At 40.0% G+C, this 144179-nt stretch overlaps 1 protein-coding gene across 1 annotated transcript; it reads left to right on the plus strand.

Moving 5' to 3' along the window:
* The first annotated feature begins 17938 nt into the window (after positions 1–17938).
* On the plus strand, positions 17939–72299 carry SP3 (Sp3 transcription factor). Its single transcript, XM_087819767.1, has 7 exons — positions 17939–18162; positions 18763–18905; positions 19411–19536; positions 27863–29222; positions 61381–61573; positions 67360–67556; positions 70567–72299. Exons 1-7 carry the CDS (start codon positions 18156–18158, stop codon positions 70881–70883), a joined length of 2343 nt encoding a protein of 780 aa, XP_087675893.1. The 5' UTR covers positions 17939–18155; the 3' UTR covers positions 70884–72299.
* Positions 72300–144179: the final 71880 nt, after the last annotated feature.

Raw genomic sequence — 144179 nt, forward strand, 5'->3', positions numbered from 1 at the left:
AGGTCTGGCAGCTGCTTTGGGATAGTTACTTCAGTGTCGCAGGGGAAGGATATTTTGGGGTTTAGTCCTTGCCAGAAATAAGAAGCTAAGGGAAAAGCAGAAACATTACAGAATTTCCAAAAATATTTTGATAGCAATGCAAAACTTTGTGTAGGCTTAAAGAAAAGCTAGAGTACACTCTTATTTTAAGGATGCCTAGTGGACTGGCTTTGTATTTGGTTGGTAGATTAATTATGGTAGCCTGTGTCGTCATCTGCTAAAGGCCTGTAAAGGGGACAGGCATACACATGGGAGGGCATGTGTGCGTATGTGCAGGCATGTGTACACTTATTTATAAATTTCCACTTGGTGTGATGATTTGTATATATGGAATAGATAAGTAGCCTTTAAGTTTTAAAGTAATATAGAACTTTTCCTATTTGGGAAAATAAGGGAGATAACATCAGGTCTAAGTCTGATAGGAAAGTGAAGTACGGAAGACTTCAGTTAGTGACTTAAAGTTGGACTATACATCTCAAGAAAAGGTCATTTCGCCTGGCCGTGCGTGGCTCAGCGGTTGAGCATCCACCTAGGATCCAGGCGGTCGGGGTTCGATTCCCAGTCAGGGCACATGCCCAGGTTGCGGGCTCCATCCCCAGTCGGGGGCGTGCAGGAGGCAGCCGATCAATGACGCTCTCATCAATGGTGTTTCTGTCTCTCTCCCTCTCCCTTCCTCTCTCTGAAATCAATAAAGATACATTTAAAAAAGAAAAAAAAAGAAAAGGTCATCTCAAATAGGCCCCTGCTTATCTGCGCTCATCAGGACAATACTGGCCCATTCCCATAACTCGGGCGCCTTTCCCGGGCCTGCTGGGAAACAATGCATTCCTTCCTAATCAGCTAGGAAGGCCTGCTGTGTTCCTCCTCAGGTTCTGCCTCTACCAACTCCTGCTTCCACTGCATTGCTGAGGGAAAGTCTCTTCTTTCTAAGGGGTCCCAGTCTTAGTGATTAAAGGGCTTTGCTCCTCTCCAGTGGCCCAGCAATAGACTATTATATGGGTTCTTATTTTTAACTACTTTAAGCTATTAGTTGTTGTTCTGTGATATTTTATTTGTTATAATGTGCTCATTTTCTCTACAAGCACCCAAGGGCTGTGCTGAACAGGGTGTAATTTAAAAAATAAAACAAAATAATTATGCCCTAGAGGTCAGCAGATGTGGACTTAAGAATTATTATATTGTAAGAGTATCCCTCAGTTCTGCACATACTCATAAGTGTCTGTCCATCAGTCAATTTGTCGGGGTGGCCAAATCTGTAGAATCATTTTGAGATCAAAGGTGTGGGAGTGGCAAAGCTTTGCTTATCTCAGCGAAGAAAGTCTTCATGAAACTTGGGACCAAGTAACAGGCATTTCCACGGAGGAGCATGAAAGTAGAGGGTGTGAAGGAACAGATTTTCCCAGTAGTCCAAACTCTGAGCCTGTTCGAAAGATGGGCAGCTGAGGTTCTTGTGCTCTAGCACTTAGCAGTTGAGGAAGCAATGTCCGTCTGCTTCATGAAGTGTGTATTAAAAAACTCGCCCCAGTGGCTCTTTCTTTTTAAACATTTCCTTGATAAAGGAAGGAAATTTATTTTTTGTTTTAAAAAGAAAAGTATTTTTATTCATATGATTATACCTGTAGGAATTTGTCTTGTTTCTTTGACTTTTAAAGGGTTAATATTGTAATATGTAAACCTCCCAAAGCAGAGTTTCAAGTTCATGTTGCTATTAAGTTTAAGACTGAGTTTAATTAAGAAAGTCTTCAAGTTGAATGTTTATTGATAATGACGATTAAAATTTTACAGTGCTTTATAGTTTATAAAAGTGTTTACATGCTTGCTCATTTAATTTTCACAATGTAGAGAGGAAGATGAGGCAAGTTTTATCTCCATTTTATGGGTGGAGAGGCTAAGTCATGAAACTGGTACATGAAGAATCCAAGTCTTCTGACCCCAAACCCATGCTCTTACTTAACTGCTAATTCATGAGGTGGTAAGGATTGTTGAAAACTAATGGATCATATGGTTTCTTATTAAAGTTTTACATTTTGTGGGAGATCTTTAAGATGGTAAGCAAGCTCAAGCTTCCTGTGGCTTCCTTCACTCTCTCTGTCCTATATTCATCAGCCTTGTTGGCTCAGGAATTTGTGTTCCTAATCCCAATCCTGAGTAAGACGTGGAAAAATTATTTTTCCTCTTAGCGTGGTCTAGCCCAGCTGTGACAACATTGGACCCTTTCAAAATTGGCTCATCCTAGTAAACAGAAAACAATTATAAAAAACCGTATAAACCATATAAATGGATTTGTTTATGGAACACAGACTAACTTTAGTCTGGCCTATAGCCACAGTATCTTTCAGGGCAGCCAACCCCAGTCCCTGTGCCTTGCTTTAGTCCTGTTTGGAGTGGCAGAGAGGATGTGACACCAAGGTACTCAAACACCTCACCTAGGCTGGATTTCAGGTCTAACAAGATATTCAGTCCTCCCTAGTATGATTCTCAAGTGTGAGCTCTCTGACTGTGCTTCCTGAAGCACCTCTCTTTGGTAGCTACTTTTAGCTCTTTAGCCTGTTAGATCCCACGGGGTGTGTTACTAACCTGGAAGGAAGGGGCCAGAGGATAAGCCCAGGTCCCCCTGTGTGACACTGGCAAAGCACTTTGCTTTTTGGGTCTCAGTCTCACATCTGGGAAGTAAATAGGTTAAACAAGATGATCTTATATTCTTCCCAACATCTGTCCTAGAACACTCTCTCTATAGTCACAGACTCCCAGTGGCCAGAACCTAAGAAGACACAGGCTGAAGTGGTGAGAAAAATGCCCTATGTAAACAGTGCATGTGCACATACGGGAGAGGTTTGGATTGGACCCGGAAATGCAGAGACCCAGCTTCTCCAAAGACTTAGGGAGCTGAAAACAAACTCATCTGGGGCTCAGAGACACAAATAACTGAGACAAGCAAGATAATGATCTCCGGGAGTTCAGACCAAGAGGTGATGCAAAACTACCACAGGGACTGACAGATGGTGCCCAGATGGGACTCTTTTTTGCCAGAATGGAAACTGTACCAGGGCAGGGATTTGTGTTCTGTTTGGTGATGGATCCCACCCATCGGCACTCAATACATGCTGTTGAATGACCAATAAAAACTTTAAACTTGTGATAAGCTAAATCGGCAATGTGAGGTTATCTAATTTATCTCACTACATTTACCCTCAAATTACCCCTGTGTCTGAGGGCCGGTCTCTAGGCAGTAGGGGTTCATTTAGAATCACTAGCTAGGCTATTAGTCATGTAGCCACTCATTGGCTTGGCCTTTCCTCCTACTACTTGCACGTTCCCTAGTTTGACCCTTGCCCAGGGAATGTTTGGTGTGACAATTGTGATCCTGCACGTCATCTGTTAATAAACATCCATCCCCAGGATAATCATAATGTAACCATTCAGTCATGAAGCTGAAATTGTTGGCAAGATAATGCAATCCTGTGGAGACTTTGTAGAGAACTAAGGGAGTGTTAATGTGTAGGTGAATGTGTAAGTAAATATTAAACTGAGAAGAAAGAAGAAAAAGGGAAGAAAGCTGCCAGGTCTTCGTGCACAGCTCTCTCTCGTAATTAGGGATAGCCTCAGACTTGTTTAAAAACACTCTGCTTTGCCTGTGTTCTAACTCTGAAAAACAGATTTACTGTGTAAAACAATGCCATTAACGTCATTTTACATGTCATAGCACAGTCAGAGCCTGACACAGGAAACAAACCAAATAGGGTACTAGGACTAGAAAAAACCTGGCAGCTCTTGTAAAACCTGCATGGAGCCAATGCCAAAGCTCTGAATGGCTGTCCAGCCACACCCTCTGGGAGGCCGGGATGTTGCTTGTTTGCACTCTCCAGGCACGTTCAGGCTGCTCTCATTTTGGTTTATCTCCCCTCCAGAATTCAGTTCCAGATCTTTAAATTGTGCTCTTCTACATAGCTCCTACAAATAGCTGTAGCTCATCCCCTCCCCTTCCCTCCCCCCTCCCCCCTCCCCCCTCCCCCCCCTCCCCTCCCCTCCCCTCCCCTCCCCTCCCCTCCCCTCCCCTCCCCTCCCCTCCCCTCCCCTCCCCTCCCTTCCCCTCCCCTCCCCTCCCCTTCCCCCTTTCTCCTTTCCCCAACCACTGTTCATCCGGGTCTGTGTCTTCTTAGGAAAGATTTCCTCTTGGGTGTGCTGCTGGTCAGGGCACTGAGCACAATGGTTAGCGCCATATGTTCCTCCTAAGAGGCATGTAGGTTTACAAGGTTTGCATTATACATGGTCCTTGCCCTCTAAGCGGTTTACAACCAAGTAAACAGATAAGGCAGGTAAATATTGGACGATGTATAAAGAAGTAAATCAATTGACTACAACAGTACAAATTATAAGGAATACATTTAAAACACAATTTGCAAGGAAATAGGGCTAGTTGCTTTTAGTAGAGAGATAAAAAGGTCTGGCAGATAGGATGGATTTATGATTTGTTCATTCGCTCATCCAGTGGACATGGTAAGAGAGAACACGGGCAAGACATGATTCCTACTCTCCAAGCTTATACTTTGTAAAAGAGATGTTATGGATTACACATATCTAAAATACAGGATGTAAAGTGTGTTACGAGAGGCACACAGACAAGGCTTAGGCAAGGGAGCAATACTTTTTGGCTGGGGAGGAGGTGGAAGCATTTGAGGTGGGCTTGAAGCATAGGTGGAATTTCATATTTTCACATAACCAGTGTTTTACCAGGTTGCTGATGCTGTGAGGTAAATATGTCCAATTAATTGAAAAAACAGTAGTATTTTTCTGACTTTGACCCATATCTACCATAGTGGCTTTCTCAGAATCTTACAAAATCTGCTTGCCCCAATATTTTTTTGGCAGTTGCCAGTTCTTAACTTTTAAGGATCACATCCTCTTTTCAGAATCTGACACATTTATAGAGCCTATTTCCAGGAAAATAAACACACAAAGTATCTGGAATGCAGTTTTCAGGAGTAGCCTATTCTTGGACTCCCGGGGCGTCATGGTACCTAGTTTGAGAATTCCTGACGCATACAGCCCCTGAAACGCATAGGCCATTGGCGTTCAGAGCTACATAGCAGGGCCACACTGCCAGAGCCTTGGGGATACTCACATACAGAAGCCCCCCTGTGTTCTCTGGAGTCCGCTGTGTCCCGGGTGCAGGCTGATCTGCATAACTTTGAGGGCCAAATTTGGTGCCAAAGCAGTGCCCCTTGCTAGTGTGCACCCATGTACACACACACACACACACACACAGAGTCAGAATGGGGGATGCATTTGTACAGAGTGTACATATTTTTAAAGTTTCCCTGGTGATTCTGATAACTGTGATGTGTCCCCTTACACTCACTGCCTTAGGATGTTATTTCCTATGTGCCTCCTGAATCCCTCATGCCGACAGACTCCTGGCAAGCCCATCAGACATGCCCAGACGAATTTGATCCTGGCTCTGAGCCCAGCTTAGGCTCAGGCTGGGACATCCCTCCACTCTCTTTCCATGCTGCATTAATATTGAAACTGGATGGCAAAATAAGGTCACCCACAAGGAAACTCTACAGAGCAGGCAGTTTAAAAGCATTAAAGAAAATTTTTCTATTCACAGTTTTATTGAGCAATTGCTAGGATGGAGCCTTTTAGAATTGGGGATGTGACCTGGGGTTGCTGCCTGAAAGTTGAATTGTTCTGATATGCAGCTTCAGAATTGGACCAGCTTCTAGGAGTAGTGGTTGGGGTGAGACCACATTCCTTTTCCTATTTTTTATACCATTTAACAGCAGTGCGGTATCTCCCTCAGGACCAAGGCTGGGTTACCCACTGGGCAGAGTAAGTACTTGCTTAAGGCACCAGTAGCAGTTCCGACTCCCACCTTATCAAGGCCACGTAGGCTCTTGTCTCCGTCCAGCCCCCCTCCTCAACAAAAAGGTAAAAATCAGGAAGACCTACAAGTACCCGTTTATTTGTAGAGGGCAGTCTGCATCTCTGAAGACTTGAGGACAAACACCTAGTTCACAAACCCACAAATCATTATTTGCCGATAATGATTACATTTCTAACAGCTATTCACAAATACCACTGTATCTGGGGATTGGGTCAGACACTTGAGAAAGGAACCTCATTTATGATGAGGTTGTGGCAGGAAGTATTCCGGGGATTGTGTGTGAAGGAGCCTTCTGAAGACACCTTGATTCAGGACACAAAGCACCTATGTTTACTGTCTATGACCCAGGCCTTCTGCTTCCTTTAAGTTTTTCTTTTTCTGTATTTTTTTCTTGACTTAAATTTAATGTAAAACTTTTGCTGTCTTAAATGTTAAAAAAAAAAAAAAAGAGGTAGAAGAAAGCTTTTAAAGCTTTGTGTTTCTAGTAATTTTCAGTCCTGACATTTGTGCTGAAATCATCATGACTTTAGACTTTCTAAAGGAGAAGGGAAACAGGAGGAGAACTCCTGGTCTCCCTGAGTCTGACGTCAGAACCCAGGCTCTCTTCTCTGTTCAGAGGGAGCCAGGAGCCCTAGAGAAGGATGTGGAGCCTGGAGCCAGGGGTGCTCACAAACTGGGCTGGGGATCCCTACTGTTTCGTTTTTTTATTGTGTTTTTTTTTTTTTGCCTCTCAATCCAGAGAAAACAATATAATTAACCAAATAAAAATACTGGGGACGTGCCCTGTCCAGTGTGGCTCAGTTAGTTAATCATCCTCCCGTGCACCAAAAGGTTGCTGGTTCAATTCCCAGTCAGGGCACATGCCCAGCTCCACCCCTGTAAGGGGCATGCAGGAGGCAATTGATCGATGTTCTGCTCTCACATCAATGTTTCTCTCTCTCTGTCCCTCTCCCATCCCCTCTTTCTAAAAATCAATAAAAAAATTTTAAAAACACTGGGGACATATGAAATTAAGTTTTACCATAGAAGAAATACAAATGTTCATTTTACATATGAAGAAGCACCAACCTCAGTGTTGGTTAGGGGAAAACAAATTATAATGCCAATATGAGTAGTTTTCTTCATGTTGGAAAACAGGTGATTTTGAGTTTTGAGAGCTGAATTGTCTTAAAAGATGGGCTTTTTTTTCCCCCCCCCTGAGAGTTACGTTATCTTTGGAATTTATTTCCTTGGAGGTCAGGTGACAGCCTGAATTTGGCAGCTTTCAGGGTGGCATGCTTTCGAATTTGCTTTCATTTCTTTTTTCTTTCCTAAAGCTTGGGCCTGAGGACTCAGGTCACACTGCTCATTAGGAAGGGAACCTGTCAAGTTGTGCTGAAACTGCTAGGCTGCAGGGTTCCTAGATTCAACTGGAAGCTGCCCTGAATAGGAGCAATCAGTGTTCAGGACTGAGCTCAATATTCAAACCAAATAAAAACCAAACAGAAAACCAGAAGCAGCTACCAAAGGCAGAAAACCAATGAGAATGATTCATACCTCTAAATAGGAAAACATCATTAAAAGGCAAATGAAAAACTGGGCAAAAATATTTGAAGCATATATGAGAATAATGCATACTTTCAGATCAATAAGAAAATGAAGAATGCCTTGATTGAAAACTGCATAAAGGATATAAATAGGAATGCACAATATAAGAAATACAAATGGCACTAATCATACAAAAATGCTCACCTTCACTAGTAATCCAAAAATGAGACTTAAAACAAAACAAAAAATGCCTCATTTTTTATTATGAAATTGGCCATTTAAAAAAAATAAACAAGTGGGTACGTGGAGAAATGGGTATTTCTACAAATTGCTGGTGAGTGTGTACACTGGTAAAACCCCTCTGAGGGCAATTTGGCAGTCCCTTAAAATGTCAAAAGACTTAAAATTGTGAATACCCTTTGATACAGCAAGTCCACCTAAAGAAATTTAACCTTGGGAAACTATCATGAATCTGTGTAGATATTTAGCTATAGGATGTTAAATAATACATCTATACTATGAAATATTAGGTAGGTATTAAAAATGATGTCATAGGTGTTTAATTATGTAAAAAGATACTCATGATAAGTCAAAATTTAAAAGTTAGTTAAAATTAGCATGTAACAGTATAATCCACTTTTTACAAAAGAAAATGTGATGGGTAGAAGAAAGACTAAGAGGATGTAAAAAAAAAAGGTTAATAGTTATAACCAATGGCTTTTCTAGGGTGGAGGAATTATAGGTAATTTAATTTTCTTTCTTTTTTATTATCTCTGTTTTCTAAATTTTCTACAAAGAATACATTTTCTTTTCAAAACTAGAAAAATAAACCTTCATAGCTTTATTTAGCCAAATTGTGGAATATCTTTACCCTTTGAGGATGATACCAGTGGAGAAGCCTTAGGGCTTCAAAGATAACTTGGGCAATGAATTCTATCATTTACAATGTTTAAATAAGTTTTTGAATTGGGAGCAATTTGAGTTTGCCCTTTGTGGACTCTAATGTGAAAACTGTATCTAGAATGAAAAATTTACTGTGATTCTTGGACAAGTGATTTAATCTCCTTTTACAATTCAAATGATATTCGGAGGAATTTAAAGTCCACAATAGCTAATGTAAACATGAAAATAAGCACTGACATTTGCAGAGTCTAAAAATAACTTAGGGCCCCCAAAGCCCATAAAACCAGTCTAAACAGGAGAAAAGCATCAAACACAAACCGAGGGACATTCTACAAAATACTTTTACTCTTTGTAAGAGTCAAGGTCATGAGAAGCAAGGAAAGACTGAGAAACTATGACAAGCCAGAGGACACTGAAACCTGATGACTCACAATGTGGTATCCTCACTTACATCCTGGAACAGAACATTAGTGAAAAAAGTGGTGAAATCCAAATACAGCCTGGAATTTAGCAGGTAGTAAGGCACTAGTGTTAGTTGGTTTCTTAGTTTTGATTAGTGTACCATGGTGATGTAAGATATTAACATTGTAGGGTGACTAATCATCCTGGTTTGCCTGGGAGACGGGTTTCTTAGGATGTGGGACTTTGGCACTAAAATCAGGACAGTCCCTGGAAAACTGCGATGATTGGTTAACCCACATTAGGGAGAACTGTGTTAGAGGTATATGGGAACTCGATTATCTTTGTAATTTTTTTTTTGTAAGTCTGAAAGTATTCCAAGATAAAAAGTTTATTAAAAAATAGCAAAATAAATTAAAAACAAAACAAAATAAACTAGGGACAGCTGCCTAATAATGGGTAATAGTCTAAAGAAGTTAAATATTCATCTATTCAATAAATTTATTGAAGTCCTACTATGTGGTCAGTTTTCTGCTGGTCCCTGCTTTCAAGTGGACACAGCAGATACATCCAAAGGTACACAGCTCTTCTTTCTATTGTCTTGCTGTTATGTTTTCAGAGATCTGTGTTTGGGGGGAACTTGGTGGATTTATTAATTTGTCCTTTCTATGCATTTACTTTTAACATACATTAAATAAGTTCTGTAAAGTTTGTACTTCTCTCCATTGCATTGCTTTATCCACAGGTTTTACCTACCCTCAAAATATTCTTTTGTAAGCTTTCCTTCATATGATTGGATCTCCTCCTCAAAAATTACCACGATTAAACTCTGTTCAACCTCACTATGTACAGTCCCTATGCTATTCTCATAGTCTTTCACTATCAATATTCTACAAGATTTTTAAAATGAAGATTCTCTCTTTACTTTTTTCTCCCATTTTCAGAGTAAGCTATAATTTACATATGGTAAAACTCACCCCTTTTAGGTGCCATTCTATGAATTTTTGACTACTCGATTTCTACTATTGCAATTCAAATATTTTCTTTTTCATTTTTAGTAGACGTTTGAATTCATCAATAAAGAGAAAGGTGACTTGACATACTTTATCTTTGACTATGTCTATATCAGTTATAATAAATAAAATCCATATTAAATTATTGTTAATCCCCTAAATATCCCTTTTCACCTGAGTACAAGGTTCAGAATTATTAAGTTTAACTTCAGTGGATGACAGGACATTGGTAGATTTTGTAGAAAATCAATGATTGGAAATACTAAAGAGTTACAATTTAAAGAGCCGGCATGGACTCACATCTTGTCTGCCTCAGCGATGTGAAATAACCTCTGGGTCTAACGACAAATATCAGCTGAGGGAAACCATGAACCAATTACTTGGGATAAAGCACCATGAAAAAATACTATACAAACAACTAATCTAGAAGTTAGAGAAATATGGTATAGGGATGAACCACTTAAGTAGATTAAGCATTGGATTTGATGTCAAAGTGTGGCATAGTTTGGAATGGATGGATTGCAAAGCTCCAGGGATCAATATTAAGACCAATTTTATTCATTTTATATGTCAATGACTTAGAAGAAGGAACATTCAGTAAACTTGTTATATAAAACTAGAGGGAGGGACAGTCAATACAAAGAAGGAATGAAATGACTCCAGTAGACTAGGAACATAAGCAGATAAGTGGTTTATTCAATTCAGCGTGGAGGAAATATGAAGTAGAAAGATTATCTCACAGTAATGTGAAATCAGAATGTCCAAATTGAGTAAAAACATAAAAGCTCATGAGATGAGTAAATAAGCATACTAGAAATAAATTAAAATAATTCAGATGCTATGAGTAAGATAAGAATATTGACCATAAAATTTAAATATTAACTTAAATATTAATATTTTAAATTTAAAAATTAAGTATATATTTTAATACACTAGAATAAGAAAATAACTCACTGGAGTATAGAGAAAAAATAATGACACATTGTGAAGGATGAGAGAATCTTTAAATTATGGGTAGTTCTCAATACCAGGAATATTTTAAATTAGGTGATAAGATCGCCTAATTATTTATTAGGCTTTATAATTTACATATACATTATACATATTTTATATATATCAAGTGGCTTATAATAAAAACATTTAAAGATTTCCTTATAAGGTTTGATAATTTGTTTAGCTGGTGAATACTAATTTTCTGGGCCCTTTACAATGAACAGGTCATATTACTCACAGTTTCTGCATTAAAATAAGAAGGCTAAAACTGCAGTCCCAGCAGAACCTGAATTCATGGCTTATTGAAATCAATGAGTTACTCATAGATATTTGTTGATTATCTTCTACTTGTGCAACACTGTAGAATTGTTTCTTGAACTCTTTTAACAATGTCTCCTTTGATATATTAGAGAAATCTAACATTTTCCAAAAATACTTGAAATTCAAATAAGTTAATGTCATACCTTAAAAAAAAAAAGTCCCAGTGAAACAAATGAAGAGCTGTTTTGTTTGCAAACCATACCATTCTCCTTCCTTGAGAATCACTGCCTATGAGCCACAGAGGGTGAGATGTGCTTGTACACAAAATGCTAATGACTGAAACAATAGTGACAAAGCTGTCTTGCATTTTAAGGACACACACTGTAAGTGTAAGGGAAAGTTAAAGGCAGGGGAGTTAACTGCTGGAAGCAGTGGCTTCATGGAAAGAGGGTAAGACTTGACTTGAAGCTTAAAGGCTTGTTAGAATTCGCCTGAGCACTGGGAGTGTGGGAGGTGGCCGGGGAAAGGAAGGGACAGCCCTGGGGGCAGGGTGGGCTAGCTGCTCAGAGGAAGAGTTATTAAATATAGGGCGGTGAGGAGTGGGGAGAGAGACCCTTGCGTGTGGTAGATCATGGGAATCAGGAACGTTTAGTTTGTTAATCCTCAACAGAGGATATTTTTCCCATTGCTTTTCAGACACAGCGGAAGGGAGGGAGGGAGAGAGAGACGATCGATGTGAGAGACACACGACTGGTTGCCTCCCACTGTGTGCCCACCGGGGCTGGGGATCGAACCTACGGCACCGGTGCCTGCCCTTGGCAGGGAGCTGTGGGAAGCCTGCACCCTGTCGTGGGAGGGCTGACGCTCTAACCCCTGGGCGCACCGGCCAGGGCTCCCGAACGCTTTCTGAGCGAGGTCGAGGGAGTTGAATTTGGTGGCAGATGCAGAACAGAGAGGAGCAGGAAAACCTGGAGGGCAGAGGGCTGCGTGAGCCCAGCAGGGCAAAGCCTGCTTGGATCCCTTTCAGGAGCTCACTGATCCTCGGGGTTTCTGAATTCGGAGGGCACTTTTTAACTCTTCTAGTGTACTTCAGGCTTTGTTATTTCTCTTCTGCATTATCTGAATTTGTGCATGTTTCTACTTTCTTACTTAATTGGATTATGTGCTTCTTGCGGGTAGGGGCCATGCAGTATCTTGCAGAGTAGGGTCCAATAAATTTTGTGGTTTCAGTGACCAGGTAGCCAAGAGAGATTCTGCAGGAAAAGTTGTTAGCACCTGGTAACCGGCTGCCAATGGGAAAAGAAAGGGAGAAATGTGTGAAAGGTAATTTCATGTCTGGGCCTCTGAGAAAACAATGAGGACATTGTTGCCAGAGACAAGAATGTCCGAAGGGAGAGGGGAGCTGGTCCTGTAAAAAAAGTTATGGTTCAGCTTTGAACATTTTGAGTTTGGAGTAAAAGTGAGACATTCAAGAGGAATTTACAGTGCTCGAGGATATGGAACTGGAACTCAGGTGACAACTAAAGATAAGATTTGGGACTGATTTTAGGGGCTGAAGTTGCCAGGATGGTTGAGCTTCCAAGGGGATGAACTCCTAAAGAAAGCTCTGGGAATCAAAAACTGCGTCTGAAGTAATGTTCCTATTTAGGGGCTGGAAGGAGGGAAAAAAAAAACCCTTAAAGCTGCACTGTCCAATAACGTAGTCACTAGCTACATGTGGCCATTTATATTTAAATTAATGAAAATTAAATAATTGAAAATTCAGTTCCTTGGTCACACTAGTCACACATCAAGTGCTCAAGAGCCACACGTGGTTAATGGCTACTGTAATGGACAGTGCAAACAGACTTTTCCATCACCACAGATAGTTTTATGGGTCAGCATTGCAAAGATACAGAGAAATACTTATTTGAGAAAAAAACAGAGCAGATGACCTTTTAAGGTCATCTATCTATCTATCTATCATCTATCATCTATCTATCTATCTATCTATCTATCATCTATCTATCTATCTATCTATCTATCTATCTATTTATCTATCTATCTATCTATCATCTATCTATCATCTATCTATCATCTATCTATCTATCATCTATCTATCTATCATCTATCTATCTATCATCATCATCTATCTATCTCTATTTATCATCTATCTATCATCTATCTATCATCTATCTATCTATCTATCTATCTATCTATCTATCTATCTATCTATCATCTATCTATCTATCATCTATCTATCATCTATCTATCTATCTATCTATCTATCTATCTATCTATCTATCTATCTATCTATCATCTATCTATCTATCATCTATCTATCTATCATCTATCTATCTATCTATCTATCTATCTATCTATCTATCTATCTATCTATCTATCATCATCTATCTATCATCTATCTATCTATCTATCTATCATCTATCTATCTATCATCTATCTATCTATCATCTATCTATCTATCTATCTATCTATCTATCTATCTATCTATCTATCTATCTATCATCTATCATCATCATCTATCATTTATTTTTGTTAATCCTTACCCAAAGATATTTTTTCCATTGATTTTTAGAGAGAGTGGAAGGGAGGGACAGGGAGAGATAGAGAGAGAGAAACACCTATGTGAGAGAGACACATCAATTGGTTGCCTCCAGCATGAGCCCCGACTGGGGCTGGGACATACCTGCAACCCATGTACATGTCCTTGACCTGGAATCAAACCCGAGACCCTTCTATGTGCCAGCAGATGTTATACCACTGAGCCACACAGGCCAGGGCCATAGTTTTAAAGAGGAAATGTTTAGTGTCAAATGCTGAGAAAAGCTGAAAAGGAAGGAAAATCAGGGTGCTCGAACCCATGGATCTGGCAATAAGGGAGTCATTGGAGACCATTAAGATAACAGTTTTGAGTAGCTTGGCAGGATGAAACTGGGTATAGCATTAAATTATGAAGGCAGTAGGTAGCAAGTTATTGAGACCTTGGACAAGGCAAGGAAAAGAAAGAAAGAAGACTATAGAGAAAACTTCAGAGTCACATGGAGGGTTTTTAGAGATGGAGAGACTTGTTCCTGTTTGAAGAGAAGTGGACAGAGGCCAGTGAAGATGGTAAGGGCTCTGTCTAGGAAAAACTCCCTGTTTTCCTCTGCACTTGTGCATTCACAATAATCAAAACACTTCTCTTCTGGTCAAGAACTGTGTTTATTGCTACACTAGACAATCCTCTGACATCAGGGTGTCCTACAATTCAATTTAGCCCTGACGCTATCTGCCTGGAATTAGTGTCAGCTCTCACAGGTTAAGGGCTCAGTCCCAGAAAACTGTCTCCACTTCAGACACCAATCGCAAGTCCTAAGTTGTTACCAGTAGTTTTGATTGACCAGCTATAAATTGTGGTTCCCACAATCCCCTCCTTGGGTTGGATAATTTGCTAGAATGGCTCAGAACTCAGGGAAACACGTTTACCAATATACCATAAAGGATATAGATGAACAGCCCGATGAAAAGAGACACAGGGGGAGGTATGGGGAAGGGTGCAGAGCTTCCCCGCCCTCCCCAGGCATGCCGCCTTCCTAGCATTTTCACGTGTTCAGTAACCTGGAAGCTTTGCACTTGGGATTTTTATGGCGACTCCACCATGTAGGCATGACTGATTATTAACTCATTTTCCAGGCCCTCTCTGGAGAATGGGAGTGGGACTGAAAATTCCAAGTTTCTAATCATGGCTTGGTCTTTCTAGTGACCAGCCCCCATCCAGGAGCCCACCCAAAGTTGTCTCGTTAGAAAAAAGATGCTCTTATCATCCAGGACATTCCAAGGGATTTGGGAGCTCTGCGTCAAGATCCTGGGCCAAAGACCAAATATTTGAATAAAAACTCACTTAAGTGCTCTTATCACTCAGGCAATCATAAGAGTTTTAGGAGCTTTGTGCTAGGAACCAGGGGCAGAGACCAGTATATATATTTTCAATTATTTAACAGGTTCCCAAATCCATGCCCTGCATTTGCTTCTCTTTTGAGTTCTGGGTTCAAATTTATAGCAGTCTGTTGGATATCCTATGGATATCTTGCTCGCACCTCCCACTCAATGCATCTAAAACCCAACTCATGATAGTCCATCCCATACCTATTTCCATTTTTTACATTCCTTATTCCAGCTCATCTTTCCAGTTACTAAAACTGGAAAACATAGTCATGTGCGAATCATTCTCTTCCTCCCTTCCACTCCTTCAATCAGTTGCCTGAGCATGTTTATTTTACTACCTCTGCCATGGACTCATTTATTCTTTTTGTTTGTTTAATGAAGTATTTCAGGCAAGCAGAGTAGTAAAAAAGAACAATATAATAATAATATACTTAACCTAGTTTAAGGAAACCTTGCAAATACAAGGTCCTCTGGGATACCCATTCGAGTCTCATTCTCCTCTCCATACCAAGGTAATCACCATTTAAAATTTAGCATTTATCATTCCCATGAAAGTTTTATTGTTCTACTCCACATGTACATAACCACATATAATATAGAATATAAATTTGTGTTTTAAAACTTTGTATAAATGGTATTATACTGTTTATCTTGCTATAATAGCTTTATTCACCCATTATTTATTTTGGTTTATCCATGATGAATCATATCTCTTTTCACTTATTTTAAATGTTATTTAATGAACATAACATAATTTATGAATCATTGTGGATTACATTATAACACTATATATTATACATATATATGTATGTATATGTTTATAATTGCATTTATTTATTTAAAATTGTATTTATTGATTGATTTTAGGGAGAGAGGAAGAGGGGGGAGAAACATTGAGGTATTCTGCTTATTTCTGCATTCATTGGTTGACTCCTGTATGTGCCCTGACCGGGAATCAAACCCACAAGCTTGCTGTATTGGGACAACATTCTAACTAACTGAGCTTCCCGGCCAGAGGCATTTATTTTTTACTCCACCTAGTGGGTTGAAATGCGGTGATGACATGATGCAGCGTTTCAGCCATTTTAGGGGTAGAATTGTTAGCTTTGGTAGGTTATTTTCTCTTTTCAGAAGGACCAAAATGTTTTTGCGTTTTGTCAGAATGGTCTATGGACCAAAAAAGTTGTCAAGTGGTATCAATGAGGAAATGAATTGAATTCTTGTGCCCAAATACTTTGTTCTCTATTGGTGGCTGGGCTAAGACTTTGTAAAAGATGCATGGAGGTAGTATGCTTAGATCCAGAACCCACATTCCCATTCCTGGAAAAGCACCTGAAAAAATCTCTTCTAGGGAGAGCTATTCTCTATCCAATTTATCTACAGGCTAAGAGTAACACACTGTGACTTCCCTCCCTCTCCAGCCCCACTTGTCCTCCTCTTCAGCTCCTCATCCCTCTCTTTCAATCCCCCCTGCCAATCAGCTTATTTCCTTTAAAACTAAAGTGTAAAATATTAGTTTATACTGATTCTTCTACTTAGATTTGAGACTAAAAGGTATTTTGGAAGAGATCAACTCCATATCCAGTCTTGTTTTTGCCTGTTTGTGATTTATAGGTCTCTTCCCTGGAAGTTCCATATTTTGTACAATTAAGTGCCAGGTAACCATACAGCATTTCTTATGAGTATAGGATTAAAGTATAAGTGCTTTAGAATGGGATGCAAACTCACAAATGGATTATGAATTCTTTTTAGTTGGGTTACACAAATGTAGTTTAAGTGCTGGACTTTACAACTCCAAGCCCGTTGTCACAAAAATATAATAATCACAATAGTTGGAACACTGTGTCATATTTCTTTAAAAAGGCTATCGTGGACAGCGTTTCCACCTCTCTAACCTTTCTTGGCAATTAGATCTAAAGGTAATAGGCAGAGATAGATGTCTCTTAGTTGGCAAAACACACACAAAAAATGAGCATTTTCTTCCCCAGGATGACAGTAAGATACCAAGGATGCCAAAGAGAAAAGGAGTGTTAACCTAATCTAATAAATGAGATTTCAAATTAAAATGTAACTAAAATGCTCCAAGAAAAAAAATACTCGTCGAGATTCACTATTTAAAAAATGTTGGCAAGTGTTGATGGGTTTTTTCACGTTTGACTTGTTATCAAGACGATTAAGAAAGAGAATATGATCGTGACTGGATTTTTTAATAAAAAGGACACACACACACCACGTATTAAATGAATAGTGCGTGTTTTGGTGCCACTGACAAGGAGGAAAGCGCTGCTCTAGTGAGGTGAATGATTTCTGTTTTGTTCTTAAATGCCTGCCTCCAGGGTACAAAAAAGTGAGAGATGAATTGGAAGGAAACCTGGGGCTACGAGGGATGGGACCGAGATGGCTGGGACTGTGAATCTATGAGCTGAATGTGAGAGAAAATCCTCCGCCAGCCTCGGAGGGGGTGTCTCCCCCAATACCAGCTCCCTCCCCCCGGGCTCGCGGGGCGGGTCTGGTTCGCTCAGTAGCTGCAGCGGCTGCGGCAGCAGCCCCGGGGCTGAGCGGCGGCGGCCTCCTAGCAGTGCAGGGAAGCGGCGATTCCGAGAGCGGGAGGCCCTGGGGAGATCCGGCCGAGGCTGCCACCGGGATGGAGAAAGCGTCGAGTGGAGCTGAGCCACCGGGGACAGATTTCCTCCCCATCTCAGCTCTCCTACAGCTTGGCGAGGCCTGTCTCGAGCGCCTGCGAGGTGGAAGAGGCCTGCGCCTCGGGCCTGGCAGCGGCGGCCGGCGAGCGAGTCGGGCACAGCGGGGTAACAGGCGAGCCGTAGCCGCTTTCGGTAACCTACGCCGCCAAGGCCGCTCATTGTCTCTTCCCTTCCACCCGGGGGGCAAACAGGAAGCGCGCCGCCTGACCGAGCGACGGACGGGCACCCAGACCAATGAGCGCTGCCGACAGCGAGCGTGGCGGCGAATGACCGCGGAGAAGAGGGGCGGGACTTCCGGGCGGGCTGTCACCCTCTTCCCCCCTTTTGGGCTGGAGGCTCCACCTTTTGTGTTTCCCGCACAGTCAATCAAAATAGGAAAAAAAAATCCCCGGACCGCTCCGGCCGTGTCCGCCGCCGCTTCCCGCATCCTCTCCCGCCGCCGCCGCCTTCGCTCCTCACCATGTGTAAGGCGGCGGGGAGCCCCGCCTGAGGTGCCCTAAACACACTATGACCGGTACGTAAAGCCGAGAGAGCACCCCTTGCTGCTGCCGCCTTCGCCGCTGCCGCCGACCACAGCCAGCTCCGGGCTGCCGCCGGCGGCTCCCGGCCCCGTGTGTGCGACCGAGTGTCTGTGAGAGGCAGAAAGCCGCACTCCCTCCCCCGCCAGCCACCGTCCACCCCTCAAGCCCCAGCAACGCCGTGTCCCCTCCGGGCCCCGGGGCGGGCGGCCGGGTCCGCCCGGAGCGCATCCCCCTGTGTGCGGGCGCGGGCGGCGGGCGGGCGTGTGAGTGACTGACGGTGCGAGAGGAGCGAGCGCGAGTGAGAGCGAGCGGCGCGGAGGGAAAGGGGAGGAGAGGAGAGGAGAGGGGGCAGGGGCAGCGCGGGGAGGAGGAGGAGGGAAAGAGGAGGAGGAGGAGGGTTACAGGCAGCGGCGGGCGGGGGCAGCAGCAGGAGGGGAGGAGGGAGCCGCCGCCGCCGCCGCCGAGGGGCGGGTGGGGGAGGGGAAGGGGAGTCGGTCCGGGCTTTCGGAATAATTTCGACTCGGCCCGCGGGCCCCCTCCCTCTCCTCCACCCGCCTTCCTCCCCCCTCCCCCCCCCCGCGCTGTGCCTGCAGCTCCTGAAAAGCCCGTGAAACAAGAGGAAATGGCTGCCTTAGACGTGGACAGCGGCGGCGGCGGTAGCGGCGGCGGCCACGGCGAGTATCTGCAGCAACAGCAGCAGCACGGAAACGGCGCGGTGGCGGCGGCGGCGGCCCAGGTGAGGAGCGGCTGAGCCCCGGCCTGGCTCCCCCCTCGCGCCGCTTTCTCCTCCCCTCGCTCTCCCCTCCCTCCGCGCCTCTCTCCTCCCCTCCCCCCGCCCCGGGAGCTGCCCGCCCGAGGCGCCAACGCTCCGACCCCGCCCGCTCTCCCCCTCCCGCCGCCTTTTTGTGTGTGTGTGTATGTGTGTATGTGTGTGCGCGCCCTCCGGGAGGTGGGTTGCGGGCGGAAGGTGGAGGCCCGGCGCGCAGCCCGCCGCCCGCCTTCCCGCGGACGTTGGAGCGGGTGTGCGTGCGAGCGGGAGGACACGAGCCGGAGTCCAGGAGTTGGAGGAGGAGGAGGAGGAGGAGGAGGAGGAGGAGGAGGAGAGCAGGAGAGCGCGGGCTGGCGCTCGCCCCGGCGCTGCCTGCGAGGACAGAGTCGCACTTCCTGTGTGAGCTGCGGCCCGGCCCTAACCGCCACCCCCTCCCCCTGTCTCTCTCTCTGAACCCGCCCATCGGGGGTAGGACACTCAGCCGTCACCGCTCGCTCTACTGGCCGCTACCTGCAGCAAGATTGGGCCGCCATCGCCGGGCGACGACGAGGAGGAGGCGGCCGCCGCAGCCGGGGCCCCCGCCGCCGTTGCCGGAGCGGTAAGTCTCGCGCGCGCGCGCGCGGTCCGCCCCCGCCGAGGCCCAGCGCCCGCCATCCCGGGCCTGCGGCACTCCCGCCGCCCAAAAGGCCTCCCGGGCGCCCGCGCCTTCCCCGATTCGAATGGATCGCGCAGCCAGGGCGCCCTTTCCTGCTCTTTCGCATACTTGTTTGGATTAGAAGCCAGCCCAGGCTTCTCTAAATTGTCACTGCGGAACTCGATCCAAATTCACTACAAAATGAAGTCTGAGAGGGCGGGGGTGGAGGACTCCAAAATGGATGTTTGAGCAATTCATATCACTGCTGAAAACTCCTTCCCTGAACACTACAAAATTTTCAAGCACAGCCTATCGGCCATAGATAGTATCAACTAGAGGCAGCAGTGTCTTTAGCTTTTAGTGTTTTTGAACCTGGAGCTTTTTCTGCTGGAAGTTACTAGAACGAACTTACTTTAAACCGTAAATCGTTAAAAAAAAAAAAAAAAGGGAATGAAGGTTTACTCTTTGAATTGTCCTTTTGTATGGAGGAGTGGACACTTTGAGTGCTTTTTCAGTGACTATTCTAAATTGTTGAATTTTATTTAGTTTTTGCAGACTCTTGCAGTAATTTTTCATAAGTGGAGTAAGTGAAACATTTAATTAGTGACTGTTGAAATCGGTGAAGTTATTTAGATAATACTTTGGCTTTTGAAGTTGAATATAAATACCAGTGTCAGAAACAAAAGTACGTGCAAGAAGTTGTACTCCCATGCATGCTAATGCACACCGTACTTAAACAGTTGAATTTGGTTGGCAAAGCCATATTTTCATTTTATTATGATAGCTAGTCTGATGGGACTTGGTGGATCCTTTTTGTAGTGTTTTTAGTGTCTGGGGCAGGGGGAGGAGCTGACCAGCATTATATGAGGGCTTAATACAAATGATCTAGAAAACAGCTTTTAGGACTGTTACTTGTGAATTTTATATTTGTTTGAATCATTGCTGTTGCATTATTGTAACACGTAGATGTGTTTACTTACTAAAGTAATTGAAATCTTTCCCGATCTTTTTGAGGTGGATTTTAGGAATTGATTTGTGTGTAGTGGTATTTTGAAGTAGTCACTGTAGACAAAAAAGTTTGATATTTTATATAGTCTGCAGGAAATTCTTAGTATTTCTAGGCATTAAAAGTGAAACCGAAGTTAAGCTATATTGTTAAATGTTGTATTTGTAATTTTAGTGCTTCAAGTTATATTGTAGAAAGATATGAATGGTTTTAGTGTCTTAATAGTATGATTTTAAATTTTGTGCTTTTGTACACAGATTAAAATGTAAAAGCATAAAATTATATTTGTGTGAGCTGTTTGTTACTTTTAAACAACTTATGGATTCATAAACCTTTTTTATGAACTATATCCCTCTAGCCCTACAGTGCCATGACAGATTGAAACCACTGCATAAGTAAAATTGCAAGTCAGATTGCTTCTACTTACCTTTTAATATTTTCAATTAGAACAAAAAACTTCTTGTAACTGCAACTTACCAAGTTTAGGTAGCTCACTGGTGGGGGAAGGGAGAAGTAAAGGAGGAAGTGAAGGTGAAAATATGTACATGTATATGTGAATCTCAGCCCCAGGAATGGAATATTATCTCCAACTTTAGCCGACTCTGGCTATGTATCACTTGTAGAAAAGTTGTTTACATGCCTCTTCAGCTCCTCTGAACTACCAGATCTCTATTGATACATATTTCCCTCCAGATGAGCACGAACTAGAATCAGTTGGAGCATTTTTTTCTTTGTATGTTTGGTACCCATGCATAAAATTTTTCAGAGTAAATTTGGCAAGACTGGCTTGAATACGTTTGCCTTAGCAAATGGGAAAATTATTTTTCCTTTTCAAATGAATTTCAGACGTGTACATCTCAGAAAATGAGAGAGAATTTAAGTGATTTCTTGTGCTTTTTTTCCCCACTTAAAAATATTCTTAGATCATCTGTCTTTAATTACTCAAATTAGTGGGCATCTTGAGAGGTCTATAGAGAGCTTTTTTTTGTAGCTATGTTTTAAAAATTTTTTACTTTTATTTTGGAAGAATTTTAAATTTACAGAAAAGTTACAAAGATAGAACTGAGCGTTACCTTATGTCCTTCATCCAGCTTCCTCTAATGTTAATATAGCCATGGTACATTTGTCAAAACTAGGAAATTAACGATACGGTATCAACTACAGATTTTATTCTGATTTCACCAGCTTTCCCATTAATGCCCATTTTCTGTTCCAGGATCCAATCCAGGGTAACACATTGCATATAGTAGTGTTGTGTTTAAAATCAAGTGAAATGTATACATTTTCAATTTTAATGCCAGTTTAGTTTGGTATTTTAGGATTAAAAGGTCATTGAAAAGCCAGTCACCTACACTGGAGATTTGCTTTAAATATTTCAAATTTAGAATTTATTATGATATGGGTTCATCCTGGATCCTGGCCAAGAATGGATACCCCTCAGTACAGTACTGAATAGGTCTAATCTCAAAGCAATCGCACCTGTATTGCCCTACAACATGGACTCCCAATGTTGGTTTGATGGCAAGGCTCCTTTCTACTTTATTATTAAAAGTTGTATAGTCAACTTTTGTGATAAGTCAGGACATGGAATAAAGTAGACCTTTATGCAGTATTAACTTGTCCATTTGTCCATTTTGCATTTGTGTGTACTTGTGGATTATTAAATTATTTCATTTGCACTGTAGTGTAATAAGCTGCACAAGTACATATTATGAAAGTTCTTGCCTGATCTTCAGTTTAGGTTGTAAATTTAATGTTCATTAATTTAGTATATAAATGTTGGTGAGCTGAAAAATGAGTAATAGCTTATTTTAAAAAGGTTATTTTTACCATTACTTAAAATAAGATCTGCATTGTCATTGTAATGAATTCATTGGGTAATTGTTTTTATTTGAAGTTCTTTAGTGTTCCTTGAAGATTTCAAGAAACTTGAGGAGTATGTACTTGCCTAAGAATGGTTTTTCGTTTGTTTCCACCTTAGCTTCCCACTTTCTTTATGGTTACACTCCTTCCTTGCCTGTTTAGCTTTCATATAAAGCCATTTGTGGGAACTGAGAAGTTAATCCTTTTCAAATGCTATGGAATAAATGGTATAAATTTTTTCTTTTTCCTAATTTACAGGTATTATCTGAGAAGATAACCTTTTTTTCTTTCCTCTCACCTCCAACTCCCCACCCTACCCCCATTTTTATGCTTCGTTGTACTGGAGAATGCCCCTGTAATAAATTGCTATTGCAACATCCCTGGGCTACTCTTGGTTGTGGTCCCTTCAGTGTATGATTATGTGTTTATATGCAGAAGGAGCCTTAGAGTACCTTCAGTTACAACTTTGTTAGTTGTCCAATGAGAATATTAGAGTTACTGAGAGAAATACTAGTGGATTTTTCTTTTAGTGTGAAGCTTATATAGAGTGTTGTCTTGAACCTAAACCAAATACTAGTTCTTGCCTGGGTTATGTGGTTTTATGTCTCTCTTCCTTTGTTTGTATAATGCTTCCAAATAGCCTAACAGCAGACATTTTTACAGCTCTTTTTGGTCTCAGATGATTTTCTAATTTATCCCTGTCCCTTTTGGTATTTAGTGTACTTTATCTCTTTTAGTGGTATGCTGCTGATGAAATTTCTCTTACAAGTGAATGGTCTTAGTAGACTTAGTAGTTTGAAATACTTGGGGCTTATTCATTGTGGAATTATGGAAATAAATAGGTTTAAAATTGATACAGAGCTTTACATAGAAGACTGATATCTCAAGGTCAGTTTTTTGATCCATTCTTTCTATTGTTTTCTTTGCAATGATTTTAAAGTAAGATATCTTTTAGTATTCATTCAACAAATACTTACTGATCTTTGTGCCAGGAATTGTGCTAGGCATCTATGGGTGTTCTTCAAATCTGTCCTTAAATCTTAGTAATCATAATGATGCCTTAGGGTTGTATAATGCTTTATAGTTTATAAAGCTGAACAGTTTTGGTTCTTACAACCCTGTAAGGTAATATTTTCCCCATTTTTAACAGAGGAAAATTGAGTTCTACTCTAAATCACACACAATTCTACAGTTCTAGCTAGGACCAGAACTCAGCTCTGAGTTCTTTTCTCTCTAGTGCAGTATGTTTCCCTTTTCCATGCATGGTCTTAGCTTAAATCATGAAAGTCTTGCAGTTTTCTGATTCAGTGTTTTCCCCCATTCTATTTTATTTTTTATTATTATTATTTTTAAAATATATCTTGATTTCAGAGAGAGGAAAGGAGAGGGGGAGAGAGAGAGAGAGAGAGAGAAACATCAATGATGAGAGAGTCATTGATCGAGCCCGCAACCCGGGCATGTGCCTTGACCAGGAATCGAACCCTGATCGCCTGGATCTTAGGTCAACACTCAACCCCTGAGCCAAGCCGGGCTGGGCTCCTCATTCTATTTTTTAAAAAATGAACACTTACCCCGGCTGGGTGGCTCACTTGGTTGGAGCATCAACCTGTGACTGAAAAGGTTTCGGGTCCAATTCTAGGTTTCAGGTTCAATTCCCAGATTGGAGCTTATAGGGGAGGCAGCTGACCTATGTTTCTCTCTCACATCGATGTTTCTCTCTCCCTTCCTCTGTCTCTAAAAATCAGTTTAAAAAAATACTCTCTCGGTTGAGGATTAAAAAAAAAAAATTAACACAGTAAATCTTTTAAAACTAAATTATTTCATTAAAGAAAAATCTTTTTTATTGCTGGATTTTTTCTCTTGCTGTTCCCAGCTCCTTCCCCCACCCCCAGGCTTGTGCTTCGTAAAAATATATGCATACATATATATATATGTATATACACACACACATTTTTTAATCCTTACTCAAGAGTACTTCTTTTATTCATTGATTCCAGAGAGAGAGGGGGAGAGGGGGAGAAGAGGGCGAGGGAGAGAAAGAGGGAGGGACACTGACACACATCAGACACACATCGATGTGAGAGAGAAGCATCAATTGGTTGGTTGCCTCATGCATGCAACCCATCCAGATCAAACCTATGTGCCCTCTTTGGGAATCCTTGACCCTTCAGTGCAGTGCACAGGAGGACACTCTAAACAATGAGCCACACCGGCCAGGGCATAAGTATGTTTTTTGTAAGTGTTTTCTACCTTCAGTTTATTAAAAAATCTTCAAATCATTTTGTCCTAGGTTTGGGGATTTCCTTTTTTTTTTAGTTTCTTTTTTTTTTTTTGAAAGAGGGATTTCTCTTCAATTATTCAATTACTGACCTGCTTTGTTCAAAAAAGTGGTACTACAATTTATTTTTATTTAGCTTCTGGAGAGGAAGAGGGGTGCTTGGGTAGTATTTACTCAGTTGTCATTTGAGTAGTTGTATTCAAAGAATTTCATGGCTAGAAAGCTGTTCACAGTGATGGTTGAATACCTTTCTACCCTTTTTTTTAATAAAAACTATTTTAGTTGTCTTAAATTAACCTTTTTTTAAAGATGAAAAGGGTCTAAATGTCAGTATTAAAAAGTTAATTTGTATCTGAGACACTATATTTGATATAAGTTAAATAATTGTAAATTTAATGCTGGTCAGAAAAAATTCAACAGTTGATTCTTTAAAGGTGATCAATAACCTTAAGATAAGGATTGGATGTTAGACATTATACTTTATTGCAGATTTTAGTATAAAGTATACATTTAAATATCTTTAGTTCATTTAAAATGCCAAGAGACTGAAATGAAATGTGAATTGTTACTCTGTTATAGGGAAAGATGACTTAACCTCCTAATTTTTGTACCAGATAGAAGTTGAAGAATGAAGCATGACTTTAATGTCTGGTGCTTCATTTTAATAACTTAAGTTTGGTAAATTTAAAAGATTGTATTTAAATGATCATTATTTTAGTTCAGGCTTAGATGTTTGTACTGGGTCCCACAGTTTCTCTGCGTTTACTCTCTTCCGCCTTTCAGTCTCCTTCACTGGGCCTTAGTTTATCTTTATAGAACAGATCTGATTGCACCACTCACTTGCTTAAAAACCTTTTATAGCTTTCATTCACTGTCTGCAGGATAAAGTCCAAACTCCTTAGCAGGATCTACAAAGCCATTTACTACAGGCCCTGATAAAAATGTCTAGTCCTGCTCTCCATTACTTTTCTCTGAATCTGAGCCTTTTCTGGATCCTCTCTTAAACACCAAACTACATATTTCTTTTTGTCTGTGACTTTATTGTTTCTACATCTTTATTAATTCCTCTGTCTCTATTTCCTAACTGTCCAGAATGAGTTCTTAAGTTTTATTCAAAGATTACTTTAAATATATCTTATGCAAAATCTTTTTTTTCCTTCAGTCTTCTATGTTTCCAAATAGTGTTTTGATCATATGGTTAGTGTGCACCAGTATTCACATATAGTAGCATGTATGTGTATGTCTGCTTGGATAGATTGTGAACCATTTGACGAAAAAAATTGTGTATCTCATGGGCTTACTCATATGTGTATTTCATTTTGACAGATAACACGTAAATATCTTGAATTGAGTCATTAATACTGTTTTTACTTTGAAATATATACTTTGTGCTTCAACATTAAAATTAGGCAGTGAGTTTTTTTTTTTAATAAACTTTTAAGATCTTCAGACACCCTTTGAGAATATGATGGAACCCTAGATTATTGCCCCCCCACCCATTGTAATTCGCACTTTCTCAAAAAGTTGGTATGCTATTTTAAAGGATTCAAAGATCCTTTGAAACTCAAGCATGAACCCTAGGGTGAGAATGCTAGGCTAGATATGCTTATGCTGTCATTTTCTACTGATATGTGGCATTTTAGGAAATAATACATAGATGTACAAGGAAGTGGGATAGGAATCGTTTTATTTTGATGGTGAGTAATTAACACAGGGTCTCATTCCCCATGTCTTTACCCCTGGTCTTAGCAGGAGACAGTATGGTATAGTATTTAAGGGCCTGGGTTCTGGAGTTAGACTTGGCCTACTTTTATATCTTGTTTTGGCATTTGATAGCTCTGTGATTTGTCCTTCGATTTTCTCCTCTGTGAAATGTGAATAATGGTAACATCTACCTCATAGGATTGTTGTAAGGAGTAAATGATAAAATCTTACAAACCCTGATTATAGTACCTGACATATAAAAAACAGTTTAAATGTTAGACATTACTGTTACTATGCCCTAAAAATATCTGTCCTTTGACATTGACATGTAGGATTTTACTGCTTTTTGCTTTCCTACATTGGTATTTTTCCAGTCTTACTCTGTAAAGTTTGGGGGCGATACCTGAGATTCCAGTAGGTCACAGAATGCAAAATGTATATGCCAGGCACTTGACTCCAAACTTAAGTAGAATAGTAGGTAAAGCCACAGTCTATATCCTCCAGCTCTTGGATTCTAGAAAAATTTTTCAGATGGGGTGACTTTGCCATGTGGTAACAGGGCAATAACCTTTTCTCATTAAGTGTTTAAAGGTGTCATATTTTTAAAAAGTAGTTCACCGAAAAAATAAAGATTGCTAGTAAGATATCCCTAGCCATAAGTTTGCTCTGGAGTACATTAATACATATCATAAAAGAGTTGCTTTAATTGTTAATTGTTTGATTTAAGGTTTATATCCATAATATACAAATCTCAACTTTTCTAATTTAGATGATTTGGTAACACTGCACTAAAAATGTTTTTTTTTCTCATACATAATGCACCTGATTTAGTGACATATTTTTAGTGCATTGTATATTTTTTGAACTCTTTTTCAGTGTTTGAGGTATGTCTGGTTTGAGTTGTTTATAATTTTTTCTAGCCACTTCTATTTTAATAGCTTTAGAGATCATAGATGAGGGATTAAAAGATCAATTTGTGGTCATAAAGCAGTCTATTCTTATTGAAGTTTTTTTTTCATGCTCAAATAGCATGAGTTATCTTTATAATAACAAAATTGGAAATGATAATTATTGTAGTTTATTTTTTAAATTTTTAATTTTTTAATTTTTTTAGAGTGAGAAAGGAGGGGGGAAAGAGTGAGTGAGAGCTATCCAGATCAATTTGTTGTTTCACTTATTCATGCATTCATTGATTCTTGTATGTGCTTTGATAAGAGGATTGAACCCACAGCCTTGGTGTATCAGGACAATACTCTAACCAACTGAACTACCCAGCTGTAGTTTATATAGTACTACTTCTGTATTTGAACTCCACTGTATTATTAAGAGAACTTTTCTTTTTAGGTGGTAGGATTTATATCAGTTTTTAGAGTTCTGAGAACTGGTTTAACTATACCACAAATATATATCACAAAACAATTTTTGTTTTCTTCTTCCAGACAGGTGATTTGGCTGCTGCACAGTTAGGAGGAACACCAAACCGATGGGAGGTTTTGTCAGCCACACCTACAACTATAAAAGATGAAGCGGGTAATCTAGTACAGATTCCAAGTGCTGCTACTTCAAGTGGGCAGTATGTTCTTCCCCTTCAGAATTTGCAGAATCAACAAATATTTTCAGTTGCACCAGGATCAGAGTCATCGAATGGTACAGTGTCCAATGTTCAATATCAAGTAATACCACAGATTCAGTCAACAGATGGTCAGCAGGTTCAGATTGGTTTCACAGGCACTTCAGATAATGGAGGTATAAATCAAGAAAGTGGTCAAATTCAGATCATTCCTGGCTCTAATCAAAGCTTGCTTGCCTCTGGAACACCTCCTGCTAATATCCAGAATCTCATACCACAGACTGGTCAAGTCCAGGTTCAGGGAGTTACAATTGGTGGTTCATCTTTTCCTGGCCAAACCCAAGTAGTTGCTAATGTGCCTCTTGGTCTGCCAGGAAATATTACCTTTGTACCAATCAACAGTGTCGATCTAGATTCTTTGGGACTCTCGGGCAGTTCTCAGACAATGACTGCAGGCATTAATGCCGATGGACATTTAATAAACACAGGACAAGCTATGGATAGTTCAGACAATTCAGAAAGGACTGGTGAGCGGGTTTCTCCTGATATTAATGAAACTAATACTGATACAGATTTGTTTGTGCCAACGTCCTCTTCATCACAATTGCCTGTTACTATAGATAGTACAGGTATATTGCAACAAAACACAAATAGCTTGACTACTTCTAGTGGGCAAGTCCATTCTTCAGATCTTCAGGGAAATTATATCCAGTCGCCTGTTTCTGAAGAGACACAGGCTCAGAATATTCAGGTTTCTACAGCACAGCCTGTTGTACAACATCTACAACTTCAAGAGTCTCAGCAGCCAACCAGTCAAGCCCAAATTGTGCAAGGTATTACACCACAGACAATCCATGGTGTGCAAGCCAGTGGTCAAAATATATCACAACAGGCTTTGCAAAATCTTCAGTTGCAGCTGAATCCTGGAACCTTTTTAATTCAGGCACAGACAGTGACCCCTTCTGGACAGATAACCTGGCAAACATTTCAAGTACAAGGGGTCCAGAACTTGCAGAATTTGCAAATACAGAATACTGCTGCCCAACAAATAACTTTGACACCTGTTCAGACACTCACGCTTGGTCAAGTTGCAGCAAGTGGAGCCTTGACTTCAACTCCAGTTAGTCTAAGCACTGGTCAGTTGCCAAATCTACAGACAGTTACAGTAAACTCTATAGATTCTACTGGTATACAGCTACATCCAGGAGAGAATGCTGACAGTCCTGCAGGTAAGCCTTAAGTCATGTTTTACCATAGATAGGTTCAGTGATTTGTTAATACATAGGGAAATTTTTTGCTTTAGGTGTTCATCGGTATCTATCTTTAAAGGTGGTGATACGTTGCCCTAAGTTTGTATGGAAAGTAGACATCAAAGTGTCTTCCAAATTGTTCTTCATTGAAAGTTTGTAGCTTTTGAAGTAAAGGATTTATTTCTCCAGCATGCCCAGCATATTTGTATTTTTTTCTTCTGTATTTGTTTTCACATCTGATTGGTGTTGTCAAACATTACAACATTTTTATTTGGCGGGTAAATTGTCTTAGTTGTCCTTGGTGTGGTAGAAGTTAAGTGTTTTCTGCACTATATTTGGCTGGGGAATTTGGTTGGCATAATAAAATTAAAATCATGGTACTGGGAGTAAAGAATCTTATTTATGCTGTCTCAGCTAGTAGCTAGCTAGCTGTTTGATTTTCTCTTGCAAACTCAGTTTCCTCATCATGTAAAATTGAGTTGTTGGACTAGGTAACTATATGTAGGGTAACTTCTAGACCTAAAATTCTTTGATTGTTTGATAGTTTATTATAAGTGTGTAGTGGGCATTGAACTTTGCTGTGCTAAACATGTTATTGATAGTATGGGTAGAAATTTCAGAATTCTACTCTTTGAATCTTGTGCAAGAATTGAATAGTATAGTTTTAAAAGAAATACTCTTGTCATTATCTTATAATGTTACTTATTTAGACAACGTTTTACTGAATGTTTTGTATTAAATCCTTTTACTTGGGTTTCTGTGGAGATTTTAATTTTTTTTATTTTTTAAATCCTCACCCAAGGATGTGTTTTTCATTGATTCTAGAGAGAGAGAGGGAAGAAGGGGGAGGGAAGGCAAAAGAGGGAAAGAGAGAGAGAAAGAGAGAGAGAGAGAGAGAGAGAAACATCAATGGGTTGCTTTCCATATGCACGAACCTGCAACTTGGGCATGTGCCCTGACCAGAATCAAACGGCCAACCTTTTGGTGCACAGGAGGAGGATGCTCAACCAACTGAATCACTCTGGCAGGGTGGGGTTTTTTGCAAATTTTAACCTTCCATTAAGTTAGTGATTCTAAACTCTTAAATTGAGATGCTTGAATTTAATTTATTGAAATAATTTCCATCACAATAAAGACTACCTTTTTTCTTTTGAGAAATTTGTAATACATGCTTAGAAAATTGGAATTGTCTTAAAGCCTCAGATCTGTCCTCGGAAAGCCTTTAATTGCATTTTAGTTTTCTGAAGCTGGTTTGGAGCAACACTTCTGAAAGTCTGGTCTGTGGACCTCTGGGGGATATTTGTGACTCTTAAAGGTCCTTGATGTCAAACTACTTTTCATAATAATACTAAAAATAATAGTAAAGTTATTTGTCTTTTTCATTGTATTGACATTTTCACTGATGGTGGCTAAAACTACTTGTGTCTTAGCACAAATCAAAGCAGTGGCACAAAACTATACCATTTATATCTTTATGACATTGCATTTGCAGGAATGCGTTTCACTGAAGAATGACCTTGCTAAACCAGTCAAAATAGTTATTTTTACTAAATCTTGAACCTTGAGTGCCGAATGTTTTAAAAAAGATAGTAGCTTTATTGAAATTAAGTAACGTACCATAAATTCACCCTTTAAAGTATACAACTCAGTGGTTTTTAATACAGTCACAGACTTGTGCAACCATCACCACTATTTAATTTTAGAGCATTTTTATCCCACACCCCCCAACCCCCATACCTATTAGCAGTCACTCCTCATTCCCCTATCCCCCACCTTAACCCTTGGCAATCAATCTCTTTTCTGTCTCTGGATTTGCCTTTCATATCAGTGGAATTCCATTTCATATTAACGAAATCATGTAATAAGTAGCTTTTTGTGTCTGGCTCTTTTCGCTTAGCATAATATTTTCAAGATTCTTTTTGTGGTTGAATAATATTCGATTATATGAATATACCACGTTTTATTCATTTATCTGTTGGACAGGATTTCTACTTTTTGGCTACTATGAACAATGGAACTATGAACATTATGTGTACACTTTTTTGTGTGAATATGGTTTCATTTCTTTTGGGTATGTACTTAGCAGTGGAATTGCTAGAGGGTATGGTAACTCTATGTTTAACATTTTGAGGAACTTTCAAAGTGGTTTTCCAAAGTGACTGTACCTTGTACACTCTCACCAGCAATGTATGGGGGTTCCAATTTCTCTACATCCTTACCAATAGTTATCATTGCCCTTTTTTATTATTGCCATCCTAATGAGTATGAAGTGATATCTTGTGTTTGATTTGCAGTTCCTGCTGTGTATTTTTTTGTGATAAAAAGTATGCTTTAATAAAGCACTTTGAGATGATTATATTAGGAAAAAATACTTTTTTTCAATTGCGTAGATGTGTGAGTTGCAAGCTTGAACCTAGATATTATTTTCATGAAACACTTTTTCCTTGAAAAAAATGACTATCAAACTATGGTTATTGGGAGACTCATGTATTTAAGGGAGATCATTCTTAAAAAAATGAATTAAGTGAGCATTACTTTAAAGGAAAAAACCTGACAGTATTTGTTGTCAGTGTAAAATTTGGGTTTTATAATGAAAATTAGAATTTTGGAAACTTGAATCTATTATTAATTTGATAGCTTGTTAATAATAAAATACTTTTCTGGTGAGATGGATAGGGATATTAATAAATAGGATTTTTTTGGATAGCATATTATGATAAAATGTGATAACATTTGGAAGATATGTATGATTACTCAGTTAACCAGTAGTTTTCAAATGACCAGCTCATGTTACAAAATCATGCATGGATAAAAAAGGTCCATTTACAATTAGGGGTAGACCAGTAACAAAACATATGGAAAGTTTACCCCTGTATGGTTTCATATTCTACATTGCAAAACAGACCTTTAAGAAACTGCTTCTTGTCAAATGCAGTATAGTATCAAAAGAATACCCACAATTGTCTGAAAAGCAATCAAATTACTCCTTTTCCAGCCACATATCTTTGTGAGACTAGATATTCTTCGCACACTTCAGCCCAAACCACGTGTTGCAACAGATTGAATGAAGAAGCGAATGTGAGACTCTAGTTGTCTTCTTTTAACCTAGACATTAAAGAGATTTGCAAGAATATGAAACATGGCCTTTCTTCTCATCAAACTTTAATATTTTTGGAAAATAGTTGTTTTTTATAAAACGTTAGTTTGTGTTAACATCTTTAGATTTATTACTTTTAAGTTAAAACTTCTGTTATTTCTAATTCAGTAAATATCAAAATATATAACTTACATGAGCAAAAGCTTTTTGGGGACCTCAGTAATATTTAAGAGTTTAGAAGGAGTCCTGAGACTAAAAAGTTTGAGAACTACTAGTAGAATGACAGACTTCTGAAGACATAGCAGATGGTTTTTAGAAACAAGTTTTTAAAGGTTAGAGAGTTCTATATGTTAGAAAAACATCTCTAGTGAGTTTATTTGTGTTTCGTGGATTTATGTTCATGAAATCAGAGTGGTATAAAGCACTAGGTGTTTTAGTACAGTAATTTATTTCTAAAATACTATCAAAATAGTAATTCTGTATGAATTAGATACAAAAAGGAATTTAAAAAGTGGTGATTTGGTTTATTGAATGTGGAAACGAATGGTAAAATAAAGAAGCATTCTGGAAGGCCATTAAATTTGAATTTGGTCCCAGTTTTAAGAAATCAGGAAAGAATTTGAGAAAATAAAAGTTAAAATGCTGCAGGATACACAGTAGCATATTTAGTAATAAAAACCAGGAAATTTTAATTTTGGGAATATATGATAATAGGAAAACCATCTCTTGGTGTAGTCTTTTTAATTGTCAAGAAGGAAGATAAATCGTTTTAGGATGTATTTTTTTTCACCTGAAAGGGTAAAAACTTAATCTGATTATAGAGCATAATATATGCCCATATGAAATGCTGAAAACTTGGACATCATTGGTTTGCATTTTTAGTTTTGGTAAGTATGGAATTAATGTAACAATTTTCCACATACATGGGAATGCACATTTTTGGGCTTTGGAATTTCTTCTAAACTCCCTTTTTACAAAAATGACCTTTACCCTGTTTTAAGCAGTGAATCTGACTCTGGGCCCCTCCTCATGAAAACGATTATGTTGAGAGCCTCTTATGCCTTAAAAATCAAACCCTCATCTTTCTTGGGACATAATGCTCATCAGACCCAAAACTGCAACCCTCACTCACTGCTTTTATTTCTGTTCATTTCTTGTCCATTGAGAATGCCTGTTGTTTTAGAGAACTTCTGTTTTAGAAGTTTTAGTTTTAGTTTGCCATTGTTGTATTTTTGAAACTGGGTGGGAGGAGACCAAGTATGAATTTGCATATCTTTCCAATGTCTTTTTTAGTTAGAAAATTTCTCCCAAATTCAAACCAAGACAGTCTCAAATTTTAGTCCTCTACTAGATTTTGTTTTATCTAAATACAGAGTTATCCTTTAACACTGGCCATATTTAAAATGCAGTTAGGTGATTGAGTTAGGAAGAGAGGTTTATAGAAATCAATACTTTAAAGCAAAAACCAATATTTAGAATTCCCATTATCCATGGAAAACTGCAGAGTTATGGACTGATTGGTAGCTGTGTTTTTTAAAATTAATAGAATGGAAGCACTACAAAAAATTGAAGTTTTAAAACTTTATAATTATTTAAGTATTGAAGGGCAAAAGGAAGAGCTCTCTTATGTACTACTATTGTGTCAGGTACTATTTAGGTGTTTTTAAAAATACAGTGGCTCCTCGGTTTTCAAATGTCTCCACTGACGAACATTTCGGTTTACGAATACCGTAAACCCGGAAGTAAATGCTTCGGTTGTTGAACATGACACATGGCTTTCACTGAGTGCAAGATCCTGAGGCCTAGCTGTTGGCTCTTGATCCCTGTTTTTGAACGTTTCAGAACTCGAATGGTCTTCCGGAACGGATTACATTAGAAAACTGAGGTACCACTGTACTATTTTACATAATTCTTTCTTGTAATAATCCTTTTACTGTTGCCACATTTGGGTAGGGAAGAAAACTGTCTCAAGGCTTCACAACTACTAGTCTTTTTCTGCTCCCCTCACAGTGATTTGGTGTTCTGTTTAACTTACATCAATAGTGTAATCTCCCCCCTTTTGGTTATTTTTGCTTCATTTTTTTTTCTTCTTCATTTTGGGGGGGAAAGACACTATCCATATGTATTTGTTTTATGGTAAATGGAGGAAATGTCTTCTGAAACATTTTTATTGGTGATTCTAACAAAAGTAACTTATTGGTTTTACCTAAGGAATCATATCAGAACTGGCTAATTATAGAAATGTACAAGCACTACTACTAAAAGGTGAAACTTAATTGCATGAAAAGCAGAATGTATGGTAGAAAATGCAGTCATTTTAGAGCTAAAGAGTGTGTGTGTTATGGGGGGAATGTGAATATGATCTATGCTGATATAAAGTAATTGGTAGATCTTTTAGCCCTCTTATACAAATGGAAGACCAATCTGCCAGTATATTTTGAATTAAAGTTTTATCATTAAACACAACCTGAGGACATTTAATTAGATATCGTATGGTGTACCCAAACTTTGTTTCTAATTCTGAACTCCTCATTTGGGAATCCATATATATGCATGCCACCACATAGTAATTTCAGGAAAAGAGTAAAGTGAATGTCAAAAAAAGCAATATTTGATGAGATAATGGCTGGGAATTTTGGGGGGTTGAAGAAATATAGTTGTTAGATTAAAATTTTGCTTCAAGTATTAAGATAAATAAAAATGAGCCCACCTCTATTTATATTAAAATTATAGAGATCTTAAATTTTAATATTCAGAAAAGACAGATTACTAACAAAGAAATTACAAATCTATGAATTTCTGTCAGCCACACAGAAGCCAGAGGATTGTATAGTAGCATTTTCATACTACTGAGAGAAAATAATCAGCAGCCAAGAATTCTATATGCAGTTAAGCCCCTACTTAAGAATTAGGGTATAATGAGGACATTTAAAATATTGAAGGACTAAGAGTTTATTATCCAAAGACCCTTACTAAACTAACTATTGAATGATTAAGTGGAAAATTAGATCCAGAGAAAATGAGTGGGAACTGAGGAAATAGTAGTGATCAAAGGAGGAGATTAAAAAATGAATGATTTAACTGACTGTAAAATATCAGTAACTTCAAAAGTTACAGAAAATTTAAAAAATACTCAAAAGCCAAAGACGTATGTAATGCACCTTAATGTAACTACCTCCCAGCTTCGGAAGTTATCTTATATTCTGCCATTCTTGTTTCCTCTATTCCTACCATTTAAAATTTAATTTTTGTTGGACTCTCCTAAAGCAGATTCCAGACATTGTATACTTTTACCCCAAATTCTAATAGAGTGGTTTTCAGTGTGTGATTTGGGAGTCCCTGAGACCCTTTTTCATGGGGAGGTCATTGAGGTGAAGGATACTTTCATACTACTACTAGGATATTATTTGCCTGTTCCATTCTTACCTCACAAGTAGTGTACAGTGGAGTTTTCCAGAGGATACATGATGTGTGATAGATCACACGACAGACTGAACAGTGACAAAGCCAGATAATAGATTTGCAAAAATGTCAAACTATTCTCACTAATTTTTTTTAAAAAAAATAATTTTTTATAGATTTTTGGAGAGAGAAGAAGGGAAAGGGATATATGTGTAGAGAGAGAAACATCTATGTGAAAGTGAAGCATCCATTAGCTGCTTCCTGTATGCCCCTGACTGGGGATCAAGCCCGCAGTGCAGGCATGTGCCCTGACCAGAACTGAACTGGTGCAGCCTTTCAGTGCAGGGTCGAAGCCCAACCAGCTGAGCCACACCAGCCAGGGTTCTCACTAAATTTTTTGAAAATATTTTTTTCATAAAAAGATGTTACTTATGTTAACATTTAATAAGTTTATTTTATAAGTAATACACCTTTAAAATGATCTTAGTTTTGGTTTCTAATATTATAAATAATTGCTAGATATATGTACTATGTACACAAAAAGTCCTTTGAGGTCCTCAAATTTTTAAAAAAAAATTTCATTTTTTTAAAAGACAATTTACGTGTAGCAAAATTCACCCTTTAAAAAAGTGCATAAATTCTGCATGTTTTGACAGCTGCACACAGTTGTGTGATCACCATAATCAAGGTATAGTATCATTTCATTACTCCCTTCATTACCATGTGCTACTTCAGTCATTCTCCCTCATGCCCGTTCTCTGGCAAATAGGTGCAACTCACATAAACAAAAGCTCCTTCAAGTTCTCAGTAATTTTTAACATATAAAGTGATCCTGATATCAAATTAAGTTTTAGAACTGCTGCTCTAATGAATAAGGGATATTTATTTATTTTAAATTTATCTTTATTGTTGAAAGTATTACAAATGTACCCTTTTTTCTCCCATTGATCCCTGCCCCCCTCCCCTCTTCCTGTCAGGCCTTCACCACTCTTTTGTCTGTCTCCATGGGTCATGTATATATGCATATGAGTTTTTAGGTTAATTTTTTCCCATCTACCCACCCGTCTTCCCTCTGAGATTTGTCAGTCTGTTCCACGTTTCTGTGTTTCTGGATCTGTTTTGTTCATCAGATTCCACATATGAGTGAGATCATGTGATACTTGTCTTTCTCTGACTGGCTTATTTTACCTAGCATAGCACAGTACTCTCCATGCCCCACCATGCTGTCTTGAAGGGTAAGGGATCCTTCGTTTTTACATCTGCATATTCCATGATGTGAATGTCTGAGAAGATGCTTGATATGATTTCAATCTTCTTGAATGAATAAGGGGTTTTTAAAAGCATATGCACAGTACCATTATTTACAGTACCCCAAATTGATAGTAATCCCTTAATGGTAATCTCTAATATCCTTGCAATGTTCTGTTTCCCCTAATTGATTGAAAAATGTCTTTAGAATTGACTTGTTGAAATTAAGATTTGAACAAGGACTGTGTATTTAATTGGTTGATGTGCCTCCCAGTTTTAGATTTTCAACTAATGGTTTTAGCAACTTTTCATTGTTATTTGGATTCATTTACTTCATTAAGGTTTGCAAAATGGGCTTTTTCTAATTTTTCTCAATCCTTTTGTATTTATAGCTGTGATTCCTCCGTAAAGAACTTTCTCTTATTAGCCATTTGTATTTAGTATTCTAAAGTACATTTTGTACAAGAAAGGCAGAATAAACTATTACATTCATCCTATTTATTTTCAGAATGTGTTGGTGTCTGAGCTGTCATTAGAGATTCTCTGTTTTTGGAGTATCATCATGAACTCATTTTTTATCTATTGTGTTTTAATTCATGGCAGTTATTCTTGGTAGTTAATATTTATGTTGTTTAAGAAGCAATAGAATGCTAAGCATGCAAACAAAGAAATAGAGGTGTGGGATGGATATGGGGGCGTTGGTCTGTGGGTAAAGGCTCTTGGAATTTTTAAGAAGATAATCTTTATAGAGAATAGTTTTAGCTTTTTAACAACTTTATAATGTGTATGTAAGTCACTTTTAAGAGAATAAAAGTGTAATTTTGAACTTCTAAACTGAGGCAGGACATAGAAAGTTATCAATCCAACAACAGCAGCAGCAAAATAGGAAAGGAGAAGAAATGCTCCAAAGAAAAAGAGTAATAGCAGATGTAGAAATTCAGGACAGCCCTAAAAGGGAAACAGGAAAAAACAATTAGTGATAAATCTGTTGGTATTCTGCTATATAATCTTCCATCTTTTTCTGTGCATATATGTAATGTGTTTTTATGAAATTGGGGTCATGTACATAGCAGCTTTATAACTTTTTTTAAACAACATGTTGTGTGTATTTCCCTACACCAGTAGTTTTCTAAAATATGATTTGGTTTTCTTACTAAATATTTTTGTATGGATGTTCCATGGTTTAGCTTAATCCTCTTTTGTTATGAGTTTAGGTTATTTCTCATTTTTCCTGTTATGTAGAAATCTTTGCTCACATTTTTAATTGTTGAATAAAGAACGTTACTATTTAAGGCTTTTATATATATTGCAAAAATGCTAGTTAACCACCCTTGTATGAGAGTATAGGGCATCAAATGGGCAAAGTTTTAGGGTTTAAAAAAAGAAGCAAGCAATGCATTCATTTATTATTAAGGAACTTGAACATTTTTTGCATGTTTATTGGCTGTTCGTGTTTCTTTCGTCAGTTGCCTTTTATGTATTTTGCTTGTATTCCCTCTACAACTAATTTGTAAGAGAATTTTTTTAAAAAAATGACATCTTTATATATTAAGGTCATTATTTACTGTTTTGTCACACACCATAAATATATTCTTCATTTGTTTGCCTTTAAGTTTGGTCCTGGTAAGTTTTAGTACATGTAAGTTCTTACCAGTCTGTGTGTGTGTGTGTGTGTGTGTGTGTGTGCGCGCGCGCGCGCGCGCAAAACTGAATTTTAAAACTTTGAAGCATAGTTTTTGAGCTTAGTGTATATAATTTACAAACCATCTGATGCAGTTCAACAGTTTGTGGAAGAAATTGGGGATTTCAAATTATTCTATGACTGAAAAAATACCTAGAATCCATTATGTGCCTTAAAATCATTTTAACCCTTGCCACTTTGGCTCAGTGGTTAGAGCATCAGCCCACAGACTGAAGGGTCCCGGGTTTGGTTGCAGGCTTGATCCCTGGCCCTGGTCCGGGCTTGTGCCAGAGGCAACCAGTTGATTATGTCTCTCTCACATTGATGCCCTCCCCCTTCTTTTCCCCTCTCCCTACCACTCTCTGAAAAGCAATGAAAGAATATCCTTGGGTGAGGGTTAAAAATAAAAATAAAAATATTTTAACTGTATGTTATTGGTCACTCTTGTTATTTTCTTAGTAGTCTGTGGAAAAATAGTGCTCACAGATCTCTGAGTAAGTCCTTGAGTATAATACAGCAGTCTCATATATCTATTTAATTTAACATTGGTAAATATAATTATTATTCTGATGTGGCAATATGAAATAACCATGGAGTCTTAGAGAGGGTAACTAATTAAACTCATTAGATGCATTTTCAACTAATGGCTGCTTAGTGTCTGCTTTTAAATACTTTTTAATTTTTTTTTAAATTCCCCCTCACCTTTTGCTGAATTTACTAATTTTCTGATTTAGTACATTGAATTTGTGATTAAACAAATTTATTCCACATAATGTAGTTAGTAATAATGCAAATTAGAATTTAGGATGGATACAACAGAATGGAAATCACCTAATGTGTGATTTTCATTAGAATGCTTTCTTTGATACATTGTTTTATCATGCCATGTTACTTTTAATCTAAAAAAATAACTTTATTAAAGCTAATCTCTAAATTACTTTGTCATCTTAGTGGTTGGTGAGAACAGTTTTTGTATCTAACTTTAGTTTATGAGAGTACTCGACGTGTGACACTTTTCATAAATCTCATTAAGTTTTCCTCTGATGAATAGTACCATCCTCCCAGCAACCTGGATTGGAGAAGTCATTCATTCATTTAGTCAACAAATGTTTGAGGGTGTACTACAGTATTCTAGGTGATGTTTTTTATGATCTTAGCAACAGTGAAAGAGACAAAGACACCACTCCCATGAATTTTGTGTTTTAGTGAATGAAGACAAGCAAACACAGTGATTAATTTAGAGAGTTATGAAGAAAAGAAAGGTTATGGAATAGTAGGGAATATGGAGAAACCTGGAGGATGTGGTATTTTTGGTAGGATGGTTGACAAATATACTTCCTTATAAAGAGATTAAAGTACAGATTTGAACATTGAGAAAGGAGCCTGTCATACTGAGATCTGCAGGAAAGAGGATTCCAAGAAGAGAGAATGAGCCAAGGTGGCTGGAGTTTAGTGGTGTTAGAAGATGTGATTGGAAGTAGGCAAGGGCCATAATAAAGGCCATGGTAAGGAATTTGGATTTTTTTAAAAAAATATGTCTGTTGATTTCAGAGAGAGGAAGGGAGAGGGAGAGAGAGAGATAGCGTTAGAAATAGAAACATCAATGATGAGAGAGTCCTTGATCGGCTGTCTCCTGCACGCCCCCCACTGGGGATCGGAACCTGCAACCTGGGCATGTGCCCTGACCAGGAATTGAACCAAGATCTCCTGGATCATAGGTTGATGCTCAATTACTGAGCCATGCCTGCTGGGCTGGGTTTTATTTTTTAATAGGAAAACATTGGAGGGTTTTGAGTAGGGAAATGACATCATTTTATTTATGTTATTTTTTGATCAGTTAAGCAGTAAATATGTAGTATTTGTTTATATTTTATTGACACTATTACAGATATCCTCCATTTTCTCTTACTTTGCCTACCCCCCCCCCCAAGTCTTCACCACACTGTTGTCTGTGTCCATGGGCTATGCATATATGTTCCTTAGCTAATCTCTTCACCTGCTTTTATCCAGTCCACCCCCCATCTGTCAGTCTGTTTCATGTATTCATGCCTCTGGTTCTATTTTGTTAGTTTATTTTGTTTATTCATTAGATTCCTCATATTAATGGGATCGTACCATATTCGTCTTTCTCTGACTGGCTTATTTTGCTTAGCATAATAATCTCCAGGTCCATCCACGTTAGCAAAAAGGGTAGGAGTACTACAGCTTTTTTATCCACTCATCTACTAATAGGCACTTGGGCTGTTTCCAGATCTTGGCTATTGTAAATAATGCTGCTATGAACATAGGGATGCATATATTCTCTCTGATTGGTGTTTCGGGATTCTTAGGATATGTTCCCAGAAGTGAGATTCACTGGGTCAAATGGGAATTACATTTTTTATTTTTTGAGGAAACTATACTGTTTTCCACAGTGGCTGTACCATTCTGCATTCCTACCAACAATGCACAAGGGTTCCCTTTCCTCTACATCCCCTCCAGCACTTGGTCGTTGATTATGTTTTAAAAAGATCCCTGTGGCAGATAGAGATGAAGGGGTGGGGGTTTGAATGGAAAGGCTAATGCAGTAATACTGGCAAAACAGGATAGTGAGATTGGCTAGGCTGGTAATAAGTAAAGGATGTGGTAAAGGGAGAATTAAGACTTCTGTTTCGGCTTCGTTAAATTTGAGGTGCCTGTTAGATATCCAAGTGAGAACACAGTTGGATATCAGAATCTGGAGCTCATGTTGGGCTAGAGAGAAAATTTTTGGAGTTATTACTGTAGATAAATGTGACCAGATGAAATAATTTGGGTAATAATTTGCAACATTTGGCTGTGTGGTAGAATCTCACAGGGAACTTTTTAAAAATGCCAACAGTTTGTGTTCACCTTCCTCCTAATTCTGATTTAATGGCTCTGCATGAGGCTTGGGAAAGATGTATTTTAAAAGTCTCCAAGTGCCTGGCTGGGTGTGGCTCAGTGGTTGAGCATGGCTCAGTGGTTGAGCATGGACCTAGGATCCAGGCAATCGGAGTTCGATTTCTGGTCAGGGCACATGCCTGGGTTGCGGGCTTGATCCCCAGTCGGGGGCGTGAAGGAGGCAGCTGATCAATGACTCTCTCATCACTGATGTTTCTCTCTCTCTCTCCCTCTCTTTTCCTCTCTCTGAAATCGATAAAGATATATTAAAAAAAATAAAAGTCTCCTAGTGATTTTGAAGTGAAGCTGGTTTGAAAATTAGTAATTTAGTAGGGAAAGAATATAGATAGAGATTAGAAAATAGTATCATTCTGAGCCTCCAGTTATTTTCCTAGGTTTTCCAAATGCAGTGCCCATCACAGAATTAAAGATGACTAGGCATTTGAGGTGATGAGACACCATGAGTGAGAACCAGGAGAAACAACAGATAACAGAAATAGGACTTATTGTATCTCTAGACACTAGAATGTTTACTGTACTGTGCTCTAGGTCAGCGATTTTCAACTGGTGTGCTGCAAGAATTTTTTTTTTTTTTTAAATATCTCTTTATTGATTTCAGACAGGAAAGGAGAGGGAGAGAGAGAGATAGAAACATCAATGATGAGAGAGTCATTGATCTGCTGCCTAGCCTGCAAACCGGCATGTGCCCTGACCGGGAATCGAACCCCGATCGCCTGGATCCTAGGTCGACGCTCACCCGCTGAGCCACGCCCTGCAGGCTGATGCAAGAATTTTTAAAACATGCATACCTGACTAGTCAGGTGTGCTGACCTCTTTTCCTTTAACTTGTTAAATAAAAAAATTACAATAGCCAACACAACAATAGCCGTCCGGTATGAATGAATCAAAACTATACCTTTTTTTTTTTTTTGGTCACATTGGCAAAAATATATATTTTTGGTGTGCCGCAGAATTTTAGTAATTAGTTTATGTGTGCCATGAGATGAAAAAGGTTGAAAATTGCTGGTCTAGGTGATAAAAGCCAAGCTTGAAAAAATTTTAATAGAATTGGAGACTGTAGCACAAATTACATAGCAGATTTGTGAAAGAACTGAATAGAAATTCAGGAACTAGAATTTAACCAAATTGAAGGAAATCCTTAGAGCTGAATCCTAAAACATTTTCAACATTTAGAGGGTAAGAAGTGGAGAAAGAGCCAGCAAAGGAAACAAGGAGCTCCCAGGAGAGATATTCCTGGAAGCTGAGTGAATAAACTCCTTAAGGAAGTAGGAGAGACTTAACTTTTCAAATGATTGAGGGTGTATAAGGTGGTAGAGAATGGGATTCTGGTTGTTGGTGACAAGTGGTTTCAGTGGAGTGCTGGGGAGTTAAGCCCGAGTAGAAAAAGAGATTAAAGGAAGAGAGGAAGTATTGACAGTAATTATAGACAAATATTTTAGGGTGTTTTTTTTCCCTATTAAGAAGAGGAACATTGAAATAGAAGATGGTAGCTGGATGTGGACTTAAGGTCACAGGAGGACTTTTCTGGGAATGTCTCAGTAAAGAAATTGATGAGGCAGGAAGAAGGTATAATAGAGGAAGTTTTTAAGAAGGCAAGTAGAAATGAAGGACACCGGTATAGGAGTTGACCATATAACATTGTGGATAATCTTATTTTAATGGGAAAGACATAGATAGGATAGAGCTTTGCAGATGCAGATACGTTGGTAGGAAGATAAGGTAGTTGTCAGATTTCTTCTAATTTCCTTTTGTAATAAGAAACAAGCTGAGAATGGGTGAAGAGGGCAGGTGTTAGAAATTTAAGAAGGAACAAGATATGAAATGGATCTCTTAGAGAATTGGAAAGTAAAATTACTGGTGAGATGTAGAATTGCAGGGGTTACTGGGTGTCCAACAGAGTAATTAATTAGCACAATTGTGTTATTTCTCCAGTTACTTTTAGCTGCTTGGATGCAGGTGTAGGGTTAACTTCTCTGTTTCCTATTAGAAAGGTATAGGTCCTTTTTGTTTTATCTCTGCCATATTTTTGCGATCTATTCTTCTCCATTCTTATTTTGTTAACCTGGCTTTTACTGTTCTCCTAGGCTATTGTAATAACATTTACTCTGTTTTTCATGCCTTTCCTCTTTCTGGTGCATTTACAATTTTTAAAAAAAAATTTATGGCGTGGCTCCGCGGTTGAGCATCGACCTAGGATCCAGGAGATCAGGGTTCGATTCCCGGTCAGGGCATATGCCTGGGTTGTGGACTAGGCAGCTGATCAGTGACTCTCTCATCATTGAAGTTTCTATCTCTCTCTCTCCCCCTCCTTTCCTCTCTCTGAAATCAATAAAGATATGTTTAAAAAAAAAAAATTATAGTTGTCCCCCTCTTATCTTTGAGAGATATGTTTCAAGACCCCCAGGGGATGCCTGAAACGGGGGATAATACCAAACCTATATACCATGCTTTTTCCTCTGTACATACATACCTATGATAAAGTTTAATGTATAAACTAGGTACAGTAAGAGAATAACAATAAAATAGAACAATGATAACAATATACTGTAATAAGTTATGTGAATGTGGTCTCAAAATCTTATTGTACTGTCCTCACCTTTCTTCTTATGATGATGTGAGACGATAAAATATCAGTGTGATGAGATGAAGTGAGGTGAATGACATGGGCAGCATCTCTCACTTCTACCCATTAGATGTCAGCAGCACCCCCTAACCTCCCGTCATGCCAATAAAAAATGGCTTCAGATATTGCCAGCAACATCCCCTCTTCCCTTTGAGAACTATTGGGTTAGACAGATGTGTAGAAGATTCTAATGTAATGTGGTAAATGGTATGCTAATGTTGAACTTTAGGAAAAGAGAGGAGTAGATGATGTCTTTCAAGACTTAGCTACTATCTTGTCCTATAGCCTTTCCTGACCTGCCTGCCTGCTTTAAATTTCTGCTTCTTTAATAGTACCCATATTCTTTGTTTTTTGTTTTACTTAACATGTTTGTCTCCTTTTGGAATTCAGCAATAATTTCTTACTCATCTTTCTGCCCTCCCCCTTTTTTTTTAAGAGTGAAGAAGTATCAGTAATAGATACAGAATAAACATAGATTTATATGATAACATGTAATATAAATTTTGCCTGTTTGCTTCTGAAATATTTAACATTTTTCAGATGTGTGAGGTGCATGGTACCTGTTTATTTCATACCACTACCAGTTGTATAATTGTATTAAATTTGTAGCTTTTTAAAGATTACTGATATTTAGAATTGTTTCAGAAACCATCCCATAAACCTGTGGGGAGAAAGAAACCAAGAGAAGTAAAAGGAATTTTAGATTTAGTCCTGCCTTCATATGAGAGAATTTAGAAGACTTAAATGACTCCCCCCAAAGTCTTTTAACACTATAAGTTTCATGTATTTATTCTAAGAATAACATGATTAGAGATTTAAAAAATGTAAGTTCCTTATCTTTGAGTTGTACATACTTAAATATCTGTGGATGAAATATTATGTCTGGTATTTATTTCCAAATAACAGGTAGTTTGGGATATAGCTGAAACACTTGTCCCAGAGTTGATTGTTGAAGCTGGGTAATGGATGCCCTGGGGTTGTTATAGACTACTTATGTATATATTCGAGGTTTTGCTATAATAAAAAGGTTTTATCCTCTCCTCTTTTTGGTGAGTAGACATTTTGGATTGTAATTTTTTAAAAAGAAACAACATACAAGTAAGATTAGACTTTAATTTTGGTTTCAAAATCCCCTGTGATGTTTGGGTTAGTGAGCCTTGTTCATAGTAACAGCTTGGTTGGGATGTGAATGCTTGCTTGTTTTACAAGTGTCAAAAGCATTTTATGGTTCCTTGAAGATGGATTTTGATTGTTTAGACTATTTTCCTGCTTTATCACCTATAATATGAAGAAGGTAGTTGATAAATTTTGGAGACTAGCCAGTTGCATGAAACTACAGTGAAGTATTTTTGGTTTTTTTGGCATATGAAAGGGAAAGGCAGAAATATTTTTTATAAATGCCCTTGGTGCTTAAATTTTGGCAGCCTGCTTGGGAGAAAGGGATAGTAAAAGCTCAAGAACTTGAGAGAAGGGAAGAGTTGAACAAATTTCTTAGGATGAACAGTATTTAGGGAAATAAGTAAAATAGCACTTTTTTGATACTGTGTGGTCTGTAAGAGAAGTATGTACATGTTCATATTCCCTAGAGACAGACTTTTGTTGGGGGTATTTAAAGCAGACACATGGAGCAGTAATCAACAATATAAACCAGTGTGTAATTGATAATATAAATCAATGTAATGGCACTAATTGCATGATACAAATAATTGTGTAGAAGTTCAGAGAAGTGGAAAATCAAAGAGGGCTCCCATTATTAGGGAAGACTATATAGAGAAGGGAGAACTTCAGTGGAGGAATTTAGATTTGTGTTTGTAGAGAGATGAAGGGAAAATGTTTATACTAATATGGCAAAAAGCAATATAAGTGTGAACAGAGGCAGCCTATCCAGGAGACAGTTTAATAGGCCTAGCATTTTCCCCAAAATGGTTAAGATATTAATAAGCATTATTAAATAAGTTACAGAAATTCTCTGAGAAACCACTGACTAAAGAAGGAAGCAGCATCCTTTTTCATTTTTAGATTATACATCTCCAGAGATTAGTATTTAATTTGGTTAATTGTGAGGACCACTTTGGGAAATGATGTAATAGCATGAGTAGAGGGGTGGGATGTTGTTTGGGGGGGACTAGTGACTGATAGGACACATTTTGTAAGACAGTGGAGAGCACTGAATACTACTACGAGTGAGGATTTTAATATTTTTAACTTAAGGAGCCCTTAAAGGTTTTGGAGGAGATGAATTACATGAATAAATCCGTGTTTGGAAAGATGTATTCTAGGAATAGATTGGAATGGGAAGAAACCAACACTGAAGAAAATAGGAGGCTGTTTCAGGTAAATGGGGATAAAGGAAGTAAGAAAGAATGCTAGACATTTCTAAAGAGGAATCTTCAGAAATTGTGATTAGCTATTGGGAATACAAGATGAGTCCTTTGTGTTTTTAAAAAAAGGTCATATTATTGTCAGAGTTGGGAAGAGAAACTGATGTAGAGAAGGCAAAAATATATCAGTTTTAGTGGGTTGAATTTGTGGACCTAGGTTGAAATGACTATTGGTAGTAAACATAAAGGACTAATCTCAAGACAGAGGACTGAAATTCTGTGGAATGGAGGTGATAACACAGCTGAAATAATGTGAGTAGATAAACTGAACAAGAGAATTATAAGAAGGAAGGTGTTTTAGATTTTTGGTGATGGGAATTACCCTTTTAGCATCAATAAAATATGGGGCAAGAAAGCAAGTAAATGTAGTAAGTCTGAGAGACATATCTAGAAAAAAAAAAAAAAGCTGTGGTTCTAAATATCGACACTTGGAACTGGATAGAATGGACCAGATAAGAAACTTTCTGAGTTTTTTTTAGGGAGTCAGAGATTTAATGTTCTTGGTCTCCACCCCCCCACCCCCCCCAACCTTCTACCAGCAGGCTGAGAATTTTGCTTAGCCAAGGAGGCACACTCTCTGTGTCCACTTCACTTGTGGTGGACAGAATAACGGACAAGGAAAAACCTAGAGGATAGTACCAAGAGCACAGAGAACACTGGACTGAGAAACTCCTCCGAGCACCTCCTGCCCCCAGAGCATTGAGCCCCCCTGCATTATCTGTTTCTGGGTTTATGAATTGCTATGAACCACTGGCTGTTGTGTCTCCCATTCCTCTTCTCTTGAAAGGGAGTTGTTTTGATGGTTATACTTACTGTGTTCTGTCATTGTGTATTGTGTGTATAAAGAGTAGTAGATAACTTGTTTTAGTAAATAGGTCTCTGTGAAGAGGGGCCACATCTGGACCTGATGGGTTATTTCCACGTCATCCACAGATTCTTGCCTTTGAGCTTGATGCTGTACCTAGATGAGTTTTTCTGGCTATCTCCTGCAGGGAGGGGACAGGTATGTTCTTATAGGAAGAAGAGTAAACTACTTCTTTTTCTTTTTTTCATTTACACTCATTTTTTAAAATTTAATTAATTTTTTTGATTGAATTTATTGAGGTCACATTGGTTAATAAAATTATAGGTTTCAGGTGTACAATTCTATAATACATCATCTATATATTGTATTGTGTGTTTACTACCCCAAGGCAAGCCTCCTTTCATCGCCATTTATCCCCCCTTCTTTCCTTCCTTCCTTTTAATGTTTTTATTGATTTTAGAGAGAGAGGAAGGGAGAGAGAGAGAAACATCTGTCTGCTGTCTTCTACACACCCCTTACTGGGGATTGAGCCTGCAACCTGGTCATGTGCCCTGACCAGGAATTGAACTGGCAACCTTGGTGTGTCAGGACAGCACTCTAGCCAGCTGAGCTAGCCGACCAGGGCTTAAGGGAGTGTTTTTTTTTGTTTGTTTGTTTGTTTTAAATGAGGAGGTAGGGGAAAAACCCAAACCATTATTTTTTTTCTAGCCATAGCAGTGGGGCAGTGATACTAGTTTTAGTCCAGTGTTCGAGTAGAACCCATTCCTCAAATGAAGTCTTAGGTGGGATTCCAGTTTATAAAACTGATCTTGTGGGGCTGCTCTGATTTATGTGAGGACCTAGAACCTCATATATTTATCATCTCTGCTGACACATTATTCTTTAAGGAAACAGTTTGAAAATCTCTGTTGGGAGGTCTGTGGTCTTCTTCATTTTGGGGGTTTAGATTTCTTAGGAGAAGCCTTGGATTCTTTCTTTAGGCCTAATTTATCAACTATTTATATGCAATTTTAACAGTCCTGGCTGTTAAATACACATACACCTAGAAAAACATATGTTTGGTTATTGGGTAGATGGTATGAAAACTGATAATAGGGTTGTGAGAGGTGATGTTAAAAATTATATACAATTTATTGCTGTTGCATATTTCTCCCCTTTGGTCTTACTGGACTAAAGAAGACGACTATAAAAAACAACAGTGTATTTTGTCCTCAAGTGCCTGAACTAAGGTGTTTCCTTATTCCAGTGATATGTTTAGAAGATTAGGTGATGGGGAGGTAAACTACTGTAGGATACAATTTATATTATGGTCATAGTTTGTTTTGAACCAAGAACAAGCAATATTATATTTCCCAGTTTAAATATTTAACTTTATGTGACTTCAGATTGTCTTATGTTATCTCTAAAAATCGAATCTACTCTTAGGATGAATGTTTGGTACTGTTAGAATTTGAATAGTGACAGTTGTAATAGCTGTTGGTAAATCATTTTTTTTTTTTTTTTTACTGTTTCTTAGATAGCTAGGGATTACTGGGAACTATCATCCTTTTTGGTATTAACCTAGGTGAGTGGTGGAGGAAAACAATTTTTTCTTTCTTTTTTTTTTTTTAATTAGTGGGAGATATTTTTTCCATTAATTTTTAGAGAGAGTGGAAGGGGAGGAGAGAGAAACATCAATGTGAGAGAGACACATATCGACTGGTTGCCTCGGCAACCAGCAGGTGCCCCTGACTGTGGTGAGGAGTGAACCCTCAACCGAGGGACATGCCCTTGACCAAGAATTGAACCTGCGACCCTTTGGCCTGCAGGCCAATGCTCTAACCACTTAGCCAAACCAGCCAGGGCCAATTTTTTCTTTTTTTTTTTAAAAACTATAGTCTTTTTTTTTTTAACATCTGAAGGAGAGAGGAAAACTAGTCTTTGCCCAGCTGGGCGTGGCTCAACGGTTGAACATCAACCTAGGATCCAGGAGATCTCGGTTCGATTCCTGGTCAGGGCACATGCCTGGGTTTCGGGCTCGATCCCCAGCAGGGGGTGTGCAGGAGGCAGCTGATCAGTGACTCATCATTGATGTTTCTATCTCTCTCCCTCTCCCTCCCTCTCTCTCAAATCAGTAAAGATATATTTAAAAAACAAAAACTAGTCTTTAAAGCCTGTAGGGGAAGGGAGGAGCCTTAGGAAAGAATATTGTCTGCAATAATATCTTGATGTGTATCCTTCGTAGTTATTCCGAACTTCTTACCTGTGACATTGAAGATTTTTATATGTGAGGTTCCTAAAATAAGCCCTCTGTAGGAGTGGGAAGCAACAAGGGAGATTTTGCCAGATTTTTTTTTATTCTGGTAAAAACACATAATATTAAATTTGCCATCCTAATTTTTAAGTGTACAGTTCAGTAGAGTTAACATATATTCACACTGTTGTGCAACAGATCCCTAGAACTTTGCATCTTGAAAAACTGAAACTCTATACCCATTTCCCTTCTTCCCATTCCCCCTCTTCCCTCTAGCTAACCCTTAGCGCAGCCATCTTTCTACGTTTGTTTCTGTGATATTGACTACTTTAGATTCCTCACATTGGTAGAATTGTACAGCATTTGTCTTTTTGTGACTGGCTTATTTCACCTAGCATAATGTCCTCAAGGTTCATACATATTGCAGGATGGGACAGGATTTCCTTTTTAAAGGCCACACAATATTCCATTGTATGTATATGCAACATTTTCTTTGTCCTCCCCAGATTTTTAAAGTTACATTAATTTGATCAAACTACAATTAAAATTACATACTCATATGTAGTGGAGGCAATTTAAACCTACTATCCCTGGGAAGTAGCCCTGGTAGGGAACTGATGGGCCTATAACAACACTTACAGTATGGTTTCGCATAATTTTGTCTTATGTCCTGGCTCTATCCATTTTCTATCATGTGACTTCAGGCAAAGTACTTATCCTCTTTGTTTTCTTATCTATAAAGTGGGGGGAAATATTACTATACTAATGTTAGGGTAGTTGGCAGCATGAAGTAAGTTACTATATGTTAAGTGCTTGCAGTAGTGTCTGACAAGTAGTAAATCTTATGTGTAAGTTATCACCATCATCTGATAGAATAGAATGCTGTTCCCTTAACAAGGACTTATCTAGTACTTCAGATTAAGTAAAGTTAATATTTCACTATTTACAGTGTATTAGTTGTAAGTCACATTGTCTTTTTCTCATATATTTGTGTTATGACTACAAAATGAGGCCTTTATAAGCCATATTTAAAAATCATTTATTTCCAGTTATGTTTATGTGTGTGTATACTATAAAAGTTTGTATTTCTAGTTTTAATAGGAAGAATAATCTTATTAATGTATAATCTCTAATTGGGTAGAAAAAGCTATGGAAAACTGCTATAAAAAAAATAGGAGGAGGAGCCCAGGCTGGTGTGTCTCAGTTGGTTGAGTATTGTCTCATGCACCAAAAAGTTGTTGGCTCAGTCCCTAGTAGGGGGTGTGCAGGAGGTAAAGAGTAATTAAAAAAAAAAAATCTTTATTGATTTCAGAGAGAGGAAGAGAGAGGGTCAGAGAAAGAGAGAGAAATGTCAATGATGAGAGAGTTATTGATCGGCTGCCTCCTGCATGCCCCCGACTGTGGTTTGAGCCTGCAACCGGGGCGTGTGCCCTGACCAGGAATCGAACTGCGATCTACTGGATCTTAGGTCGATGCTCAACTGCTGAGCCATGCCCGGCCGGGCTAAAGATTAGTTTAAATGGGGGAGGGGGCAGTCACAGAGGAGTAATGATCCAAATCTAAGGAGATGGGTTTATGGGAAAGAGATTGCTTAATGTTAAAGCAGGGATGGTTATAGATAATTTTGAAAAGGAATAAAATTTGGTTTTAAAATCTTCCCTTAAAGTGTTATTTTGATTAGATTAGTGAAGTTTTATATTTAGAGATCCATGTCTATGATTTAGAAGTATCCCCTTGAAAGAAAAGTTGGAAATAAAGACTTTTGGGAGCTCTGAAATGTTCATAAGAAAGAATCTGAATAGTTATGAGTAAAAACCTAATTAAAATAATATATGAGCCTGGCCGGGCATGGCTCAGCGGTTGAGCGTCGACCTAGGATCCAGGCGATCGGGGTTTGATTCCTGGTCAGGGCACATGCCTGGGTTGCGGGCTCGATCAATGACTCTCTCGTCATTGAAGTTTCTCTCTCTCTCTCTCCCTCTTCTTTCCTCTCTCTGAAATAAATAAAGATATAGTTAAAAAAATAAAAAACAAAATAATATATGAGATCTTGTAGGATTATACTTTAATTATGTTTAGGTGATTTTTATGGCAGGTGAAACTGATTAAAGGAGACCTGTAAATACACTTTTAGAATCAAATGAAGTAAATTTTATCAGTGCTTAAAATTGAAGGCAGGCAGAGACTATGAAAGCCTTTGATAAGAACAACAAAATCCTAATGAAAGCTATTGATAAAGGAGAATGTCTCATTTTATCAACAGTACTGTAATTCATATTTATCTAGTGTTATTTAAATTAAATATATATGCTCTAGACTTAATATACCAGTGAAGAATTTATCTTAAATATTCTATTAGCTTTATTGGTAAATAATTATGAAATAGTTTTAGGAGAAAGCATTTAACATTTTCTTCTGGTAATATTTTTAATAGAAATCTAAGCATGCCCAGAATTACCAGTGTTCATTATAAATGATTATACAGATTACCATTGGTGCCTTCACAAGGTCCATGTCAGCTGTGTGTATGTTACATATGATATACCCATTCAGTCCTATACTTGTGTACTTTTAGTATGCTGCTACATATTGCTATCTGTGTATGCTTGGATTAAATGGATTTATATTTTCTGGTTTTAACCTTCAGAGGGGACAAGTGGCTTTAATATTTATATAAAGAAACCATGGATTGAATAGAAAAAACAATGCAAGTATCACTAAAGCAGCAAAAAATGGTAGACACCTTTCCATTTGCTATTGATAACATTGAAACTCAGCCTAAATATTTTGTTGTGACATGTCTAATACTGAGTCATGACAATAATACAATTTAAATTGTTTCTCATATATCTAATTGTTTTGTAATATTTCATAGTCGATTAGAGTATTATTATGTATATATGTTTAATTAATAAGCACATTTATGGGATCCATGTTCAGAACTTGACTGCTGGTGTTGAGTAATCAAGAAGATGTGGAGAGATCAGTGACTTCATCCTCTTCCTAATCCACAAAGCAGCCAAACTCTTTGAAGTCAGAAGTGCTATTGAGTGGTGGCTGTGGGAATTTGGTTCCATCCGAACCTTCACCACCACAACCACACCTGTACCTTGTGCTTCTATCACACCTTCCTTATTTCGTATTTTTCTATGTAAAATGTATTAGTAATATGTTAAGCTGTATCTTTCTATACTTTTGTGTTTGTCCATTGGCTATACAAGAAAATTAGTCTTCATAACTGTATGGTGTGTATTTTTTTAAATCACTGAAACTTTGTTTCTCTTTTCCTTCAACTCTTGCCCAGGCTTGCAGGAATGTTTTTTCATTTGTATATCCTTTTTGCAAACTTGTTTTATTGGGGGTAGGCCTTGAAAAAACAACTATAATCATGGGACAAAGATATTGTTAGTCACATAACAGGCCAGATGAAAAGGAAATTTAAACATTTTGAGGTAGTTCACATAATAAGAAACCAGTGCCGTTAGCTTATAAAATTCTTAAATGTGTATGCAAACCTCCTTGAGAATTTCTGTTTCCATTGCTTACATTTTTTGCATTTAAGCTGATTTTTCCGTAAGTACCAAAACTCAAGTTTAAATAAGCATATTAATTTTTTATATTGCTAATCTATGTAGGGATTGACAAAAGTAGATTTACAGTTGTTGGTATGCAAAACACAGTTTATTTTTGTATTATTATTATTCATTATTATATTATTTATTTGTATTACAACTGTAAACCTACTTTTGCCCACCCCTGTATTATACAAGTATAGCTACTGAATAGAAAGGTTAATTTACACTATTTTAGGTATTCTTTTGTGTTAAATCTACCTTTGTGGTCTAATTTAGGAATTTCAATGCCATTTTTATAGTACTTTTTCCCCCAACAAAACTCTTGGAGAGAGTTGTATAAACTTGTTTCCAATTCATCTCTTTTCATTCTCTTGAATCTGTTCTAGGCAGGGTTGTGTCCTTCCTTCTCTACTGTGAAACATCTCTTGTCAAGATCACCAGTGATTACCACATTGTTACATCCAAAGTCATTTCTCAGTCCTCATTTTACTTGACTTAATCAAGCATTTGACACCTATAATTAAGTTCTTCAAATGAATTCATTCTTTTTTTCATTTTCTCTACTTGTAAAATTTGAAGTGCCCCAGCATTTCTTCCTATGTACACTCCATTCCAGGTGACTCTTAGTAACCAACTATGTATGCTGATTTTGCCCACATTCATATCTGCAGGCCGTACCTAATCCATCAACTGCCTGATCAACATCATCATTTGGATATTTCATAGGCACCTCAAGACTTTCATATCCAAGAATGGGTCCCTGATTGGGACTCCTCTCCCTCAATCTTTCAACTTCATCTTCATAGTGGCTTAGGACAAAAACCTTAGAATTGTCTTAATTCCTTTCTTGTTTTGCCACCTCACATAAAACCCTATTATCAAAGCTGTTAGCAAATGAAGCCACAACAAAAGGTGTTGACTGTCTTTAGCAGAATTCCTAGGTAATGTTTTATAGATTACTTAAAATTTTTTATTTATAATAATCTTTATATTTAAGTGCAATATACATTCAGAAAAATGTACAAATCATATGTGTATAACTTGATGAATTTTTATAAAAAGACCGTAGAGGAAAAATTACCTCCCAGATCAAGAAATGGTATGTTGCCCAGCCAGCGTGGCTCAGTGGTTGAATATCGACCTATGATCCAGGAGATCGAGGATAGATTCCTGGAAGAGCTCGGGTTGCAGGCTCAATCCCCAGTAGGGGTGTGTGCAGGTGATCAATGACTCTTAGCATTGATGTTTCCCTCTCCCTCCCTCTCCCTTCTTTTCTCAAATCAATCAAGATATGTTAAAAAAAAGAAAAATGATATCTTACCAGTAACCCAGAAATCTCCCTGTACCCAGTCATTACCCCTGTTAAAGGTAGGCAGCCACCATAAAGTAGTTTTGCCCATTTTGAGCTTTATATAAATGGAATTTATATATCTATATATCTTATCTATATATAATGTGTGCCTTCTTTTGTTTAAAATTATGTGTGTGACATTCATTCCTGTTGCTTATAAACTAATTTTCATTGTTTTAACATACTCCATTGTATCAGTGAATGTATCATGATTTATTTTTCATTTCAGTATATTAATGGATATGCGTTGTTTATAATTTAGGGTAAAATTTTGTACTTTACTGTCATGTTTATGAATTTCTCTTGGAATGAAATTGCTTGGGTTATAAGGTATACATAGGTTCCACTTTAGAAGATATAGTCACAAGATTTTCCAAAGTTGTTACATTGATTTACATACCCTCCATAATGTAGGAGAGTTTCAGTTGTTTCACTACTTTGTCGATAATTGGCTGGTCCGTTTTAAAATTTTTAGCTATTTTGGTGGGTGTATAGGATATCTCATTGTGTTTTTAATTTTTCTGATATCTAATAATAATGAGTATCTTTTAATATTTTTGAGTCAATTTGATGGATTTTTTTTTTTTAGAAATTTTTAAAATACGTTTTTATTGATTTCAGGGAGAGGGAGAGAGAGAGGAACATTAGTGATTAGCGAGTCATTAATCGGCTCCCTCCTGCATGCCCCCTACTGGGGATCGAGCCTGCAACGTAGGCATGTGCCCTGACCAGGAATCAAACCGCAATCTCCTGGATCATAGGTGATGCTCAACTGCTGACCCGTGCTGGCTGGGCATTGATAGATTATTATTTTCCTTTCTCCTGAGTCATATAAATAGTAGATTCCTAAGAATAACGAGGGGCCACACTGGACACTGATACAGCACAGAAAAAATTTTTTTCCTATCACCTATATTAAAATATTGAGGAAGTAAACTTGACTGCCTGGTACTGAAGATTTATTTTTAAGGTGTCTGTATTAAATTGGTATGCAGTTGGCAAAGGGGAATTATTTAGGATTTAATAGATTAATTAATTTTATGATTAAGATTCTAAAATATCCCTGATGCGTATGGACAAGTGAAATGATTAAAAATTAGGTGTAACACTTGTTGTCTTTATTGAGCACTTTGTGGTCCTGTGCATATGAATTGACTTTTTGAATTATAAAATTTTCTCTGTATGTATTATTTGTAGATAGCATAAAAAAGCAGGAGCATAAAAAAGCAGAGGGCAAAGTCTCCTGGAACTTCCTATATTGGAAGTTTCTCCTTAGGGGAGATTTGTTCATTTAGTCAGTATTTTCTGAGCAGTTTTGAAAGAAGAATTCATTATCTAAAGGGATATACAAGCCAGTAAATAAATAATTCTACCAGAAGCATGTGTAAAAGAGATAACGTTTGAACTAGTTTTAAAGGATAAGTAAAGGAAAGTTAGATGAAAAGGGAAAGAGCTAGAAAACAGTCCAGGCAAAAGGCATGTACAAGGGCATGACATTGAGAAAAAGAACATGTGTTCTGAAAAGGATGAGAATTTCAGTGTTTTAATACTCAAATTGGAAGAGCAGGTTGGGACCAGATTGAGAACGTCCTTGAATACCAACCAAGTTAATGAGTTGGGACTTTACACTTCAGGAAATAGGGAATTAGTGTAAGTATTGAATCAGGAAAGTGATGACATTTAATTTTTATTTAGGAAGAAAATTTTGGAGGCTGTTAGAAGATGGATTGGCAAAAGAGAGATGAAAGGCTGGGAATGGACTAACAGGACTCACCTGAAGTTGATAGTTAGGTGACTTATAATACTTTAAGGGGAATGCAAGGAGAAGTTTTGGAGGATGGACAAGATATGTTCAATTTGGACATGTTAAACACCGGCTGTCTCAAGCCAGGACTTTCCCGTGAGGCCGGCTACTTTTCCGCTCTTTTAAGACTCTACTTTGCTTTCAGACCTTAAAATTACTTAAATTAATGTAAGTGCAGACATGAATTATCTTGAGACCGGTCAGCAAGGTGTTAAGTTTTATGTGCCTACGTTGTATTCAGATTCAATAAGAAAGAAAACTAAGTTGTAAGTATCCACGTCCATGACACATTCTTTAAATGTATTTTGTAGGTTCCAGTAAGAGAATTAGCAATAGGAGCCGGTAGGTTCCTCAGTAAGGTTGCCTCTCTCATCAGTTGCCTTTTGTTGTTCTCTATACTGTCTTTAAATCTTTCTTCTGTCTCTAGACTCTCTTCATTTTTGATGTTAGTATTTTGTCCTTTTTTTCTTGCTGTCTTGTCACAAATAATGTAAGACCAATAGCTTTAAAAATACCTGATAAAATCCCTCATTTTGTGAACTTAAAATTAACCAACTCAGGATATGTGATATCCATATGTTATATCTTTTATTTAACTTGTAAAAGTTAATACTATGCAGTATTCGTGCAAGTACTTAACTACATTACTTTGCATTTCCTGATTTTTATATAAATGGAATCATGCCTGTATATGTCCTTTTTATTGGCTTCTTTCACTTGGCATAATTATTTTGAGTTTTAATCATGTTGTAGCATGTATCAGTAGTTCATTCCTTTTGATTATGAGTAGTATTCCATTGTGTGAATACACAACAGGTCCTCAGATAATGTTTTCATTCAACGTAGTTTCCTTATTATAAAGAGATGTCATAGAAATGTAACTCTTGTTTATATCAGCTAGCCTGTGGTAAAACTGGTTTTGTTATGTCGTTTTGCTTAAAGTCACAGAACCTATTGACCATGTTAAGTGAGGACTTACTGTATCACAATTTGTTATCAATTTACCTGTTGACAGACATGTAGGTTGTTTCCAAGTTTTGGCTGTTACCAATCAGCTGCGAAAAAGTCATATACAATTAAATGTACGGACATATGCTTTCATTTCTCTTGGGTAAATACCCAGGGGTAGAATGGTTGGGTTACAGCATGGGAGTTTAATTTTTTTGGAAGATGATTATACCGTTTTATGTTCCCACCACTAGTTCCTCCACATCCTTACCAATGCTTGGTATGGTCAGTCTTCTAAATTTTAGTCATTCTTATAGGCGTGTAGTGATACCTCACTGTAGTTTTAATTTGCATCTTCCTATTGACTACTGTTTCCATGTTTGTATTTGTCATCCACATCTTTGCTTTTGCCTATTTTTAAACTTTTTTTAATAGAGTTTTGAGAATTCTTTATATATGCTGGATACAAGCCCCTTTTCAGCTATATCTTTGTAAATATTTTCTCTCAGCCTGTGCCTTGCCTTTTCATTCGCTTAAAGTCTTTCAAAGAGCAAAAGTTCTTCATTTTTATCACATCCCATGTATCATTTTGTTCTTTTATGAGTTATACTTCCTGTGTAATACCTAAAAATTCTTTTCTTAACCCAAGGTCACAAGATTTCTTCCTGTTTTCTTCTAAAAGTATAATAGTTGCAGGTTTTACATTTATGTATTTTTTACTTTTTAATTGAATTTATTGGGTTAGGCTTTACATTAGATCCTATTTAAAAAAATACGTTGCAAAACATGGAACAAATTTATATTTTTACCTGTGGATATCCAGTTGTTCCAGTACCATTTGTTAAAAAGACTATCCTTTCTCCACTGAATTGCCTTTGCACCTTTTTTGAAAATCAAGTAACTGATGTGTGCGAATCGATCTCTAGACTACATTCTGTTCCATTGATCTATGTGTCTATCCTTTCACTAATACCACGTTGTCTTGATCACATGGCTTTCCTAGTAAGTCTTGAAACCAGGTAGTGTGAATCCTTCAACTTTGATCTTCTTTTTCAAAATTGTTTTGACTATTCTAGTTACTTTGCAGTTCCATGTGGATTTTGGAATCAGCCTGTCAATTTTTAAAAAAATCCCTTGGATTTTAATTGGAAATACAACGAACCTATGGATCAGTTTGAAGATAACTGACAAGTTACCAATTACAATTGTTCGTATTCTGTGTGAGCTTGACTAGAGTATGGTGCTCAGCGGTTTGGTCAAACATCATTCTGGATGTTGCTATGAAGGCGTTTTTAGATGTGATTAACATTTAAAACAGTGGACTTTGAGTAAAACAGATCACCCTTGGTGTCATGGGTGGGCCTCGTCCAGCCAGTTGAAGAGAAAAGACACGGGTTCCTTGAGGAGGATGGACTTCTGCCTCAGATTGCCTTCTGACTGCAGCATCAGCTCTTGCCTGAGTTGTTGGCTTCTGTGGATTTCAGACTTTCCAGTCCTCACAAGCCCTCTCTATAAATACACATCCTATCGGTTCTGTTTCTCGAGAGAATCCTAACACACCAAGATTGAGTTTTGAAATCCATGTTCACAGCTGGGAAGAGAGGCCACGGGAGCCTCTAGCCCATAGTAAGTCATATGTAGGGCGCACTGGACTGCCACCTGGCAGTCTGACTCCACCACCAGGGGCTCCACAGTGCGTCTTCCCAGTGACCTGGCAGCCGTGGAAGGAAGTAGGTGAATGCCTTGGGGGAGACACGCAGGGGTCACACATTTGCGGGATTTCCGCATGTGCTTTGAGCGGGGCTGCTTGTATCTAAATATTTTAACCCTCACCCGAGGATATGTTTTTGTTTTTTAGAGAGAGGAAAGGAGAGAGAGAGAGAGAGAGAGAGACATCAGTGTGAGAGAGAAGCATGGATTGGTTGCGCGCCCCGTTGGCAATCAAACCCATAACTTAGGTCAGCGCCCTGATAGGGAATAGAACCTGCAACCTTTTGGTGTATGTAATGATGTTCCAACCAACTGAGCCACCCAATCAGGGCTACATGTATCTAATTCTTAGTCATTATTTTACTGCAGAAGTAGAAACCAATTTCCCCTTAATTTCCAGCCATCACATTTCTCTCTGCATCTGAGGTCTAGCACAGTTTGTGCTACCTAGTAGCTAATTATTTATTGGATAAATTATGTGCCTGTATGTTTTCTTCCTTCATATAATAGAGGAAGAGGTAGTTGTGCTCCATCGCTTAAATCTCTAAATCATCATCCTCTTCTGACTTAGGGACTTCACTCCAGTGTTTTCAACCTCTCCCTATGTAATAGATCTTTCTCATAAGTATTTAAATATGTTCAAGTATTTTCTATCTTTAAAAGCAAAACAAAAAAGTCCCTCCCTCTGCCTCTTCCTTGATCCCCTTTCACTGCCATGCTTCTGTCTCTTTCTTAAGTCAGACTTCTTGAAAAACTTCACTGTACTTGTTTCTCGCTTCTTGTCCACTTTAAGTCAGTTTCTTTCTTGATTTATCTGCAGTATTTGATGTTGATCACTTCTTCTCTTTCTTGAAACAGGTTTTTTCCTTTCTTTAATGTAGCACATTTTCCCGGCTGCTGCTTTCATTTGCAGGTTCCTCCTCTTCTACCTGTTCTTAAATGTTTGTATTCCTCATAGGCTACTTTCTCTTCTCATTCTATTCATAGTCCTTGAGTAATTTAACTTACTTCCTTGGATGAATTCCATCACGGCGTATATATATTTGGTAACTTCTGTATCTCTAGCATGTACTTCTTTCTGAGTTCCAGACCTGTAGGTCTAGCTTCTTTTCCTTTATGTATCATAAACAGTTTAGACTCCATGACCTTCAACTTTGAGCTCATTAACTGTCCTTCACTTCCACCTGGATCTTCTCCATTGTTTCCAAAGTCAGTGATTGACACTATTCGTATGTTTTGTTGCTCAGGCCGGAGTCCCTTCTTTTCCCATATTTCCTCCTGATTCTTGATTGTGTTTATTCTGATAAAATAAACTAGTTTTAAACTATTTGAGCCATTTTTCTTGATTGTTGGTTATACATTTTAGTTTTCATTAGTGTAAATTCAGTAGTGTCGGGGTACATTTAATATTTTAAGCTATTTTTGCCCAATTATTAGTGACTAACATAGATATAAAATTATAAATTTTCATTAAGATTTTTAGTTTGCATAATAAATCAAGACAAAATTTTGTAGGAATTTGTTTTACTAAAAATGGTTATGTTCAGTGTTTGTTGTAAATTATGTATTGTTTCTTTTAAAAAGTCAGTTTTCTAAGATTAAAAACTCTTAGTTTCTAGTGGAAAATGATGTATCATTATCAATATAAATAAAGACGTTTACCTCTTCTGAGAAAATGACATAATTTCCTACCATATTCACTCTTTTTCACCATTGTCATTTTGTTTCCCAGTCTGGTTTATAATAAAACTCCTTGAAAATAGAAACTCTTTCTCATACTTCTGTACCTCCTTCCACAGTGATGTTATGGCCATTCTAGATATTTTAGTAATGATTGAGTTTAAAGCTTAAGTGTGTAACAGTTTCAAGTGAATGCTACCTTTTTTTGTTGTCATTGCTTTTTGTTGTTTTTTGGTTTTTGGTGGTTTGTTTTTGCATTCACATAGTACCTACAGACTAGGCATAATTGATACAGTTTGTGAAAGAGAGGTTTAAGGTTTAAAATTTGTTCCAATCTAAATTGGCCATTGGGTTTTTTGCCTATTTGAACAATTATTGAATTTTCAGATTGTTTATGACTGAGCTTGCTAAAAAAAATCACTTGTTTTTCTTAATGAGCCTTTTTAAAAAGCATGCTCATTCTGGCTTTATTCCCCCTTTGGCTTAATCTTTGATATTTAGAATAAAAGAGATTGTTTTGAAAGAATAAGCCACAACAAGGAGCAGTAATTATGCTCCATAGACAGATGCTTTTTGATTTTTACGTAGTATCACTTTTACCGTAGTGTGGCTCAGATTTCATGCTATTTTTTTGGGCCAGTGGGCTGCTTCTCATCTGTATTTGTTTTCTTCTTTAGATATTAGGATCAAGGAAGAAGAACCTGATCCTGAAGAGTGGCAGCTCAGTGGTGATTCTACATTGAATACCAATGATCTAACACATTTAAGAGTACAGGTGGTAGATGAAGAAGGGGACCAACAACATCAAGAAGGAAAAAGACTTCGGAGGGTAGCTTGCACCTGTCCCAACTGTAAAGAAGGTGGTGGGAGGTATGCACACATGAAACATTTCTTTTTAAAGACTGCTTATATCATCACCCTAATTTTTGAAATACTGCATGCCATATCACTTAATTATGGGATATTATTCATTACATGATCATTTTGTGTGTATGTATGTATGAGTGTGGCAGAAAAAGTTAAGAACAAAATATATGAAATTAAAACTTTAAAATCTAAACACTTTTTAAAATTAAATTACTTGGTTGGCTATTTTCTTTCTTTTTTTTTTTTTTTTTTAAAAAACAACAGTGTAACAGATGCCATTTAACAGGCCCATTTCAGAAATGAGCCTGTTTGCAAATTGGCAGTAGGATTTGCCTAAATACAGATAGAAAGATGATTCTTAGCTTGAGAATAGCAGTTGTATAAACACAAGTTCAGAAATAGTTGATAACCATAAGCATTTTCATTTTCAACAGAAATGAATAATAAGCCTTAATGATGGAATTTTTAAAAAAGTAGAACTGTAATATTTCAATTTAGTGTTTTTAAAAATAAACATTAAGACAGAATAACATGACAGGAATAAACTCAAAACAGATCAGTAATTTAATGTGGATGGATTAAGCTTAATAATTAAGGGATGGAGACTCAGATCATTTTTAAAGAACATAAAATCCAGCTTTATTTTGATTAGATGAAACACCTCAAATAAATTGGTACAGGAATGTTGAAGCTAAGAGGATGGAAAAAGATTGATTAGGCAAATGCTAACAAAGAGAACTTGTATAGCAATGTTAATATCAGGCAAGGCAGGGTTAAGGTAAATATCATCAAATGAGCAGATAGGGGTATATTCCTTAATACTACGAAATTTTCACCAAGAAGATTTAGTAGTCATGCTATCTTTCCCCCACATCTTTGAAATATATAGAGCAAAAACTGAGAACTGTAAAGACATACTAGCTAAATCTTCAGTCATAGCAAAAGGCCTTAACCATACCTCTCTCTGAAATGCACTGTTTAAATAGACAAAAATGCTATTGATACAGTTAATGAGTTTGATATAATAGAGACTTTGCCTTTGAGTTGATCTTATTAGCTGATTTGCACATTGATCAGCCAGTTAGCAATGACAGTAATGATAATAACTTATAACATTGAGAGCTTACTGTGTTCCTAGATAGTCTTCCAAGTGAGGCATATAGAGGCGAGTGACTCATATGAGCACATAGGACAGGTATCTGGTCCCAGTTTCTTACTCCAGAACTTTATCACTAATGCCTCTTAAGTGGATTTGCTTCTGCATCTGATGCTTAGATATTTGTATTTACTGGTAATTATTCAGTTGTTTGAAATTTTATTTATTTGAAATAGTTTGGTGAATAAATAAGTAAATGGAATTCTATTTAGGCAGTAATTTTTGAAATCAACTTGTTTTTTGAGGATCTTTCAAGATAATTGTTTATGAAAGTCAAATCTAATTGAGGATCAAGGTCTGGCTTGTTTTACTTATTCTTTAAAATGAAAATCTTTAAAATATATGTTTATTAAACTAATACATGCTCATAAAAACTCAAGTATAGAATAGTATAAAAGAATTCCAAAATCCTATCCCACTTCAAGATAACCATTGTGACATTTTTATGTATATTCTTTCAGACTTGACGTATATTTTAAAGTACAGTCATTTTATTCTCACTGCTTTACATGTCTGTTCTCATTCTGAAAATTTTTGTGACCACATTTCCGAGTCTCCATAGTTTGTATCAACTTTTTTATGGCTGTATAGTATATTGTATGAATACATAAGAATTTAACATCTTTTTTGGGAGTTTATTGTCGTTCTAACCCACTCATCTTTGCACATTTGTCTGATTATTTCATCAGTGTAAGTTGGCAGAAGTGGAATTCTTGGATCAAAGGGAATTGTCTGTTAGAAAGCCTGTATCAATTTATTCCATCAGTGGTGCATGAGAGTATTTGCTTTTCTATACCCATGCCAATAATGGATTTTGTCATTTTTTTCAAACCTTTTAAAGCCTGACAGATAAAAAGTAGTACCTCAATATTGTTTTATTTAGTATATTTTTTATTTGTGAGATTGAACATTTTTTGGTATGTTTATTTTATCATTTTAAAATTTATTTTGTGAATTGTTTATGTCTTTTGTGAATCTGTTAATTTGTGTGTTTAACTCTGTCATACACATATTTTTTCTGGTTTTACATTGCTTTTCAACTTTATGTCAGTGGTTTGCAAACTGCATTGTTATACAAGTAAAGATGAGTTTCATCACTTAAAGTTTGCAAACATTTTTAAGCCCCAAATTTTTAGTTGATCAGTTTTTATGAGATGCCTTGTTGTTATCCTGCTTTTAAAAATCTTTTCAATCCTGAGGATTATAAAACTATTTATATTTTTTCTAGAAGTTTTGTGAGTTCATTTTAAAATAACTTATTCTAAGCAATTCAAAATTGATGTTCTTAAGACAAATGTATTGTTTCTTACAACTCATTTGAACAAAATTCAGTATATATGGCAGGCACAGTTGTATCATTGACAATTGCTATGTCTAATAAAAGCATAACATATATAGTAAATCCCAAATAGTCCAAAATGTTCTGTAAAGGTGAGATAGGTGGTACTTAAAAAAAAAAATTTAGATTATTAGCCTTTTTTCTCATATTCTTTTAAAAAAATATATGTGTAAGTTGGCATTAATTTAGAGAACTAAATTTCATTTGTTTACCCTTTTGAGCAAGATGTAAAATATAATTAAATATAAAAAATAGTATTCATTTGGCCATTTAGCCAATATTTGTTAAGCAGAACCAGCCTTCAGAAAATTTTTTTGTTTTAAATATATCTTTATTGATTACAGAGAGAGGAAAGGAGAGGGATAGAGAGATAGAAACACCAATGATGAGAGAGTCATTGATTGGCTGCCTCCTGCATGCCCCCGACTGGGTATGGAGCCTGCAACCCGGGCATGTGCCCTGACCGGGAATCGAACCCCGATTGCCTGGATCCTAGGTTGATGCTCAACCGCTGAGCCACGCCTGGCCAGGCCAGAAATTTTTTACTCAAGTGGAAGAGACAAATAATTTTTATAAAGTGAAATAGATTCTAAAGGTATTACTGTTACGTAGGTTTTGTGTAGATTAAACATCAATCCATATTTTAAAAAATTATTTTGCAAAATCTGTTTTCTTTGTCAGTGTGTCAGTTTGTGTCCTGTTTATCCTATCCCAATCAAAAGAAAGACTTGATTTATTTAGTTTTTCTTAATCCCTCTACCTTTATTTATTCTGTCACTCTTATCTTGGCATGATTAAATTATTTGGAGCACGCTTAGGCACTCAAGAATAGTAGAAACTTAAAATTGTTCCTTTTTCAGGTTATATAATGAGTATTAGAGGAATGATTATGAAGAAAACTTATGGCTAAATCTTTTGTTACCTGAAGTTTGTTGAGAAATTTACTTCAGTTCTTTTCCTTCCTTTAACATCACACACCATAAATCCATTATCTAGCATATTTAGATCTTCTCTGGAATAAAATTTCCTTTTTAAATGAAAACTTGAACCTGGGTTTTGAGCTTTTCCCTTAAATTATATATTTATGTGTGCCCATCTGTTTTTATTTTCTTTCTTAGATACCTGTCCCATTTCCAAACAATGAATGTTTCTTATTTCCTTATAATGAAGAATAACTTTAGTATCTTTAATAATGAGGAATATCTTTATCTTTCCCTGGTTTCTTGGTTCTTTGAGAACCCAGATTTGTTGCTGTAATATGTTACAATCTTGTGCTTTTGTTAGTGTTTTCAAGCTAAATTTTGCTAAGTTAGTAAAATAGCACTTTTGAGTTTATAAAAGCACATTGATTCATTCACCTGAGTGGTAGGCTTAGAAGAGAGGTAAGAAGTCATGAGTATAACAGTGAACCAAATTGGGTTCTCTGTGAAATTGCTATGGTGAACACAAAATGTAAAATTGGTTTGTACACCAGTAGCCGCAAGCAATGCTCTTTTTCTTAGGGCTATTTAAGAATAAATTTAAAAAGCTAAATTAAATGGAAACCACATTGGCTTTGGTTAAGACTTTGGCATTATAGGTGAGCCAGAAAAATCTGTTTCACTCAACTCAGCTCTTTGAAAAGAGTTGCAGAAATTGGGGGTGGACTGGAGCAGAAACTAGAATTGTGTTAGATTATGACATCCTTGCCCTTGAGACAACAGCATGACTCCTCCTTGTCTTTACTTATGCTATTCCTCTGCCTGGAATGCCTTCCCTCCTTTCTATCTAAATCCTACCCACCTCCTCCACGAAGCCTTCTCTAACTACTGGAGCCCACATTGATGTCTCCCTGTTCAGAACACCTATGGCATCTAACAGCCAGCACTGCACCGTTTAGCACTGTTTGTCCTATGGCAATTTCACATGCTACTGAGTGTGAGTACATTAAAATATAAATGTGGGGAAATACGCATTTTTCCAGTAAAATTTGAAAAATGATAGGTATATTATATACAGGAGGATTTTCAGGCTTATAGAAGTTTTATAGGCTCTAGCTTAGACTGAGATTGGGGGAGGAGGGGAAGTTGGGGGGTTCTTAAATGTACCTTTGTTAATCTCAGAGAAACATTGCAAAATTTATATAATATGATTTTGACAGTTGTGAGTCTAAAATTTTTTTTTATAAACTCATTTTTATTCAGTAACTAGCCTAATTTCTTTTTAAAGCGTGAGTAGTGTTTAATATTATTTGAATACCAGCTATGGAATCAAAAAGATTTTCTTCTTGCTTAGGATAAGATACCTCTGTTCATCCATCTAAGCATATATCTCCCAAGCCCTGTTCTTGGTATCAATACTGAAATATAACAAATGTCAAATTTTGCGATGTGGAAAACTGTATTTTATTATATTGCTGATGTATAATTTTGAGTATTCTTTGCATGGTTAATTTGAAGGGAATTTTAACTGTAAAGATAATTTTTATTTATATTTATTTCATGTAGTCCTAAGAGAGCTAAGACAAGGCTTTGTCCAGATTTTTTTTTAACTTTCTCCAGTGTATATTCAGGATGTGGCCATGCGAATATATAAATAAATATGCGTAAATCATGTTAATGAAAATCTTCTTAAGGTGCCTATCTACCTTTTAATTGTACCTGTGATTAGTTATGCATTCATGCTTGGTTTATTTCCTTTTTAAATTAGCTGACAGCATGACTTTGAGTAGACCACTTAGTTTCCCATACAGCTAAGTTGGGATTAGGCCTACGCATAGAATTTGTGAATGGTTCTGACAGAATAATAAATAGCTTTATTACGTATTTTTTATATGTGAAATGTCCCTTTAAATTATATAATACTTGAATATACTTTCATTTGGACAGCAGTTGCATTAACTTTTTTTTTTTATAATATTTTTATTTCAGAGAGAGGAAGGGAGAGGGGGAGAAACAGCAATGATGAGAGAATCATTGATCAGCTGCCTCCTGCATGCCCCCTACTGGGGATCGAGCCCACAACCTGGGCATGTGCCCTGACCAGGAATCAAACCATGATCTCCTGGTTCATAGGTCAGTGCTCAACCAGTGAGCCACACCAGCTGGGCACATTAATTCTTGAGTAAAATTAATGTGTAAAACTTACATGTTTGAGACATACAAGTTTTTATTTACATTGATTTTAATTGGTCGTGGTTTCTTATCTCATGGTGATAATGTCTTCTATTTGAAATTCAACATGGGGATATATAAGTGGTAATGCCCATTTGAATATTTTCATATAAGCATATATTATTCTGTGTGTGTTTTTTAGAGGTACCAATCTTGGGAAAAAGAAGCAACACATATGTCATATACCAGGATGTGGTAAAGTCTATGGGAAGACCTCACATCTGAGAGCTCATCTGCGTTGGCATTCTGGGGAGCGCCCTTTTGTTTGTAACTGGATGTTCTGTGGTAAAAGATTTACTCGAAGTGATGAATTACAGAGGCACAGAAGAACACATACAGGTTACTAATATTTACTTTTAACAGACAAAAGTGAATTACAGGACTACCTACTACCTTAAAAGTTTTTGTTTTGATTTGTTTGTTTTTTAGAATACCTTACTGAGATGAATTTTAAAAATGTGACCAATCTCATCAAATTTTTTGTCTTCATTAACACCGATTAAAAAACACTAATTCCAAACAAGCCAGTATGACTTGTATTGCAAAATAACATTTTATTTTATGCAGACTTTGGTTAGCTTTTTTCTTTTTTAGTTTTTGTTTTGTTTTGACATTATTGACTGTCTTAAGCCACATTTATGCTATTATTGTTTATGTTGAATGTTTTAAATTATTGTCTGCTTTTACTCTTGATCTGTCTTCTTCCATCCTCCTCCTTAACACTTTAATAAAAAATAATCCCCTTTCCTTTGATGAATTTAGGCATTTCACCTTTTCTCTTGTTTTAATATCTGTGAGGTAAGCAAAAGACAGTTCATTGAGGAATAACCAAGGCATTGTTGATGTTAAGATTCTTCCATTTAATTGTTTTTATATAGTGTGTGGTTCTTACATGAAGTGGACCTAGGAATGACCCAAACTGAATCCTAATTTACTATAGCTTAGAGATCATTTTCTCCTGCTAGCATGTAATGATCAAGATGTTCATCAGTCTGTGCTCAACACTGAAGAATTGAAAAATATGTAATGCATTTACAGTCCCTAGAGAGCTTAGAAGGAAGAAGCATGGTGAAATGGAGGACATTTCAAACCCATGAACTCTGTTAGATAAAACAACTAAGCTGTCTCTGACCTGCTTTCATACATCTTGTATTGCTTTAAATGTTACATAAAGTAACCCATGAAGTATTTAATAGTATACATATTAGATGCTCTACTTGTTTTAGTTTCTGTCTCACTCATCAGGTAGGTAGGTATACAGATGAGCTGTTTGTAACTGCAACAAACAATATACGAAAGTATGCTCAGAGGCAGAGATCATTATTGCTTGAGATAGTAAGGCATTGTTGGGCAGTGGGCTGGGATAGTAGATCTTAAGATGGCCCTATAACACACTTTACCTGAATGGAATTTGATCAGGATATAAAAAGCAACGTAAAAGGGTAAAAAAGGTCTATGATCAAATGTGTGGGAAACACTCAGTTAAAGAGGGTTACTACATGTGCCCTCTTAGGACCTTTAATTGAATGTTGACAAGCACCGTGCATCTGGGGGGGTGGGGTATGTGTAGTGTGTGTAGCATTTCCGAACTATCTTTGATCATTGTGACATTTGCTGTGGAGCATATCTCAGGACTAATGTTCCAAGAGATACTTTAGGAAATAACCTTCTCAGAAGAATAGTATGTGAATAAAAGAGGTGAGAGATCATTTGACATGAGTGAAGATGAGATTTTTATGTAACTCATTTTTGTTAAGTAGGATTGAGTCATAATCTTGGTTATCTGCAAGTTAGTCTTGCATTCCCATACTACTTAGTGAAGTTTTGTACTGTAATAAAATTTGGTATTTAAGGAAGATTTGTCTGGCATTAATTTCTTAGGTTAGAGAGGGAAAGACAAGGGTGTCATTGCACTATGATTCAAACTTGAGATCTGATGAGGACCTGCCTAGAGCAGAAGTGCTGGAACGAGATAGATAAGGCATATTGAAGAAAATACTAGATTTGTTGGTGGATTTCTCTGGATTCCTTTTAGGCTGGCCTTTTGCCTTCTCTTCTAATCCTCTTACATAGTAGGTCTTCAACATAATAGAATTTAGTCTGTCTTTTGTATAAAAAATATTTTATTCATGTTGGGAGATATATTTAGGTATCAAGGTCTTATTAATTTTAACATTATAATATGTTAAGCTTGCTCTTAATTATTTCAGATGAAATCAAGTCAGCTCACCATCTTTTGGGATTACTCAATCTTAGTGGACCTCAAGATTGCATCTTTGCTTTAATCTAGGAGTACTCTGTGTAGTTACTTGAATTCAGATTTAAGAGTTGGAAGTTTACCATCATAGATACAACATACTAGTAGTAATACCTTAAATATAGTTTAAAGCTGTATACTTTCCTTTAAAGGAATACAATGAGTCCTCACTTAATGTTGTTGGTAGGTTCTTAGAAACAGACTTTTAGGTGAAATGATGTATAACAAAAACACTTTTACCATAGCTAATTGATATAAACAAGAGTTAAGTTCCTGTGGCATATTTCTGGTCACAAAAACTTCACTACACTTCTAAATAAAGACCCAAAACACTTCTACACTTGTAATATTAAACATTGAAATACTTGTGAAATATACATATATATATGAATATGAATGATGAATAAAAACAGAGGATTTTCCAACCTGCTTATCCCAGGTTCAGGGTTGTGGGTGGCCAGAGCCTCTCAGCATCTCTGGGTGTGCAAGACAGGAACCAGCCTTGGGAAGACTCCCTTCCATCGCAGGGTGCACTCACACCTACACCTGCCGCTCACTCAGACTGAGACACTGGAGACAAACCAGCTCAGCTCACGTGCACAGTTTTGGGATGTGGGAGGGACCCAGAGTACCTGGAGAAAATCCACACCACACATGGGGAGAATTTGCAAACTCCACATAGTGGCTCTGCTAGAAGTCAATTTTATTTTCTTCTCATAGTTATAAAAAAAAAGTTGAACAAAACAGTTTTATTAGAGGACCTCCTGTATGTTACAGATGGTCATTTTTTAGCTGATACCTTGTAACATGTTTTAAAACAAACTTAGCAGTTAAGATATGAAAATAATATCTGAATGATTGTCTGTAATATACGTTTGAAGATTGCTTTTCATCAGAAAGTAAAGACGTTTATTTTGAGGGGACGTACTCTCTGAGAGAAATTTGCAGAGGCAGTTCATGAAACTAATAAAATTTTAACTGAACTCTGTTCCCTGTCCTTACCTGTCAATGTTGGCTTATTTTCTTTCTCAGGGAATTAACAGTTTGTTGCTGACTTTTGAAAACTAAGTAACTTAATTTTATTTCTAACAGGTGAGAAGAAATTTGTTTGTCCAGAATGTTCAAAACGTTTTATGAGAAGTGATCATCTTGCCAAACATATTAAAACACATCAGAATAAAAAAGGTATTCACTCTAGCAGTACAGTGCTGGCATCTGTGGAAGCTGCACGAGATGATACTTTGATTACTGCAGGAGGAACAACACTTATCCTTGCAAATATTCAACAAGGTTCTGTTTCAGGGATAGGAACTGTTAATACTTCCACCACCAGCAATCAAGATATCCTTACCAACACTGAAATACCTTTACAGCTTGTCACAGTTTCTGGAAATGAGACAATGGAGTAAATATTACACAAATACTTATTCATTGTGGTTATTTTTATACAGTAGTGAGAAGAATATTGTTCCTAAGTTCTTAGATATCTTTTTATTGATGTGCAAAAATTTTTGGATTGACAGTAACTTGGTTATACATGACACTGAAATGCCTTACTTTGTATGATATTCCATAGTATATTAAAAATGGTAAAATTGCATGGGTTTTGTAGGTACTTTTGGAATCTAGAAGAAATGAAATTTTACCAAGTTATATAAAGAAAATTGAATTTAACAATGCGAATGGTAGTCTAACCAAATGCATCAATCCTGTGTGGTTTAGTGTAAAAATGAGAACATGTTGGTATTTATCTATTGTAAGATAAAAAAAGTTGGTGGGTGAAAGAAATCATGTTATGATAAAAAAATTTTTGTAATTTTCTTGATGACTGGAATTTTTATTATGCATAACTGACAAATCAAGTTTCCAAGCAAATGTTACATAGCGTAGGCTTTACTTAGCTTATCAATTTGTCATTTTGAAGCTAATTATTTTAATTAGGTTAACTATGTACAATATTTTAAGCATTACTCTTGTAAGATTTTGAAAACTACATTTTAACATGGAACTCTAGGGATAGTCACCTTTTAAATCCTGTTGAAAAGCCATGTTTAAGATTTAATTTGCCAAAATAATGTCTTGTTAATATTCTTTCAATAATGAAGTTGGGCAATATAACCAATGTTTAAAAAATTTAAAATGTATAGGTTGAGGCATTTGGGTGGTAAACAAATGTTATAGTGAGATATCCCTTTTCTTGCGTATTGGAGGACCAAAAAAATAAGGTGTATTGCGTCTTAGCAGTGACTTTTTTATCCAATCCTGTTTCCAAAAACCATATGTCTGCCAGGGCCTTAAAAGCCATCATGTAAATTACCAGTAAAGTATAACATATGCAAACATAACAAAATCACTTCCATAGTGACGATACTCCAACCATATGGATACTAGTCATAGAAAACTAGTGGTTTTATGATATTTTTTAAGTTTTTTTTTTTTTTGTCTAGGTAGTCAGTCTGCACTTAAATATCAACCAATTTCTTTTTTTGCTTCTTCCCTTAAAATTTATATGTATTCAGTACATTTAATTGAGAAATGTATGTTTTTTATTACGCTGTATTTTCTTTTATTTTTTAATTATTGTTTATATTTTCAATTATTAAAAAAATGTACAAAATAAAGTTTCATTGCTGGTCTTGTAAGAGCTATACAATTTTCCTAAATGTATACCAATAACTGCAGCAGTTCACCTATTTCAAAAATTTGGAATTCTGTTCATTTGTTATTCTTAAGACCACCTCAAATTTAAAGGCTACCTTATTGTACGTTTAAAGTGTATTATAACAGTGTGGTAGTTAATAAAACACTATTTTTTTTTCTTTTGAGTTTGTTGTATTCCTGTGCATTTAAAATACGGGGTAAGGAAATCTGGTTTCTCTCCAACTTAGCCTTTTACTTGCCTAGTGTTGATTTCAGACACCGAAATGTTCTTTAAACAGGTCTATTTGCTTAAAAGGGAAGAATAGAGGTACCAGTGGGTAACTAAATTTTTACCTAAGAATAAGCTTATTAAATAAAACTTGAAAAAACAACTTTTAACTCTGCCCACATTGAATAATAACAATTTTATCAATCCCATTTTGGAAACCTTGTTTATGTTCTCCTTGTTAAAGCAGTGCACAGAATATTTTGACTTATCAAAAACTTGAATTTACATGAAGATTTTTGAAAAAGATAAGCTTTGGTAATGATAGCAAGAGTTACTTGAAAAGATTATGTTTTGAATTTGTGTATTTCTGTGATAAAGGCACAGTAGGAGGAAGGAAAAATTTAATATTAACATGACTGCATCTTAGACATTTTTAAATTAAAAATCCAGTTCTCTACATATGTACAGTGGGGGTAAAGATTTCTATTGTCTGTTTTCCAGGCTCAATCTGACATAGTCCATATCTTTGAGTGCATAGGACAACTCTAGATATACATACAAACACAAATATTTTCTGAACGAAACTTAAGCTTGTGCTGGACTTGGAATTATAGAAATTAATGGAATGTACATTTCGAAGTTACAAGGATTAGAATTTGAATCTTCAAACTCCTTTAGATAATTTTTTAAAAATTTTATTTAGGATGTGTGAAGAGGATTATGTTAAGAGGTTGCTCACTAAGCAAAATAGCCATTAAGCCAGGAGATTAAAAAACTTTGGTGATAGTAAAGATGTTTTAAAATAATATTGAAATTTTACAGAAGGTTTATAGAGCATTTTTGATCCATGAGTTTTCAAGCATATTTTATCAGTTCTTAGAGCATGAATGCAGTGACAAAAGTAAGTCTTTAGTAGTCTTGAAAATTATTTAAATAAGTTTTTGTATTTTTTTGAGTGCTCACTAGAAATATACCAGTGAAACATGGATCTTTACCTGTAGAAGAAAGCATTATTCATCCTTAGTGCGGGTGATTTTCAAAAATTTCTATTTTTGTATTAAAAAAATGTTAAGTATACTCTGCAAACAACATTTGAAGAGTTACCCTGAAATCACTGTTTTTCTAGTTATAAAATCTATTACGTGTTAGTGCAATATTTATTGTAGCTACAGGGATGGGCAAAAGTAGGTTTACAGTTCATATAAATAATACAATAATTGATAAGTTCAAGAATAAACTTGGGTACTCACAACTGTAAGCCTCCTTTTGCTCATCCCTGTATATTTGTTATTTTTGTTAATTGCTTTATTTTTCTTAAGTTGGAGTTAATGTATATTCAGTATATTTACATAGACATAATTTCTATTAGAACATACTCATCTAGTAGACTAGGTGTCTGTACTCTATACCTTAATTTAAAGAAAATATCGCTTAAGAAAATTTTATTTTCTGTAGATTGAGAGTTAAGGACTTTATAAAAAAAAATGAATTCAATTAACCAAAAAGCATTTAAAGCTTAAAGGAGTAAATGTATTGCAAAAAGTCAGGTTCTCTGTAAGTAACTGGGCAAAATAGTGAGATACTTGAGATATTTCAAATAGTGAAATTCCTTAAATATTAAACGTACATATAAACCGAAGGCATATCAAACATATTTCATGGGAAATAGTTCTCAGGCAGTATTCAGAAAATGCTGGGAGCCTTTAAAAAATGTCCACAGGCCTAGCGTCATCCTTGACCTGCTAAACCTCCAGGGATGGGGAGTATATATGTATTGTGTAACAGCTTCTCAAGTGACTGATAAACATGCTGGGTTAGAATTATTTAAATAGAGCAAGCGTCCCCTTAGCATCTTTGTTGTAGTTCAGGTCCTAATGCTGACTGCTCATGATCTCCAAATTTTTGTTTTAAAAATTTTACTGTATTCAATAATGTTTGAAATTTGAGGTTATTTAATAACATTTGGTTTTAAAATATATAAGTTGACATGTTCATGCTACCAGTTAGATAATTTGGTTTTCAGCTTAATGATAATAACTTAGTAAAAATTGTCTTCAAGGCAAAAGAACTATTTGTTTCACTAAGTAGTTTAAAACTTTTTGCCGTTGCCTGGCTGGCGTGGCTCAGCAGTTGAGCATCGACCTAGGATCCAGGAGATAGTGGTTCGATTCCTGGTCAGGGCACATGCCCCTGCTGCAGTCTCGATCCCCAGCAGGGGGTGTGCAGGAGGCAGCCGATCAATGACTCATCATTGACGTTTCTATCTCTCTCTCCCTCTCGCTTCTCCCTCTCAAATCAATAAAAAATATGTATAAAAACTTTTTGCTGTGAATGAGTGGTAAGTTTCTTTTTATCCTCACCTGAGGATTTTTTTTTTTTTTGATAGTTTTTTTTTAGAGAGGAAGAGAAACATTGGTATGAGAAACATTGTTTGCCTCGATGGGGGCTCAAACCCATAACCTGGGTATGTGCCCTGACTGGGACTCAAACCTATGACCCTTTGGTGCATGGCATGGTGCTCCGACAGAGCCACACCAGCCAGGGTGAGTGATAATGAACACAAAATAAATTGGTTGATATCTTGGAAACAAGGTATTTTAGTGAAACCACCTTTATTTAGTATCAATGTATCAAGATACATTGATTTGGCCCCATCCCCTGTTCAGGTAGATTTGCATATCAAATGTATTATAAATTTATACTACCAGCTGGTACAAAGTACTCTAGAAATGGAGAATTCTGCATGGAGAAGCTTTGGAAACTTAGGCAGAGGAAGTGGCATTAGCAAAGGTAGTGTGGTTTGTTACTTAAAAAGGGAGGAGTAGAGGTACCAGGGAATTTTTGAGAGATGGAGTGTCAAAAGTTTTGGAGGAGGGGCTGTCAAATTGCAAAGGAGTTTAGAATTTAATCTTTACCAGTGATACCTAATTTTTTTGGATCACAGATCTTAGAAAAATGCACCTTAAATTCATTCAGGTTCAGGGTGTTAAAATACTCCCTGGGCATGATTGAGCTAACCTCAACCCTGGAAAACAGCCACACTTAAGGAACTGGTAGAGGAAGAGGGGACTCAGACCATGGGAAGCGTCACGACGGTCACAAACACCGTGCACAGTACAGAGGTTAAATTGGATTAAAACAAGAAATGGCTATTGATTCTGGCAATAAGGGGTTGCCTACTGATTTTTCTAAGCAGTTGAGTATTTTTGTAAGAATAGTCGATTGAAGGCACAGGACAAGAGGCTCTGGAGACAGCAAGCATGCAGTATTAAATTTGGTTGTGAAGAAAGATGGGCAGATGTGTGGCTAGAGTCAGGATTGAGAAATATTGTAAAAGCGGCACATATTGGTGAATATTAAGAAAAGAGAACAGAAGAATTTAAATGACTGCTAAGCTACTCAAAGATAAATGCATAACAAAATTGGAGTGTAAAAGTATGTATGGTATGCTGTCATGCAACATGATTCGTATCACTTCATTATTATATAGACAGTTTTTTAGTGTTAAAAGTGATGTGCTGAAAAGCGGACCTCTATTTCCTTCAGCCTTTCATCTCCACCTCCCAGCTTTTAATTTCCGTGTTTCTCTTCTAAATCCATGTTAAACTACATACTAGGTGTGTGATATTTGGTAGATTTCTTGCCCTGAAACCTAATTTTCATCATCGTAAAAAGGATAGCTAACAATAGTCCCCATCAGGATTGTTAGGATTAATATGTAAGCATTTAGTATAGTGTCTGGCTTATAGTAGAGACTCAATAAATGGTATACATTTTTTTTCACACTTGCTTATTAACTTGAGATTTCATTTTTCTGTAGTGAAAGGACCAATATTTTGGAGTTTCCATTGTTTGACTATGGTTCAGGCATTGATTTTTCAGAATAAGGGATAATTTTTAAAAAATTATCTTTATTGTTGTATTACAGGTGTCCCATTCCCCCCCCCCCCCCACTGACCCACTCCACCTTGCTCCCACCCCCTCCCCAGGACTTCACCCTATTATTGTCTGTGTCCATGGGTTATACATATATGCAAATAACTTCTTTGGGTAATTTCTTTCCACCCTCCACCCCCCTTCCCTCTTCCCTCCGAGGTACAACCATCGGTTGCATGCTTCATTGTCTCTGGGTCTGTTTTGTTTGTCAGAGTCTTTTGTTCATTAGCCGCTTCTTAAAGAGCACCCTTCAACATTTCATTTAATACTGGTTTGGTGGTGATGAACTCCTTCAGCTGTTTCTTATCTATGAAGCTCTTTATCTGACCTTTAGTTCTAAATGATAGCTTTGCTGGGTAATCTTGGTTGTAGTTTCATGTTTTTCATCACTTTGACTATTTCTTGCCACTCCCTTCTGGCCCACAAAGTTTCTATTGAGAAATCAGCTGACAGTCATATGAGTGCTCCCTTGTAGGTAACTAACTGCTTTTCTCTTGTTGCTTTTAAGATTCTCTCTGTCTTTAACCTTTGGCATTTTAATTATGATGTGTCTTGCTTCTTTGGGTTCCTCTTGTTTGAGACTTTCTGCACTTCCTGGACTTGTAAGTCTCTTTCCCCAGGTAGGAGAAGTTTTCTGTCATTTTTTCAAATAGGTTTTCAATTTCTTGCTCTCTTTCTTCTGGTTTCCTCATAATGTGAATGTTGGACCGCATGAAGTTGTCCCAGAGACTCCTTACACTAGATTCATATTTCTCGATTTTTTCTCTCTTTGCTCTTCTGATTGGGTGATTTTTGCTTCCTCATGTTCCAAATTGCTGATTTGATTCTCAGTGTCCTCTACTGCTGATTCCCTGTAAATTATTATTTTCAGTTCCTGAAGCCTTCATTTCTGACTAGTACTTTATTATGTCATTGATCATCTCACTAGTTAATAGTCTTACTAAGATCCTTGAGCATCCATTATTTTATACTCTGTATCTGTTAGCTTGCTTGGATCTATTTCATTTAGTTCCTTTTCTAGAGATTTCTTCTGTTCTTTCCTTTGTGACATGTTTCTTTGCTTTGCATTTTGGCTGCTTCCTGGTGTTTGTTTCTATGTATTAGGTAGAGCTGCTATGTCTCCTGGAATCTGTAGAGTGGCTTTGTGTAGTAGGTGTCCTGTAGGGTCCAGTGGCTCAGCCTCCCCAGTCACCTGAGCTGGGCCTTCTAGATGCTCCCCTGTGTGGGCTGTGTGCACTGTCCTGTTGTAGTTGAGCCTTGGTTGCTGTTGGCGTCACTGGGAGGAATTGACCCCCAGACCAATAGTCTGTGAGGACCAGCTACAACTACAGCCAGAGAGCTGCTGTGCTGGAGATACCCCTATGGATCAGGATTTACTTGAGTGGGGCTTTGGTGTTCACCAAGGGCGCCCCTTGAGTGTGTCACTTGTGGATGTGGTAGGGTTGCAATCCAGCGTGGTCGAGTCTGACCACCAGGTGCACTGTCTCTGGGGCCTCCCGGGAGGTGCAAAGTCAGCCTGTGCCAGTGCCTTGCCCAGGGCCACCCAGCATGAGCTACACAGCAAACAGTAGTTGGCTGCTACTTGTGCTGGGCTTGGAGGTGTCCAGCAGAGGCCAAGCTATGAACCAATGCAGGCTGCTGCTAGTGCCAGGCCTGGGGCCACTTATCAAGAGGTATGGGGCACACTGCTGCTTGTTTGAGAGATTTTAGGAAAGTCCTAAGCATGAAGCTAGAGAGGCCACTTGCATAGAAAAGCCCCTGGAAATGGCCTGGGTGAACCTGCAGGTAGGGAGGGGCAGGGTCTCCTGAATCACCAGTGTGGGGTGGAAGGTGTGAGTCAGGTTGACGGAAATTCAGAGGGTAATTTTGTTTTTATTGCAAAAATGTGGAAAGTGAATTATAGCATCTAAATTGATAGTGGACAATGTGTCTAAAGTGATTACTTCCTAGAAAGGGTGAAATACAAAGAACAAAGCACACATAAGATGCTTGAAGAAATTACACCTTGATGTAGAATTCTATCCTATTAACGTTTCTAGGAGCCAGCCAAAGAATCTTTAGGTTCATTTCAATTGAAAGGTAGAATTTAGCATTTAGTGGTTCCAGCCTTAAATTGGAAAAGGCCATCAAAGGAATGTAGCTAATTTCTCCAAGAAATGTAAGCCTCCGATTACTAGATAACAGGGCCCAGGCAGTGTTAGATTAGATAAGTCATCTCCCTAACTTCCGTTCCGATTTTTGAATATTACTTCCTGCCACCTTCAGGGATGAGCTGTTTAGAGGATCAGACAAAGCGTGGATATCTGGTCAAATCTGAGCCAATTAGATGATTTCTCCCAAGAATTCGGAATCGGAAAGCTGATGTCTTGTGAGCTTGCGTGTGGAACACGCATGTGAAGCGGAAGGAGATAAAGCAAAGAGGAGAGCGACAACCGCAGAGGAAAGGATGGAGAAAGCGGCTGCCTCACCTCCCGAAAACTAGTTTGTGTTCCAGTGTTTTGTGCCTCTTCGCATTCCATGCTCCTGGGTTCCTTAAGATACCCTTAAAACCTTCCAGAAAGACTGCTCCCCTCCCACCTTCAGTTTTTTTTCTTAAGTTTGGGAGGCTGCTGTTTGCTACCGAATAGTGCCAACTAGAACATTGAAGGTACTGTTCTTTCTCATGAAATACAGTGGCTTGAAATCCATGATGACTTGATCCTGTAGAAAATACCAGCAAGGAGTCATGGTTAGTGCCGGTAAGTCAGGCTTAGATGAGGGGAAATTCAGTCTAGAGCCTGAGTCAGGGTGGACCTTGATGAGCCAGTGAAATGTTCCCAAGAGAACTGATTAAAAGGCTTATAAGGCCATCTGCAGTCTAAGCACACTCTCTTATCAAAGGGCTGGGTCTGTCTGTGTTTGGTCTTAAGGAATGACTTTCTGCCAACATTAGCTTTATAGTTAATATCTAACACCACATGGGCTTCCCTTTATATTTTCATTAGGTATTTGGACTGAAGTTTGGTTTGGGACTCACTTTTAATTGTGTAAACCCACTTACTTAGTCTTCGTCATTTAAAAATTCTTAGTTAATTGGATCTTTCTCATTTTTACTCCTGGTAACTTTCCGTGGCTTTTTAATCTTGAATCATTTAATAACTTGCACAGTATAATGCAGTGCATAGGTTTTAGACTTAGCACCCTGGGTTTATGTCCTGGCTCTGCCGCTTACTAGCTGTGTGACCTTGACTACCTTTCCACGCTGAGCCTCAGTTTTCTAATCTGTAAAATGTGGATAATAGTAACATCTTAGGGCGACAGGGGAGATTAAGTCAGTTCATGCCTGTAAACCACTTCCCACAAAGCCTGGCACATAGTTAAGTATAAGTAAATAAGCCTTGGAGAAATCAACATTCCTGCTACTCTTGGAAATAATTACACCTATTCTATATTAATGTGTTCATTCACTTTGATCCACCTAGTTGTCAGCAAACATTAACAAAATTGCTAGCATTCATATTGTGCCTTTTTAAAAATTATGAAGCCTTTTAAACATACAAAAAACATATAGAAAATATAATAAATACCTAGGCATCTACCATCCAGTTTTTGCAGTTATTTTATAAATATTTGCTTGTTTTCTTTTAAAAATAAATGATTATAGCTATAGTTGAAAGCTATATAGCCCTGTCTCATACAATTTTTCTCCACCCACAGAGGTTATTGCTGTTCTGAATTTGATATTTATCAGAATGATACCATGAATGGATTTATATGCTTATTATATGTGTACATATATCAGATTGTTTTATGTTTTTGAAACTTTATATAAATGGTATCATACTGTACACAACATTTTGGGATTTTTTTTTTTTTACTCATTTTTGAGATGTATCCATGTTAAGACATATTTCTCCATTTGAAATGCGATAGTTCACTGAATTAGTATATCAGAATTTATCCATTTTTTTGATGAACACAAGTTATTTCCAATTTTTGACTATTATAAACAATGCTGCAATGAGATACTTGGCATGTTTCCTTGTGCACGTGTGTGTTTCTCTGCCTTTTGTATCTAGAAATTCAATCACTGGCCAATAGAATATCCTTCACACTTACCAGGTATTGCCAAGTTGATCTCCACAGTGTACGTACCAGATTACACTCCTACCAGCAGTGTCTAGGATTTCACATTTTCCTACACCTCACCCAATCCTTGGCCTCGACAGATACTTTTTTCCAATGAAAAACAATACAATTTTATTTTAGAATTTGACAGAATGATTTAAAATTTATCTGGGAGAAAAGCCAGTGTAACTGAGAAGTTAAAGAGGAAACAGAAAAACTAAGACGTGTATATAAAAAAATTGATACCAGTAGGCTTAACCAAACATTCATTAGCTAGCAGAAACAATGCGTGTTTTTCTTACTGGTTCCACTTTTTTAACTCGTTCAACTCCTGCCCTGGTGTGGTGCTCCCCCAGCCTGTCACTGCAAGGGTCCCTTCACACGGCGCACAGCCCTCTTGGATTGACTTGCAAAGGCTAAAGCCAGCTCACTGCTTCCCACGGTGCTCGCGTCACCCGGGGCCGAGTGCAGGCCACGGCGCTGCACCTCTCGCCTCTACCCTGTTCTCTCCGCCTCTCCCTCCATCCCACCCACCCTGCCCCCCCAGCTCTAGTCACTGGTCAGCTGCATAAGCTGATTTCAAACAGGAAATACTTCCTTGCAGAGACCCCCAGTATTGCCACTTGTGTGTGTGTGTGTGTGTGTGTGTGCATTTCCACATGAAGGGTGTGAAATGATAACTCCTGATTTTGGTTCTCATTTCTCTGCGTGCTGGTGAGGTTGAGCATATTTTCATTACGCGTATAATCCATTTATGTTTCCTCTGAAGGAAATTGCCTATTTGAATCCTTTGCCCTCTTGCTTTTTGCAGTTATTTGCACTTTTGCATTGCTTTTTAAGTATTTTTAATAAAGTCTGGGTACATGTTTTAGAGATATATGGACTGATGATATCTTTTCCCAGTCTGAGGCTTACCCTTTAACTTTGTTTATGGTGTTTTGTGTGTGGTGGTGGTGTTTTACAGATGTTTTATTTCTTTGAGTTGGAACTTTCAAAGTTCTCTTGCCTAGTGTCATAAAAATATTTTCCTCTAAAATTTTATATTTTTTGCCTTTCAATTTAGCTAATTAATCCACTTTGAAATAATTTTTGCTTGTGGTGTAGTCTGTGCTTTCCATATGGATAACCAGTTGTCTTAGCAAAGTTTATTGAATGGCCCAATTTCCCCCACTTTGTTGTAGTGCTACCACTGTCATTTATCAAGTTTCCATTTGTGTCAGTCTATTCCTTTATTCCTTTCCGTCTTCCCTGTGCCGAGACCACAAGATCAATACCATGTCTTTCATGTTTTGACATTTGGTAGGGCAAATTTCCTCTGCCCACACTTGAACCTGTCCTTCGAAATAGTTTCGATTGTTCCTGAGCTCTAGTTCTTTCTATCAGTTTTAGGATTCAATTGTCAAGTGCCATTGAAAGGCAAGTGTCATTGAAGTAAAAGTTAGGACTTTTATTTGAATTACATTGAGTTTATAGATTAATTTGGAGGAAGATTGTTCTGAACATTCTTTTATTTTTTTAAATCCTCACCAGAGGATATTTTTTCCCTTGCTTTTCAGAGAAAGTGGAAGGGGGAGAGAGAGGGAGAGGGAAAGAGTGAAACATCGATGTGAGAGACACACTGATTGGTTGCCTCCTGCACGCACCCCACTGGGGCCCGGGATCGAGCCTGCAACTCTTCGACCCTAGAGCTCCAACCACTGAACCAAACCGGCTAGGGCTACCCATGGCCATTCTTTATCTCCATTTAATCAAGTCTACTTTAATATCCTTTTATAAATTATTTTCTCTTGAAAGGTCTTACATGTCTTTTCTTACATTTATTCCTATGTAGTTTTTTTAAGTTAAATGTGTAAGTTGATCAATGCTGGTCTATATAAACGCTACTGATTTTTGTGAATTGATTTTGTCTAACAGTTCTAACTACTTGTTTTGCTAGTTCTAATAGTTTGCCTGTAGGTTCTTTAAAGTTTTCTGTGGAGCCCAGCTGGGCGTGGCTCAGCGGTTGAGCGTCAACCTAGGATCCAGGCGATCAGAGTTCGATTCCCGGTCAGGGCACATGCCCGGGTTGCGGACTGCAGCCGATCAATGACTCTCTCATCATTGATGTTTCTATCTCTCTCTCTCCCTCTCCTTTCCTCTCTCTGAAATCAATAAAGATATATTTTTTAAAAAATAAAAATAAAGTTTTCTGTGGAGACAGTCATATTGTTCTCTAATAAGAAAACGTTTGTCTCTTCATTTTCAGTTCTGATAACCTCTTTTAAAAAATATTGCATTGGCAGCTTAATGTTGACTAGAAGTGGTGGTAACAGGCCTCCCTGTCCTCTTTCTGACTACCATTTGCTTTCCTTTCCCACATAGAACCTTACCTGATCCTTCCGATGTGATGGATAGGCCGAACAGGCGTTATCTCCATTTGTGGTTCAGGCTTAGGCAAAGTGTCACACAAAGTCTTAGCAAATGCTCGAGAACGTGGACCCACATCCAGACCTCTGACTGCACATCCCGTGTGATTATTCCAAGTACCTCGTCTGTCTTCATAGAATTGATAGGATTGATGGCATTTTTTCCTTTCTTCAACAAGCATTTGGGATAAAATGATTATCAATTCATAGTTTTCTATCCTGAAAGATATAATCAGAGAGGCTGAGGACAATTACAATTACCTTTCTGACTTTTAGAAATTAAAAAAATATATATATATCTGGTTTATTTAGTTTCCTGTACTCTTTCTATTAGAACAACATAGTCCCTTTTTTTTCAAAGTTTAGAGAAGAGTAGCTTCTTCCCTCCCCACCCCCGGCTCGCCCCTTAAACACGATCCTCTAAGAGCTGTAGCATACGCCTGCTAAGCCCACAGATGTAAGATCCGGGACGTTGTACTCCAAGTGGGCGGGAGCCTGAGTGAAGGCCCTCTGCTTGGCACAAGGTTATGTACATGAGGGCACCTAAAAACTTCTTATGACATTCAAAGACAGAACATAGGAGCTTATTTGCTCAGGCTCTGGTGTTAGGCTCAAGGATAACTTGATAGGCCAAATTCAGGGCAGGAAAAAACAGAAGTGAGAGAAGTTGCTTATGGGGTCTGTCTTTCTGGACAAAGTCTCCTCATATCTACTCCAATACCGGAGACAGTGAGTCAACCTTGAAATGGAAACTAGAGGCTACAAGGCGGTAACATGCGTTCAAACACCTTTCTAATCGCAGTTGGTGATGAATAAAATGCACTGTTCTGCCCTGTCAATCATATTTGACTGATGACTCACAGCAGGAGGGGCGTAGCTATAACCACCACCCACATCCAGAGGCCTTGTATTATCTGGGTTCCTCTCTACCGGCTGGTTCTCTTTTCTGTTAGCAAAGGACAAAGGGACAGTTTTTGAGATACTCCTGTGCCCCAGACTTTAAACCTAGGACACAGGGAGGAGAGGTTTGGGGGATGGAAGTGAGCGGCTAAGAGCAGCTGGTGAGGAGGAACGCATAGGAGGATCGGGCAGGCCCAGCCTTCAGCGCCGAGTGCTGGGCGGCCTCTTAATCTCTGCATAGAGAACCACTGAAGCTGCTGACGAGGGCCAACCTCTTGCTTCTCAGTCAACGTTATCTGAAGATGGCTTTTTGGACTCTGACCCAATGTGATCATACCTTCTCTGATCTTGAGGCTTTGCCCTAAAACTTGAGAGCTGCTGGGTACATGCTGCAAACTTAAAATTTTTCTTTGGTTATCCTCTGCAAGGGTGAAGAGGAAAGAATCCCTTTGCAAACAGTCATGAAATAACAGGATCACAATGTGGCTTCTGTCAGGTTGCTGGACAGTCAGGCCTCCAGCTGCAGAAGGGCCTCGGTCATGCTCGTCACTGCTCTAAGAATTAGCAGCACTAGGTGGCTAACTCCTTTGTTTTTGAGAAAGTTTCTTCTGCCTAAATTTCCCTCTTGAGAGATGGGCAGGCAGCGAGGTTGAGTGAGGTCGGGGCTTGGCTTGTCTCACTGTCACCTACTCCTCACCTTCACAATGAGCTTGAAAGAGTTGTCCACACTCTTTCCACTTCTTCTACTGTCTTCAATTACTCTCATCTGGTGTCTGCCCCATTGCTGCACTGAAAATGCTCTAGAAAAGGTCAAAGATGCCCTCCATGTCATTAAATCTTGTAGCATTTAAACATTCACACCCTGCTTGACCTCATGAGTGTTAGGATCAGCTCGCTCTTCTCCCCTTCTTGAAGCAGTCTCTGTGATGTCCATGACGCTCCTGACTTTCCTCCTGCCTCTTTCCACTTCTCCTCTCTCTCCTTTGCCAGCTTTTCTTTTCATACCTGATACTTAAATGTCAGATTTTTCTCTAAGCTTGATCCTGAGCTGATTTCTCGCTTCACCTTTTTTCTTTTTTTTTTACTGGATGATCTCATTCATTCTGGCAATTTCCTTTTACTCCAGACATGGAAAGCTTCCAAGTTTTCTATCTCTACTCCACTCCTCACTTGAGTTGCAGCCAAGATATTGAACTGCCTATTTGGCCCCTCTATTGGATGTTTCACAGGTGCCTCAAATTTTATGTGTTCAAAGCCCAATTTCTAAATGTCTGCCCCAACCCAGTATTTACCTTAATGAATGGCATCATTATATGATCTAAATACTCACGCCAGAAAAGTGAAAATTAACCTTGACAGCCCTCTCCTTCTCACCCCCGCATTGGTTCTGTTGATATTCCAAACGTCTCAAAGGCCATGGATCTCTCTACATCTCTGTCAGCAGTGGAGCCAGCAATATCCTCTCATTTGGACTGCCAATTACCACCTGTCTTGACCCCCTACTAGTCTGCTCTCCACATAGCAGCCCAGAGTGATCTTTCAAAAATCTTAATCTCCTTAAAACACTACTGGCACTTCAGATGGAATCCCAAGTCTTTACTGAGCTGTCCTTCATGCTGTGGCAGCCAAGCTGCCTTCTCTCACATCCCCAGATGGCTCACGTTCCTTCCCACTTGCCTCTGGCTTCATGTGTCTGTCAGGGCTGCATTATGACTTGTTGGCTCTGATCCTTTTGCTTTATGGGCCTCTTTCTAAATTTTAAAAAAGTTATATTGTGTGACTCAAAGATTAATATAATTCATGTTGGGTTCACTGTTTTCTTTTTCTTTTTTTCTATCAAGATAAAATTCACATAACATAAAACTGACCATTTTAAAATGTACAATTCAGTGGCATCAATACCGTCATAATGTTGTTTAACCACCACCTCTAACTAGTTACAAAACTTTACCCGAAAAGAAACCCTGTACCCAGTTAGGCAGTTGCTCTCCATTACTCCCTCCCCCTAGTGTCTGAGAACCACTGCTCTGCTTTCTGTCTCTAAATTTACTTATTCTGGACATTTCATATACTGGGGTGGGCAAAAGTAGGTTTACAGTTGTGAGTACACAAAACAGTTCATTCTTGTATTATTATTAATTATTGAATTATTATGAACAACTGTAAACCTACTTTTGCACTCCCTTGTAAGTGGAATCATGCACTATGTGGTCTTTTGTGTCTGGATTCTTTCACTTAGCATACTGTCTTGGAAGTTCATCCACACTGTAGCACATATCAGTACTTCATCTCTTTTTTTTTAAACTTTTTTTTTAATCCTCACCTGAGGATATACTTATTGATTTTTTTTTTTTTTTTTTTTTTTTTTTTTTTTTTTAGAGAGAGAGAGAGAAACATTGGTGTGAGAGAGAAACATTGATTGGTTGCCTCCCTTATGTGTCCTAATTGGGGATCGAACCCTCAACCCAGGTATGTGCCTTGACCGGAAATTGAACCTACAACCTTTTGGTGTACAGGACAACACTCCAATCAACTGAGCCACCGGGCCAGGGCAGTACTTCATTCCTTTTATGGCTGAATAATGTTGCATTATATGGATAGACCACATTTTGTCTGTACATTCACCCACTAATGGGCATATTGTCAAGAGTCCTGCTATAATGTTTGTGTACAGGTATTTATTTGAATACCTGTTTCAGTTAGCTTGGGTATATACCTAGGAGTGGAATTGCTGGATTAATTATTCCCCTGATTTTAAGAGAATTAAAACATTTTCATGGACCCCTAAACCTGTTGTGAACCCAGGCACTCTGTCTATGGTCCCTGATGATTAAGCGGATCCTGCACTCTAGTCCTTCTGTCTAAGGTGCTTCTATTTCATTTTCACTGCACCTGGAGAGGGGCAGCCCCAGCTAGGAAGATGTCCATTGGGAAGACCTACTATGCCTCCTAGAGCAGATGGGGCCCACTGAGCAGGATTTATTCTCAATTCCTACTCCCGAGAGAAATATGAATTCATGACAATAGTGAGTCTGAGCTCAAAGCAAAGGCCTGCTCTATGCATCTGCATAATTAGCTCCCTATTTGGCTCCCTCAGCCCGTGTCCCCAGCTCCTGGCACCAGGGTCCTCTTGGTTCTCACGCTTTCACCCCACCTCAGCTACCGCCCCTTGGGAAACCTGACCTTAACAAAAGAGAAATAATCGATCTCTCTAATTATGAGTGTAGCATTGGTGGTATGCGATAGGAAAGTATGATCTAGTTATGCTGACATAATTATTTCTTGCATTCTTGTATTAAATGGAAAGTCTTGAGTAAAATTTGATCTGCCATCATTTCATGTTCTTTGCCTCAGTATACTTCTTTATGCTGACATTTGTAACAAGAGAAGATTATATAGTCAGTCAGGAAAAGTCCCTACCCAATTTTTTTAGTCAAACCCGCAATATTTTCCATTCCCCCTTTTAATTACATTTGCTCTGTGGTTTGGGTAAGTAGACCACATTGCTTGCTGCCTAAATTATTTTCCTACTACCAAATTGCTACGTCCCTGAACACATCCCCAAATCATCTCCTACGTGCTTTCGGGCAAGCTGTCTTTTAGGACATGGAATTATATCCTTTACTATGATATATAATTGCAGCATCAATGTCTGTACACCTTTTGTTACAAATATATGCTAATTATTTTTCCTGTTTCAAGATGATTATACAGTTCTTAGGTATTAAAAGGTACTGTCAACAGAGTAAATATTGAGCAGAAGATTGGGGTGGGGAAACCCAGAGGAAGCAAAGTTTCCATAGATGAACCTAATAACCTCACACTTGCCATGCTGTTGCTGCTGCTTTTTTTTTAAACCCTCACCCGGGGAATATTTTTTCCATTGCTTTTCAGAGAGAGTGGGAGAGAGAGAGAGAGAGAAACATTGATGTGAAACAGAGACATCGGTGGGTCCCTCCCTCATTCGCCCCAACCAGGGCCATGTGTCGAGCCTGCAACCGAGGTACATGCCCTTGACTAGGATCGAACTCCGGACCCTTCAGTCCCCGGGCCAACGCTCTAACCACTGAGAAAACCAGGTAGGGGACCGTGATGCTTCTTAATAAGCTTCTGACAGTAATTGGTGGATTTCTCGACCTTCCTTTGAATTGCTTTGTGAAATCGAATGGATTATTATGAAACTTAGATCCTCAGTAATCTTATTTTATTTTATCACCTCACAATTAGCTCCATTTGGAGATGTGCAAATGGTATTTGTCAGTACTTAGCAAATGTTTCTCCGCACTGGAAAACTGCCTCTACTTTTGTCAAGAGCTCAAGCTGATACTAAATGCTATGGTAATCCAAATGGCTAATGGGCCTGGGAAACCTGAGAACATAAGATGTTTTAAAAACTGTGAGGAGGAAGAATAAAATGGGCTTTCTGAATCCTAGATACAGTGAATTTCCCCAAGACTCCATACTTTATGAGATAAACTAGACAGACATAAAAGGGTTTTCTTAGCCCATTTGATAATTGCTCTCTCTCTACTTTAGTTTCACTTTCATTTTACATCTGTCACTATGATTTATAGGTCTGGTTTTAATTTCACATTTTGAATATGGGACTTGGGCCCTTGAATAGCCTTGATTCTCAATTATAAGCTCTATTTATCGAAATCATTCTACTGGGTAACCCAAAAATGTGCGTGAAGACATGAGAAGGCACATGGTGAAACTCAGAAAATTAAACCTGGGCATTGTAAGTCTGATGGCAGCAGGTTGTAGTCCTTTTGCTTGTCAATATTGGAAATTCGGGTGAGGAAGGCACAGTCAAGGGGTGCAGAGACATGCCTAATTAAGATAATAAAGCGGAGCCCGTCCAGTCTTTGCCAGAGTTAATTAGGGCTCTCCATTACCTGCTGTTTCATTCTCTCCTCAAGTTTCTTATGCAAAGTCTTGCAAGAGGCGTTTTATGAACGAGCTGTAACTATTTTTATGGACTTCAGTGATTTAGACCAGATTCATGACCCAGAACCACATTTGCCATTACGAGCAATGTAGACTTGATTTTTTCGAGATTTTGTGCAATGAATATCAATTTTCCCCTCCTTTGAGTAGCACTTAAGAACGATGTTTTAAGCTATTGTTATGTGATCCTTTACAACTGAAATGAAAATGAAAGGAGATTTTGAGATGTAAACCAACCTCTGCCCCCACTTGAGATCCTGGGAAGTGGGGGTTCCCCTTTCAGTGTTCATTGGCATAGGGGTACACACAGAACATTATGGCAGAATAGAAGAGGGTCATTTCAGCCAGAGATGGGGTTCATGGAAGGCTTCCTGGAGGAGTGATGAAAGCTGAAGGTGAAAAGAATTGGATAGATAAGAAAGGCCAATGAGACAGGAGGCTCCACACGTCTGTTCTGGTGACCACTGCTTCCTCTGGGCTCAGCAGAGACCTGATTAAGTATAATAGGCACTCACTGAATATTTGTCGCATGACTGCAGAAAAGGGTACTAATGTGCTCTCCTTCCAAAGCATCCTGCTTGCATTTAGCAGGGCCATTTGGAGACACAATAGCTTAACCCTATGCAAATATTTTGGGCGGGAGCACACTACTGGGAGAGAAAGCTTAACGGCAGATGGTACCTCAAATTAAAAGCTCCTAGGTGGCTGCCTCCTCTATATTTGGCACCTGCATCATGCCACTGATTGAGAATATGTACTGAAAGAAACACCCAAGGAAATAAATGCTAGTGACAGTCTCCTAAGCTCCTGTTATGAGTGGAATTTGGACCCTCATCTGAGCTCACCAAAGGTGCTCTGTGGAGGAGGCAGCAATTTTGGCAGCTCACTGGTCCAAAGAGAGCCTCAGCTCTAGCCAATGGCCAGAGAAAAAGCTGCAGAAAAGAGTTTGGGCAAAACCCAAATGAGCATTTGCTCACTGTCTTCATCAGGTAAGACACTCAGTGGCCAGATGGGATTTTCTCCGAGGCTGTCTGTACTGCTCTAAAGAGAGATAATGTACTGATTTGTCACTTTCTCCGGTCAAATTATGTTAGAAACCATCCTGCAAAGCGACACTGTTCTGAAAGCAGCAGGGAGAAATAACTTAAGCGGCACAGTGTCTTCCCTAACTTTGACTCTAGTATTTTTTTTTTTTTTTTTTTTGCAGTAAATAATGTAGCAGAAAATGGGATAAAGAAGTTTTATTTTCGATTTTCATTGAATAGGGTTCTGGTAGAATGGAAGCTTCCTCTGTTGCCCTTCTCCTCTGACCACCCCGGACAACACATCAGTGCACAGTTTCCAGTGGAGACTTTGCTCCGGCAGCCCTGTCATTGAAAATAATTGATAACTGCTGCCAAGTTCTTTCCTGAGCTACAGCCTCCTGTCCTCTGGCTCCTGCCTCCTTCCAAAACAAGCCTGAGTGTCAGGAGGGTGACTGGCGTGACAGTGGCCTGGGTGCACAGTTGAGGTGGAAGGCAGCAAGGCCTCCTGCCACACTCCCCGAAGTAGAAGGAGACTGTGCCACCAGGAAGTATCAACATGCTTTTGTCCTCCCACGTGTGAAACAGGCTTGGAAATTATTCTGATGCAGGGCTGGCACTGCCAAACATTTGAAACAGCTAGAGAAAGACATTGCTCTGGGCAGAGGAGCTTGGGCTGGATTTCAGCCCCCGCTTGTGCCCTGGGGCAGGAACAGCCTGCATAGCCCTGCACGTTGGCCCTGCTCTGAGGTGCTCCTTACGCCACGCTGATAATATCCCTGCGTGATGGCTGCAGACAGGAACGCTTGGTGCATCTGTTCTTGGTACGGATGGTGCCATTCTTCTTTCCCTACTTTTCTCTCTGCTCCTCTCACTTCTCTCTACCTGGTACCTTTGAGCTGGACCCCGAAAGCCAGCGCACTATCCAGGTCTCTCTTCTTAGACTTCAGCTTCTTCTCCTTCCTACCCCTTCATTCAAAATTACTTGTCCCATTTCTCCAAAACCCTCCCAGGGGGCAGAAGTTAACCTGGTTAATAAATTAGTGCTAAATTGCTCATAGTTGATAATATATTACTCTTCCTATAGAACCTGGATGCATATTTACAGATTGTGCCACAGCTTTTACCTTTCAGTAGAGACTTTCAAGGCCTTAACGCAAAAAGAGATAGACACCGTGGACTTGTTCTGTGGCATGGCTAATACAAAGACATTTGAGACTGAGTTTTCCTGCATGTCTCAAGTGATATCTTTATGCAAGAAGAAATGAATTCAGTTGATTACCCAAAGTGGTCTTCAGAAGTGTTGAGCAAATTGTAGAGGCATAATTACATTTCAAGGTTTTGTTTTGTTTTTAAATACTGATGCTACTATTCTAACATTTTGTAGAATGCAAATCGTATCTGCTTTTCTTGCTACACCCTTTCCTTTCTACTCAATGGCCTGTGAATTTGCTATAATTATTTAAATTTAGTATATTGTTAGGTATAGTAAATTTACTTGCACTCTTGTCCTAACAACCCCAAAGTCCTGAAGTTACTTCTCATTCATAGCTTGGTCCAGGAGCTCAGACAATGTCATCAGGCCCTGATCTCCCACCCACCCACCCCTATCACCCCACTTCTCCAATGCTCTTTCATTTTCAATGACCCTCTACTTTCACCCTCTATAGTTTTTAGAAAATTGTTTTGAAATAATTTTAAACTTACAGGGAGGTTGCAAAAATAGTTGAGCAAGTCCCTTCATCCAGCCTCCACTAACACGAATATCTTTCATGACAATAGTACAGTGGTCAAAACTAAGAAATTAACACTGGGACAATACAAATAAATGAAGGACTTTATTTGAGTTTCACCAGTTTTCCCACTAAAATCTGCTCCAGCATCCAACTGAGGATCTCACATCTTATTTTAATGTCACGTCTTCTCAATTCTGTGACATTTCCTTAATCTTTTAAGTGTCTCATGACCTTGACCCTTTTAAAGAGTACTGGTCAGTTATTTTGTAGAACATACTTCAGTTTGTGTTTGTCTGATGTTTTCTCATGATTAGACTGAGGTCATGCATTTGTGATAAGAATATGTTGATCTGAAGTGGTGTCTCCTGACTTTCTCTAATGAAAAGTTATTACATCTCCCTTTCTAATTAATAAATATATTATGGGAGATACTTTGAGACTATGCAGATATCTTATTTCTCCTCATACCTTTGCCCATTAACTTCATAAACCATTGGTGAATATTGCCTGCAGCTATTATTACTATATTATTCTAATAGTCATTTTCTATTTCCCTTATTCTGAAATTTTTCTGTAAGAAGAGCTGTCCCTTTTTCATTTATTTATTCAATTATTTATTGATATCATTTTGGACTTACGAACTTTTGTTTTATTCTGGGATTATAATCTAGCACTCTCACTTATTTTCTTGTGCATATTGTTTCAACTTTAGCTAGTGGGAGTCCTTTCATGTTCTTTGATTTGCCTCCATCCTTTCCGGGCCCTTTCCTTCTTTTTAGCATTGTGAGATACTCCAGACTCATGTTTTCTCCACCCCAGCCATGAAATCAATCACTTTCCAAGGATCCCTGGTTCCCTTTATTGGAGATTGATATTTAGAACCCAAGATCTGGGGGGGAGGTGTGCTCCTTACCACTGGGGTGTTGTTGCATCTAGGCCTCCTCAGAAGACAAGGTTAGGAAATATACTAACCTATGCATGCACACACATCTATATTGATTTCTGTGTCTTTCTATCTGGGTATATATATTTAAAAAACATGAATTCATACTAATACCTCCAATTCTAATCTAAAATCTCAGGATTGTTTAGTTAACCTCTCCCCCTCCTTATTTTTAACTTATTTTTTTGACATCTAGAAGCCTGCCTTTCTTTATAATATATTTACCTATTTGCTCAATCCTAGTAGAAATGTATAGTCACCAAGTCGCTAACATATGCCCCTGTAAGACTGCCCCTTCTGTCTCGACTCTACTTTGCCTCTCTCTTAGTCAGGCTCTTTCCATGTGGTGGCCCACAGCATCTCTGAGCTCACATTCTCCTAATAACCCTTAAAGAAAGAGTGCTTCTTTCTCTTTCCGAGGAATTCCAGAAAAAGTTCCAAGATGGTTCTTACTGGACTGATTGGGTTCAGTGATCATCCTTAACCCATTTATTGTGGCCAGAGGAATGGAAGAACTTGGCTGGTGAGGCCCAAGATGCGTGCCCACCCCTGAGCCTGGGAGGCAGTGACTGTCCTACTCAATCCACAGTATATATAAGGGGTGATTTTCCAAAGGAAAACTAGAGTTCAGTTATCAGAAAAAAAGGGAAATAATTCTGGGTATGTCAAACCCGCTCAAGTCCATCTGTGCCATCCAATGGGGCTGCAGTACCCATACTGAGAGACATGGGGATGGAGGGGGGAAGTGTACATACACTGCATAGATGCAAATGACCTCAAAAAGGTGAATTTTTTAAAAAGTGTACATATAGTTGATAGGAAAAGGAATATTGCTCCAATTTTTTTTTTTTTTAAATATATCTTTATTGATTTCAGAGAGAGGAAAGGAGAGGGAGAGAGAGAGATAGAAACATCAATGATGAGAGAGTCATTGGAGACTGAGCCCGCAACCCGGGCATGTGCCCTGACCGGGAATCGAACCCCGATTGCCTGGACCCTAGGTTGGTGCTCAACAGCTGAGCCACGCCCTGCCGGGCTATTGCTCCAATTTAATAAGAGTTATTTCCAGGCTTCTTAGCTTGATCTAATTTAAGAAAATAAAGAGAAGCTTGATAACTTGGATGCCTTTTGTCCAAATTCATGCAAAAACTATAATATGGCTTCTAAACTCTGTTCAGTTTCAGCAGGTCACTCCACCCAAGATCTGGGCAGCTGTCACCTTGTGGCCAGGACTGCCCCAAGAGATTGGAGGGGGCCACTGGGCCTTGAGCTACTGCCCAAAGATTTTGAGGTCACTTTTTTATGTTACTAATCAAATGGCTATAGCTTAATGCTTCTATAGAGTAGAAAAACTTCGAAATTCAATCTGTTCCTGCAAGATTGGAAAGCCACAGAAAACTTAAGTAAGAGGTAGAGGTTTTTGTTTGTTTGTTCGGTTGGTTTTCTTAAGATGTAGAGTTAATAATTACTATTTAGTCTTGGGTTGTGAATTTATTGTAAATCTTCCAGGACAAACTTCTTTGGGGTTGTACTTGCTCTGATCTCTAGCCCTAAAAAGAAACCAGCTCCGAGTCTGAGAGAGTTCCAGGAACAATCGTGGGCTCTGTTAGCCTCATTCTAGGCAGGGCTAATATTTTCCTTGGTTTTCTGAGTAATCATGCTGCTAACTATCTCTCCCTCTTTTACTGCCTTCTGTCTAATTAGTATTTCACTGACACAGAAAGAAACTTCGTTAGTTAAACATTGCATTTCATTAATCTAGCATTCTGCTAAAAATCACATTTTAACAAGACTCTGCATCTCCTAACCTCTTTTAAATGTCATCTGTATCTTTAAAGAGGCTCATCCCTTCTTTCTTCTGAGTAGTTAGAATGTATCTACCATAGAACACAACAGTTTTTATGCAGCTACTCAGTGGTTTAATCACCATGCAAAAACAACATTGCTAATCTGAACAATCTACACGGATGACAACTCATTGAAATAACTATCAATTAACAACATAATTGTCACTTATACGTTGCCAACATTAAAATAGGCATTTGTTACTTCCATGAGGCTTTGTGCTTTTCTCCCTCTTCTCTTCACGGGATTTAAATATAGGGCCTGGGCCTGGATTGAAACGTTTAAACTGATGACCAAGTTCATTGTTGTTTTAATCATTGGATCATCTTTCTTATGGGTGGTTCAGAAGTGAAAACAGTGGTGCTAGTCATAAAATTTCACTGCAGGCTTGGTGGGTCAACTGTGCTTTGGCTCTGAATCTCTGTATGTGTTGCCAGGTCTATGTTCTCCTTCACATGAAGCCATTGCAGGCAGAACGTGACATATGCATTCTTCTCTCCTATTTTGTTCCGTCAAGATCGTGTCAAAGAAAAACCAGCCTCTGTATCAAGGCAAAGTCCGCTTTTGCTAAAGCAGCTGGAAAGAATTTAGTCCAGCATCATCAGGATAGTAGCCTCAGTGCCCTCCTCTCTGCACTGTTTCAACATAAAGCATCCCTCCCCAGCTCCCGAGAGTTAGTATGCAAAAATAACAGAAGGGAAAGAGTGCGATTTTGTGGAGGAAGGGCACCGGGAAGATCAGAAGTGCCATGAACACCTTCCGTGCCCTATCTCACTGGGCTGCAGACAGGCGTCAGGGCAGAGCATTTCCTGGTCACACAGGAACAGTGTCAGCAAGATTTGCCTGAAGCTACGACTTGCGCTCGGGCACAAGTCACTTCATGGGGCACAATCACGCTCCATGAGCCAAGCCTTGGAACTAGCTAAAGTAGGAACTAGGACATAAATCCTCTGGCTCTTTTGCATTGGGCCAGTTTGTCTGCACTTCATCGGGTGGTACTTCTCCACTTGAAGACAAAAGTTTGACTTGGAACTTGCAAGGAGCCCACTCCCTCTTACTGCAGAGAAAACAGGCTTTCCAGCCAGACCCTGGGATTTGGAACATCAATGCTCTGAGTTACTGCCAGAGTTGGCCAGGCTCCTTTCTTGGATCTTTTTTTTATCTTCACCTGAGGATATATTTTTTATTGATTTCTAAAGAGAGAAACATTGATCAGTTGCCTCTTGCACATGCCCTGACCAAAGATCAAACCTGCAACCTGAGTATGTGCCCTGACCAGGAATTGAACCCACAACCTAAGTATGTGCCCTGACCGGGAATCAAATCCACAAACTTTTGGTGTATGGGACGACACTCCAACCAACTGAGCAACTCGGCCAGGGCTTTTCTTGGATCTTTAATTACACACCTCTGAAGTGATGAGAGCGATTCCATTTTTAGGGTTATTTAGAGGATTAAGTAAGTTGGCAGATGTGAAGTACGAGGTACATTGTTGGTGCTTACAGGTGGCTGGTTACTATTAATTTAAAGAGGCAGCAACAAGGACACTTTTACCTAAAAATATTTAAGTTAATGAAGGAGATTTGCTTCTATGAGCTTAATGAAAGGGAATTTAAATTCTTAAATTTTTTTTTTTTAAAGTCATCAATTAATGCCTGGCCAAGCATGGCTCAGCGGTTGAGCGTCGACCTAGGATCCAGGAGATCGGGGTTCAATTCCCGGTCAGGGCACGTGCCCGGGTTGCGGGCTAGGCAGCCGATCAATGACTCTCTCATCATTGATGTTTCTATCTCTCTCTCCCCCTCCTTTCCTCTCTCTGAAATCAATAAAGATATGTTAAATAAATAAATAAATAAGCCATCAATTAGTGTTTACCTTTTATTTTTTATTTAACTTCATTTTTATTGTTTACACTGTTACAGATGTCCCTACACCCCCTCCCTTTGCCCACCTTAGTGTTTACATTTTAAAACTCACTTTTAAAGTTCAGTGGGTTCACATTATTGTTATGCATAATAACTTCATTAACTATCAACTTCTGAATCAGGCTTTTGTGCGCAGCTCAGTGGGTGCTTTTTGTAAGTGAGCCAGTTTTGTAAATAAACTGTGGCATGTACAGGTGGTATTTAATAATAGTAGAGCACATATCCTTTGTCTTCCCCTGTGGTTACATCATTTGTTTATAGTATGGCCAGCATTCCAAAGACAGCAAAACTTTCCTCGTATACTAATTGAGCAGTCACATCCTGCCTGGAGAAGATACGGCTCTGCTCTTCATGCCCATCAGCTTAGGGTTGTGGGGGGCGCTTTTCAGGTGCCAAAGAACAAGGTCTCCAATTATTTCCTGTTTCGCATATTTCCCTTTTCGAGATGCCTCCCTTAGGCCAGCGCATCGTTGCGTTTGCCACGGGCCGCCAGTGCGCCTCTCCAGCTGCGTGGGAGACACACTTCACCTGTGGCCCCGCCCTTCACAGGTCACGTTTGCTGCACGGAGGAGCAGTTGACTCTGCCCATAGGGAACGTCTCATTGCACCCCTTTTCCACACCATCTGTCTGACCTGGACCCATTCCAAACGCTCTGGCTTTGCTGGCAGAATGGTCTTCCTGCTACAGAAGTTTTGTAATCTACTAATTGACAGGGTAAGGAAAATTTATATTTGGGTTACAGCTGAAAAGTTGGATGTTTCTTTGATGGGGATTTAAATACTGACATATGCTGCATTGGTTTTTGATTTTCGGCATTCCCATTTGTGCACGATCACGCACTCTCCCCTGTGTTCTCTGCCTCATTGAGAATATGGCATCCTTTGGGGAAGAACATCAATATGATCTACCAGAGAATTATCCTCTACTTAGTTTACTCATTAAGCAATGATTTTATTATTATTATCTCTTTGTAGTATGAGACAGATGGCAAAGAAGGAGTTTGCTTTATTGGACAAGATGCAGCCTCGGGCATGGCAGATCTCCCTGAATGGTTAAAGCCTTCAGTAATCATCCTGCGTAGTAAGTATCTTTACTTTTGCACAGGGCCTGGTCCTACGCCCAGCTCTTCATTTAAGTGTGAAGTTGTTATCAGTCTTCTTTTTGTACCCAGGAACCGAGGGCAGAAGGATCCCAGAGAAGGAGGTACTATTAAAATCGTGCTGTTCCAGTTGAAATTTGTGGCTGTCTTTATCTTGAAATTGTGCTTTAAAACTCAGCGTGGACTAGCCCCCTGTCAGTGAGCGTGCTCCCGCGTGTGCTGGGGGCGGTGCCCGCGTGTGCAATGCCGCCGCGCCTCCGGCCTCTCCCAGCTGCAGCCCTCACCGTGCCCTGAACAACGCTCGGCATGAGGAAAGAGGAGAATAACAGAGGGTTTCTTCCCTACCTTTGAAAACTTCAAAGAAGTTCTTCCAATCTGGTTCTGATGATCCAAGTCTCAGTGCAAAGCGTACATAAAGATCTGAAATCCGCACACTGATCGGAAATAGTTTTTGGAAAGTCGGATTTAATCCCACGAGCCAAATGATCACTACCAACAGAGATCAGGAAAAACCAAAGTCCGCAGCAAATTTTAATTTGGCAAATGCATAAAATGTTCAAAAGAGCAGAGGTCTCATTTACATTCCTCCCTCTTATATGGGATTTTCTTCTATATTAGTAATTAAAGGATGCAGGCTCTAGAGCGCAACTATATCACATAATAGCCATCGGGGACACACTAACAACTTCCTTGAAGTAACGCACACTAGGGTGTTTATGGTTCAGTGTCACATAGACTCTCTTTGATCTAAATTAGGATTCATTGGCAAACTCACAATAGGCTCCACATGTACCCCTCTCAACCTCTTTCTTTTAATCATGGAAATTAGAGATGGAAAATACCCATTAAGTCACTTATCCACTTCCCTGCCAGGGTGAAATTGTTGCCTGTGATACATGGGTAATGCTTGGTCCAGCTTAAATGTAAATGTCTCAGGGGATATGTAAGCTCCTGATTTTATAATTTTCCCCTTTCCCTGAAAGCTCAGAGAGGGAAAAATATAAAACAGAGAAAGAGATTTCCTCTGCTCCTTCTGGGTTGGAGGTAAATGTCGGTGAGTAACTGTGTTCAGACGGTGTCAGCTTTCAGAAAACCACACCCCGTGCTGTTATGGCAGTTTCATCACCCATAAGGCACAGTTAGATTCAACCCTGTCCCCAACACGTTTTACTCTCCAGCTCCGTGGGACTCTCCAGATTCCTGGACTGTTCCTGTAAACTCGGGCGGGCGAGCCCTGCAGGTTTGGTGCTGGAGATGAGGCCCAGCAGAGGAGAGGCTTCTCTTTTAAGCTCCCTGGTTGATTGGTTATGAGCCGCACAGGCCCTCCTGGCTGGAGTGTGATGTCACTGCTGTGGTGTGAGATCATGAGTGGAACACTGCCAACCTTTCCCTGGTGAGTGACCAGCTGAGGTCTTTTTATGCTTTGAACATTTGGCATCTGAAGGATGAGAAATGTGTGTTGCTGCACAATGAATTCTCTCCCTGACTCATGTTCAGCAACAGAAGACTGTCACTCGCGTCTGCCTCCATCTCTAGCTGCTGAAGTCAGTTGATGGGAAAGAAGCAAAAATCCTGTGACCATTTCCCCAATGGGATCTCTGAGAGACACACGGCAGTGGCTGAGATGAGACTTCAAAAGGGAAACGGTGGCCCGTTACGAGATTTGTATTTTGGATTTGATTCAAGGCTTTTTTAAAGTCTACTGCAGCCATCAGTGAGGTTGCATCAACTTAGGAAAGTCTGATCAGCGGACATGTCAAATTCGGGTGCAGATGTGCCAGAGCAAGATTATTCACGTTGTAAGATGGGTTTCATTAAACAGCTAACTTCACTGCGGTTTGCATTAAACAGCTAACTGTCCTAACGTATTTGAAGGAGGGTCAGGTTTGCCAAATCTGGTGGACAACAAGGTCTTCTGAAGATACCTATTCTGGTTTCCGTGAGACAGAAAACGTCTTTGGGAATGTCCGCATCACTGCGCATTCACAGAGACATTTTCAGGGCTCCTACAATGTACGATGTATTTCTGGGATGATTCTTATTTTCAGTACTCCTGGGTGGTAATAGATAATGGGTCTGAAATGGAAAAAAATAAAAAAAGATCAGAATCAATTCTGAGTTGATGGTTAGAACTAGGAATGCAATTCTAATATTGGGGCCTGTACTTTACTTACGGAAATCTCAAATTCTAAAGCAGCTGAGCAGAGACTGCTTGTTGTTATCCCAATACCCATTCTCCTGATTTTTAGTGCCTATGTTTCCCACCTACCCTAAGGCCGGCTCACTGTAGCCTTGCCAAGGTGACTAAGGAAGCGATGTGGCGCCCCCTGCAGTGTGTACTTAAGAGGCATCCCCCCCCCCCCCCGCCCCCTCCTTTCTCTCTCTGCCATCCTGGGAAGTGGACCTGGTGGCTGAAGCTCAAGCTGCCATCTTCTACCACAGGCGTGCAGACCATGTTCTAGAAGTGCCTGAAGGTGGCTGGGTCCCAGATAGGTTCCTGGAGCTGCCAGCCTAACCCTAAGGACCTGTCTCTGGGCTTCTTCCTTTTCCCCCTGTTTATGTTTATTTTATTTTATTTTTTCCATCACCATTTATCCCCTCTATGCCCTCTTCTACCTCCAGCCCCCTCCACCCCGCCCCCTGCAATCACCATGGACTTCTTCTGAAACAAGAGAATAAAATCCAGTGTGTTTAAGTCAGTGTTTTCTGTCACCAAAGCTATCACCAAACCTATCCTGATTTGGTAGACACTTAACACCTTCTTAAAGTCTAAATATTTCAGTTTCGGTCAATAATCATTGCCAGCTCACGTTTATTCTTCTGCACGTGACCTTGAAATGTTTGGAGAGCTGGGTGCGTGGAATAACCCCTAACTTACAGATTCCCGAGCATAGATTAGCTGGAACAACCAAATGGACACGGACAAGGCTTTCCTGTCCCGTGTTTTGTACGTTCTGTTCACACGTCAGAAGGTTTACACTCATTCCCTAAAGGGTTTAATGTGGACCCGGCCTCTGAATAATGCAGTTTGAGTAAAAATAGAGTGAGGGCAGGGAATAGTAGGAGGTCGGGACCAGGGAAAGGTCAACGCGGACAGAGGTACAGGAGGACCGGTGCCCAAGGGGTATGTGTGCACGAGACCAATTGTGCTACGGAGAGAAAACATCAGAATTTTTTTTCTTTAGAGACCCTTTTCATCCTAAAAGGAGAAGCATTAGGATGTAGTTATTTAATGCACACTTGTCACTTCTTTCCTTGGCTGGCCCATGACACTTCCCAAAGATGTCCTGAGGAACTCTGGGCAGATGTCCCAGCCCAGGAGGCCACAGCATCTCCTTGTTTGCTCCATTGCTTTCGGCAGCTGTGACATCTTGCGTCCCACGTGTGTCCAGTTGCAGGAGTGTGTCCAGACTTCAGCTTTATGTCATCCATGTGAGTTCAGCTTCACAAAAGGAGGACAGTAGCTTCAAATATTCCTGCAGCTTTTGCTTGTCATTCTAGTATTACCTTCAAGAGAAGAAGGAAACGGCCAAGCTGGCACCTCTCGTGCTCCTTGGACGAGCTCCTCCTCAGCTTCATTAAAAATAAATATGACAGTTCAATCTAGTCGAGGCTCAGAGAAGCTAAAACAATTTTGAAATTATTAGAAGGCCCTTTGAAATATGGATTTATATCCTCAGTCATTAACAACGAACTTTGGCCTCTGTGTATATTATGCTTTAAAATATCAGGTAGTAATATATAATCAGGCACATGCATATAATTTATAAATAAATAGATAAAGAAATAAACATTTATTAGGGAGTCGTTAAATTTTTCCCTATGGAGATGGTGAGGTAAATGAACCCTGCTATAGGCTACAAAGGCCCATAGTGTATTTGAATTTCCAAGTTTGACTCTGAGTTTTCTAGCAGCTTTAAAAAATGAGAATGGACAGAAAGAGAGAGAGACCATTAGGACATAATTTTCATCCTCAGAAATGACAAGACATAGTATTTCCTCAAGGTAAATAAAGCTTTTCTCAGCTTCAAAGAAGTTTTTTATGTGGTCTTTCCTATGGGGACTGGACCCTAGCACTCCCCTCCCCCACTTTTTCCCACTGCAGAACCCCCCTCTTTTTCCCACTGCAGAAGCCATAAGAGTTTCATTTGACAGCTTCACAAAGAATTTTTGATAAATGTTCATAGCAAAATATCTAAATGCAATACCAGGGAAGAAATTCTGCCAGTGACCAGGACAACACCGCCCAGGCACCTCCCTTTCTGGTCGTTCATCTAAATGCAAGGATTGCTCGCAGAGTAAGCACGGCCTTCTGTCATCATCACCTCCTCTGCCGGGGTTTGGTGGAGCCGCTGGCGGTCGGTCTGGCCTATGGCTCTCTGGTGAGGGCTGGGGTGCTTGTCACCTGAGGTGCTAGTTAGGGCAGATCCACATGCTGGGGAAACTAAACAGAGAAGCTATCTTTCTGAAACAACAAAGAAAATGCCCTGACCTGGGTGGAGGACCATCCCACCTGTGCCAAGAGTGTGGTACCCAGGGCAAAGCCACATCTAATACACATACTCTGGGGCCCCCCTCACATGACAGTAACACCAAGGGGGGTGCTTATCTGTCCGGTCATTCCTGTGTCCCTCATGTGGGCAGCCAGATGGAAGTTGGCTTCACTCACGACCTTGATCGGATTTCAGGCAGGGGAACTCTTGAATGCTTTCAGATCTCAGTGACGGCTTTCCCTCAGCCCTGATGTGTGCGTTTCTTAGCCAGTGAGGTCATGCTGGTCAGGAGCATGAATCCTGGAACCAGGCTACCGAGTTTTGAACCCTGGCTCCACCACATACTAAATGTGAGATCTTGGGAAATTCACCTCTCTTCTCTGTACCTTAGTTTTCCCATTTGTCAATAAATAAATAAACAAATAGAATAGTATCTCATAACAATGAGCATTAAATGAGTTAATACCTGTAAACCACTTAGGACAGTTGACATGAGAGGGGGCCTAGAACACGGTCAGGACAGGTGCCGAACATGGAGAGCATGCAGTAAGTGTTGGCTGTTAACTGTAAATGCTGTGTCAATAACTGGGGTCTTTGCAGTGCTAACCTTCAGCTGTTAGGTGGATTTTACATTCAAAGAGCTCAGTTTCTACTGTTACCCCATAACCAACGACTGGTGGGTTGATGTTTGGCTTAAATTCAAACCAAGGTCCCTTGCCCGTTTGCCTGACATAGGCACTGGCATTGGATGCCCCTATTCTTGTATTCTGGCCTCCTTCAATCTGTGCAGAGCGATTGCCAGAGCACTGCCTAAACAAGCTCCATTGGCCCATATTTTTCTTTATGAATTTTTAATCCAGAATTTGAGTAACATCTCTGAAGCAGCAAACTCGTGATTTGTTTTCACTGCATCCTTCTGAGACACCCGGCTCTGTTGAAATCCTCTGACCTTCCCCCTCCCTCCCCTCTGCTTCCTCCCTGCCTCCCCCCTTTCTCTTCCCTGTCGCCCTCCCCTTCCCTTCCTTCCCCCTGGATATCATTTTCTCAGGAGTTGCCAAAACTGTGAGACTCTTGCCTAGCAGACTGAAAACTTGCAACACAAGCAATGAGCTGCTCTTGTTGGTTATATACTGGGTGTGTTTTTCAAATGTGAAGTTTGAGATAAATTTGGATAATGTTTTAGGAATCTCTTCCCCTCTCTCCCTACCTCTCTACCTGCCAGGTTCTTCATACGCAACAATTATTGGCCTCAGCTTCCAAACAGAGCCCCAGGATGCCTCGTGGGGGAGGGAGGGGGAGCCACGTCCTCCGGATGCAGTTAGATGTGCTTGTGCTGGTGGCCCAGCTGAGACACCTGGGACCTCATTAAAGATGGGTTGAGGAGGATGCGAAAGGGTTTTATAAAAAATTAAATCTCCTAAACCACAAAGCCCTTATGCTCTGTATCTGCACTGTGTTAAACCAGGACTCCTAGTTTACTGGTAAACACTGATGTGTATACTGGTTGTTTGAAGGTAGAAATCTGTGACAATTGGTAGATTGTCCCTGCCCCAAGCCCATGCATGATGCCTCTTCCTCACCTTGGCTGCTCTGGAACCCACAGGAATCCCCTAATTGTGTCCCCACAATCCAGAATATCACACCTGGATTAGACCAGATGGTGACACTGAGTTGTGAGGTGCCTCACCATGCGACAGACCCGCCCCAGGACACCTCTGCACCCCTCCCTCTGCGCCCTCAGAGCCTCTGGCCCTCTAGCATCCTTGTTCCCTGGGTAGCCTTTGCGCCTGGCCTGGAGGGTGCTTCTGCCACTCACAGATGTGACCAGGGGCAAGTTCCTAACCTGCCCTGGCCTCAGGTTGTCTACTGTCCACTGAGAAATAGAGTTGCTATGTGAGGTTAGGCAAGAAAATGACTGAGGTTAGCTCTCTTTCCCCCCCCCTTCCCTCCTCCTTCTCTTTCTCACCATCATCATCACCATAGTTCTGCACCCAGGGACCCAGTCTGCTCAGTGGCTATTTACCAAACCCCACTGGGGAGTCAGATGATCATTAAAATGCTAATAGTGCTCAAGTGTGTTCAGAAAGGGCCTGGGGCGTGGGAAAAAAGTCATCCTTCCTGTTTTTAAAAAATATTTATTTTTATTTATTTATTTTTTCTTCTCTTTTTAAAAAATATATCTTTATTGGTTTCAGAGAGGAAAGGAGAGGGAGAGAGAGAGAGAGAGATAGAAACATCAATGATGAGAGAGTCATTGATCGGCTGCCTCCTGCACACCCCCAACCGGGAATGGAGCCCGCAACCCGGGCATGTGCCCTGACGGGGAATCGAACCCCGATCGCCTGGATCCTAGGTCAACGCTCAACTGCTGAGCCACGCCCGGCCGGGTGTCCTTCCTGTTTTGACGTGTCCACTTCTTGCTGATTCTTGAGGGACATTCATGGGAATGAGTGTCTGTTCCCAATTCTCCGTGACTTCTGGGAAGCAGCTTCTAGTCTTTTCATCCCCGAAGGGATAGTTGTCCGCCTGGGCCTGCCCTATGCTACCCTAGCCTTGTCTGTATTTTGTAGGTTTTATCTTTTCTAGCAGGTCTGATCTCAGGGGCACTTTTGGGTGATTTGACAGTGGTCCCTAAACCTCTCTGCACTGGAATTGTCACGGGCGATGTTGGCGGAGAAACAGCACCAGTTGTTACCGGTGAAGTTAGACCTCCGTTCCTGAGCTCGGCAAAGAAATAATTCAGAGCCAAGAGCTCAAATTATAAGAGAAAGTTTATTTAAGAAGTTATAGAGGTAATAAAAGTGAGCTGTAGAAGAAATAGGCTAAGTTACAGAGGCAGAAGAAAGGCCCTTGGAAGTCAGGAGAAAGGCAAAGGCGCTGCCCTGGGAGGAGGAAGAGGGCCCGGAGCGGCACAGGCTTGCTCAGAGAGGAAGCGTGCACGTGCCGGGTCCTCAGTCCGGAGGGTTTTAAAGGCTGAGAGTTTAGGGGAGATCTTAGGGGAAGATAGAATATTCATCAGCTGATGTGCCCAAAAGAGATTTATTCCCCTGACTTTATCCATTTTTGGGTGTGGTTGGCCCAAGTGGCACTAATTGGATTTTTATCTATCTCCTAGAGCAGAGTAATTTAAGCTATTTACCCTCTGATTGGGGAGAAGTGTAAACCATTTACCCTTAAAGTGTCCTTGGTTTAGGATTTACTAGATGGCTGTGATTTCCTAGATGGCTATAAACTGCGTGGCTGTTTATCTGTCTCAGTTTCCCTATTCCACTTGCCCTGGATTACTAGCCTGTTTCAGGATCACCTGAGCGCCTTTAACCAATACTGATGTCTGACTCCCACCTCCAGGCTTCCTGGGATGCTCCGATTGGATCCTCAGGGGGTGCCACCTGAGCAGCTGGAGCTTTGAAATCCCCCCAGGCCTGGTGCTCTCCCTCTTAGGGATGCCACACACCTCGAAAGATGAGGGGTGTGGCCACCACCATGAGTAGCCCACATGCGTCTAGGGAAATGGGGACCTGGGGCAGGTGAGTTCTAGTGAGTTGCCAGACATCATGGTCATTGACCAGCTGTAGGGACAGATGACATGGGGACCCCCGAAAAAAGAGCTAAGGAGCAAGGAGAGGGGGTGGAGTTTGAATCTGAGCCACCAAGAAGACATTATATTTCATATTATTTTATCAAGAACAGATGTTGGTGTGAGTCAAATCGATTCAAATACAAAAAATGCCAGATCTTAGATGTACTGAACTCTAACCTTTGGGAAGGCTGGAAATTTTATGATCTCTTGATTTCAGCACTCCATTGGCGTAGTAATCTTAGCTAAGAAATGTATAATATGGAGTCAATCTTTCCTCTCATAAAACTTAAGGATGCGATGTATGAGGGAGACAACACAGGGAATATTTTAGTGGAACTAGTAGTAAATTCAAGTTATCCTTGCGCAGCTGGGCATGTTCGCTGGCCCGACTCCAACAAGTTATGAAAAGAGTGTGAGCAAATGCAGCTTTTGCTCCTCAGAGCTCATCAAAACCCAGACCTTTTACAATTCTTTTTATGTGGGCCCTCAAATGTTACTGGACTGCAATGATCTTCCCCTCGATAGCAAAGAATGTCTCACAGGCTGCAGATTAATTGGTCAACTTGACATTCTAGGTTCCCAATAGCTAATTCTGGTCCCTCTTTTTCTAGAATATAGATCTCATGGGTGATTTATGAGTGGGGATGATTTAAGGCTCAATTACCCTCCTTTTATCAACTCCTGTAGTGCCTCTTACTCTGAATTGTATAGCGTTTCCCATTCAGTTCCCTGTGCTCCAAATAATTTTCCTCTCTATTTGGACGCGCTGACTGCCTCCTTGACTTTAAGACTCACCTTGAAAGAAAAATGAATTTGTTGATGTTTCATGTATGCCAGACACTGCACCAGCCTTTGACATTGGTTATCTATGTAAAATGATCAGCAGCTCTTTGAAGAAGGGATTATTTTTGTCCCCTCCCAACTTTTTCATTTTGTGAGGCTCAGAGAAGTTAAGGAAGCTGCCCATTGCCACACAGGGTGGTGGACATGAATTAAGGTGACTTTGGGGCCTTGATGATTTCCCCTCTTCTGAAAAAGGCCTCCAATACCCAGTGGTAGGAGTTGGTGCATGGCCCCCATCAGGCCAACCGAGTCATTCTCTGGGGCTTGTGCAACTGGAATTGGGAAGAGGAAGATAATTTCTTGGATGGTTAAGCTGGAGATGAGGGAGAGCTCACAGTTTCACAGTGTGGACAAAGACAGCTTTGGAGACATAATGCTGAGTCAGAGAGAGCTGCAGAGAAAAGCAAGCATTCTGGGGGTGGGGTGGGGTGGGGGTGGGGGTCCCTGGGCCCAGCCGGGGCCCAGCCATTTCCGATGTCCAGTAGCATCTCTGCTCTTCCCAGATGAAGATATTAGTTTCAAATAATGTTTTCCCTTTTGCTCAAGCTCTTTTGGGTTTCTGTCTTGGGCAACTGAGAGTCCTTATTTTCCCAGTGAGCAGGAAGGAGATCGCAGAACACCTGCTTTTTCTGGGCCATGTGACGTGAATGAGGTTGTCTTCGTCAGGCCACTCCTGGCTTCATCTCGTGGATGACCTGTAAGTGATTTCACCTGGTCACTCTCGCCCCATGACCTTCTTCTTACATTTGGAGAAACAAGGAAGGAAAGCAAGAGTCTGACAACACAAGGCCAAATTCCATGCTACAGCCACAATAAAATGCTGGGTTCTGGCCCACGTGAGTTACCTGAGTGCAGAGAGCAGGACTTTAGAATTATTACATATGATGATAGAACATCTTCACTGTAAACACATTGAATAATGTGTTGACTGAATTTAAATAACATATAGGAAGAAAATCTGGAATTAAACTGTATTTGGGTTAACAAACAGGCGAGCACACAACTGTCCAAGCTCATAGAGTGTGCATAGGGCTAAATCTGTCTGAGAAAGAGCGAAACAGTCATTGGAAAGGAGATAAACTAAAGCAAGAGTGTGTGGAAGACAGACTGAAAGCCTGGTGCTTCACCATGAACATTCTTCTGCCCTGCAGCTTCCTGAGAACTTGAGGAACAGAACCTATAAGGCAGGGGCCTCACTTGAAGGGGCTCTCAGTCCAGTTTGACTGTTAGAGCAGCTCAGAAACATGGATTCAACAGATAGGCTCAGTGATGAGAAGGTGGGAATGGAAAGATCTCAATAGGCTGGACCTTCTGCGTCACCTCCCTTGGCCTTGGGCTCCCCCTTGTAGTCATAGAACATATAGTCCAGCTTCCTTCCAGTTCTAAAATATAGTCATTCTGTGAGGGGATTGGAAAAGGAAGAATAGCACATGCAGTTTTCAGATGGAATCGCAGTAGACATCTGCTTGGACAATGTGCATCTTCTAGGAAAGGCAGAGGAGCCTCAATCAGCATTATTGCTTCTCTGCTCAGTCGTGGCTGATGGAGGAAATACACAAAAGGGAGCCAGCAAGGCATTGTGACTCCTATTATTTTCCATGACTGAGTTGTCTTTGTCATCTGCTTTTAATTAAAAAGAAAAAAAATTCTCCCCATCCCCACCCCTGGCCCTTTTTATTCTTAAAGTGAAATCAAACCTAAATATAACGGGGGGTGTGGGGGGGCAGGCTCCAACTGACAAGGAAACCCTGGAAAATCAGAAGTGGAGCCTGGAAGAGGCTCCGTTGGAAGCGTCTGCATGGGCATTGCCTGTGCTGGAATAAATGCTGCAACCTATGAGATCTTCCTGGTGACCTCAGGACTGCATTTCAGATTTCAGCTTTGGCTCTCAGTGGAGAGTGGCTGATTCCTTTATGGTAGAAGAGAGAGAAATGCAGGAATACGAGTGTTTACTTATGAACTGAGGGAGAAAATAGCACCTTTAATAGGTACCGAGGTGAGGCTTAGTCTGCTTTTTAGAAAAGCTGGCTGTGAATTGAATTCATTGAGTGGGCTGGAGAGGAGCCAGGAGGCCAGCTAAGGGCAGGATACTTTCCCAAGGGAAATGGTGTCTGGGCATGAGCTTGCTGGGAGGAGGGTCCTGGAAGTGAGTCCTGCTGCACCGGGATTACCAGCAATTGTCTTCCCTGAATGCCCATGAGTGTGTTAGAGAAGAGCGGGAGAGGTGTGTGGGGCTGGCCAGAAGAAGGTGGTATTCCTTGAGGCAGAAGGCAGCTCCTGGAGGAGTTCTGGGTCAGTGCAACTGAATGTACGTGCCCTTCCCCAGGGCGGGAAAGTGGGACTTGCTGGAGAGTGTGCAGAACATTTATAGGGAGAATGCCTAGTCCAAGTGGCTTCGAAACAATGCCAACTACAGTCATTGAATTCCTTAGAATACTGTAGAAACAAGCAGCCCCAAAGCTCAGTGGTTTCACACAGTAACCTCCATTTCTAGCTCCCAAATTGGCAGAAGGGTCTGCTCCACAGAGTCACTTAGAAACCCACGCTAACAGAGGCTCTGCCATGTCCTGGCTGCACTGCCTGGAGTATGCGGCCTGCTCACCACCCTGAGGACCCCACCTGGGCTGTTCTGTGCTCCATCCCAGAAACGACACTCCCTTCTTCTCACAGCCCGTTGGCCACATGGCCATGCCCAGCTGCAAGGGCCTGAGACGTGAGAAGTCTTCCGTGTGCTCCAGGCAGGAGTGGTGAAGTTTCGTGCGGCATGAAGCATTGATCGCTGGGTGGTACTGAGGCGACACATTAAAGGGCAGTTGAGCACAGTCTCTGCCAATACAGACGGAGGTGGAGGGATGGGTTAGCAGTACAAGTGTGTACTGTAAACTCAGGACAGTATTCCCAGAAGCTCACTGGCAGGCATAAAACTGCCATGTTTGTGTGTTAAGTTGGCTGTGTGTTTGTGTGTCAAAGGGGCAGGAATCCAGGCTAGAATGATTCCTATGGTATTAGTTTGGTGAATATTCCTGGAGACTCACATAGTTAATTTGTAGGGGATTAGAGTTTGTCTGTGTGCGTGTGTGTGTGTATGTCTATGTGTGTGTGTGAATGCTCACTCAGAGTATGAAGAGTAACAAAAACTTGTTTTTAATGAAAAACATATTGTTTAAGTTATTTGGGGTTAATATTGATTGTATATTCATATGACATGACACTCTATGGACCTTTCATTCCCATTTTTCCCAGAAGAAAGAAGTAGAAGAGCTTAAATATAAGAGCAGAGATGAAACTTTTAATTAAATAACTCTTTAAAGAAATCAAGTATGTTGTACAATGAAGCTTTTAACTAAATAACTCTTTAAAGAAATCAAGTATGTCCTGTACAATTGAAATCCCATGAGAGTACATAGTGGGTCAAAGGGTGTAAGCTCATCTAATTTATAGTTGCGTTTTTCTAGCTAGAAGGCTTTGCCTGTGTTTCAAATGTTAAAATCATTTCAATGTAGTTTAAGAAATAGGTTCAATGTTTTCTCTCTGCAAGAACTGGTGGGCACTGCCATTTCTTGGCCTCCCGTAGCACACCTGTAGCCCGCAGTGAGCTGCAGGACATGGTCCCAGAAGTCTGCTGTGCTGGGGTCAGGAGGGTGGGAATTTTGTTCCAGCTCTGCCCCTCACCAACTGTGTAACTCTGGCTAATCAGTAGACTCTTTTTTACCATCTGTAAACTCATTAAATTGATGATTTTTTTAAAAGGATTCCAGTGCTCAAATTGTATAATATAAGCCAAATGTTCTTCAGAGGGTGGTGTATATATTCAGTGATTTTTTTTTTTTTTAAGAAGACAACCAGATTTCAATGTCAGGTGGCCTTGGCATATTTCTTGTTGATTTTCAAAAAGATTCAATAAAAAGGTCTTCAACTGCCAAGAATATGCAGTGGGGAAGGGATGGTCTCTTCAATTTTCCCAATGGTGCTGGGAAAACTGGATTTCCACACATACAAGAATGAAATTGGAACCTTATGTTATACCACTCACAAAAATTAACTCAAAATGGATTAAAGACTTAAACATCAGAACTGAAGCTATAAAACTAGAAGAAAACATAGGAAAAAAGCTTTTTGACATCAGTCTTAGCAAAATTTTTTTTTTTTTTTGGATATGACACTAAAAGCACAAGCAACAAGAGCAAAAAATCAAGCTACATCAAGCTAAAAAGCTTCTGCAGCCCGGCCAGAGTGGCCCAGGGGTTGAGCATTGACCTATGATCTAGGAGATTGAGGTTCGATTCCCCATCAGGGCACGTGCCCAGGTTGAGGGCTTGATCTCCATTAGGGGGTGTACAAGAGGCAGCCGATCAATGACTCTCATCATTGATGTTTCTATCTCTCTCTCCTCCCTTTCTCTCTCTGAAATCAATAAAGGCATATTTTTTAAAAATAAAAATCTTCTGCATAGCAAAAGAAACAATAAAAATGATGAAGAGGTAACCTATAGAATGGGAGAAAATATTTGCAAACCATCTATCTGATAAGGTTAATATCCAAAATACACAAGGGATGCATACATCTCAATAGCAAAACCCCCAAATGATCCTATTAAAAAATGGGCAGAGTACTTGAATAGACATTTTTCCAAAGAAGACATACAAACGGCCAACACATATATGAAAAAGTGCTCAACATCACTAAGCATCAGGGAACTACACACCAAAGCCACCGTAAGATTTCACCTCACGCCTGTTCGGATAGCTATTACCAAAAAGACAAGAGGTCGCAAATGCTGGTGAAGATGTGGAGAAAAGGGAATCCTCGTGCACTGTTGGTGGCTATCAATTGGTGCAGTCACTAGAGAAAACTGTATGGCGGTTCCTCAAAAAATTAAAAATAGAACTACCATATGATCCAGTAATTCCACTTCTGGGTATTTACCCAAAAGAAATGAAATCACTATCTTGGAGAGACACCTGTCCTCCCATGTCCATTGCAGCATTGTTCACACTAGCCAGGATATGGAAACACCCTGTGCCCATCGAGAGAGGAATGGGTAAAGGAAACGTGGCATACACATACCATGGAATATTACTCAGAAAAGAAGGAAACCCTGACATTTGCAACGTCATTGGACCTTGAGGGCATTATATTAAGTGAAGTAAGTCAGATAAAAATAAATATCTGTGGAATCTAAAAACATTGAGCTCATAGACAGGGTAGAATAGTGGTTGTCAGGGGCTGAGGGGTGGGAAGTGGGGAGATGTCAGTGAGAGGGTCCAATCTTCCGGGTATAAGGTGAGTTAGTTTCGGGAATGCAACGAGCTGCACAGTGACTACAGTTAATAATACTGTATTGTGTACTTGAAAGTTGCTGTGAGAGCAGAACTTTAATGTTTCACCATAGCAACAACTACAACGAAAGGGTAATTATGCGATGCGTTAACTAACCTTACTGTGGTAAACATTTCACAATACATACATTTATCAAATCATCACAATGTACATCTTAAACTTACACAATGTTATATGTCAATTATGTGTCAGTAAGGCTGGGGGGATTGGGGGTAAGGGTTCTCCAACTGCCAATCAGCCTCGCCACGTTGTGCCCTGGACAAGTCTTTTCCTGGCCCTGTTGGTGGCCCTGTAGGCAGAGAAAGGCCTTTCTCAGTTGTGACTGAAGAAGCCAAGCACCAGGTAGATTAACTAACATCTGGTTCCGAGAGCATGGAGAGCTTGCAGGGGTGCCAGGAAGCGTGACTATCCCGTTTCCCCGTTAGATCTAGCCTAGGGTTTCCATCGCAGGGAGCTGGGTCTTCACCGTTTGTGCCCAGGGCAATGTACTAGCTCAGATACATTTGATGCCAACTCACTGTTGACATTTGGCAAGGACTTAGTAATCTGATACTCTCATTTACGCTTTTAAGTAGGGGAGAGGAACCACCTAACTTACCTTTTCCAACTAAAATTAAAAACTACTTGCTCCCAGAACAGGAGAAATAAAAACATGACACATTTTTTTCTCCAGACTTTTGTACCACCATGTTCTGTTGTTCCAGATTCTTTTGTTTGGCTTGATCTGCCTTCGGTCTTCCCCATTTCAGATGATGGCAACTCCGTCTTTCCAGCGACTCAGGCGAAAACTCCTGGAGTCATTCCACATTCAACCCACCAGGAAATCCTCTTGGCTCTACCTTTACTCAGTATCCAGAATTCAGCTTCTCCTCACCACAGCCACTGGATCAGCCAGCTCCACGCCCCTTGGCTGGACTCTCTCAGCAGCTCCTAATGGCTCCCCCTGCCTCTGCCTATCCTTGACCCAGCAGCCAGAGTGAGCCTCTTACAACATACATCAGACCACATCACACTCTGTTTTAAACTCTCTTTGCTTTGCCAACTCACTCATGGTAAGAACAAAAATTCTAACTGCTCTGTGAGGCCCAGCAGGATCAGGCATGGTGCTGACTCTCTGACCAGCTCTCCTACTCCTCGTGTTCATTCCTCTCCAGCCATAGAGGAATCCTTGTTCTCTGAGCCAGCCAGCCACATTCTGACCCAGGGCCTTTGCACTGGTTGTTTATTATGTCTGCAACGCTCTTCCCTCCAGATAACTGTGTAGCTTGCTCTGTTGCCTCCTTTGGGTCTTGACTTAATGTCACCTTCTCAGGGAGGCCTGCAGAGCTCCACTGTCTTAAATTAGTCGTGAATAGAAGATTTAAAATAACAGCTTTTAGTGATACCAATGGAAAAAGAAACTACAACAATGCTATTGGAAGAAAATGCCCCTTAACTTTCTAATGATTGCACATAAACACAATATGCATCTTTTTCACAACATCCTATGATTTTTAGGCTAGGCTACAGTTATACTATTCAGAATCCTGAAAATTATCAGTAGTAAAATCTAGTTATAAAAATTACATAATTTGAGGATAACATTGTTATCTTAAGCCTTATATAATATTGCAACTTGCTTACATCCATCTTTGATTTGGGTCAGAATAATGATCTTTCCATTGGAAATAACTGGCAGTGGAGAAAAGTATTTGTTAGTTGTTACAGTGTCAGATGACAAACAATATTATCTTAATTTTGTAATATACTGAGTTTGCTGGTGCTATTTTTATACAGTGAAGCAGCAGCCTTGCAGGAAAATAAGAAAGTTTAACAATAAAATAGTCGACTTCTTCATTAAAAATATAAATAAGAGTAAAAGTGCAAACTACCACTGATATTGTTATACCTCTTTCTGCTTTATATTCCCCCATAGTACTTACAACATCTAGCAAACTGCTAATCCTCATCGGAGGATATTTTTTCCATTGATTTTTAGAGAGAGCAGAAGGGAGGGAAGGATGGGGAGAGAGAAACATCGATGTGAGAGACACATTGATTGGTTGCCTCCAGCACATGCCCCGGCCAGGGCCAGGATCGAACCTGCAACCCAGGTATGTGCTCTTTACCAGGAATCAAACCCGCAAGCCTCCAGTGCACAGGCGGACACTGTAACCACTGAGCAACACTGGCCTGGGCATAGTCAGCTGTATATTTTGACTGATTTGCTTTCCTTTTTTCCCCCTTTAGAATGTAAGTATCTTGGAGGCAGGGTTTCTGCATGTTTTGTTTGCTGTGGTTTCCCCAGCAGCTTAGAAGAGTGTCTAGCACACAGTAGGTGCTCAGCAGTGACTGGAGGGTGGGGACACCCTGCCCCGAGGCTACAGGAGACCGGGCGGGAACGCAGGCGGCTACGTGCTTGGATGGGCCTCCTGCTCCTTTCAGGGAGCGTTACAGAACCGCCCGTCGCCCCTTCCACCCGCACTTTGCTATCCAGACCGTGTCTGAATTGTTGCCTCGGGCTCGACACGCCTTCTCCAGGGGTTCACGTCTTGAGACTCAGCGTAATGAGGCTCGAGAGCCTGAGTGCCTTGGGGGCTGAACAGCCGCTTCGGGCTGGCATCCTGCCTCCTAGAGCAGGTCTTCTCGCCCGACGCACTCACCTGTCACCCGGGGCCTGGTGACAGCGCAGACTCGGACTCAGTAAGCCTGAGCGGGACCGAGTCTGCCATCCTCACAAGCTCCAGGTGAGGCCGAATCGGGGTCCCGTTGTGAATACCAAGGCTCTAGAGCATGCCCTCTCAACAGGCAGGCATCAGGATGGGGCCCCGGAATATTGTGTTGGATTCCCCAAATCATTTAAAAGGACCAGAGCTCTGGGGTGGGTCTTATTCAAGGCCCCTGGGCTTCCTGACCATGATCAGCATCTGTCCCAGCGAGGACCCATCTTCCTTAGGGCGGTGCCCTTCACTAGCCCTTCTCTCAGCCTTTCCGGGCCCCGGGCCCCTCCCAGGGAATCCTTGGCCCGTGCCTTCCCACCATTACCCTCTTCCAACTCTTTCACACAAACCAAGCTTGGCTTTTCAGAGAAAATATAGGCCGTCTAGTCTCAACAACCTCACCTTCCTTCTTCCCCGAGCAACTCCAAATTACTTAACCTCCTCCAGTTCCCTCTGGCCTCGGGGGAGGAGGTCTGGGCTTCCATGCCCTCTCCTCTGGCATCCCCGGCCGCCTGCACCAGGTGAGGCAGGAGAGCACTGGTGCAGGGCGGCTCCGACAGCAGACAGTCAGGGTCTTCCCAGCTGGGTCACCTCACCCAGGTGCCTCACCATTGCTAAGCCTCACCTTACTCACCTCTAAGGTGGGGTTGAAGACAGTGTCCACTTTGACAGTCGTGAGGATGAAAGGATTAATAGGGGAAACAGTTTAGAACAAGGCCTGGAAAGTCAGTTAAAAATTCTTGCTTTGGTTAATGATTTCTTCCTTGATATCTTCAATCTTGGGTGGGAAGGACAGTGAGAAAGAATGAATGCTGTCCCTGCTACCTGGAGGCTTCAGGGAAGGCTTCATGTTCTCTTGTTCTTGAAAGCAGATATATATAGTATATCCTTATTTACTTCCAAGAGAGGAAGGGAGCGGGAGATAGAGAGATAGAAACATCAAAGATGAGAAAGTCGTCATTGATCGGCTGCCTTCTGCACGCCCCCGACTGGGGATTGAACCCACAACCTGGCCATGTGCCCTGACTGGGAATCGAGCCACGATCTCCTGGATCCTAGATTGATGCTTAACCGCTGAGCCATGCCCGAACGGGCAAGCTGAGAGATTCTTTACAACAGGTCTTCAGTCTTTTGTTGGGAGGTGTTGTCAAGGTCACTTAGAGGGTGCTAGTCAACAGCGTCTGCTGTGGTACATCCTGATTTTTAAACCAAGTTGACCATGGGGGCCACCCACACCCTGGGCTCTTCAGCAGCAATTGTTCTGGGACCTTCTTTCCTTCTCAGACCTTGCTCTCGGTTCTCACTTAGTCCCTGATACTTCCTGATCATCCTGTCTTTGTTTCCTATTTCAGCCTCCATGCTAGTCCCTTAGATGACAGATTCTGGCTTTATACCTTTTATCCTTGACACCCAAAGGCCATTTATTCCCCCATTTTCCAGCTCTTTCTGCTCCTGGTCACTCTGGGTTCACTTGCCTGCCGAGCCCCAGCCTGCACTGACCTCATGCTAATGTCAGGTGGCTGTCAGCTCTGCTCAGCCTGTTCCCTTGGGGAGGACTGGAGAACGGTGCATGATAACAAAAGTGATGATGGTTTATATTTGTCGAACACTTACTATTCTCTTGAGTAGTTTAAATGGATTGTGTAATATTTTAATTGCAAATCTGCCAAGTTTTGTTCTCATTTTGGAAGTGAGAAAAGTGAGGCTCAGTGAAGTTAAAATCAAAACCACACATGTGGTTGAAGGGGACCGGAATATGCCACCCCACTATATGCCAGGATTGAGCAGAAGGATAGTTTTGACCCAAAGGCAATTGAGAATCAACAGACGCAGGAAGAGTCCTCTGCCCTCCCTTTTTCTGCCTCTAAGGAGGACATGCGTTTCCCTCTGTGACAGTGCCTGCCCCCACCCCCAGGAAGGGAAGAGAAGACAGAGTGCACACTGCGATAAGCTCGCATGACAGAATTGACTAAACTAACCTATCTTACAATAGTTCCCCTCGTATTTCCTAGTTACTTCCCCATGATTTACCTCCCCTGAAGCCCAAACCCTCTTTCCTTTGTTAAAATGGCATGTAAGTCTCTAAGTCTGACTGCTTTTTTGAGCTTCACTTTTTTCTGTGAACCTCTGTGCATGTAAATATTAACAAAAGTTGGGTGCCTATTCTCCTGTTAATCTGTCTTTGGTTAGTTTAATTAACATGCCCCTAGGAACTGTGCCTAAGAGGGTACAAGGAAAGTTTTTTCTCCCCAGCATGGTAAAGGTAATTCAGTTCCTGGGCCTCCTGGGAAAGCCTCCCCTTTCAGTAGCGCCTGTCTTCCTTCTCCCTAACCCTGGCCGCTGCCTTAATCCAGACCCTCATCAGCTCATTCAGCCTCGAATGCAGGAGCCTCCCAGTGGCTCGGTGTCCCTGCCCTCAGGCCCTTTCCCCTTGATTCACTCTGTATCTCTACCAGGCAGCTTCTCTAAGGCAGGTCTGAGCCTGCCCGACTCCTGTGCGAAGCTCTTCAGTGGCTCATCCTGTCAACAGGAGAAAGTCCCTGTGCCCATCCTGCTCTCACCAGACTCCCTCTCTCGCAACACCACAGGCTCCTTTGGGACGTGCTTTCTCTCCGCACAGATTCTTTTCTCAAACTTGGTCATCTGCACCAGTGATCTGTTGAACTCACCTTTCCAGGCTTGTCCTGAATAGCACCTTCCCTGTTAGGCACCTCCGGGTGAGTTAGTCACTTCCTCTCCATGCTTCTTGTCTGCTCCTCTCCCAGAGCCTTTGCAACACGGCATTTTAATGATCTCTTTCCACACTCATCTGCCCTCTGCACACCCAGCCTGTGTGCTCCTTGAGGCTGCAGTGTACTCATCCTATGTCCCTGCCACCCAGCCCAGAGGGCGGGAAGGGGCCGTGTAAACGCTTAATAAATGAGAGGCTGACAACTGGCTTTACTCTAAGTGATAAAACAAATGGCTCTTTTATGCCTCATTTATGTGAATTAATTTTGTTAGAATTATATCATTTGGAGCTCGAAAATACCTTTAAGTTTATCTACCCAATCCTATGATTTTTATAGCCAAGGAAAGGATGATCCAGAGTGGTGAAGTCACCTGCCTGCGAGTGGCTGGCCTCCAGTTCCTCTGGGTCAGAGTGCTGTGTGTCATTGCTTGTGGTGCCCAACATTGAAGGAGGAAGACACCTTTATATTGGCCCCTAGAATTGTGTGATGAAGGAAATAGCCATTCCCACTAATAAGACGTGTTTATGGTACTTGCATTTAGTGCTGTGGGCACTGCTGATGTTGCTGAATTAGAATAATTCTAGAGCATTTATTTTTATGTGGAAAGATCATTAATGGTACTCTAAAGTTATTAATGTGGCCTATTATAAATGATGAGAAAAGGAGTTTTTCAATGTTTTGTTTTACTTCCAGGAACACCTGCTTGGATATCAGAGAATGGTTGAAATAGGGGAAAATAGTTCACCTAATGTTGCTATAGAATTATTCCTTTTTTTGTGAAAACCTAAAAATGAGCTATATCAATTGTAATTTTATCTTGGGGGAACAAGGCCTTTGCTATAAAGCAATTTACATCGATCTCTGGCATCTTAAATGTCAAACCAGGGCAACAATCGTACCTGGTAAATGCTGTAGAATCATGATTGCACATAAATAGGTGAGCACTTACTGTTTTGTTTGCTTAGCATTTCCTCTCCCTCTGAGACTGTGTTAATGTATGATTCAAAAGGGAGTTGCACTTTTAAAATTTGATCTCAGCTCCCTGACATTGTGCTTGTCACCGGGCAGGAAGTTGGCATGAGCTGGGCCAATCACAGCACCACATTCCCTGCAACAGTGATTAGTCTGAGCATGGGCATGTGTTGTAAAGTGGGCCAATCAGTCTTTCCCTGTCACATTTTTTAAAAATACATCTTTATTGATTTCAGAGAGAGGAAGGGAGAGGGAGAGAGAAAGATAGAAACATCAATGATGAGAGAGTCATTAATCAGCTGCCTCCTGCACGCCCCCCACTGGGGATCGAGCCCGAAACCTGGGCATGTGCCCTGACCGGGAATCGAACCCTGATCTCCTGGATCGTAGGTCGATGCTCAACCGCTGAGCCACGCCCAGCTGGGCCCCTGACAGTTTTTAAAACAGAAGCTAGTAGAAAGGAAGAAGAGATTCTTTACTTTCTCGCTTTGATGCTGAGAAGGTGCAAATATCTGAACTGCCAGCAGCTTTGGTCTAGCAGGTAGGTAAAGGTATCTGTGAGAATGGAGCCCCGAGCGCAGAGAAGCCGACAGGGGAGGAGGGGAGGAGGGGAGGAGGGGAGGAGGGGAGGAGGGGAGGAGGGGAGGAGGGGAGGAGGGGAGTCTGCCCCTGCCAGAGGGCCTGGCCCAGTGGCTCCTGAGGCTCTTCTCTTCCTGTAGTCTGGGGTCAGGCTATGATGCACATTTTTTCTTTTTTGCTGGTTTGTGTTTTGAAGCTCTGCAAATGGCTATTCAAAAAATCCAGCACATTCAGATTATCTTATGCTTTAGACACGTAGTAATATCTCACTGTGCTTTAATTTGCATACTTCTAATGACCGTTCATGTTCTACAGCTTTTCATGGGCTTGTTTGCCATCTGTATATACTCTTCAGTGAGCTGTCTGTTCATGTCTTTTGCCCATTTTCTAACTGAAAGAAAAAAAACAAGCAAATGTGACTTCTCTGCCCTAGGAGATCACATTGTGTGAGGCAGGCATTTACAGGCATGCCATGTTATTTTTTTTCTAAGTTCTCTCTTACTTCAATATTTACTCTATGTAATAGGAAATCTAAAAAATAAAGTTTGAGAACTGTGTCTAGCCACCTGGCTAAGCTCACCTAACTCCCAGGTACTTTAGTCAGCCAGACAGACTTTTAACCTGAAAAATTAAAAACAAACAACTAAGCAGTTTGATGCAAAAAGTTTTTGTTGAAATGCTTTATAGTAAGAAGAAGAACCTACCTATTTATAGCAGTAAATGCCTTTGAAAAAAATTTGTTTTGTCTTGTGCACATGATCGAAAGTAATAATAGGTACATTAGTCAATTAAATACTCACATTTTGTATTAAATTCTGGAAATCTGAAGGCAGGACAACTGAAATGGCTTTCACTGAGTGTAGCGTACATCATAGAGTTCTTGATGTGGAGAGACTTAAAAATAACATTCCATGGCTTTGATTTCTTTGCGATTTTCCTCCAAGAGATGTTGAGGCCTGGTGAGTAGGTGAAAGGAAATGAAAAGGAGGAAGTCATTGCAATAGTCTCACTGCTGGCACAATGTACATGGACACCTGAGAAAGACAAGAGCAAGGAAAACCACTTCTCCAATACTGCCTACCAGCTTCTGAATTTGTTCTTGCCTGAAGCGTTCTTTCCACAGGCGAAAGGAAAAACAGCAGAAAATGAGAACATTTCTATCAAGTTCTGCCAAGGGCAAACCACTACTTAGATACCCTGACTCTCTTATTGATTTGCTTACTTATTTAATAATGTTTTATTCTCCTACTCTCACCCCCTTCCCTTTTGGCAACCTGCAGCTCGTCTCTGGGTCTGTTTCTGTTTTGTTTTGTTTCTCCATTTGCTTTGTTTTTAAGATTCCACGTGTAAGTGAAATCATACAGTATTTGTCTCTCTCTATCTGACTTATTTTCACTTAGCATAATACTCTCATATTGAAAACTTTATTCTGAATGTATTAGTGTTAAGAAGGTGGATCGATTTGGAAGGTAAACAGAAATGGGAACACACACTGGATTTAAACTCCCCTTTTTGCAGCCCTACCCTGGCCAGGTGCCAGATGGGAGAGCTGGCAGGAGGCTTGGATGAAGTCACTAAAGGAACTCTGGCTAGTGACTCATGATTCAAGTTTGTTTAATTATTTTGGCAAAGTCAATATGTTGCTCATATGTAGTAATAGAAATAATGAGGATATTTGGGTTGATGCTGTCCTGATTTTTTGAGGAGATGCAGCAGAATTTTTGGTCTTAAATGAATAGAAAAAAAAAAAGAATAGATGGGAACTGGGCCCAGGGAAGACATTGGGTGATGACATCCATCGCTTAACTAAAGGTTTAAATGAAAACTGGAATCCTCTGGGAAAAGAAATTCAATCCCCTGGAAAATAATCTTATAATACAGAGGAAATGGCAGACTTTTTGATAACTGTTTCATTTGTGAATATTAAAAATATTTTGTAACTAGGAATTGTTTTATGAATAGAAATTTGTAATTTCCTTGATAACCATCCCTACTTATATATATCTGTGTCTGTTTATGATGACACCAAACTTAATATTTCTCAATTATCTGCAACTTGACTTAGACCCCAAAAGTGAGACAAAATGGCTGAACTGGATGCCCCCAAGTCTATTAACTAAAGCTCTTGCCCTTTGTCCATGAATGTTTTGTGACCTCCTTCCAGTATTTTCTGTCCTGAGTAAAATACCAGACCTCCACTGTCCATCCACTTGCATAAACCATAACCCAGGCACCTTCCTCCCCTCCAGCCTTGCACACCCATGCAGGTCATGCCACGTTGACCTTCTAAATAACTCTCCAGTTTCCCACTCCCCTTGACCCACAGGGGTTCTTTACTTGTGAAATATATGGGCCCCTTTTCAGAATAAGGCTTAAATTCATAAAGTAAAATACGTAGGATTACAAAGAAAATCTAAGTTAAAATACAGTTATCAAAATATTTAACAAATTGAGTTATAATCATTTGTGCTTCTTTATTAATGCATTTTGTAACATCCTATGGTGACAGGCCTAACACCTACAGTAATTTTCAAGTAGTGATGAGCGTAAATGACATCTTCATATATGTGCAACAACGGTAATGGGATCTGAAAACAACTGTGATTCCCCCTGGTTGCAAAGGCACAGGTGCTGCTGATACTACTGTAGTTTGTTGTCTACATTCATCAAGGAAGTACTAATTTTCAATCAGAAGTTGGTGAGAGTAAAGATGTGCTTTTTTTTCCTACCCAAATTCACCGATTTCTGTGGGTCGCAGGCCGAGAACTCCTGCCTCTGTCCGAGCTACCATCACTTCTCATTAGATTTACTGCCGCACTCTCCTATTGGCGCACACACTTGCCTGTGTCCAAACTGTCCTCCACTCTGCAAGCCAAGGTGGTATTTTCAAAATGCAAAATTTGTTGTCACCTGTCCCCCTCACACTTACACCTCAGCCCCCTTCCATTGCCTTTAGAATAGAGACCAAAAGCCTGGGTCCCAGCCACAGGGGCCCCTGGTTGTGGATGGTCTTCAGTCTCTTTGACTGCAGGGCATTTGCATATGTGTTTCCCTCTGCTAAGAATGCTCTCCATGCCCTTGTGCCCCGAGTCCCCTCTTCAGGAAATCAGCTCAACCATGGCTTGCTCCAGGAGGCCTTCCCTTGCTCCCTGATGAGTTCTGGGTTCTCCCTGATGAGTTCTGGGTTCTCCCTGATGAGTTCTGGGCTCTCTCATACTTCAGAGGTGATGTAGCATTTATCTGTGCGATTCTTTGCCTAGTGTCTATCTGCACCCATCAGCTGTGGGTTCCGTGAGAACGGGCTTATGTTATCCCCAGGACAGTGCCTGGCACATAGTAGAGGCTCATTAAATACTTGTAGAACGAAGAACTGAGTGACTGAACAGTTCCAGCAAGCATTTTAGAAGCAGAAAATACAGTGATGTGGTGGGGGTTGGGGTGAGCAGGAAAGGAGAGAGTTAGAGGCAGACACATGCCAGCAGAGAGAAGTGATAATCTCTTGTTCTCTTGTTTGAGGAGACAAAGCCTCAAAAAGCAAAGAAGTAGCCTAAAACAGACACTCCCTCCCTCTAAACTGAAACCTTTCAGTATAATTAAAAAGGGAGTTTTATGTACATTAGTAGTCCCTGAGAGCACCCCTGTGTTACAGTTGAGAACATTAATTTGTGTTTCTAAGTTTAACCCTAAGTATTAAGCAAAGATTATATTACATTATTGTATTCACATAGTAAAAAAAAAAAAAAAAAAAGCCATAAAAATAATGAAAATCCAGATTTGCTATTGAAAAAAAAGTCATTTGGAAAATAATCTGATATATCAGGTCAGATGACTACACAGTGTGTGTGTGTCTTGTACAGTGTGTGTGTGTGTGTATCCTAGAAATATATTCTTTGATGCTGACATTTAGATATTTAATTCCTTATGGATCTAAAACATATTCTGTTAGCAACATAACCAAGAAGTAGGATATTTAGTGGGTTGATGACACCAGTACAAATGATATTAATGAGGTCAAATTATGGATAATTTTCTCATAAACTGTGTTCCATGACACAGATTTCATTCCCACCTCCGTCTGGACATGGTGCAGATGCAGGCCTAGGGGATTGAATAAAAGTGGATGGAAATCCATCCTCGATAATTAATAAGTAAACTACGGTTGACTTATATAACATAATTTTGAGTACCTACCATGTTGAAGGCTTGGTAGTAGATCCTGGGAACGTGTGAGGATCCCATAATAGCATTGGACCTGTTTTCCTATATTGATGGATGCATTAGTACTGAAGTTGGACTATTGTACGGGGACTCCTTTTATGGAGAAAGATGTACAAATGTTAGTCATTGGTTGGCAAAAGCAGAACATTTTTATCCTAAACCCCCATAGAGAAGATGATCATTAGACATTCACTCTATACACCTTCAACACATAAAGCAAAGCCAGGAGCTGCAACTCCGTGCTGTTTCAGGGAGCACTTGCAATCCTTTTAGGGAGCATCTCCAGAGCATTGCCCAGGATTTGGATTCAAACAAAAAGTCAACTGTTTGGCTTATTTTCATATCAGATGTTCATTATTTACTTAAAGTGAAACCACATACAATCCTCCCTCCTGTGGACTAAGTTGGTGAGCCCAATCCAGAAAAGCGATGGACTCTGGCTTCAGTGACACTTGGCCCTATTTTCATTCCCTCTTTTGCACTGAGTTTGGACTTAGCTGCCTGAAACAATGCCTATGAAGCTGTCATACTCTGTTTTGTCAAAGTGACTCAAGCACCTTTGGGCTGGGACCATTGAAATGATGGACTGTTATGATCTTCCCTCTTAATGCTCATTTAATGCCTATTCAGGGAGCACTTCATTTACACCTCATTTACATGCTAGACAATTTTGGGTGAAAATTCAGTATTGCTCTTGCATGGGAGCCCTGTTTTATTTAAGTAAGATGAGCCCCCTTTTTACCGTTAAGTGCTAGTCTGGACTGTGTGTTTCTAAACTGTTCTCAGGAAGACTTATCGCAGGAATTATATGACAGTTTTTAATCAAAATAATGCTCAGGTTTCAAAGGAGGAAAACAGGGTGAAACAAGGAAGCATTCATATTTTGTTTATGGTAATTCTTAAGAAAAATGCAGAAGAATTACAGTCTTGTGTAATCAAACATAGCCTAGAGGTTTATTACCTTACCCATGTCCTAAATTGAATAGACAGTAAGAATACAAATGCTAATATAACACAAACCTCAGAGCAGTCAGTCAGGTGTGTTGTATTAACAGCAGTTTCAGAGATTTTATAAATATTGCTTCTGATTTTTGTGTCAGAGAATTAAACACATAGAAGGTGACTTTATGTATTTACAGGGATAAATCAAAATTTAAGATTAAAAAAAGGAAAAGACTCTAATGGCCTATAGAGATCTCATCATACTTAGATATTGAAACCAAAGAAAAGTCTTTTTCAGGTCAGTGTTTTATTATGTTGAAGGAGTTACTGGGGAGCAAATGAGGTCTCTTTCCTTAGAAGTTAAATAAATAGAGACGCGTATTTCACCTACTTACAGGGATTATAAATGACCAGGATGAGAATGTTAAGGGCATTACCATGAGGACAATGTCAATCACTTTTAGTCCATATTTGTTTTTTAATGGGTGTGTAAAACAACAGAACATACGATTCTCAGACAGTTCTTTTAATTAAAATTGGAAATGAAAGAATTATTTGGGGGATGTTTCTCTGAATGGAGAATATTGATATTTTTAATTGAATTCTGAATTGAGTTTCCAATAAATTGAAACGCAGGGATTTCTCTCCAACCATGTGAACTATTTTAGCTGATTAATGACTGATCATTTCGAGAGTCAAAAGGACTGGAACCAGCTTTGCATGTGAGAAAATGAGCTCCTGTGTTTCCATTTTAAGAGTTTGTTCAGCTGTGGTTAGAGATACATTAACAACAAATAGATTTCAAAGTTAGGGTGTTGATATTACTAATTTATAATGGCTGAGGTAGTTGGCAATTATTTAACCTGTGTAATCACACCTCTGTCCTTGCCAACCTCAGTTCCATACCTATGACTTTGAAATGCTGTTTCCCCTCTGTAATTATGAAGCTGGAAATGACCCTGCACCTGGGTCACAGTTCTTTGTACCTTCCAGTCTTCCACGGATATAAAACCCCAGGATTTGGATGATTTGGATGAGTGTTTTATTTTTGGTCTACACATCGTGAGATCGCCCTTGTAAACAGGCCTCCCTTTTATAAAGATGACTCAAGACCGAGAAGGGATTTGCACTCCCCGTAGTAAAGGTATTATAAAACAGCAGAAGGAAAATGGAGAATACAAAAGCAAAAGAAAATTCTTAAAGCAGCACAACAGAAAGATTTTTTGTAGCCACGGAGAACCCTTTAGCACCCTAAATCCCACGGCAACCATGGTGTTCGCAGCCTCGTGAGTAGTGAGTGCAGAGCTGGCTCTGGATAAAATAAGGAAGCAGGTCCCTGATTGTCGTTTACTTGTTTAGCCTCCCAGGTTGGCACTGGTTTTTCTTCCAGGAGCTTCATTTCTACACTCCTTCCACTTCAGGTGCTCAGCACCCCCTGTGCTCTTTTTATCTTCATTTAGACAGTAAAACTGGTTCTCCCAACAGCCTGGTCCCCTCACAGGGGAGCACAGAACCCATAGCTGTTATTGTTGGCCAGCAGATGCAGCAACGTCTGTAGAATTTCCCCAGACTCTGTACGGTCACCTGATCAGTTGTGCACTTTGCTCATTTAGGATATAATTTTAAACACACCATTTCAGGTCTCATAAAGCAAAAGAAATGACAGCTGGAGGCTGGCAACGTGGGAACTGAGGCCACGAAGAAGGAAGCAGAGTTGAAACATTTATTTGTGTATCCTTGCTTACTCATCCTTTTAAAAAATTGATTTGATAAAAGTTCATTTTAATCTTGTCATAGAACCAGCACTTGGTTTTGTTGGTTGTCTCTATTTTATTTTTGTTTTCTATGTCATTCATTTTTTCATTTATATTTTTATCAGCCTCTTTGTTTTTACCTAATGTCCTAAATTAGATGCTTAGCTCTTTAATTTTTAGTTTTTGTATTATCTACCATAGGTATTTAAGGATACACATTTTGCTCTATGTTCTATTTTTGCTACATCCACAAAGTTTAATATGTAGTATTTTTATGATCATTTATTTCTGAGTATATCTAAATTTATATGATTTTTTTTTCTTTGAGTTATTAGGACTTTGTTCTTAAAATTTCCAAATGTGTGGGTCCTCCCCCATTTTTTAAATTGACTTCTAGTCCTTCACAATTGAATCATTTTGTGTTCAAAGGACAGGTTCTAGTTGATGTGGATTTTTTTGAAATTTGCCGAGACTTGTTTTGTTGGCCTAGAATTGTGGTCAATTTTTGTACGTGTTCTGTATATGCTCAGAAAGAGTGCATATTCTTTAATTGTTGGATCCAGGGTTCTATTTTCCTCCAACAAACAAAACCTGTAAATGATGCTGTGAAATAAGCTATATCTGTGTTGAATCTTCTCCCTTTGCCCCTCCAGACTGACTTCTTAAGTTTCTTCACCCTGCTTTGTGTTTCAGAAGGCTGACCTGTATATACTTTATCAAGTACTCTTTACCCCTGGGCTTTCTTGGGATATGCCAGTGGGAGCTATGGGCAGAGATTGGAAAGAGGTAGAGAGAAAGGTCAGAATATTAACACATTCAGCTCTCTATTGCTGGGCCATTTTGCAATCCTCTGTCAATGGCTACAGAGATTGTCGGGCACCCTCTCTGTTAGCTACAGCTCCCACTGGTGTTGGTAACCAAGCCCTCTCCTGGTCCCTATAGGCCTTGGAGCCTGCTCTTGTTGCTAGGCCTGGGTGTTCTTCTCCATCCATTCTTGGTTGGGGTCCCTTAACCTTACCCATAGCTTGTGAATGTTTAATTAAACTGTCTTTCTTCCCCTCATCTGAGTATGGCATCACTTTTTGCTAGGACCCAACCAATAAAATCTCTGGGCTCATTTTTGCCTACTTGACCTAACAATAACTGAGAAAGATGGATGGGATTTTCCACTACGATAGTGGGTTTGCCAATTTCTATGCTCTCAATTACAGCAAAAATACAGTTCACACATTGATCAGACTTTGATGGTACCCCTGGCAGGGTTCAAAGTTCATCAGGGTACCATGCACACAGAGGAGGAGTGGGGTACAAGCCATTGCCATAGGGCGTCAGGCCCTGCCTCACTGCCTCTGCCTCCCCCAATTCATTTCTGAAGGATCATCATGAACTCCTTGTAGAATCTGTCCTGCCCTATCTCCTGAACCAATCAGGAAATATAGCCAAGGTTCAATATTACTCCTCCCCTACTTCTTGCTTATTCAGTGGAACTTAGAATTAATTTGCTCCCTCCTGTCACAAGATCCAGTGGCTCAGATACAACCAATCAGTCTCTCATTTATTCTTAAGGCACATTCACTATCTGTCAACCCATGGCCCAAAGAAAGGGCCCAGGTATCTGAGTTGCTTTTGGACTATCTTCTCCCTCACCTCATCTCCAATCCATTTCAATGACTCTATTGGCCTCCTCTGAACCCCAGTGTAGTGTATAAGGGCTGGATTTCTACCTTTATTTTGTTGGTGCTACTCTGTAGGGGTAGAATCTTAACCTGGAGGAAGGTCAGGGCAAAGGGATGGAGCTGGGTGGGGTAGAGGGTGAAGAATTGAGAATTTATCCTCAAGTGTTGATTTATTTATAGAGAAGAAGTTGAAAACCATATTTCAGCTCTAGTGAAATATTCTCTGGATTCGTTCCCAGAAAACACACACACACACACACACACACACACACGGTTTTGCCTAAGGGACGAGCTCTTCAATGGTATAAATAATATAAATTGGAGCAAAAGAACACATTTTAAACTTTAGCCCTAAGATAGGACCCAAAATTAACATCCCTTCCCCCTAAAAAGTAAACAAGCATTCCCCTCAAAACAACAAATCAGCAAAACAAACTCTCAAAGAACCCTACAACTGGCAGGTTCACACACTCATTCTGCAGCTAATAATAGAAATACCAGCCAAATCTGACCGAATCTTGAGCCATCCATTTGGATGCAGGAGATCGTCTACAGTGTGAGAGAAACTGAAGATAAAATAGCCACCAAATTATTTGGAGAGAAAATGAGCCAAATGCCCAACCAAACAAAGATATGGATTGAAACGGCATGGCTGAATACACCGAGTTATGTAAGAGTCTGAGAGAGAATTCATAGGGTTTCTGGAAACACAGTTTCATCAAGAGCTGAAGGAAAATGAAAAGGAAGACAGCAGGCATAATTGCCGCGAGCAATCGTTTCCTGCTGAGACAGAAGAGTTTCACCATCAGCTCCGTTAGAGCACATCCAGGCAAATACAGAAAACATGGAAATAAATGCTCCTCATAAAATCCAGATGAGAGGACAGAAGGGCACCCGGAGACGTGCCATGTGTAGCAGAAAAGAGAGTGGGCAAAGGCCAGAGAGGGTGATAACAGAAAAAGAGAAGTGAGAAAATTACATCCCTGTGGGCATCATTAGGGCGAAGGGAAGCAGGTAAATGGAAGATGCTTAGAATGTAACAGAGCAAAACACCCAGAACACCCCAGGTCAAACCCTGTTAGAGCAAATAGTGCCACAAAGAAAATGTCTTTATAACAAAAAAGCGAGGAGTGTAAGCACAGGAGAAAAAGTGGCAGCTAGAAGTCGGGAGAACTGGTCATAATTCTGGTTCTTTCACCACCTGGCTCCGTTTCCTTGGGCACACTTGCTAACCTTTCTCCCGCAGGCCTTTCTGTAACATCAAGGACTTAGCCCAGAGCAGTGATCTTTAACTGTTTTGCAGCCTGACCCCTTTAAGAATCTGATGAAATTTGTAAATCTTCTTTCCAGAAAAAGTTGACAAGGGCTTATACTAGATTTTTCATATCATTTCCAGAGAGTCATATATATTTTGAAAGGAGACATTAGAATTTAGGTTGAGAATTGTCACCTTGACTGGTCTCTTATATTGTTTCCAGGTTGGAAAACCTATGGTTCTATGATTTCAAGGTGGTTACATGTCACTTAGTTCAAATAATATTTAATTCAACATAACTCCAATGCAAGGCAGGCTGTTGGAGCTTATGTAGAGGGGTTTCCAATATTCAGTAGGAAGAAGTACATGAGAAAGGCAGAGAGGGAGATTGCCAAACTAGCACACAACAGTTTGCTCTTTCTCTTTCAGCAGCACTGGGTTTTTTATCCACTCAACATTTCAGTGAAATTTAACCTGACCTATTATCAGGGCTTGTCTTGGCTCAATTCTTTTTATTCTGATTATCTCGATTCCTTGCCTTGCCCCATCCTCTCTCTCTCTTTATCTGACCTTATGCCTCATCCCCCTTTATCTGACTTTTTTCTTTTATGAAGTGATGAAGTGATTAAGGCTAGTGCTTTGAAGGTGGATGACTTTAGAAAGAACTTTTCATGTGCCAGAGGTAGTGCCAGGACAGAGAGAACTATAAAGAAATATGAGACACAATCTCTGCTCAAGGAATTTATAATGTAGTTGGGAAGATAAGATATGAAATAATCATAAAGAATTAGATTACAAGAGAGAAGATGACAGTACAGGAGGTATCTTCAAAGGGTTTGTCTGTCATGTGGATGAACCTCACGGGCCATTAACCTTATAGGTTTAGAGGAAGATGAGATCCGCAGGCCTGGGAGGGCGTCATGGAAGGGATGCATCTCGGTGCTGGGCAGGGGCCTGGCCCGGAGGGATATGTATGGTATGAATGACTGGGGAGATTCAGCAGGGAAAAAGGGGAGAGGACGTTTGTCTTAGTCAATTTGGGCTGCTATAGTAGAATACTACAGACTGGGTAGAAACAGAAATGAATGAAGTTATTAGCTTGGCAAGAAGACAATGTAGACATTGAAGGCTGGGAGAGGTACATTACAGCGATTGGTGGTTTTACCAAGAACACAAATAGTAGGGAGCAATGAGCAAAAAAAGCCCCAAACTAGGCAGCACAACAGAGATAAATAAAATACACAGTAAAAAAGCAAATAATAAAATGCTGTAATTTGTCCTTCCAGCATGGTGAGGGGAGCTGAGACTAGAAGAATAGATTAGAATTCATGAGCCATTTGCTTGGTTTTGAACTAGCTGAGCCTGGCTGGTTGGAGGGGCTGGAGACCTCGATTATGCTCCCTTCCAACCCTGAGATCCCTGCAGAATGGATCCTCTCTCTCATTCTTTCTCCTAAGAGGCTCACCATTTCTTTTTTTTTTTTTTAAAGCAGCAGTTTGGGGCCTGGCATGGTGCTAGAAGTTCCCCCACAGGTTAAAGACAAAGAGAGAATCTTAAAAGCAGCAAGAGAAAAGCAGTTAGTTACCTACAAGGGCGCACCCATATGACTGTCAGCTGATTTCTCAATAGAAACCTTGCAGGCCAGAAGGGAGTGGCAAGAAATATTCAAAGTGATGAAAAACATGGAACTACAACCAAGATTGCTCTACCCAGCAAAGCTATCATTTAGAACTGAAGGTCAGATAAAAAGCTTCACAGGTAAGAAAAAGCTGAAGGAGTTCATCACCACCAAACCAGCACTACAGGAAAAGTTGAAGGGTCTTCTTTAACAAGAAGCTAATGAAGAAAAGAGTCTGATGAACTAAATAGATCCAGAGACACTGATGCATGTAACGGACTATCATATTTCAGAGGGAAGAGTGAAGGGGGGTGGAGGGTGGGAAGAGATTAACCAAAGGAGTTATATGCATATATGCATAACCCATGGACACAGTCAATAACAGGGTGAAGGCCTGGGAAGGGGGTGGGAGCGAGGTGAAGGGGGTCAATTGGAGGGAAAAATGGGACATCTGTAATACTTTTAACAATAAAGATAAATTAAAAAAAAAAAATTTTCCGCGCATTACCTTTCATCTTCTCAAAGCCCTGCAAGGAATATATGCGGAAACCAGAGATGGGGAGGTGCCTGCCCTCAGGTGGCTCAGCTGGTGTGGACGACACAGCCAATCTCAGTCTTTCTGACTGTGTTTGGTGCCCCTCCTGCTACAGTCTAGCACTTCTCCTGTCCTTCCTGTCCTGTGGCTTCCTGTGCCCTTGACACTTGATAAATGACTTCTGTTTGAGAGGCAAGGCAAACACCTCATAAAAGTGAGCACCAGGGAGCCAAATGGCCTAGAAATATCCCTTTCCTTGGACAAATGGCAGGGACATCCTTTTAGTTACCTACTTCTGGGACTGCCTCAAATCAGGGTCTGCTAAGGATATTATTTAAGAAACAAGGTTGCACCTTGTCCTGCCAGAAAGTAGGAATGTGCTTAAAACAAAACAAAACAAAACAAAACAAAACAAAACAAAACAAAACAAAACAAAACAAAACAAAACAAAAAACAAAACAATTTTCAGGGAGGTGGGGCATAACTCTGCACTCCTTAAATGTGGGTGGTGCATAGTGACTGCTTTTTGGAGAGTACAGTGTGGAAAGAACCAGGGTGGGGGGGAATAGGAGGTGGGGAGGGAAGAGTAACTCTGTAGTAGAGATATCTGACAGATACTACCTCAGTCAGCTAATAGAGGTCAACATCCAGAGTCCTGTTAATAGTCTACACTCTTGATATCATGGGATGAAAATGGCACTTTATGCCTGTGGTCTTCCTCCCAAACCCCCACAACTGCAATAGAAGGGCATCCTACAAAATAACCGCCCAGCCAGCATTCCTCAAAACCGTGAAAGTATCAAACACAAAGAAAGTCTGAGAGACTGGCAGAGCCTGGAGGAGCCTAAGGAGACATGATGAAATAAAAAAAAGGACATCAGGATAAAAATAAGGAAATCTGAGTAAAATACGGACTTTTGTTAAAAATAATATATCAATATCGGTTCATTAATTATAGCAAATGCACGATATTAACGTAAGATGTTAATAACAGGGAAAACTAGGTGTGGAGTATATGGAAACTCACTTGTCATTTTTCTCTAAATCAGAAACTGTTATAAATAGTAAAGTTTATTTAAAAAAACAGGCTAAATTCTATTAGCAAGATATTTTGAGCATGAATTTAAAATGCCCAGTGTGGACAGGGAATGTGTCTGTGATGTTGTCTCTGGTAACTCCAGTCCTGTTCTTAACCTTGAGCCATAGCAAGGGCTGTCGGGCTTGCCTTTGGCAAGGCTTTGTGGACAAGGCAGCCCCCAGGGAAGTCAGTGGCACAGGAAAGAAAATCTTGTACTTTCTTTATCCCTGGGACTCTCGCATATGAGCTGCACGTGTTGTATGTAGAGGTGAATGGTTTAGGAGCTTGAGCTGAATTGTCTGGGCCAGGGTTCCTGGCCTTCCACACACCCATGGGCCCACTTTCATGCTTACACTGCTTCTTCCTACAATGCCCTTATTTTTGCCAACTCAACCTCTATCTTCTGTTTTTAAAATTTTTAAATTTATCTTTATTGTTGAAAGTATTACAGATGTCTCTCCCCCCAGTGACCCCCTCCACCCTGCTCCTACCCCCTCCCCAGGCCTTCACTGCATTATTGTCTGTCCAGGGGTTATGCATACATGTATATAAATTCTTTGGCTAATCTCTTCCTGTTCCCCCCCTGAATGACATCAATCTGCTGCATGCTTCAGTGTCTCTGGAGCTGTCCTTTTAATGGCATTTTCAATGAGCACTGATTATGTGCCTTGCATTGTGCTAGGTGCTGGGTCGATCACACTTACATTCCAGGTGGAAAGAAAGATGATAAAAGTAAACTGATGGATGATTATAAATTATGATAAGCCCCTTTAATGGAGCAGAGTGCTACGTTAGACAATAAGAGAGGGGTCCTAATTTAGATGAGATAATTAGCAAAAGCTTTACTGAAGGGAGGACATTTAGGTTGAGGCCTGAAGGAAGTAAAAGAGAAGTCATGCAAAGTGTGAGGGAACAGCATGTGCCGGGGCTCAGAGGCAGGAGTGAGGTTTGCGTGTTAGAAGAACCGAAGGAACCCCAGAGTGGCTGAATGTGGTGAGGGAGGGGGAGGGGCACAACATGAGGGTGTGGAAATAAATTCAGCAGTTACTCAATGGCTAGCAAAAACCGCACACTTAGCCCGCCTAGACAGATCTGTTCTCTCCGCTAAGCGTGACCCACCATCCACAAGCCTGGGGGTTATCACTGATTCTTCTTTCTCTCTCCTCCACCTCTACTCCTTCAGTTATTCCTGTTGGCTCCACCCCAGAACACATCCTTCTCAGCATCTCCACTGCTTTGTTTATGCCTGTGGCTGGTGCAAAAGAAAAAGCGCAGAAGAGTATTCACTCTTTTAGGCTCAACAAAGACTTTCTCAATGAGCCTGTCCCTCTGAAAAACTCTAAAGTTGGAAGGTTCTGAATTTCAGTTCTTGCCCAAGGAAATGCTGCCTGTAGAATATATGCATCTCTTCTAAAATCAGGCTTTCTAAAAATAAAAAAGGTAGAGAACAATTTTCACATTTTATAGATATATCTACCCCAGGCATTTCCAGTTGTCATAATGGTAAATAATGCCAGCCCTTATATTTTATTCCACCAAAACTCAGATTAAAGGAAATATAATCTATAATTTACATTTATAGCAACCTAAATTGAAACCTCACTGTCTTTGACTCTTTGATCCCTTAGGGGTCAAACCTATCAAGTATATTATTAAAATTTACTCAATTCTTTATTAAAGAAGTATTGAATTAAAAAAATATATTTGTGGAGAACCTGCTGTGTAACGCCATTGTGTTAAGTGCGGGGGCCTGCTCTGCTTGGAATTGGAGGAGACACAGCAACCAGGACATCACATCATTTCTACATTACAGTAATGGTGCTGTGGAGAAAAGGAAGTGGGGTGTGGGGGTGAAGAGATGTAACAGCAGGAGGTCCTGTTTCGGGAGGCTAGGGGAGGCCTCTCGCTAGAGATGTGATAACGGACTAGGGGCCGCATGCAGTGGCCCAGGCGAGGGCCAGCGAGCACGAAGCCCACTTGCTTCCTGAGTCGCAGCAAGAGGCTCAGGCAGGAGGCCAGCGGAGGGGTGGAGGGTAAGGAGTGAAGGCGTCCGTGCAGGGGACTGAAGGAAAGGTCCCTATGTGGGGCAGCCACGGGGTAGCACATAGTACTCAATGCCATAGTAACAATAGCTACCAATTATAGAACATATATTACATTCTCTAATGTTTTCTTTCTTTTTTAAAAAAAGTATCCTGTTCTTGTTTCATGGCTACGATATCTTCTATCTTTCTGAGGGTTTAAAAAAGTCTTTTGGTGCCTGGTTTGTTTCTCCCTCTAGTTCCTTTTCCCTGTTTGTTTGTTTTTTCTCTGTCTGTCCTGCTGGAGGTTATTGTTCCTGGGGTTTGTTCTGGTGGTTCTTGGTCGTTGTTCTGGTGATCCTTGGTTGTTCTGGTGGTCCTTGGTGGTTGTTCTGGTGGTCCTTGGTGGTTGTTCTGGTGATCCTTGGTGGTTGTTCTGGTGGTCCTTGGTTGTTGTTCTGGTGATCCTTGGTGGTTGTTCTGGTGGTCCTTGGTGGTTGTTCTGGTGATCCTTGGTGGTTGTTCTGGTGGTCCTTGGTTGTTGTTCTGGCGATCCTTGGTTGTTGTTCTGGTGATCCTTGGTGGTTGTTCTGGTGATCCTTGGTGGTTGTTCTGGTGATCCGTGGTGGTTGTTCTGGTGGTCCTTGGTTGTTGTTCTGGTGATCCTTGGTGGTTGTTCTGGTGGTCCTTGGTTGTTCTGGTGATCCTTGGTTGTTCTGATGATCCTTTGTTCTCCACTGACCAGCCAACCCGGCCCTCTGAGTGAACACACACGGCTGACAGTATGTTTTGTGGGTTCTCTCTGTTTGTTTGTTTCACCACTGCAGAGTGATTGGTGGTTAGCTGTTTTTTTTGTTGGGGGGACCCTTAAATGTAGGATTATTCTTTGAAGCTGTTCAGTTTCTCTAAAACTGAGCCTTTCAATATTTCATTGGGGTGAGTTGGGGTTGGGAGAGGGAAGGTAGAGAATTATGTGGCTGGATGTCAGCATCTGGGAGCAGGACAGGGAATGAGCCAGGGGTCCCGCCGTTCAGGAGGCACACTTTCATGGGGTCTCCATTGTTGGTCCTATACCTTACTCCCATCATTCTCTTCAGGTCTCTCCGCCTTAACTCCTCCAGGAAATGCTCTTTAATAATACCAAGATGCTTACAACACACAGAACAATAACTGATAGCATTTCAACCCAGGGAAGGGTAGTTCCCTTGCACAGGTTTGGGCAAACCAGTTCAGGTGCAAAAGGCAGTCTTTTTGGGCTCTCATCCAAAACTCAAACAGAACACACAGGTACTCATTTATTTTTAGATTTCAAATTGTTCAGGAAACAACGTTCCAGCTTTCTATAGCCTTGATTGTTCAGGTTTTATCCAGGTTCATAAGGAAATGTTTTGAAAGACCACAAGAAAGTCTGAATTGGAGAGAGTGCCGAGAGAAAGGCGTGGGGGAGGGGGATCTTCTCTTTTGATGACAAGCAGGAAGGATGGAAGACATTGAAACTTAGCCAGCCTTGACATATTTCTGGCCCCATTCTACAGCCTGAGGTGGTTTGGCTAAACGTCAGAATGTGGGGGCATTTCTTTGAATCCAGCTTTATTGCATAGGGAACATATAGGAGAAATTCCATTTTGATGAATTTCAAAGTGTGATTTATTTATTTATTTATTTATTTATTTATTTATTTATTTATTTTTGCTTTGAGAATTCTAGCATTTTTCTAGAAAAGCAGTATGGAAACAAGTAGGAACAATGATTGTGGAAGTGGGAAACCTGGGTTCCTGTGCTGGCAAGTCCCTAACTCCCAAGCCCAGCATATGCCCCATAAGCTTGCACTGCAGCTACCCCACAGTTGTAGCCTCCTTACTATCTTGTTTCAGAGGCACCTATGTCAAGGACCAGAGTCAGATGCAACTTAACAACCTGGAATTCCTTACTGATGCTTTATGAGAAATGCTTTCAGAGTGGGAACTGGGCCTTCTCCGTTTTAGACACAACTTTAGTTAAATGAATTTGATAAGAGAGCACAATGGTTACTTTGATATTTTAGGTGGGCACCTATTACTATAGTGGGCATTAGGGGTAAAATGTGTTGTTTGTTTGTTTTTAAAAAAAGCTTTTTAATATTTTATCATGTTTACAAAGTGGAAATTAAAGAGCTTTTAAAAAAAGATATGTATGCAGGATTATTTTGTTCATTTCTAAAAAAATTTATTATGGAAATTTCAAGCATATGCACAAAAATAGAAAGAATACTAAAATGAACTGCTATGGATTGAACGTTTGTGTGCCCCTCACCCCCAAACCCTCATCCTTAGTGATGGTATTTGGAGGTGGGGCCCTTGGGAGGTGATTAGGTCAGGAAGGTGGAACCTCGTGATGGAATTAACACCCTTATAAGAAGAGACAGCAGACAGCTTGCTCATGTGAGGACACTGAGAAAAGGTGCACGTAAACCAGGAAGAGGGTTCTCCCTAGACAATCTACCAGAACCTTGATCTTGAACTTCCAGCCTCCAGAACTGTGAGAAATAAAGGTTCATTGTTTAAGCCACCCACTCCGTGGTATCTTGTTACAGTAGCTTGAACTGCTATCTACCCATTTCCATTACAAAAATTAAGATCTCTTGGCCAATCTTATTTCCTCTATTAATCCTTACACTTGTTCCTCCGTATGATTTTGAAGCAAATTAGAGATTGCATAATTTTATTCATAAGTTTTTCAATGTATTCTCTAAAAGATAAGGACTCTTTCTCCAACATTTTGTAAGGAAATTTCAAGTATACAGCAAAGTTGAAACCTGAATGCTCCATTGCCTAGATTCTGCTGTTACCATTTTGCTGTCCTTGTTTTGTCACATATCTATCCCACTATCCATCCATCAAGTCATCTTGTTTTGCTTTTGATGCATTTCAAAGTACTCTTCCCTTTAAATACTTCAACATGCATATCATTAGCTAGAGTTTAATATCTGTTTATAGTTTTTTAACCTATTGAACATAACATTCACATCAGTGAAATATATAAATCTGAAGTAACCATTTGTTACATTTGACAAACATAATCCAAACCCCCCATGAAGATATAGAAAATTATTATATAACAATCAGAAAATTATATAACAATCAGGGCTATGGATATATATGTAGAAAATCCACCCCCACAAGCCCTCCCAACCCCATTCTCATGTTTTTACAGTATTGAGTAGTCAAAACAGTATTTTTGAGGATTTATCTTGTCTGCAGTAACAGAAAATTAACATAATATTTGCTTTCTCAAGAAAGATTGATTTGTTTTCCCCCCAAATGTCTTGGCTTTAAAGAGTGCTTCCCAAGCTTGGCAAGGGGTCTTCATATCTCCAAGCTAATTTTCCGATGTGGTCCTTGAAAACTGTTGTTTGAGCAAAGGGCTCTATTGCTAAAGGAAGTTTGGAAACCAGCGTTCTAGTCTTTTCAGCTCCAAGTTTATGGGCATTTGCAAACATATTTGGCCTCAGTTTCCTGGGCAGTTGTCCACTTAGGAGTGCCCAGAATTAGCTTGCTCATGAGAGCCATCTGCCTAATCTTCCCTTGCAAAGAAGTCCCAGGCTTTGAAGGTTCTTTGGAAGTGTAGCCAGGAGGTATTCAATTATTTTCTTATTCCCACCTTCAGCCAATAAAACTCTAAACTGAGAACCTTCCTCAGATAATAATCAAAGGTACTTTAGACCCCATCTTTTCCTTAAAATACTAAAGTACCTTGTAATCTAGATGGCAGTGGACATTCGTTGTCCCCCGAAATTCAGATGAGATGGGATTGAATGCCAATGCCATCCCAAGTGCAGGAGTCACCTCTGCCCTTGACAACCCCACCGGGCTCCTGGAGCAAGCTTTGTTTTCATGTCACTTGCGGCCTGAGCTCTTCCATCTGCAGGGCCTGAGTCACCTCCCTGTCTTATGCACGTGTTCTTTTGAGTTCCACATCAACCCTAATGTGCCATTTCAGCCCCTTTACTTAGATTTCCACTAAAACTGACTCCCACAAAAACTTTTGGGTATATAGCAGACATTTTGAGGCTTACATCAAAGAAGTGCAAACATCTTTAAACATTTTAATTCCAGACATTCCGATATCTAAAAAAGCTTTTATCTATTACTCATATTGCTCAGCTGTGCACTCTCTTCTTTCCCCTGAAACTCTTATTTGTTTCTTATGCAGAATAGTTTTATTTTCTCTCTCTTTCCTTGCCTTCCTCCAAGTGGCCCTCAGCCAGTAGGCTTCTTAAGTCTTTTCCTCATTGCTTCCAGGGGAGTAATAGTGCCAGCTTTAGGCAGGACGCTTAACCTTTCTGACTCTACAGTCTCATTTGTAAAATGGAAATGGAGATAATGCCAGATGTGATAATATATGTGAAAGCATTTTGTATCCTAAGAAGTGTTTGTATAAACAACTTAAATGTCCATCAGTGCATGAGTGGATAAAGGAAATGTGGTATATCCACATAATGTAGTATTTTTCAACCATAAAGTCAGTGGCAGAGCTGGAATTTGAACCAAGCCTTGGGTCTAAAACCCTGTGTCAACCATTTAGGGTGACATTAGCCGATTTGTGTCAAAGCCTGAAAGCCTCTTTGCCCTGAGGCTCCCTGTGCTGCATACCACTGATTTTGGGAGGAAGATGCTCTGACTCATATATTTTAACCTCATTGCTGCACACCCTCAATTCATAGCTGTGGGTGGCCGTCCCGAACTGATGTTTACCTTTAAGCCTGCTTACCCTATTGAGCAGGGTAGGTGAGATTGAGATGAGTAGCTAACGGTGGGATCTTCAGTTGAAAAGTCACCAGGTGGAGTCAGGGCCCAAGAGGCCACGGGAAAACTGGAGTTATGAGGGGAAAGCAATTGTGGCTAATCTGAGAGGCTGGGTGTTAGCAGAGCAGAGCAGAGCCTGCCAAAGCAAGGAGGAGGGTGAGAGAGAGAGAGAGAGAACTAGAGCTGCTGCTTTAGGTGCTGCCCTGGCCAGCTTAGGTCCCATAGTAGAAGTCCTGGGTGTCTGTGTCTCAGTCAGAAGATTCTAGCTGAAACAAAGGAGAGAGTCTATGTATTAAAGGACAGACACAGATGAGGGTCTTGTAGCAGATGCTCAGGAATGTTAGTTATGTTCTCTTATCTCCTTCCAGGTTTTTCTTTGATCTCTACTAGTCAGGATAGGGCTGGGGCCCCAAGAAGTACAAGGGGAAATAAGACAACTAAAAATAATTGAGTTGCTGGGGGAGGGCTGAGGGTGAACTACAGTTGGTACACTCCCTTCCCTCCCTCCCACTCTCCTTCCCTCCTTCCCTCTGCCCCCCTCTTCCTGCAAACTGAATGCCTGCTCTGTGCCCAGCACAGATGCTGGGGATACAGTGCAGGTTAAGATAGACGAGATCTAGGGGCCTTACGCTCTAATGGGGAAGACAGATGGTAAACAAGCAAACGGAGAAGTAAACATGAAGAAATAAAAGCAGAGGGTGGGGCAGAGGTGGACTGAAATGAGCTTGTAAGTGCCACACCTACCCACAGTCTTCCCTGAGGTCAATCACATGGGCCCCGCTCTTCCTTTTAATGCTCTGCTGTGACGGCCTTGAGATTCTTAATAATGCTTTTAACATGGGGCCTTGCATGGTCATTTTGCACCGTCCCCAGTACTGCCTTGGGTGGGGGTGGATGGGTAATGGGGAGGACCAACCTGGGCACCATGAAGAACAATCATTTTCGAATACTGATGGACTAGAGAGTGCTGCAGACCTCCCTTTCTCTGAGGAGTTATAAAAATGGCCTAAGGCCTCACTCTTCTGCGGCCTGTAAACGTGTTGCTCTGCCTAAGGGCAGGGACTCGGCCACTGTACTTGATTGAGGGCCTGCCTGCTTATCCACAAATCCTTTGGAAGGATGGAGAACTCCAAGAAGGGGCAGGGAATCCACACGGCATTGGATTTTTTCTTTTCTAGTTGTTACATTTATGAAGAAATCATTTTGTCCCGTTTTACAGCATGCACTGAACTTCACAAAAACTTGTCAGCGAGCTGAAGTGATGTCAGGCGCCACGCGGAGCCTCCCTGGCCCAGGGCGCCTCGCCTGCTGGTTCAGGGCTCGGACTGCGGGCCAAGGCTAGGAAGGCCCGCAGCGTGTGTGAAGACGGCCCGTACTGAAAGAGAATTCCCAGTGAGGTCCATTCTGCGTTTGAGAAGTGTCTGGGGACAAGGAAACCAGCTGGTCTTCCAAAAATACCGAAATGGTAGTTTGTTTGCCATGATGAGGGGAGATACAATATATTCCTTCTAGAAACAGAAATCCTAGTTGCTTTGCAGATTGCATTTCAAGCAAGCCATTCCAGGGGTAAGAGGTATGGGTTATTAACCGTTAACTCTGATCCAGACCGGGGTAAGGGGAAGGGTCAGTGTTTCAGTATTTTGCTGTTGCTTTTAGAAAATTCCCTGTCCCTGTTGTGAAGGAGAATGTGGGAGTGAAGAGGCTCTGTAAATGTGTGCTCATGCTGGGCAAGGTGTTCTGGTGGCCAATGAAACAAATGCTTACTGAATCTCTTACCTTTAGAGATATTTCCTTCCACATATCACATTGTTTTGTATGCAATATGTGTGCAGGGACTTCTTATTTTTCCATTACTTGTTTCTTTTTTTGGGGGGCTGATGTTTTTATTTCTTGTCATCTAGATAGATTTGAAGTCCAGACCATGATGGAAGAAAAATTAGCAGACAGGGGTTGAAGGAAAACAGCTCCAGACAATTATAGAAATCATGTTAGGAAAAAAATTACGTCTTCAAGAAACTCCACCTCTTAACTGGGTGGAGAAACAATTAGAGAACAATACGAGGCAGTATATAATCAAGTGCTAAATTGTGTGGTGCGGATAATGAGTGCTATAGGGATTCAGAGAAAGGGAGGATAAGACTATGGAACAATTCACGGCGTTTTGTGCCGACAGACAATCCCACTGCCAGGGAGAGATGTCTGCCTTTTCTTTGAGAGTTGATTGTGAGGCTCATCTGGCCCACTTTGTGAATCTGTCACTAATGGGCAAGATCAGGTCTTTTGTATGTTCGATTGCATATTGGTTATGATGGAGCCTGGACAAATGGGATGTGGAAACCAATAGCTTAGAGTGAGTCCTCCTGTGTGGACGAGCATGCCGCCAAGATGGTCCCTGCATCACACGCACCCGCTTCAGTCTCCCTGACAACAATTTCTGCAGAGTTGAAAGCCATTAAGGGGTGGATCTCTACAATGATAGCCTACATTTTCCAAGGCATAAATCTTTTCTGCTACAGAGGTTGGTGGCTGAATTTCAGTCCGCCTTGCCCCCCGCCCCCTTCACACTTTTCAGAACAGTGCAGAGGCTAGTAGCAGCTGATGGGGATGGTAAATATTTCTGGTAGAGTGTGAGATGGTGGGTGGAAATCTCTGCCAGTTTATAACGAGACATCACTTTCTCAGTGTGAAGGGTTAAAATCAGCCAGGCTGTGAATGTTTGTAGCTTTCAGCTGTTCCCCAGGAACTGTGATGCCTAGAGGTTTTGAAAGATCCTGACATACCCGAAGTTTTGACACACTTACATCTAAAAAGAGAAATTCTCCACCAGGTAAATATGGACCATTTTCTCTGACAGGTGGAGGTGAGAACAAAAAGCTGCAGGAGAGTCGCACCAGCTCAAGCAATCAGTTTGAATCTATTCAATTCCAGTTCCAATCAAAGAATGCTGAGGAATTAAGACCTGTTTAGCCTGTCTGTCAGCAGTATTGTTAAACGGTTCCTCATCGCCTGTCATAGACACCAATTTGGTTGGACACATTTGTCAAACGTGGCTTGTAATGGATGTGACCTCACAAGAGGCCCCCCCACTTTTTGCTTTGGTTTTGCCCTTTTCTCTACTAAGTGTGGAAATAGGAGCAAACACATGGATGCCCAGCAGGCATTACTACAACCAGATTTTAATGTGCTTTTTTAAAAAAAACAAATTCTTTTTGTAAGAAATTCTTTTCTACCTCAATGGGTAAAAAAATGTGATCGAAGAAAGAATATTTCATGTTTACTGTCCAAAACAATATTTCTGTATTTTATTTTTATTTTTTTATCAAGGATTAAATTTAGTCATTGAGTGGAAGTAGGCTTTGAAATAGCATCTTGCAATCAGGACCTCCCTGCAATGAGCATGAAGAACATTAGCTGGCAATCGATGATAATAATGATAGCTAATATTTCTTGAGCCCTCACTTTAATGAACAGATACCGTGGTTTCTCATAATCCTCCCAACCATTATGCTCCTCATTGTATCAGTGCAGAAGTGAGACATAAAGGACAGCAACCTGCCCCGAGTTACAGTAGCTAGAGAGAACAGTAGAGCTGGGCTCCATCCCATGCAGTTTAGAGCCAAAGTCACACACTTGACGGTCATGCTGTTCTGTGCAGCACAGTTTGGTTTGGCAGGTTTTTGATGTGCTGTAGAAAAATCTCTTGTAAACCTGAATACGGTTGAGATGACCAACAACCAGGTCCAGAAATCCAAGAATGGGAGCGATGTTGGTTAAGCAATGCCCTGTTTTCCTTGAGATGGTTGTATCAGGTGGTTTGCTTGCCGTTACAGTGAACGCACGGTCTGTGCTCACCATCCCCCAAGAGTTGGAGCAGCTTATGGCTAGTTAAGGTGACAGTCAGCTAGGTTTTCCACTTACTGTAGGAAAGAACTTGGATCCAGAAACCTCTCTATGAGGGGAAAAAAGGTGAAGTTGAAGGTTTTTCCAAAGGAGTTGATTAAGTATAAGTGTAGGCTGGAAAACTACTTCTAATCACTTATTCAGGGCCAGTGAAGTCATTTGTTTGATCCTCTTACGCAGAAAGAAGGTTATTCACAGACCAGCTAATCAAAGCCCTCCACATGCTTGAACGCCACCATTACAGTAAAAGTCAGAATTGCTGTTATTACCCGACTTGCTAAATTTGCATTGGTCCTGCCCACATCTGGCCGCAACACCCCATCTTCCCTGTGAATATATGCGGCAACGTTTCATACTCCAGAAGCAAAACCCACGAAGCCTTGATTTTCCTTCAGTGAACGTACCCCAGAGATTTCCCTTAAGAATTCAAGTTAAAACCATGGAAATATTAGTCAACATATCATATTTCTGGAAGGATTACTACTGATTTTTATTAGATACCTAAGTTGAATTCCTTTAAGCCCATTTTAATTGTTCTTACAGGATTGGATCTGTCAAGTGTTTACTTTCATTACTTTAAAAGAACTTGCCAATGGTATGGCAGGAATGGATGTGAAACTCATTTCTAAAGAACTTGTTTTAACACTAGTGTGGTCTAGACACACCCTGGAGAGATTTATGGTCCAAGCAGTCTTGTCATAGCTGAGGTGAAACACTAGCTAAAAAGAAAGCGGAAACTCCCTTACAAATGAAGTGCCAATTAGCTGGGGCGAAAAGGAAAGTCTGAGTGCTTGTTTCACCAACTTACCATTTTCAAGTCATTATCAGGACAAGCAGAACTTTCTCCAGTATGATTTTGATGAATGGGAGTCGTCATTGTAATTACTTGGTTTTATGTGGGTTGTCCGGACACTTGAGGGTTTGTATCAGCATCAGTCAGAACCAGCACCTGATAGAACATATCAAGGCCACCCCTAAATCCATTCCTTTATTTGGGACCCCTCTTGTCCTGAGTGACAATGAGATGACTTTCCAAACTTGGAACCGTGCTGTCCATGAAAATGTCACTAGCAGGAAAGAATGTCTCATGAAGACTTCAGTGTTGCTTCATTTGTGAAGGAAGTTGCCAAACACCTTGGAAAAGACACCTGCCAGGTTCTGCCTTTCTTGCAGCCAACGAGAGCTGTCCCTGGGGCATTTTCCACTAACTGCCTTTTACCTCCTTCATCCAAGACTTGCCAAGGAGGCTTACATACGGGCAATAACTCACTCTTGTCTGGCTTTGTTTTCTTGTCTCTAGGACTGAAGGGAGTAATCAGCTTGAATCTTGGAGAAATTCCCAGTTAATGCCAAAAAGCAATCCCGCAATTCAGACCCCCAGAAAAGGAAAGGAGGAGCGGTGGTTAGCGTTCTTTCCTCATGCTTTGGACTAAGCTCGTGTTTATTTGCCTGCTGTAAAATTAGATCCTGAATGCGTGAATGTGCCCCAAATCTGCGTATTCACTTTTGAACTCCTCCACTCAGTATCTCTTCCCGTTATGTTATTTTTCAGGGTCTAGAACCAAACAAAATCTGTGAACCACTCAATAAACATTTATTGGTTACCGATTAGGGGCAAGGCGCTGTGGGGGGTTAAAGACAGCTATAGATGCTTCTAGTACCTTCTATTGAGAAGTGGGGGCGTTGCCCGCTCCCCTTGAATCTGGGCCTGCTTTGGGACTGCTTTGACCAACAGAATACAGCAGAAGTGTTGCTGTGGCAGTTTCAGGGCCCAGGCCTCAAGAAAGTGGCGATTCTCACTCTCTGCCTCTTGGAGCCCTCTCTCTGGGAGCTCCGAGGCTGCCATTCTGGGGACACCACAGGCAGGCGCTCTGGCTCGCAGGCCCAGCTGAGCCCGGGTTCCAGACAAGAGAGTGAAGCTGTTTTGAACATTTCGGACAAGCCCACC

Source organism: Miniopterus natalensis, chromosome 8 (assembly GCF_054644295.1).
Source record: "Miniopterus natalensis isolate mMinNat1 chromosome 8, mMinNat1.hap1, whole genome shotgun sequence".
In the NCBI taxonomy this organism is placed as follows: domain Eukaryota; kingdom Metazoa; phylum Chordata; class Mammalia; order Chiroptera; family Miniopteridae; genus Miniopterus; species Miniopterus natalensis.

Bases quoted from the DNA above. Each gene is read 5' to 3' on its own strand.
- SP3 (XM_087819767.1), top strand. The intron at 29,223-61,380 runs GTAAGCCTTAAG...TTTCTTCTTTAG, and splicing joins GAATGCTGACAGTCCTGCAG to ATATTAGGATCAAGGAAGAA. The intron at 67,557-70,566 runs GTTACTAATATT...TATTTCTAACAG, and splicing joins GCACAGAAGAACACATACAG to GTGAGAAGAAATTTGTTTGT.